This window comes from Abramis brama (genome assembly GCF_963993115.1).
Source record: "Abramis brama genome assembly, chromosome: 17".
NCBI classification, from domain to species: domain Eukaryota; kingdom Metazoa; phylum Chordata; class Actinopteri; order Cypriniformes; family Leuciscidae; genus Abramis; species Abramis brama.
Genome location: NC_139979.1, coordinates 28641169 through 28785347, shown reverse-complemented (window position 1 = coordinate 28785347; position 144179 = coordinate 28641169). Strand labels below are relative to the sequence as shown.

The 144179-nt window shown below is 39.3% G+C and overlaps 1 protein-coding gene and 2 long non-coding RNA genes across 4 annotated transcripts; 2 read left to right on the top strand and 1 right to left on the bottom strand.

The window, feature by feature from the left end:
* Positions 1-48215: 48215 nt before the first annotated feature.
* On the bottom strand, positions 48216-92121 carry LOC311067762 (NACHT, LRR and PYD domains-containing protein 3). 2 transcript variants are annotated; one of them, XM_084089834.1, is made up of 15 exons: positions 92071-92121; positions 91008-91135; positions 78527-78614; positions 69723-69833; positions 68348-68458; positions 68113-68223; positions 67792-67960; positions 67452-67671; positions 65587-67351; positions 65157-65330; positions 62485-62658; positions 62229-62402; positions 61336-61509; positions 61085-61131; positions 48216-48957 (listed from the first exon to the last, which is right to left on the bottom strand). In XM_084089834.1, the coding sequence occupies exons 3-15, from the start codon at positions 78595-78597 to the stop codon at positions 48440-48442; spliced, it is 3819 nt and encodes a 1272-aa protein (XP_083945960.1). In that variant the 5' UTR covers positions 78598-78614; positions 91008-91135; positions 92071-92121; the 3' UTR covers positions 48216-48439. The 2 variants fall into 2 exon arrangements, with proteins under 2 accessions (XP_083945960.1, XP_083945961.1); XM_084089835.1 differs by lacking the exon at positions 68348-68458 and having other exon boundaries at positions 92071-92118.
* LOC311067513 lies at positions 85605-87993 on the top strand. Its single transcript, XR_014603227.1, has 3 exons — positions 85605-86875; positions 87373-87429; positions 87932-87993. It is a non-coding gene; the product is annotated as an uncharacterized lncRNA (long non-coding RNA).
* A 15404-nt stretch (positions 92122-107525) lies between the features above and the next one.
* Positions 107526-110748, top strand: LOC311067770. Its single transcript, XR_014603284.1, has 5 exons — positions 107526-107905; positions 108491-108592; positions 109299-109422; positions 109577-109692; positions 110378-110748. It is a non-coding gene; the product is annotated as an uncharacterized lncRNA (long non-coding RNA).
* The last annotated feature ends 33431 nt before the right edge of the window (positions 110749-144179 follow it).

Genomic DNA, 144179 nt, shown 5'->3' with positions numbered 1-144179 from the left:
TGTTTCCCATCACTTCTTTTGCTCGGTTCACTCAAAAGGACTTTCTGATATTGACCTGTATTCATCCTTTAGGATGAATATGTTTGAGGAAGGCATCTGAGTGCTTACAAACAGGCCTGTTGTGATTGTCCTGCCTCTCTTTTCAGGTGAGCCTATCCAGATCCAGACGAGCTCCGGTAGATTCACGGGTTATTGTGAGAGTCAAGGCTACAGCATACATCTCATACAATAGCTATTCAAGCTCAAGATCCAGTGGGAGATGTGCCATTGAGACGCAACTGAAAGATTTGGACAAGCCTTTTCTTTTCTGTCATTTAGCAAGTGCATTTTTGTGTACTGCTGATTGGATTTATGAAATAGCACAGTACATCAAAAGATAACAAGACAAAATATTTGATAATATTAAATTACTTAAATATTCAATTACAAAAGATCTCTGCCTGAAAACATAAAGGAAGCAAATCAAATGCCACTGCCTGTTCCCGCAAACATTTGTACATTTAGCATTCAAGATTTACTTTTTACTACTTCATGCACTTCCTAAAAAATGAAACCATGGCCTTGGAGTTACCAACATCATGCTTTACTGTTTGATTCCATTTTGTTGGCACAAATTCAATGATCATGTTCCAGGTGCCTTGGAAATCATTTATGACATCTGGCAAATATGGCTAATTTTCAGCATCATTCCTGATGGTCAATTGTGATCAACTGTCAGGTTATGACTCCAAAATGCCAAATGCTATAAATATGAATAATGAAATGCATCTAATCATACTAATATAATCTTGTATACAATAGTTAGAATAACAAAAATATGTAGACATTGACTTTTAAAAAGTAAAGAGAAATCCATATATTTTGTTGTTGGCATCAAAGTCTCATACTAAAACAATATATTTCCATGTTTTTTTTGTTTGTTCGTTTTTTGCTGATAATGCATTTACAATGTCAGTTTGCCTATTCAGTTAATGTCACGTAATTTAGCATATTGTTGGACCAATAAAGTCACAATGTAAAATTTGAGTCCTAAAGAAAAAAAAACAATTGAGAAGCACTGAGCATTAACAGAAACAGGAATGTATGTTTTCAGCAGTGGTTCCTCTACCTGTTCCTGTCACCCTCCTTCTGCCATGATAAAAAGCGTGGACTACAGACTGACAGAGGAATAGATAAATGGCCGTGTATGACCATAAGAGTCTGTTCAAGTGCCGCTGGCTTTATCTCAGACGACATACCAAGCACCTCATGCATGTCCACGAGCACAGAGACATACAGTTTGCTGTTGAGAGATCAAAGAAACTGTGCAGCGCTGCAGTCACTGACAGTTGTAATGTGGTTAGATTTAACATGGACTAATGCAGTGTTTCCATGATCTTTCAGAGAATTGTATTTGAGCGTCTGTCACTGTGTCTGCTGTGTTTAGGTCAAGCAGGGGACACTCTTTAGTCTTTATACAGTAACACTGAGAGCTTTCACAACTGATGTGCACATGCTTGGTCATGTACTATGAAACATTTAGGATGTTTCATAGCTTTTGAAATGTTTTTAGAAGAAATTCTTTGAAACAATTTTCACTCAGAAATGATTAAATTTCATGGCTAAGTAACACATTGAATTAAAGGAGAACTCGGCAACTCTAGCGAACTCTAGTCACTTCTTCGCTGATTTTCCCTTTTGTTGTGGCATGTTTTCCCCTACAGCTGTGGGGGGGGGCGTATATTTCACAACACGGTCGTAAAAAACTCACTTGCGGCGGCCTCCTCCCCCTCTCTACCGCTGCTCATGTGCGTTTGTTTTGATCGGAGCAAGCCAACTGTATCGTGTGGAGCTATGTCTACCGAGGTGGGTAATCTGGTAATACATCGTACATGCGTGTGTGTTTATGTCGAATTGCCGTAAAGCAATTCGTGTTTCGCGCTCGTTCTCGTTCTCGCTTCTCACAAGACTTCCAATTTCTATCTTGCCGGGACGGTAGTCCCCAAGTTGCAAGGTTGGTTTTCCACCTGGGAACGCTGGGGGGAGCGGGGAAAGTCACCAATATCACCAGAACAGGTTGTTTAACCATCCAAATGATTTCTAGACAGTTTTATTTTGTTAAAAAAGTTACCAAGTTTTCCTTTAAATGTGACATTTTTTGAAAGTTGAAATACTGAAATAGTATTTTTTTTGTAAGATGGTCTCCACTTATCTTTGTGTTAAATACGATGCTGAAAAATCTTTTTTTTTTTTTTTTTTTACAGTGCAGAGTGGTCTGGCCCTCTGCAGCTTGAAATGAGTTGCTATGTAAAACTTCTACTCTAAGTTAAGTTCATCAAGCTCAAAGATATAAATCATTTATTGGGACTAGCATGCTCCATATTTTTTCCAAAAATTAAATTCACTTCATTTCTTCTTTGAGTAAATGGATTGATGATGTAAACACAACACTGAAGGAATCAGTCGCTTGACTTAAGCAGTTCATGTCTGCTCCTGTAGAAGGCGCCCATGTGCTTCCTAACAGAGCAGAGAAAGCCTCAGATCAGCAGGTTTTTATGCTGAGCACTGGAATCTGATTCAAAGCAATCCAATGTTTCCTGAAAGTAATGGACTTGTGCATGTGTACCCCAGTCTATTCAACAGCATCCATCCTCTCTACCATCTTCAGATATCAGCATCATCCAGGCTATATGTTTGTGTTTATCACACAGCCATAATGCATTATCTTTAGTTGTTTATTTACTTGGAAATTGCTTTATTCTGAGATAATCTATATACTGAATGTATAGAAATTATTTATTTTAATTTTTATGGAGTTTAAATACATTAATTCAAATTTAACATTTAATGTAAGAGATAAGAGATGTGTGTGAGAGATAAAATACTAAATTGATAAAATACACAAGATATATTGTTGTGTATCTTGTTTCCCCATGAAAATAAAACTTCAGTCATGACTACAAAATGTAGTGTTGTTTTGTTGTTGATTTTCCCAATACAGTTCATTTAACACACAGTGACTTTTTTTTTTAAAATCAAAATGCTGTATCTGTTAACATTAGTTAATGCACTGTACAAACAATGCACAAGTGTATTTTTACAAATGTTAATAAATGCTGTAAAAATACATTGCTTATAGTAAGTTTGTATTTAACCATGCATTGTAATTTTAACAAATTAGACATTGTAAAGGGATTCCGTTGTCACACTAGGAACCTGCCATGTAAGTAGCCTCTTATCAGCCTTTCATCAAATTTAAGGTTAAACAATTTTATACCGTGGTCTGTCTGAACACCCGATTCTTTTTGGCTGGAAGGTGTGCATTAAAACTGTTTAATGCACAAATAGTTCCAGTTAGTCTAATCACCATTCTATATTACAGTTTTTCTCGATTGCTTAAACACATTTCTTGAAACTATGTCTCGTATTCTCAAAACTATAAACACAAATCCATAACGTCTCACCCAATTGACCTATGGCTAAGCCACGCCCCCAAACGCGATGAGCCAATCACAGTGCGCATAGCTAACCCATACACTCGGACATTCTCTGCTTCCACGTCCATTGAAATGCATTGCAGTTAGTCAGTTTTCATTCGTTTTTATATGTTTTTTCTTGTCATTTGTGCATGGGGTACATTCAACTCCAACACTAGGTATCCTGAGAGGCTGGGCGACGGTGTGTATTTTTTACCCTTTCCCAAGCCACATTTCAACCGAGATAAGTGTCTGCTCTGGATTAAGTTATGCGGTAGACCACAACACCAACTAAACGCAATTAAACAAGGATGTCTACATCTGTTCGAAGGTAAGTAAACAACGTATTTGAACGTTATCTTTAACATCTCTAACATAACGTTAGCCTAGCTTCTAGCTGCGTTGTAGCTGCGTAGCCAGACACAATGTTGTGTTTTACACAAATATAAGTAGGCTAAACACTTTGCAGTTGTAATGATGTCCTGTATGAACAAAATGGAGTATGTTTTTATGTTTCCACTGTTCGATCGCGCCCGCGCCTCTCTCTCTCTTTGATACACACACTCATCCAGCATTGCAATCTTGACATCGCAGCCTGTTCATTATGCTGCGTTCACACCAAACGCTGCGTTCACACCAAACGCAAATAGAGCGTTTAGTTCGACGCTTAAACATTTTGAATCCATTCACGCGTCCAAAGCGAATAGGACGCGCGTATAAAGCGAGCGTTTGAAGCGAAATAGCACCAAACTATAACGTGTAAGTTACACTGTGACCTGTAAATCTTTGTCTGGAGCTGAAGCTTTTCATCGACCTTCTCAACAATGAAATTATTAATATAACCCTCCAATGTATAGTTAAGGCCCTTTTGGTGACTTCGAGATGATATATAATCTTTCTGTCTCCAAAAATCATCAATTGCCTCCTGTGAAATGTCTCCTACTGTGACAGCTACCGCTATAGCGCCTGTTACCGAATGTTGACTGTTTGTCCGAGTGAGTGGCTTAGCCATAGGTCAATTCCCCAAACATCCTATTTTCAGGTCAAAATGAAGCTCTACACTCAAAACCATTCACTCTTGCTGAAAAACCAAAATTTGCCCTCAGACAGGACACACAAGCCCTCAAAATCACACACACTACAACATAGTCTAACACACTGGTGCAATAAATTCAAAACAACATTTCCAAAACTGGTAAGTTATGTTGTTTGTGGTTCCCCCCATCACAAACCTTTTCACATGATGAACACAAAAGACACAACCAGTGGATACATTGGCACATTTTTATTTATACACAGAAAACACACACACACACAAATATTTTTTTTCCTGTTTTACTCTCTTTTTTTACTCTTTTTGTTTTTACTCTCTCCTCTAATTATTTTTTTTAACGTATATTTACTTACAGTAAGATGTGTGTGACCAACGTATGACAGTAAAAGAGCACACACAAACCATATTCTAATATGGAATTCGAATTGTATTGGAATGGTAAAGAGTGTTGGTCGTGACAGGAGGGCCTCCACTCAAGGATACAATATGATGGATACGTCTAAGAATGTTCCACATATGGTTGAAATACCATCATTTGCCTAGAAAGATAACTTTCTGGGAGTCAAGACTATAAAGGAGAAAGGATGCCCTCCCTTCACTGTCACGCTCTGTGTCACTCTGTGTGACTGTACGACTACTGGCCTTTTCTTGCAAGAAAATAAACCTCATCAAAGACTATTGGAAATGCTTGTCTTTTATTCAGTGATAGAATTTTGTTTGCCACCACACCTCCCTGAAGGTTCTAGAGGCGACGGTAAAGCGACTCAAATTTGGCCTTACTCGTAGCCGAGCCTCCCTCATAGTCATACCATTGACTAACACATGGGCAACTAGAGTGGCTTGAATTTCATCTGAGACTGCTTGTCTTCTTGTCCTTGCCCTTCCTCCTCCTCATTCTTATCCCTCTTCATTCATGTCTTTCTGGATCCATTGTTCCAAAACGCAATAAACTGATTTGGGCCCTTTTATATATCTATTGAAGGTTCTGATTGATGTATGTTAAATTTTGACTCTTAGTGTTTCCACTTGGGTAATTGTGTGCTAACTGAGCTGAAGCTGTGCTGACTTGAGTGAACAATATTGAATGCTAGTGCTTTCTAAATGACAACATGGTCTAGGCAATGAGAAATGAAGGGATTTGTGTGTAGAGTTTTGCAGTGACAGTTCAACAAATCTGACTCATGTGTCAAAACAGGGAATAGTGTTTATAGTTTAGTGAAATGGGTGTGCTTTTTGATAAATGGCGTTATGGTTTTGAAATTTTAGTTCAAAAGCCTGGCTATAGTGTTTAAGCAATCGAGAAAAACTGTAATGTGCTGCTTCATTATTAGAAGAGAGAGAGAGACTCTGCACAGTCACTGAGCTGGACGATGACATCACTGTTTTTTCCAGAGCTGCTGTATAGATAAATAAAATTAGGGTATGTTTACACGACAACGATATACTAAAAACGAAAACGTTTTTTTCCCCTCTTTACAGATGACAGCATTATCAAAATGATCCTCATCCACACGGATCCACGAAAAGGACTACAAAATGCTGTATTATGCATGCCACACAAGTAGTTGGCAATGTCACTTTGTAATGAAAGACTATATGCGCACATACGCATTCAAACACGCATGCTTATAGACTAAACACATAACACACACGTGCAAAACTGTGTAATGGGACCTGTAAATCTGAGATGCAGACCTTGTGATTACTTCCCCACAGTCTTCCCTATATGTTACTTATCATATCCTAATATCCTTATTATTTCAGTTGAATGGGGTAAATCCTGATGTGAAGTAACGCAAAATATACATGGTCAAAAACAGGGGTGTGAAGTAACGAATTACGAATACTCACGTCAATGAAAGCTTTAGCGTAAGTTCTGCTAGGAAGACTCAATCGTTACGTCACTAATTACCTTCACATCTAACCAATCATGTGCTAATATTTGCAGTATAAAAGATTGGTACTTACACATGTCTGAGTTTGCAGATGCTAACGCAGACAATTACCTCCATCCTCCCCACCACCACCCGTATGGTCCCTTCCCCTCCATCCTCCCAACTACCACCAGGATGGTCCCATCCCATACCTCCCGGGGGTCGATTGCACCCCTGCCTTTGTCTTCAGGCAGGAAATGCAGATTCCGCTACCCTCGGATTGTGCGCTACAGACGGGGCCAAAGAACTTTATAAATATTTGCTTTCTGGGCTGTTAATAAATATAAGCTTTTGTTATATCATTTTAGAGTCTTTCTGGTAGAACTTTGATTAAGTAGTTTGTATGAGAAATTTTACTTTTTTGATTAGTTTAAAATTGTGTACTTTTACTTGGTAACACTTTATTTCGATAGTCCACTTAAGACATTCTACTAACTATAAGTAACTTTGGAGCTACATGTCAACTAACTGTCATTAGAGTATTAGTAGACTGTCTGCCTAATATCTGCTAACACTTTATTGTCTTGTTCCCCCAACAGACTTTCTTTCTTTCTTTCTTTCTTTCTTTCTTTCTTTCTTTCTTTCTTTCTTTCTTTCTTTCTATAGCACTGCTAAATGCAACCACGGTTGCCCAAAGTGCTTTACATTATAATAAAAAAGAATAAAAGATACAGTATCAAACATACATAGTAACAAATCTCACGCCACAGACACCACATATACCACATTGAAATTACCTATTATAAGCGGTCAATGATAAATGGGCCTTGAGCAGGTTCTTAAAAACTGATAGATTTAGCAGATCTAATAGATAAAGGCAGCTCATTCCATAATCTCGGTCCCATAACAGCGAAAGCGCGATCGCCTTTATGTAGGCGTTTGGTCCTTGGTACGACAAGAAGTTTTTGATTTTCTGAGTGCAATGATCTCTGGGGATTATGAGGAATCAAAAGGTTTGCAAGGTACACGGGGGCCTGATTATTTAGCGATATACAAACATTAAAATCTTGTATTTGACTCTAAGATGAACGGGGAGCCAGCGCAAATTAGCTAAAATCGGAGTAATGGATTCGTATTTCTTAATCCTCTTTAACAGCCTTGCCACAGCATTTTGCACTGATTGTAAATGGGCCAGGGATGCGGCAGAAATGCCACAATAGAGGGAGTTTCAGACATTCTACTGACTATAAGTAAGTAACTTGGCAAACTTATTCTCCTAACCCAAACCCTAACACCTAACCCTAACCTAACAGGCTACTGACAGTCTACTAATACTCTAATGAAAGTTAGTTGACATGAAGTTGAAAAGTTACTTATATGTAGTGAAGTCGGGTGACGTTCTCATCACTCGTCACTATCATTTAATACGTGGCCAATGAGCTCTCGCCATTGGGGTATATAAACTTGTTGTACATGCCTCCTGGAGTGCGTCATGGTCGAAAGCCTGCCCCTTTGCGTCGTTGCTACGGACTATGGAGTGTGACGTTGTGCGTGTGGGGTGCTGCTTACTCCCAGTACGGTGTGCCTCCAGGGCTTCCATCGATGTGGCATCGCAGCTTAATGTAGCCCTGGTCGGAACACCAGCTGTCGCTGTCAACAAGGCTATTAAATGAGTTTTTCGTATATGCCGTCAAAGTATTACTTCATTGTATCATTGGGTCCTTTTTTGGACGTTAAGGCGGGCTGAGTGAGAGAAGTCGCCTCAAAACAGCTCTCTCCCCACCCTTCGCTCTTTAAGCCACGCTGCTGCTTTTGGCGCCAAGTTTCATCCGTGTTTATGTCTACGTGGGCTTGAATGTTGATTTTCGCTGTTAGTATTTCTTTATTTTTGTTTTCGTAGACTTGTTCTGTAGTTATTATTTGATTCTGTCTGACTGAAACGATCTCCAGGCATTTTGCAGTCAGCTTGGTGTTTGGTGTGAGTTTCTACATTTGTGACAGTGTTTTGTGTATTTTCTTTCTTTAATGTGTGTTTGCAGTATTCATACCTTGTTTATTTTGAGTATATTGTAAATTTGTTTTTCTTTCATATTGGTTGCGTTTAATTTAGTAAATTGACTTTGAACGTGTTTTCTCTATTTGATTTTGTTTATTTAAATTTGTCTAATTTATTATATGTTTCTTTTCTTTCTTATTTCTTTTTAGGAGCTGAGGGCTTCCTGGAGTGGACTGGTTGTCTGCTGCATTACTGGCTTTGCTTCACCAAGGGTGTCATTATTGCGGTGTTATTATTGCCGTGTCACTACTTATGTGGGTGTGATTTGGATTGGCGTGGTTTCTATTGTAGACCTGCTGCTGTCACACTAGCCTGGTCCTTATAGGAAGCCTCAGCCCCTGTGAAGATTTATTGTAAATTCTTTGTTTTATTATAATTATTTTTTTGGTTTTGTTCAATTCGACCATGACATTTGTTAATTGTTGGTTTTAAATAATTTTTGGCCAAGTTCTTTTAGCTTTAATAAAGACTTTTGTACGGAAGCCCATGCCTCTTGCCTTTCTAGGTGGAACGAACTTGTGTGCTTTAATTGGGTTGTTTTTCCCCATTAACCTGGGGTGGTGTAGTCACTAAAATTGAGCCACTTGCTACATATACACTCACCTAAAGGATTATTAGGAACACCATACTAATACTGTGTTTGACCCCCTTTCGCCTTCAGAACTGCCTTAATTCTACGTGGCATTGATTCAACAAGGTGCTGAAAGCATTCTTTAGAAATATTGGCCCATATATTGATAGGATAGCATCTTGCAGTTGATGGATATTTGTGGGATGCACATCCAGGGCACGAAGCTCCCGTTCCACCACATCCCAAAGATGCTCTATTGGGTTGAGATCTGGTGACTGTGGGGGCCATTTTAGTACAGTGAACCATTACACCACCACCACCAGCCTGCACAGTGGTAACAAGGCATGATGGATCCATGTTCTCATTCTGTTTACGCCAAATTCTGACTCTACCATCTGAATGTCTCAACAGAAATCGAGACTCATCAGACCAGGCAACATTTTTCCAGTCTTCAACTGTCCAATTTTGCTGAGCTCGTGCAAATTGTAGCCTCTTTTTCCTATTTGTAGTGGAGATGAGTGGTACCCGGTGGGGTCTTCTGCTGTTGTAGCCCATCTGCCTCAAGGTTGTGCGTGTTGTGGCTTCACAAATGCTTTGCTGCATACCTCGGTTGTAACGAGTGGTTATTTCAGTCAAAGTTTCTCTTCTATCAGCTTGAATCAGTTGGCCCAGTCTCCTCCTCCTCTAGCATCAACAAGGCATTTTCGCCCACAGGACTGCCGCATACTGGATGTTTTTCCCTTTTCACACCATTCTTTGTAAACCCTAGAAATGGTTGTGCGTGAAAATCCCAGTAACTGAGCAGATTGTGAAATACTCAGACCGGCCCGTCTGGCACCAACAACCATGCCACGCTCAAAATTGCTTAAATCACCTTTCTTTCCCATTCTGACATTCAGTTTGGAGTTCAGGAGATTGTCTTCTTCTTCTTCTTCTTCTTTCCAATTTTACGGCGGTTGGCATCCAGCTTTTTGGTGCATTACCGCCCCCCTCTGCTCCGGAATATGGATCAGATAATAGATTTTATAATACAACTTTGTCCATTCTCTTTCCTACACTTACATAACACTCATTCCCCTCAAATAAACACTCACACACAAAACACACTTTAATTATCAATTAAATCCTATTGAAAAGTCCCGCCTCCCTTAAAAATAACATCAATATTCTACTCTGAGTCCCATTTACTGCGCTTAATAACCCTTTTAATGTAATCTACTGCACCCCAATCTGCCTCAACTTATTCTTCATTACCTGCCTCTGCATTTCATATCTCTTACAACTCATAATTATATGCTCCACTGACTCCTCTTCTCGACAACCCTCACACAACCCTGTCTGGTGCTTCCCTATCAACTTTAGTGTTTTATTCAGTGAACAGTGTCCCAACCTCAACCTCGTCATCACAGCCTCTTCTTCAGGAGATTGTCTTGACCAGGACCACACCCCTAAATGCACTGAAGCAACTGCCATGTGATTGGTTGATTAGATAATTGCATTAATGAGAAATTGAACAGGTGTTCCTAATAATCCTTTAGGTGAGTGTTGTTAGTAGAATTTCTAAAGTGGACTATCGAAAAACTGGGGCGGTACCCTTTCAAAAGATTCTAACATGTACCGTTTACATACTAATATGCACTCTTTGTGTACAAAGGTGTACCTTTTGAAAGGGTACCGTCCAAGTGACAGCTTTTGTACCTTTTTTTCTGAGAGTGTGTAAAACACTTATAACACTGAATTCCATTTGAATCCTCATTATTAAATGCAGTATCAGTTTGTCCCGTAAAAAAAAAAAAAATTCTTAAAGGGATAGTTCACCCACAAATAAAAATTCTGTCAGCATTTACTCACCCTCAAGTTGTCCCAAACTTTTATGAATTTCTTTCTTCTGCTGAACACAAAAGAAGATATTCTGAAGAATGTCGGTAACCAAACAGTTGACGGACCCCATTGACTTCCATTGTAGATTTTCATTGAGCTGCTGTGCAGATGGGTAACGCTCAAGTCTAAGCTCATGCTGGGCTTCAGCGAGCTACAGCTGCTGTTTTATTCATCAGACTCGGCCTTCTCTCACTCCATTTCTCTTTCATTCTTACTCCATGCACTCTTTCTTCTCTGTCTGTGTCTTTCCCTATTCACTCTTCATTTCTTCTCTTATCTCTTCCTCATGCATTTATGGATCTTGGTTCAACGAGCATTGGTACATGGCAAAGTAAATCACCAGATGGAACAGTAGGCTTGTGGAGCGATGCTGTTTGTTATGATACAAACAGACAATGTGAGCTTCAAATGAGTGACTACAAAAAGTTCTACACTCTCTTTGCTCAAGGGTTGTTCTTGGTTCAAGAGTTCATGAATCTTTTTTTTGTATATTGAAATACTTTCATGCATTCCAGCTTATTATGCAGACAACTATTAGTAATTTGTAAATTGATTTTCCTCTGTGGTACAATATGGATGTGTTTATTTGAGCATTTGGTCAGACTTTATAATAGGTATCTTTAACTACTACTGTGTGTAATTTAGGGATGGGTACCAAAACCCAGTATTAAACAGGCCATGGGGCAAAATTATGAAAGACTGCAGTATCGATGAACTCTGACGTTATCGGTTCTGCTGTCGGTGTCAAAATTCTGTCACTTCTGTTTGGGTTACATCTTGGGTTGGTGACAGAGCTCTGGCATTCCCGGTCTGTCATGCGTTGGGTATAGTCTGGTTTGTTGTGAGCACATGGCTTGTCATGTTTTTCCTTGTGCCATGTGCTCTTCTGTCAATTGTCTAGCCCCTCCCATCTTGTTACCTGATTATTGATTCATTTGCCCCACCTGCCTTTCTCGTTACCCTCTTTTGTTTGCTTCCTATTTAGTCTCCCTGTGTTTGCAGTCCTGTGCTGAGTTTGTCAACCGCCAATAAAATTCAAGAAGAAGAAGAAGAAGAAGAAGAAGAAGAAGAAGAAGAAGAAGAAGAAGAAGAAGAAGAAGAAGAAGAAGAAGAAGAAGAAGAAGAAGAAGAAGAAGAAGAAGAAGAAGAAGAAGAAGAAGAAGAAGAAGAAGAAGAAGAAGAAGAAGAAGAAGAAGAAGAAGAAGAAGAAGAAGAAGAAGAAGAAGAAGAAGAAGAAGAAGAAGAAGAAGAAGAAGAAGAAGAAGAAGAAGTAGTAGTAGTCCTGTGCTGATTCATTGTCTATGTTCCCTCGTGTTCTTGTTTTCCCCCACATGCCTGTCTTGTTTTCCCCCACGGGGAGTTTTGGTTTGTAGTTTTGTTTTGTTTTGTTTTGTTTAATTTAATAAAGACCCTGAGTTTTCGGCACATGAATCCTCGCTTCACTATTTACCATTCTGTGACAGAACGAACCAGCCAATAGAGCAGTGATCTCAAACTCAATTCCTGGAGGGCCACAGCTCTGCACAGTTGTGCTCCAACCCTAATCAAACACACCTGATCCAGCTAATCAAGGTCTTCAGGATTACTAGAAACTTCATTGCAGGTGTGAGTTGGAGCTAAACTGTGCAGAGCTGTGGAGGATTCAGTAGAAGAATGGGCATCTTCCTTTTCCCATCTCCCTGCCCCTCCGCTCAACAGATGGAGCAACATAGCAAACTTCTTTCTATCCATCAAGGGAGAGCCAGTGTGAAGGAGTTTGCTCACCAGTTTGTGTTTGTAGCAGAGGGGCTCAACATCAGTGACGCAGTGCTAAAGGACACATTCAACACCAGCCTTAATGAGCCTGTGCCTGCCTGGGAGATGGGAATGCTGGGGATACTATCATTCTGGCAGTTTGTGGGGTATGTTTACCATTGCGGATGGGAGGGTGGTCTTTTGCCTCCTGGCCCACCTCCCATTTACCTCACAAACTGCCAAGTCCCCAGTCCTCCGATGACCCATCCGGGGAGAGGAAGGAGGAAGAAAAGGTCCGACCCATCTGCCTCCTATCCTGGGGTGGAGGAAGGAGCTGCAGAGACCCCAGAGGCGGTTAGTCCCACACCGCCTCGCACTCGCCAGCGCAGGAGGGCTCCTGTTGCTTCCCTTAGCTCGGTGGTCCCAAGCCCGGTGGTCCCGGAGGACCCGACTTTGGTGGTCCCAAGCCCGGTAGTCCAGGAAGACCCGACTTCGGTGGTCCTAAGCCCGGTGGTCCAGGAGAACCTGACTTTGGTGGTCCCAAGCCTGGTGGTCCAGGAGGACCTGACTTCGGTGGTCCCTGACCCAGTTGTCTATAAATCTGTAGTACCAGTGCACCCTAATTCTTTGAAAAAAATAATGGTTTTAAACATTCAGCCAATGCTGGATAATGATAAAGATTGGATTAAAAATATGTATTGTCCCTCTTGTGGACAACAGTAGTATTAAAGGCTTCATCTTCAGTTGAAATGATTGATAGTTTAGAATTTACTGTGAGCCCTTTGAGCATCAGAAATCCTTGAAACCTGGCATGTTTTTGGAAAATCAAGAAACATGCCAGTTGTTTTGTTGTTTTCCATATCCACACAGGCGTATAGGACAGCATGTTGCAGGTCCTGCCAATATCCAGCAACTTCGCACAGCCATTGAAGAGGAGTGGACCAACATTCCACAGGCCACAATCAACAACTTTTTTTAATTTTTTTTTTCTTTTTTTTTTCTGTATTGGGGAGACCCACAGGGGGCAAAAACAAAAGTGTTGCGTTTATAATTTTGTCCAGTGTAAAAAGAAAATATATCAAAAAGAATCGATAAGAATACTGTTAAAGTACCAGATCAATAAGCAGTATCGGAAAGAATAATACCGTTAAAACCTTAACGATACCCATCCCTAATGTACTTGCATAAAATATATTGTTATGTACAGTGTACTTATTGTATTCATGTTATATTGCAAAACACTTTTGCTGCTGCTATTGAGGTGGCATTGCATTGCTTTTTTTACAGTTTGATATAGACAAATAAAGATGATACAGATTATCTAATGCATCTGCTACCACATTCAACCAATTTTTTTGTGTTAAAACATCTGTAACACTCTCCAGTTTTCTGTGTCTTCTGGACACATTCATTTACAGTATCATACAGTAGCAGTCTGATTTACAGTTTTTTTTCGATTGCTAAGCGACAGTGGGCACAACTGGAGTCACATGTGCAAAACTCTAACTACAGTCTGCACAGCAGCAGTTCATGTGGACCAAACTCTAGTTCGATTTTCATTGCTTGAACACAGTTTTCAAAACTCTACACATTTATCCCATGACTTTAACCACAACCTGCACAACACTGTGGATTTACAGCACTTTGTTCAAATGCTAACACACTGCTGTCAAAACTGTGAACCACACATTCAAAACAGAATAGATTTCAGCCTTGTGCCTTTCAAACACTGCTGATTGTGGCCTGATGCTAGAGAGAGGCAGGATTAGCCCCTCAATTATTTGTTCGAATTACAGTATGTACTTTTAGTTTCTACCTTTTTTTTCTCATTACTGTAATTCCGTAAATTACTACAGACTATTGAAGCAAACTGCTAATTTTCATTTACCTTAAAGAATTGTTATGTTCTAAAAATGTACAGTTTTTCTCAATTGTTTACACACAAATTCTGGTACTTGAGACACAATGACCACAACATGTAACTCATTCACCAACCCCCTGAACCAATTCTGCTAAACTACAAGCACAATTCCTGCTTTACACTCAGATTGCAGTTCTAAAACACACTTTTTTCAAAACACTACACACAATTCTCTGCTTTTGGCACAATTTTCATGCAGAAAATATCTTGTTTTCACAAGGAACACACTGCCATTCAAATATGCACACTGACTCATCACATGGGCAAACACCCGTCACACAGTTTTACAATTAGCAATCAGGGCCCGTATTCATAAAGAATCTTAATGCAAAGAGTAGCTCCTAGTGACAAAATTCTAAGAAAATTCTTAGAAATGTGGGCGTTTACTCTTAAGATTGAAGAAAAAATCCTAGTAAAGAAAAAAAAAATTCAGAAAGCATCTTAACCCTTAAAAGAGGTCTTAAGTTCAAAATTGTTAGGAGCACGGATGAGGACTTTTAAGAGGCTTAAGAGTTTCTTTAGCAGAGGAGAAAATGACAGAAAGACGAAGAAGGAGAAGAAATGTATTGCAGACAATGGATGACAGTGAGTTAATAAGAAGCTATATATTAGATAGTGCAGGGATCATGTTTGTGACTGATCTTATTAGAGACACACTAACATCTCCGACACAGCGCAGAAATGCCATAGCGCCAGAAATGAAAGTAATCACTACATTACGATATTTGGCAACTGGGAAAATTCCATGTTTGATACATTAAAACCAACATTCAAACCACCACTTAAATAGACATGCCAGTAATCAGTGTAATTGGAAAGAGTGGAACAATTTTTATCATTCTAAGCCAATCAAATACCTTATAGGAAATTAACAGCATGGTAAAAAAAAAGGATTTATATACACATATATAATGTGTGTGTGTGTGTGTGTGTGTGAACGGTCAAATTGGAAAAATTACGCATGTAATTTCAAAGTGAAGGCTTAGAATAGACCCTATACTTAAAATCACTCTTTTTTTCCTTCTTGGTCAACCAACCAATCACAGTCGTCAAAAGATAGTGTCATACATAGCAACGGGGTCAACCCCGCCTCCTTACTAAGATAAAAGTTGTTGTCTTTTCCTTACTCAGAGTTGCTCTCAGATCGGTCCCGAATTGCTCTTAAGCTAAGACTCCTACGTAAAAGTTTTTAAGCTAAATTAAGAGTTTTCTGAGAGGATTCTTAGAATCTTTATGAATACGGGCCCAGAGCTTTATCATAAAAGGGCAACAGGTCAGCTCTTCAATGGAGCAATGGATGCCAACATTGGATTTTTTGTTTTTACTGTAACTGTATACAGTAAATTCTTCTGTTGTTTTGTATGTAGACCACTGTATGTACAACTTTGTGTTGGTTGGGATGTGCACTGTGTATATTGTTTTTGTGGGAAAAATAAAATATATTTGTTACCGTGTATTTGTGTGTTCTGAGTATAAAAACAATATTCTCAAATATTTTACAACACACTTATGTATGTACTGTCTGTAGTAAGTGTAACACTGAACAAAAAAAGGCCTAAGTCATTATAATGAATGGAGAAGAAGTGTTTTCCATTCATCATAGTGTTTTACATTGAGCACATCAGTGTTCAACTGGTTCTTATACAGTTTTTCTCAATCGATTTGGTACATTTCTCCAAACTCAGGTAACAGCTCTCAAAACAGTTAACACAGCAAACTAAACACACTCTTATGTTGGCGAAACAGTTAAGTATTCACTGCATAATAAAACACAGTATTTTATTCTAGTAATGCATTTATTAAAATTCAATATTAACATCAAAACTAAAAGTGTGTTCTCTGTTGATTTGATAACAAATTCAGCTGAAGATACACAAAGAAATAAATGAAAATACATGTCTGTTCTGGGAGTTCTGGGGCCGTATTCACAAAGAATTTTAAGGCTAAAAGTAGCTCCTAACTGGCTAATTTAGGAGCAACTCGTAACTTTAGGACTCCTAATTTTTTTGACTAAGAGTAATTCACGAAGCATTTTAGCCCTAAAAGTAGCACCTAAGCCTGGGACAGCTTAAAAGAAGTCGAGAGGACTCCTAACTCACTAAGACCTATTCACAAACCGCTTTTTGTGGCATTTCACGTTGCAATGTTTTGAAATGCGTATGCGGCGGCTACAGGAGCTTCCAATCGCGAGGGAACAATTTTGCATTGTAGGCATAACTAGGGATGCAATAACGCCACCAACAACAACCAAAACTAGGCTACTCATTGCATGTAAACTAATTGTTTAGGCAGAGGCATATAGTGACAGATTAATTAAATAATGTTGCAGAGATATTGCATCAATCCATATGTTTCATTAGGCTACTAGGCTATTTGTTTTGCCTTACTCTTTATTCATTTAGGCTATTTATTCAGTTATTCATCATCTTACGTCCTTCGCACTACTTGTGTAGCGCACGCATTCTCAGACCTGTCACCTGTCACTCATCATCGTAGGGGAGGTGTTTGGAATCATTCCCGCGTTACAATCATCAGCCAATCAAGGTGGTCACTTCAGTCAAGCTCGTGCATGAGTAATGACGTCATCCATAGCAACGAAGACTCACTCTTAGTTTAGGAGTTGTCTTTTTTCTTTACTAAGAGTAGGTCTGAAAGGCGTTGTGAATAACTTTTAAGAGAAAACTCCTAGCTAAAATATTTTAGTGCGATTTAGGAGTACTCCTAGTGGTAAGATAAAATGCTTTGTGAATACGGCCCCAGGTGTATAACAATGAGTTGTCACCCCACAAAAAATATATTATGCAAATAAGTATATAGGTAAATAAAAAGTACTGCATTCATTGAATCAATTAATTTATTGATAATGCCTCTCAATTACATCTGGCCAGAGAATTTCATCAACATCACAGCAAATATTTTCACGAGTCATGCATCGTGGGAAAAAACGCCTTGAATGCTGTATCCATCCTTGACATGCTTGTGCCCCAATATCTCCACTGGCCTCTTCCATCGCTTGAAGACTTACTTGGTTGTAAGGGTTGCGATCATGTACCTTCCATCTCCAAGAGGAGAAGAATTCCTCAATTGGATTCAGGAAAGGAGAATATGGTGGAAGGAACACTATCCTGAAATGTGGGTGATTCTCAAACCACTCTCGCACTAGTGCTGAATGGTGGAATTGGACATTGTCCCAAACAACTACAAAATTCCACACCATTTGCTCCTGATCATCCTGCGGAAAGAGGATTTCATTGAGGAGGTTTAAAAAATGTAGGAGCCTTGCTGTGTTGTATGGTCCCAAGACAGCATTGTGTGCCACAACACCAGTTGTAGAAATTGTGGCACAGAGAGTGATGTTTCCTCCTCGTTGTCCAGGGACATTGACTGTAGCACGATGGCCAATCACATTTATCCCTCTTCTCCTTTTTTTGTGAAGATTGAAGCCTGCTTCATCAATATACAGGTACTCATAATGAGTTGCACTGCTATCCAACTCCAAGATTCTCTAGAGTAAAAAGAACACAAGATACAATACAGTAAGTTAGTGTTTTACAGTAATGGCATTGATTGCAGTCAGTACTACTGTGAAACTGTTGCTGAAGTTTGAGTTCACACTTTGAAGACGCAGTATACATAGATATGCCTAAATCTTTTCACTTACAGTAGCATGGAATAGTTTATGGACACATACTTAAAATTCAGGGAAAATATATCTTTGTGTTGACAGTAAAAGTGCAGTAATTGGGTTGCACATACTTGAACAAACTGGAATCGCAACTCCTTCACTCTAACGGAGTTCCTCTCAAAGGGCACTTCGTATACTTGTTTCATTCGGATTGCATTTCTCCTTAGAACACGATCAATTGTGGAGAGACTGCATTGGTGGATATTGTGGAACAGTTGATTGTCCTGTGTTATTCTTTGCTGAATTTCTTTGAGGCGGAGGGTGTTGTTCTGGACCACCATGTCAACAATGGCATGCTCTTGTTCAATTGAAAGAAGTCTTGTTCGTCCACCTGAATGTTCTCTAACTTCAGTTCTGAAAAATGTTTGGACAAGCAGGAACATTTACTGTAGAAATCTAGTCAAACAAATAATCTAATGTCAAACAAGACTACATGGACTCTCAGTGTAGAAGTAGAATGATGTTATGCAATCGCTGAATTCTATAGATCCCAAAAAGGCGCCCGGACCTGATGGTCTGGATCCCTTTCTGTTAAAGGTGTCTGCACCGGTTATAGCTGAGCCTATTACTCACATTTTTAACATGTCAATAAGTTTTAATCAGGTTCCAGCTATTTGGAAGCAAGCTTACATTACACCCCTATTTAAAGCTGGCGATCGATATGACATGAACAACTACAGACCAATTTCTAATCTTCCTGTTCTTTCAAAAATATTGGAATCTTTAGTTGCTACCCAACTTAAATCATATTTGCACTCGCATACCATTTTAAACGAAATGCAATCCGGTTTCCGGTCGGGGCACAGTACAGTATCCGCCACTTTAAAAGTCATGGATGACTTCAAAGAGGCTATGGACAGTAAATTTACCTGTGTTTCTCTGTTCATAGACCTCACAAAGGCGTTTGATACTGTGGACCATCCATTACTGGTTAATACCCTGCTGAGAGCTGGCATTGGACGTAATGCGGTCAAATGGTTCCATAGCTACTTGACCAATCGTTCACAAATGGTCAAATATGGCAATGATATGTCAAACCCAGTTCTTGTTACGAAGGGTGTTCCACAAGGCTCAGTTTTGGGACCCTTGCTTTTCCTAGTTTTTATTAATAATATTTGTGATAAGTTTCAATTTAGTAATTTTGTAATTATCATCTGTATGCAGATGATACAGTTCTGTATTCCTGTGCCCCCACAGCTGAGTTAGCCTTTTCAAATGTTCAGGCAGATTTGAATACCCTGCAACATGCTCTACTAGATTTGAAGCTGTTGTTAAACCCACATAAAACTAAAGTTATGGTTTTTACTACTGGGCGAACAAAGCTACCATCTTTCTCCATCACGTCACTGGATGGAGTCTGTATCCAGTCTGTAGATAATTACAAATATCTGGGATTTTGGATGGATAAAAACCTAAACTTTAAATACCATGTTGATTATCTTGCAAAGAAATTCAAATTCACACTGGGTTTTTTGTATAGGCTAAAGTCCTGTTTTTCATTGGCCTCACGAAAACGCTTAGTTGCTAGCCTTTTCCTGTGAGGAAAAGAGACCATTTATGATTTCATTTGAAACACGTGTGTACCTTTATCCTTCTACCTCTCCTCCCTCCTCTTACACCTTGCGCTCCTCTTCCTCTCTGTCCATCTCTTCTTATATTTTCTACTCTTTCTCTTTCCACTGTACCATTGCCCTCCAATCTATCCATCTCTTCTCCCTATACTCCTCTATCTTCTCCTCTTCCTACATCATCAGGTCTTCTTTCTCTTTCTCCTACATCCTCAGCTCTTCTTTCTCTCTACATCTTCAGCTCTTCTTGCTCTTTCTCCTACATCTTCAGCTCTTCTTGCTCTTTCTCTTTCTCCATCTCCTCTTCCTCTTCTTCTTCTTCTTCTCCCTCTACCCTGTCTACCACCTCTCACTCTCACTCTTACACCTCTTCCTTTTCCACTGCTCATTCTTCTTCTTTTTATTGTCTTTTCTCCTCATTCATCTTCTTTGTTGTTTTTCTCTTCACCTTTTGTAGTTGTTGAAATTATGACAGCTGTCTGAACAATTAGGAAATTGGCTTTTTCTGAGTTGAGTGGATTACTAACTCATCAGATATCAATTTGGGGTTAATTGAGGACATAAGGTGTGCAACTGACTATTTTACAATTCACAGAGTTTTGTTTGTTGTGTTTTGAAAATGGTACAAAAATGCTTGTGATCTTTGTGAAGACCAATGAAAAAGCAGCAAATGTTTTTCCTGATATATTAAAGATTTGGTTGGCTGTGTGATAACATTGAACTGTGTGATTGAACTGCTGTGATAACATTAGGGAATTTTGTGCACAGTGTTTTGAGAAAATTATGCTTTTGATTTGTAATTTGTATGAAATGAAGGAGAATTTACTATCTGTTTAGGACAATTACAAAGTGTACAGATCACTGTGTTAAATGTTTTGAGAGCAGTTACCTGAGTTTGGAGAAATGTACCAAATCGATTGAGAAAAACTGTAAATGTCTACTCATTTGATGGTTTGTGTGTGTCATTTGAAAACAAAATACCATTTTGAGAAGAAATAACATTGTTTTGAATGTAAAGTTTCATTTTGCAGGAGAATTGAGGGGTTTTGCCCATTGTGTGTGTTTTTTTGGATTTGTGTGTAGAGTTCTGAGAATATGAGGCATGCTTTCAGAAAATGTGTGTAAACAATCGAGAAAAACTGTAAATAAATCATGTGAAAGAATGTCACTCTTTTCTTTGAAGAAAATATTACTTTGTATGAAGTCACTGAAATTGTTCAAACTGTAAAGATGAAAAGTTTGTATTTTCTGTATTGGTGTTTGATGCTAGTGTTTTTACTCTCAGTGTGTTCTGAGTGACAGTGTGTGTTATCTCAGTGAGGGTTGTGCATAGTGTTTGGCTGCACTGAGCCTGTTTTGAGCCATGTGTTAAGAGTTGTGTTGCTTGGAATGAGTTTTGCAGGTGATGTGAACTGTTTAGCTCAGTTGACTGTTGGTAGTGCAGACTGTAGTTAGAGTTTTGCACATGTACAGTGAGGAAAATAAGTATTTGAACACCCTGCTATTTTGCAAGTTCTCCCACTTGGAAATCATGGAGGGGTCTGAAATTGTCATCGTAGGTGCATGTCCACTGTGAGAGACATAATCTAAAAAAAAAATCCAGAAATCACAATATATGATTTTTTAACTATTTATTTGTATGATACAGCTGCAAATAAGTATTTGAACACCTGCCTATCAGCTAGAATTCTGACCCTCAAAGACCTGTTAGTCTGCCTTTAAAATGTCCACCTCCACTCCATTTATTATCCTAAATTAGATGCACCTGTTTGAGGTCGTTAGCTGCATAAAGACACCTGTCCACCCCATACAATCAGTAAGAATCCAACTACTAACATGGCCAAGACCAAAGAGCTGTCCAAAGACACTAGAGACAAAATTGTACACCTCCACAAGGCTGGAAAGGGCTACGGGGAAATTGCCAAGCAGCTTGGTGAAAAAAGGTCCACTGTTGGAGCAATCATTAGAAAATGGAAGAAGCTAAACATGACTGTCAATCTCCCTCGGACTGGGGCTCCATGCAAGATCTCACCTCGTGGGGTCTCAATGATCCTAAGAAAGGTGAGAAATCAGCCCAGAACTACACGGGAGGAGCTGGTCAATGACCTGAAAAGAGCTGGGACCACCGTTTCCAAGGTTACTGTTGGTAATACACTAAGACGTCATGGTTTGAAATCATGCATGGCACGGAAGGTTCCCCTGCTTAAACCAGCACATGTCAAGGCCCGTCTTAAGTTTGCCAATGACCATTTGGATGATCCAGAGGAGTCATGGGAGAAAGTCATGTGGTCAGATGAGACCAAAATAGAACTTTTTGGTCATAATTCCACTAAACGTGTTTGGAGGAAGAAGAATGATGAGTACCATCCCAAGAACACCATCCCTACTGTGAAGCATGGGGGTGGTAGCATCATGCTTTGGGGGTGTTTTTCTGCACATGGGACAGGGCGACTGCACTGTATTAATGAGAGGATGACCGGGGCCATGTATTGCGAGATTTTGGGGAACAACCTCCTTCCCTCAGTTAGAGCATTGAAGATGGGTTGAGGCTGGGTCTTCCAACATGACAATGACCCGAAGCACACAGCCAGAATAACCAAGGAGTGGCTCTGTAAGAAGCATATCAAGGTTCTGGTGTGGCCTAGCCAGTCTCTAGACCTAAACCCAATAGAGAATCTTTGGAGGGAGCTCAAACTCCGTGTTTCTCAGCGACAGCCCAGAAACCTGACTGATCTAGAGAAGATCTGTGTGGAGGAGTGGGCCAAAATCCCTCCTGCAGTGTGTGCAAACCTGGTGAAAAACTACAGGAAACGTTTGACCTCTGTAATTGCAAACAAAGGCTACTGTACCAAATATTAACATTGATTTTCTCAGGTGTTCAAATACTTATTTGCAGCTGTATCATACAAATAAATAGTTAAAAAATCATACATTGTGATTTCTGGATTTTTTTTTTATAGATTATGTCTCTCACAGTGGACATGCACCTACGATGACAATTTCAGACCCCTCCATGATTTCCAAGTGGGAGAACTTGCAAAATAGCAGGGTTCAAATACTTATTTTCCTCACTGTAGCTCCAGTTGTGCTCACTGTCGTTTAGCAATCGAAAAAAACTGTCATGTAAATGTGTAACAAGCCTCCATTTGACATGGTGTAGTAGTAGACTACAATGTTGACTATAAAAATAATTATTATAATTTTAATATTAATCCTAATATTTGAAACGATTGACAGTCCTAGTTTTTGTCAAGTCAAGTGACCTTTATTTATATAGCGCTTTTTACAATACAGATTGTTTCAATGCAGCTTTACAGTGATAACAGGAAAAAAATGCAACAACGTTTGTTTTGGCTGTACAGCAGCTCTATGCCCTGCCTTCTTTAATTCTTTAATTGTTTAAAAGGCAAAGATATCTTAAGCTTTATGCATTTAGCTTTTTTACAGAATAAAATACAAAAGAAATCAGATGATTTATCCAGTGTCTTGAAAGTTACATCTTGTAGCCAGCTTTAAGACAGCCAGTGGTACCTTAAATGAAATGTCTGTGAGAAAATGAAGAATGAATGTTTCATTTGGAGCCACACAATCGATAAAATGTGAGTTTCATGGGCAGGATCTCACTCATCTCGTCTGGCCCAGACACAGCCAGTATTTCACAGGAATCCCAGCAGAGTCCCAGACCTGTGCAAATCCTCTTATGTCCATTCATCTCCATCCATTATTGACTTGGTGCATTTTTAGATTAATTCCTATTTCTGGCATGAAACTCTAGATGACGCAGGCTGATAAGTCTTTGACTCATTAGGTAGTGATCACATCATTATCTACATGGCACAGCTGATTGGTTGCTGTTGCATCAGCGTCCAATGAGCTGTGGCTCAACATTAATACAAATACCGGGGTGTTGCTGGTAGCAGTATGCAGCGTGCTTTCAGAAACCCTTCACCTTCCCCAGCTCTACCTGTACAGATCTGCTACGGGTGTTAAATCATGTATGTTACATGTGCAGCAGTAGCATGTCTTACATGCTCACAGCAATGTCTGTGAATGTATTGGCAGTAGCAAGTCTCTGTACTTGCTCTGCAGCAGCAGCAGCATATACCAGATCTATTCTGCCAAGACCAAATACATTAACATTACCATGCCAATCTCTATTACCATCCCAATCTCCTGAGAGTTGAAAGTTTTTTTACTCTCAGAAATGCAAGTGACAATGTGTTTATTAAAATGTATGTGTCGCAAACTGTCAGTTTGCTGTTCATTCTCATGAACTTTTAGGTTGCTTATCATTATCTCCTGTTGTCTTTGTTCACGTTTCCTGACACTTGTTTCTTACCATGGATATCCATTTGGTTATCGCAGCTCTTTGTTAAGTCAAGTCAAGTCACCTTTATTTATATAGTGCTTTTTACAATACAGATTGTATCAAAGCAGCTCACAGTGATAACATGAAAATAAAACAACAAGTTTGTTTCTAGAAGAAAATTGCGCCATCGTCCACCATAAGTAAGGCAGATCAATAATATTGTTGAATATTAAATGTCCCCAACTAAGCAAGCCAAAAGCCAAGGCAACAGTGGCAAGGAACCAAAACTCCATCAAGGTGACAGAAAAAAAAAAAAAAAAAAAAAAAAAAACCTTGGGAGAACCCAGGCTCAGTCGGCCAGTTCTCCTCTAGCCAATGAGCGAACAGTGTATGATTATGATTACAGGTAGCATTACAGGTCATTACAGGCTTGTATTTGAGTTCATTATCATTGTATACTTAAGTTCCTGTGTTTCCTCAGTTTATTGTCAGTTATTGTTTGTGTGTAGACACGCTGTTACAAACTGTGACAAAATAACCAACCATAAAATGGATTATGCCACTCCCAATATGACACTCCCATTGATAGTCTCAGGATGCCTCACTGTTGGCACGACACAGGTCTCATGGTAGCGTTCACCTTTTCTTCTCTGGACAATCGATTTTCCAGATGTTCTAATCAGATACATTAACTTTGCACCAGTCTTCTGCTGTCCAATTCTTGTACTTCCTGCAGAATTTCAGCCAATCTTTGATGTTTTTATTGGAGAGAAGTGGCTTCTTTGCTGCCCTTCTTGACACCAGGTCGTTGTCCAAAAGTCTTGGCCTCGCTGTGTGTGCAGATGCTCTCACACCCACCTGCTGCCAATATTGAGCAGTTCTGCACTGGTGGTGACACGATTCCCTAGCTGATTCCTCAGGAGGAGAAGTTCCTGGTACTTGCTGGACACTCTGGGACATCCTAAAGCCTTCTTCACTGCAGCCAAACTTCTATTCTTGAAGCTCTTGATGATCTGGTAAATGGAGGCCATTTTGATGCAAAGATGATCCTCCATCTTTCTTTGGAGGAAACCATTGCTAACAGAAGAACACAATGATTGGAAGCACTTCTTCCTTCCTTATAGCAATCATGTGCTGATGATATGATTAGTAAAATGATGTTAGCTGGTAATTTGGTGCCAAGGACAAAAACAGTGAAATTTGGGGTTTTGTGATGAAGCTTTTTGAAATGATGTAAAATGCCTCTGATCACTCTGCACAATAATCTAGAAAAATGTGAATCAACATCATAACAACTGAAGCAGCAAAAATTTCAAATTTGGCCACAGCTGTACCCTGTCATTCAAGTGGGAAGTGTCCGGTCGAACAAGGTGATGTTGGTGGCGCATCCGCTGTTCAGCTCCCGCAAAAGGTCCACGTACCCGTAGGAGATGCCCTGTTGTTGTAGGGCGAGCAGTACGGCATTGATCTCTACACTGTCGAAGGCCTTCTTGTAGTCTAAGAAGGCCAGTACCAAGGGCATCTTGTACTTCCGGCAGCGTTCGAGCAGTTGGTTCAGCACGTGGATGTGGTCCATTGTGCTGTAGTCATATCGAAAGCCGGCCTGTTCGGGTGGCTGTTGTTCGTCCAACTGCCTGGCTAGTCGGTTGTATAGCACCTTGGTGAAAACCTTGTACGCGGTCGGCAGGAGCCAGATTGGCCGATAATTCCTCAGCTCTTCGCAGTCACCCTTCTTGTACAATGGCTGTCTTCCATTGATCTGGTGTTCTTCTCTGCGCCATGTAGCGGCTGAAACGGCTGGCCAATGCTGCCCAAAGCATCGGTCCACCCTCTTTGAGCAGCTCGGACTCAGTTCCGTCCAGCCCTGGCGCCCGGTCTTTCTGGATGTTCTGGATCGCATGCCTGACCTCACTGGTCAACACTGACGGGATGGCTGGTATGGCCAGCCATCGTCCTGCATTTCGGGCGGGTCGACTGGTGTCTTGCTGGCGAACAGGTCCATATAGAACCCAAAAAAACCCCAAAAAACTTTGCTAAGAGGTAATTTTCAATTGAGAAAGAGCATAAAGAGAGAGCTCACAAAGCACAAAGAGAAATGGTTTATAAGGCTTCTGTGGAAGCTTTCATACATTTGCTCCTCCCCTATATTATGTTTCCCCCTCCCCCACGGCACAACATATCAAAGTTCTTGCAAGAATTATGTTATCCCTTCCCTGGAAATATATAATTGGCACTGGAAATATCTAATTTCTTGTGAGAATTATGATTCCCCCCTTCACTATATCGTGTGAACTATCAGTGGTTCTCGCAATACTTCAAGTAGGCCTATATGGTAATGTCAGGTTAGGGCCCTAAAGCAGAGGGAAGGTTTTTGAAGATCATAAAATCTCAACTTATAATGACCTCAATATCATCCAAAATAAATGTGGGATTTGTGCCTAATCACCAATGTGTGAACAACAAAAAATTTGATATTTCTTATATGTTTTATACAGCAAAATGAGCCTGGGGTCAAATTGACCCCAAAGAACACTGATGCTACAAAAGTACGTACAGAACATTGAAAACCTATCATCATGTTAATTTTATATTTACTCAGTTGTCCCCATTAAATTAGGAAAATAATCTTTATAGTCTTTAAATATAGTCTTTAAATATGAAGCAAAAATGTTTTTTTAAAGTATGTATTTAGAGACGTTAAACACTGAATGTATCCTGTCATCCCATGAACCATCCTCCCGCCGCTGTCCGCGCCACTCCACCTCAACCCGTCACCCCAACTCCTCTGCTGCCACTCCTCCCTCCCTTGGCTCCACCTTCGACCATCGGAGCCGCAATGCCACCGGGATTCCTCGACCTACCAGCTCTGCCTGGGTCAGACCTCGCCAGTCTATCGCCATGGACTTGCGGGCCATCCGTTGCACTCTGACCCTCCACCCCGTGGCTCAGTCCGGCTCCAACCTCCCTCTGGCTTCGTAACAGTCCTCAGTCAAACTGTTTCTGACACAGATCTCCGGATCTCCAGCTCCACCTCTGGGGGTCGTTGTGGCAGCTCCATTGCGGACGTCGATCAGTGTCGTGCGGATCCATCTACCCTCCGTCTGCGCCCAAGGTTCCTTCCCCATCGGCGACGTCCCCATGGTGGCGTTAAACTCTGTATCTTTAATCATCGCAGCTGATCATATTTGAGTTCGTTATCATTGTATACTTAAGTTCCCGTGTTTCCTCAGTTCATTGTCGGTTATTGTTTGTGTGTAGATATGCTGTTACACTGTGTTGGATTATCTGAGTTTATTCTTTTATTTAATAGCTTTGGATTTGAACTTTTGACCCATCTTCGTCTTTGGACTCTTTAAAGGGATAGTTCACTTAAAAATAAAAATGTGATACTTATAACTCACCCTCATGTCGTTCAAGTCTTTTGTTCATTTTCGGAACACAAATGAAGATCTTTTTGATGAAATCTGAGAGCTTTCTGTCCCTCCATTGGCACCTACAAAACTACCACTTTGACCATTCAAAAAGTTCATAAAGAGATCGTAAAGCTAATCCATATGATTTGAATGGCTTTAGTCCAAATTTTCTGAAGAGACAATCGCTTTATATGATGAACAGATTGAATTTAGGCTTATACTCACAAAAACATTCATCAGTTGTGGTAAATGGAAGCTCAAGCATGTTTCCTTGATGTGCAAGAACCAATGAGGTTCATTCTTGTGTTACGCAGCACGTTTGAGCTTACGCAAGAAGTTTTTTCTCATGCGTCAAGCAGGTTAGGTTGCGCTTCTGTTTTATGTTCGGTGATTAATGTTTATATTGAATAAAAGCCTAAATTCAATGTATTCATCATGTAAAGCAATCATGTCTCTTCTGAAAATTTGGACTAAACCTCTCGATTCATATGGATTAGTTTCACGATCTCTTTATGAATTTTTTGAGGTGTCAAAGTGTCACTTGCCATTGGAGGGACAGAAAGCTCTCAGATTGTATCAAAAATATCTCCATTTGTGTTCCAAAGATGAACGAAAGTCTTACAGGTTTGGAACGACATGAGGGTCAGTAATTAATGACAGAATTCAGAACTATCCCTTTAAGGCCACCTGATAAAAAGTGTGACAAAAATCTCTTCATGCATCAGAATTTATGCATTACACCATACTTACACTATAAACTGTGACAGTATGCTCTATATGATAGTTAATCCAAAATGTTATTGTGTAAGCAAGAAAACATCAAAAGGCTATATTCTTACTTAAAGCTGTATTGTCACTTATGGTGAAAATTGGAATTGACAAAATAACGACTCATTTCAGACACAGGGCCAAGGTGTTTAGGCCCATTCACAACAAGGACGATAACTACAGTATAGCTTTGCAGTTTTAATAGTTGTTCCAACTGTAAGAAAACAACTGTAATGATAACAACACAAAGGAACAATTTAATTGGAATCACTTTCAGAATATTTTTTTTTCCATCTGTTAAACAGTAAAAACATTAAATCAGTATTCATCCTTTAAACTTGAGCATTTAAAGCGCAGACAACAAAACTGCAGCACACATTTAGAATAAACAATGTTATCATCCTTTGGTGTGGAGTGGACGCTAATACAATTACCATTAAAGTTATCGTTCACCGCATGAACGGGCCTTTAAACTGATCAGGAAACCAATTTACTTATGATGTCACTGAACTGGGGTGTGAGAAAAAAAACACATCAGCAATGAGTAGAGGGCTAAATAGAAGTCCTGCTTTTATGATGGCTACTCTGCAGAGCCCTCATAGGGCATTGTAAATGTTAGATTGGCAATGATTACATATTTACTTATGCACTGAGAATAAGTCCTACAGAAGTAGACATGATTAGCCTTCAGCATAAATATAAGGAAGTCCAGAGAGGATGACGGTGGAAACACTGAATACTTTATTAATTCTGTCCTTCCATCCTACGGTCAGGACAAAGAAGCCTTGGGAAATTAACTGTGATAGGACTGCTGGATAATTACAGCTACACAATAATAAAATCTACCTGTATATGCATGAAATATTATTTTTCTTTCAACTCGCAGACGTTACTATGTTTCAGACTGTTGCTGCAGGGATTGGCTGATATACTGTGAAAAAAAACCACAATAAAACGTTGCTCCACATGACTGTTTAATAATAACAGCCTTTTTTGATTAGGGATAAAAAAGAAAACCACAGAAAACAAACACTATAACACTTATTTTTCCATACCCATATTCAGAAGAACATAATAGTCCAATGGAGTTATTTTTTGCATTTTCTGATGAGAAAGTGAGTTGTGTTAGCTTGTACAAAACTCGTCATGCTGTTGACTATTATCAGTGTTGCTATGTGGTTGCTAGGTTATTACCTACTGGTCCAAGTGAAAAATAAATCTCCTGTTCCCAAGTCTCATGATCTTCTCTTTAGATAGGTCAGGTCACTCCTTCAGTGTAAATCTGTAATTGTAATTCCCTATGAAACTCTACTAGCAAGTGTCTGTTTGTGAATGAAAATTGCATTAAGTGGTGAAATCCGTCATCTTATCAAAGTTGTTCATTCTGCCCCCAAACATCATAAAAGAAGTGGAATATCTCCATGGGAAAGAACCAGTGTAGAACATCCATGACTGAAATAATAAAGACTATTTGACTTTCAGAGAGTATGGAAAAATCCTCTCAGAAAGTTGTGACAGAAACTGACCACACTGTGCCGTGAACTTTGCTCAAGGTCGCAGAAATTATGGTGTTTAAAGGCAGAGATTTATGGCATTGTGAGCCGGTTGTGTCCCAGCGCTGGTGTGAGTGATGTCCTCTGGGAAACATACCATTAGCAAGAGCCTGCAAACACCCTGGCTTGTTTGTTCTCACAGAGTCTTTCCAAATAATTCTTTCTTATTACCTAGACTGATAACAAAGACCACACACTCTGTTTGCTTTTCTCAAATCGCTTAAAACGTGAAGACGGGCAGGTAATGTGTAAGACAGGTTTGCTGTTAACTTCAAGTCGTTTAGTCCTTAAATGAAGTGTGAGCTTTCTTTACACATTTGCACACACTCTCTTGGCGAGTATTTGGAGGTGAAGGACACTGACAGAGCTACAGTCTGTTATGGCAGCAAACCATACCAGGGGATCCTGCCTTCATATCTCTACTAAACCTTCTCATTGTTGACCTGGCTCACCCTGTCCTGATGTGGAGAATAAGAGCCTGGGCCGGAGCAATGAGATTCTGTGTCCACAGGGACAGACACGGAAAGCTTTTACACTTTAACAAGATACAGCCCAAGACAAATCCCTGCCCTTAGCTGTCTGCAGTATTGGATCTCAGTTCAAGGTTGCCATTAAAACAAACACACAGTGTGACCAAATTATTTACTTGGAGAAAAATTTAATTAAATTATGCAAAAGTGAGACCAAATTTAATCAAAGTTAATTAAGTTTAAAAAAAAAAAAAGATTAAATAAAAAACATGTAAATAACAAATATGTGAATATGTTATAGTCAGTGTTGTACTAGTGACGGTGTGAAAAAAAAAAAAAAAAATCCTCTCTGTTGCAGGGAGCTCAACAGTGCCTGTCCACTATTTCAGTGACAATAGTTCTGTAACTATTTTTTCCATTGAGATATATATGTATTTTTTAAAGAGTCTTTATAAGCCAGGGAATAAGCCAGAGCGTTGGTGCTCTTGAGCTTCCGCTGTGAGAGTGCAGGTGTCACATCCGCCAGCTGGAGTACCCACTCCTCCCTACTCTTGTGCTACCTCATCATTAACTACATTTCCCATAACCCATTGCCTACACTCATTGTGGTCTGATTACTTCCACCTGTATGTGATTAACTCGTTTGTGTTTGCCTTTATAAGCTCTGTGTTTTCACTCACTCATGGCGAAGTCTTGTAAGTGTCACACTGCATTTCTGAGCATGTTTATGCGCAATATGTGATGGTTCTGATTTTCTGCCTGGTTTTCTGGATTTCCTTGTATCTTGGACTCTGTTATTGTTTGAATTATCTTCCCTGTGGTTTTGACCGTCATTTGTTTTTTGATTGTGGATTATCCTGAATAAATGGATGCATTTGGATCTCCAACTATGAAGAGTAGCAAAACTCGAGAGCACGTAGATGTGAATTTGAGAACTTGTACAATAAATATTTGTACTTGTACGTGAACATTTACACTCACGGCTCCAATGTGAAAACCTGTCAAACAAAAAGTTGAATGTTGATATTTGCACTCGCAGGTGATAGTCACAAACCTGTACTCTGAATTTGAAGCTGCAGACAAGTAGTCACAAATGTGTAAAATGCCATTCACAGCAATACAATGACAGTCACAAACTTGTAATATATATTTGCATTTATTCTTACGTTCACATTCGCGCAACTTCTTAAATCTGTCACTGCAATTTCAAATTTGGGAAAAGCCCATAAGTCTTTTGCAAAACTCACAAGTGTAAGGGAGAAGTGGAAAACTTTTCTGAAGTGTTGACAACTTAGTGTTAACTAATAATTGTAAAACTATTACTACCAAAAAAATATTAGTGCATTCCTGGAACTGGGTGTCATTACACTACATCCTTATGCATCGCTTATTGCCAGGACTTTTACGGGCTTTTCCCAAATCACAGAAGCGACCTCGACGTCCGGGTTAGCAGTAGCATTAGCCATCAGGTAAGTCCTGATGTACTCATCAGATGTACCACAACTCCTGATGTACTCACAAACTTTCCAATGCCTTGTTTTTTGAGTACAGAACCTATTTGTACTACTGTATAAGTTTGGTACCCTTCTGGGCATTATTAGTGGGGTATTTTACGAGATACAACCTTGGATCCATTAACGCCTGCACTAAGCCATTCAGCTGATATCTCTAAATAAGCTCTAACTTTAATAATGTTTGACCAAGGGAAAAAAAGCTTCTGGCCGGGTGTTCGGATTGAGGTCATGGTGCAAGGACCCTAGGTTGAAATTACTCCATACAAATAAAGCGTACAGAAAAGCAATAGAGCACAGAATATGAACGCTATGCATTTAAAGGGATCCTCCACTTTAAAATGAAAATTAATATACTCACCCTCATGTTGTTTCAAACCTGTATGAATTTCTTTCTTCTGCTGAACAGAAAGGAAGATATTTAGAAGAATGTCAGTAACCAGACAGTTTCTGGTCCCATTGACTTCCATAGTATATATTTTTTCCTACTATGGAAGTCAATGGGACCAGAAACTGTCTGGTTACTGATATTCTAAATATCTTCCTTTCTGTTCAGCAGAAATTCATACAGGTTTAAAACAACATGAGGGTGAGTATATGATGACAGAATTTTCATTTTAAAGTGGAGTATCCCTTTAAAGGGATGGTTCGGTGTTTCCTGAGTTTGGTCTTTTAATGCCACTTATTAAAATTAAATTAAACTAATTAAACTAATTAAATTAGTCTTAATTAAACGCGTTGCGTTCATATTCTGTGCTCATCTGCTTTTCTGTAGTATGCATTATTACTGAGTTTGATAATATCATTGTTTTTTAATATCAGTCTAATGCATTAAGCCATGCTAGCATTTCAGAGCGTCCCAAAAATGCGGGTTTCATGTCTTCGCGTACACTAGAAGTCCCATTTCATTGGCTAGGCGCCAACCAATAGAACGGCTCCTTTGAACACCCCCATCTCCTGCCCCCCTTTCTTTCTCGCCGCCACTGAGTTTCAAGTGCACAAGTTAGTTTTGCACCTAATATATCTGAGTAGCAAAAGTCAAGGTGCGAAATTTGAAATTGCAGTGACAGATTTGAGAAGTTGCAAGTGCCTAATTGAGGTTGTACTGTGAATGTAAGAATAAATGCAAATATATATTACAAGTTTGTGTCTGTCATTGTATTTCTGAGAATGGCATTTTACACATTTGTGACTACTTGTCTGCAGCTTCAAATTCAGAATACAGGTTTGTGACTATCGTCTGCAAGTGTAAATTTCAACATTCAACTTCAGATTTTTATTTTACAGGTTTTTACATTGGAGCTGTGAGTGTAAATGTTCACGTATACAAGTATGAATATTTATTGTACAAGTTCTCAAATTCACATCTACGTGCTCTCGAGTTTTGCTACTCTTTTAACTTCATATCAAACCCGTGCATGTCAGAACAGTTTGTGACAGCAGGAGAAAGTGGAATTAAGACGACAAACTTCAGCCAGACAGCAGGGAATGAGCTTGACCAGCTGAGCGTTCTTTCTGTGCTTTCAGGTTCCTTCTCATTAATCACTCATCCTTCCTCTTCCGCCACCTGTGTCCATATGGCCCCAATGACAAGTGGAAGATCACCATCGGGTGTGTGCATAGGTTGCTGATCAACTGCTCCTTCTGTGTTGCCAGGGATGATTGTTGTCGGGACAATGGCAGCCCATCACATTCCCATAAGTTTTATATGGATTATGTTAATCAATTAAATAAAATTAGGTTTCACTTTATTTTGATGGTTCCTTTGTCTAAGTAACATTGCATCTACATGTCTACTAACTCTCATTAGAGTATTAGTAGACTGGTAGGGTTAGACTAAGTTGACATGTACTTGCAAAGTTACTTATAGTCAGTAGATTGTCTGTTGGAGGAGCATCACAAAGAGTTTGCCGATATTAAGACGACAGTCTACTAAGTCTAATGAGAGTTAGTTGACATGTAGTTGCAAAGCTACTTCTAGTTAACAGAATGTTCAAAATAAAGTGTTACCAAAAGGTATTCATTGTTTGTTTTAGTATGAAATGTTTATTTTCCTGAACGGCACTTTGGTATGCTTTTGAAGTGCTTTATGATTGATTGAAATCTGCTCTAGCCTTAGTCGACTTAGTTCACAGGGCTGACCCACTCAATAATAGTGTAGGGACCCTTCCATTGGAACTTTTAAGCTGTATCTGGAACCTAGACGGGGACCTTGTCTCCAGGTTGGAACATGCGGGGTTGCGCAGCCCAGGTTTCTACCAGACAGTGATGATATAATAATCTGTGATAAAGCATGTTGGTGATCCATAAATCCTTTTATTCTTTGAATGTTACTCATGGATGAGATATTTTCTGTAATTCTTTAACTTTTGAATATTTGGTTGTTTTTGGTTATGGTTTTGTGTTAGTTCCATGTTAATGAGGCTTTAATGTGTTGTGTGGTGAGCTTATTACTTATTTTGTGTGTTATTTTGGTTTGTTTCTTTAGGCCTATACTTTGGTTTTATAGCCAATGTGACTTTATCATGTAATTGCATGATTTCTTGTATCAAGATTGCTCCTGCACTAAGCATTAGGTGTGTTGCAGGTGGAGATGAGTCGAAAACGCAGACATTAAGTTGGACACTTTCTGCTTCCCATAGTGAGGCTCATGAGCCGTTTCTGTACTTTATCACAGATGAAGTTGATTAGATGCAATGAAAGATTCACAGAATTCACAGAAATTCAGACATGGTCATTAAAAACCAGAAACGCTTTTCATTCCATGCTTTATGTACTTCTCACAGTGCTATATGTAAGAGAATAAAATTCAACAAAAGCCTTTACTATTTAAATACCAATACAATACATATATTTTATTTTAATACACAATATAACATTAAGACTACATGAAATGTTTTTACTGTTATAAAAACATGAATTTGTGAGTATCAGCTGTGCTGAGTTGAAATGTTTCGAAACACACGTGATCTTTGTCTTCAAATCATGGCAAATCATGAAACCGCTGTGTCGTCATTAGAGCTCGTGCAGCTGATTTGGGACAACTACAGCACCTGACCCAGGTGACTGCACACAGATCAGTGTTGGACAACATTTCTAACCAGAATGCATTGCATTTGTCAGGCACCAATCAGTCTGCGTGGTGCCGCATTAAGTCGAACTGACCTATGGTAATCAAGCTTTGAGAGAGGTCACATGTGACCAAAACATTTTTCATTAGAAGCTGTGTCCCAATTCAGGGGCTGCATCCTCCGAAGGACGATTGCGTCACAGCGGCGCAACGAAGGCTGTCCCAATTCAAAGGATCCTTCTAATGCGGGAAACTGTCAGTGTTGCCAAGTCCGAAGTTTTCCCACGGAATTGGGATACTTTTAAGTTGTTGCCGCAGTAAAAAAAAAAAATTGCGGGTTGAATTCCACCCCTGTAAGTACGATTTCGGCACTCCAACACTGCCAAAATATCTCTCAGACGCACAAATCCAGTGGAGAATTCGGCCGCTCGATGGAGAAGAGCCGATGGGTTTTTTGGGATACTTCTGTTGCACAGACCTGGCAACCCTGCCTACCGTCCTTCTTTCCCCGGGCCGCGAAGGATAGAAAAAGGAACCAGCACAGCAGCAGCCCAGAGAAACGAGACCGAGAGGATGAGCTGATCGAGCTATGTCCTCCCTCGAGCTAGGGAGGACATGAAGTTTCAGAGAGAGACAGAGGAGAGGAGATCACAGGATAGCAGGGAGAGAATGCACAGATTGTTTTCTCTTCTTGACAGATTAAATAAACTGTTGCTTATGTGAATTAAAATTTGTAAATTAAAAATGTATGCATTATATTTATGTGAGTTATAGTTTGTAAATGAAACAAATATTTAATGTGCATTGTTTATTTTTGTAATGCAAGTTATGTAATAAAGAAATTATTCTGTAATTTTCTTGTCAATGAATTTGAACATTTGATAGAAAATTGTTCTATACATTTTTACTTACAGTACTTTTTACAACTATTTACAAGATAAGTTACATTTAAAATAAGAAAAATAAAAGTTTAAATTAACAGTATTCATACAACAGATTGTAAGCAAATTTTCTGTAGACTGTTATTGAGCTGAGCAGGAGATCCTGGATGAGCTGCACAATAGAGATGCTGGTAAAGCCTCTGCTGGAGGGACATCATCTGGGATCAGTGCATATTTCCACTGTCCACCAACAGGTTTGCAGGGCTGACTCAGTTGACGGCTGCCAGTCACTGAGATCTTCTCAGAATAAAATAAATTAACTCTCAAAAGACAGCGGCCCTCCAGGACATATTTTTAGTGGTTCTATTATATACTGTTCCTAGTTTTTTAAACAATATCTAATATCATAATCTAATATCCATGTGTAAAAAGTCAGTTTTTCATAAAAAGTACAATATTTGCCTCTGAGATGAAGTGGAGTTGAATAACAATCTAAAGTACTTCAAAATTATATTTTAATCTAGAATAAACGTATGTTGTTACATTCCACCACTGGTTATTTAGAAAATGAAACTAACAAAAATGTACTCATATTAACAAATTGTTGCTAGACGGTCTGGTTTTGTCGCCTAGCAACAGGTGACAGCCGTTGTGACGAGCGGCAGTAACGTGTACTGTAGGCTAGGTTACTTTATATATGTAACCAGAGCGGTATTTTCGATATGATTAAACCCAGATTATACTGACTACGCCACCTTGAGAATTGCACCCAAGGAAATATGAAAGGAACACAGGTTCGGTGGTGCAGAGAAAAGACAGAGTCGTGTCATCCAATAAACAAATGAATTTTATTTAAGAGGAAGAATATTTCACTGGCATCATTTAATCATGGTATAAATACTGGTAAGTTTATTATAACAATATTAGGAGTATCACAATGTTAAAAGAACATTCTTCAAGACCTCTCGATTCAATCACTGAATTACCTCAAACCAAACATAAAAGCAAAATACTGTACCGTTCCCACCAAATAAAACAAACAAAAAAAATAATTAATAACAAAAAACAAAAAAACTGCAAGACTAAGCTTACCTTAGGGGTGGCAACCTAGCTGTAATAAATTGTGCTCTCAACCACAAGTGTGCACAGCCATAGATATCCATATAAAGGCTAGATGTCTTAAGGCGGAGTCACTTCCGGCATCACTGGCGTCCATCTTGCCACAGGGAAGCTGTGAATTAAGGTGAGTGATCAGCACACACACAAATCCTTAACCCGTCCTACCTCGTCTGCACCGAGAACCCCAAAATACTCAATGGATGACGATTAGATGGACACACTACACGCTGCAAGGTGATTCACTAAAGATTCACTAAATCATACATACCACACGAGAATCACACATGTCACGAGGTCAGGATGCACTCGCGAATATTCTGCTAAAACACACAATAACCCCCATTAAACTCGACTAACACCATAGAAACCATTCACCATCTGCCTGCATTGACACCATTATATGAGAACTGAACTGAGCTGGACGATGACGTCACAGTTTTTTCCAGAGCGGCTATATATATAAATTAACTAAATGAATAACTTTTTTACAACAAAATGAAACCTCACAGAACTTACTTAAGCTGGACTGTGACGCTATTTTCTTCTGGAAACAAACTTTGTTGCATTATTTTCCTGTTATCTCTGTAAAGCTGCTTTGAAACAATCTGTATTTGTAAAAAGTGCTATATAAATAAATAAACCTAATTTTGTTCTATTTGTAACTCTTTGGCAGATTGCACATTTATAATTTCTATTACATTACTACTAGTACTATTACTACTAATAAAATCGATCCCCTTAGCAGCACCCCAGTTCCATGTCGTCATCTGTCTGAGCGATTCATGCAAATGGTCGGCTATAAATCTCCAAGAATACTATATACGATACATGATGACAGTGGTCTCCCAGTCCCCTTTTTTTTATCAAACTGTAAAGATGGCAGGAGGTAAAATACCAGTGAAATTATGTGATTTCTGTAATAATCTACTGTCAGAAAACCATCGCAAAGTTCTGTTGTTAATTGTAGGTTTCATGTACTCCAGTGCTCAGGTTACACTACAAGAGACCCTCACAATTTTCAAGCTCTAACACCCCATAGTTCATACTATAAATCGCACAGATGAAGGAAGGGAAAAAGATGCTGCTCTTCTGTTCAGCCCTGTTTTGACCTGCCGGTAAATTTGCTCCCCACAATGGGAAACAAACTCAATAAAGAAGCCCACTAAGCTTGAACCCAGCCGTGTGTGTGGCTGCAAAGTCTCAGGGGTCCTGACGAGCATGTGGGTCTGTGGAAAAGTAATTCAACGCCACGGGCTTGTGTTGTGTTCTGCTAGCCCTGCTCTTCTATAATGAGCTTGGGATTAAACCAGCCCAAGTTGACATGTGAAACAGGCATTACTGGCAAGCTCCAGACTTCTCTGAGAGAAGCGGCTCATTATTAAAACATATTGCCCAAAGCTGGAATAATCGAGGATAGAACATAAGAATCATGTTCCTTCTCTATTTTTCTCTTTTCCTTGTTGAAAGTGAGCATGGAGGCTATGGAAAATGTAAGTTTTAGGATGATTTATGATGCTTCACTTGAACGTCACAATTCGCTACTGATGTATTTGTGTTAGAATCTTAATTTATGATTGCTTTGCTTTTTTAGCTCAGTCTGAAATCTAGTAACAAAAATAATTTATTCCCTAAATGCAGTAGCAGGTAAATTCAGAAAACTGTGTACACTTTAAAACAGCTTTCCATCAAAAGGGATTAACAAATATTATAGTGAAGGGCTATTTCACGCTGTGAATATTTTTAATTTTTTTAGAAAATGACAGATCGTATCGCGAGATAAGACCCTTATTTCTCGACTGGGATCGTGTAGAGACTTTGAAGCTGCATTGAGATGGACATTTGAACCTTCTTTGAACATTGGTATAGTTGGTTGCAATTGAAGTCCATTCTGTGTAGAAAAATCCTGGAATGTTTTCCTCAAAAACCTTAATTTATTTTCGACTGAAGAGAGAATGACATGGATATCTTGGATGACATCAGGGTAAGTAAATTATCTGCAAATTATTTTTTGAAAGTGAACTAATCCTTTAACTGACAGATTGGAAGTTTCTTTCAGATTTTTTCTGCTCAATTTGGGCTCAAACACTGTATTCCTAGTCATCCAGTTTGAGATTTTTCAGATTTTCCAGATTTTTCAGATTTTCTCTCCATATTTTAATTTATTTGCAGCCACTGCCTACAATACTCTGGATCCTTCATTGGAAACTGAAAGTATTCCAAAACTAAATCACTCCCAATAAAGATTTACTCTTTGAATTGTTGCACCCAGGAACAATACAAGTTAACACCATTGTGACTGAAAGTTTGCTAAGATTATTTCCTACTCAATCAACAAGGCAGTATTTGACTCAGCCTGCGCTTAAGTCCAATTTTTTTTAGCCCTTCCTTCGTTAACTTCCCTCCGTCTCATTCATTCGGATGTATGTCATTTCTTACATTGCACGAGTGCCCACTACTGGTGGAACCCTTGCAATGTGTTTAATGGAACGTCCTAAGCCCTTGATCACTTGGAATCTGCAATGGAGCTGATGTATTATTTATAGTTTTTTTGTTTTTGTTTTTTTCTTATGCGTATTGTTTATGCAACATACTATAGGCATGTATGTATTTGGGCTGTTAACAATTTTTATATAAACAAATATTAAATAAAAAAAAACGAAAATGTAACAGTGCAATAAACTGTAAAAAAAAGTGTCAGCTTAAGCCAGAGACACAGTTGTGAATGTAATTTGATACTTACAACTGATCATGCAAACGCGCCGAGTCAGAGACAGCTGTGTTCAGTCCGTGTTCACAGTCTGTTTAAAATCTGCTCCAGGAAAGCTTCAGTCTTAGAATGTTTCAGCTATATAGTGGTTAAGTGTGTTAAGGTAGCTACAATCATTTAATGTGGTTAAATATCAAAATAACTCAAATATTGTACACTAGAGTTCTGTGGGGTGGGGATAAATTAAGCGTGATCTTCCTTGAGGTCACAATCATGGTGCATTGTGGTCTATGGATCTACCCTTGGTCAAAATCGAGGGGTCGGGGGTCTGTCCAAATAAACTTCCCTCATACACTTGATGAAGCTGAAGACTTCAAAAAGGTGTTGGGTATTACCCCGAGGGGAAGTGCTTAGGGAAGTTAGCGAGTGCATGTCTAAAATTGTACTTGAACGCAGCAGATTGGGAGTGTCCTTGGATGCCATCATGCCCAGTGCATTAAAGGTATTGAAGTTTTCCTACGTATTTGACAAAAGGGAAGACAACAGCCCCTTTTCTCTGTTTTCTCCAGCTTTAGCACCAATTTCAAAAATGTTTCGCCTTTCTACAGCGTAGGCAGCCTAGTTTTATTGAAAGCCCATTTTGCCAGCAGTGAATTACCCATTTAAGCATTATATGATGTTATAATTTCTGTTCAAGACTTATCAAATCAATGAAAGTTATTACAGAGTGTGACTGTACCTTTAATATTAAGACATGTTTTCATGGAGAAAGATTGTTAAAGAATGCTACATTATAATTTATGAGGTGCTTTGTTTTCATTGTCACTTCCCATGAGCCCACGTTCTCACTGTCCTTTGTTCTGATCAATAGTGTGAAGGTGACGTTTCCACTAGCAAGACAGGTTTCCTTCCTTGGCTCTGGTCAGGCCATAACTCACTGTCATAATGAATATCTCCAGGAGGGGCAGATAGGGGCCAGATTAATGATGCTCATTGCTTATAGTATAAGCTCCTTACTCCTATGGATGCAGATTAAAGTACAGCGATGAAAGGTTCAATAATAGTTCATGTGTGACTCCCACCGAGGGCTGCCGTCACTCAGACTCATACTGCTATACAGTACACTGATCTCCTGTGTCTAAAGTGTGTGAGGTACAGCCTCCTTTAGTATCACAGATGAAGTTTCAGAGCATTTATTTATTAATCGTGTTGTCTGTTTGACTAGTATACATCAGTAAACCACTAGTGCATGAGAAAACACAAGGGATTGTGCAGAAAATGTTTTTGAATAACCTTGGACTTAACAGCATGTCTGATCATCACATGGCACCAGGTCATCACTGTGTTTGAGCAACAGTGCTGTATTTATTCAGTCTTTCTGCAAGGTTTGATTTAAACCTCTGACACAAATTATTATACTTCCATAATCAATTCCATTGACTTCATTATACAGACTTCATCCAAAACTACTTTTTTTTTCTTTCTTTTTTGCATATATTTGCATATTGTCATTGTCTTTAATACATGTGTTAACATTCACATTAGAGGCAGAACTGCATTCCATTTATGCAGGATTAAATTCTAAAAATGTAACTTGCCTAATTTTTTAACATTATTCGTCTGCTGCCTTGCAAGTAGCAAATCTTTTATGAAATACTGGACATTGTACACTCTTCAAAATGAAGGGTCCTAAAGGTTTTTTTTTTTTTTTTTTTTTTAGTGATGCCAGAGAAGAACCATTTCGGATCCTCAAATAACCTTTCAGTGTACAGTTCTTAAAACATATATATATATATATTTTTTTTTTTGTCTTACTGTGCGTTCACACCGGACGCAAATAGCGCGTCCAATTCGCGCCTGCCGCGTCTAGTTATACGCTTGACCACTTTGTGTGCATTCGCGCGTCAAGAGCGAAATTGACGCGCGTAAATTTCGCTTCAAACTTTTGATTTTACGCGCGTCAATTTCGCTCTTGACGCGCGAATGCACACAAAGTGGTCAAGCGTATAACTAGACGCGGCAGGCGCGAATTGGACGTGCTATTTGCTAGTCACGCGCATCAGAGGCGAAATCCGGAGGCGAAAGTTTCTAAACCTGTTGGCGGCCTTCTTTTTTTAGATGTTTATCGAGCATTAGCATTAGCATTAATCGAGAGAGTCACCGCTCGTATATGCCCTGGAGAGCAGAAACAGCTGCGTAGGGGACATCGTCGCTGTACTCGGGTCCACCAGACCCTCCGGAGGGTTTCAGGAGTTTCACAATTTGCTCCAGGAGCTAGGTTTGGTGGACCTAACAGTGAGGACGCTGACGAGGACAGCGTAGGCCATATAAGGCCTCGGCCTCGAGTGGTCGCTGCCTGACGAGCCCGCGCTGTACAGCCCGGCGCGAGGTTCACCCTCGCCCGCACCCACCTAATCTGTCATTTATTTTTGTTTTGATAATAAATGGAGCCAGCCTTCAAAAGTGAAACCTGTCCTGTGATTTTTTTTTTTTTATATACACTAAATTGTGTTTGTTGTCTTTACATTAGATTAATAATGTTTCATATAATCTAGAATAGATATGGAATAAATAGCATTCAATACAAAATGAGTATCTCTCATATATTGAAATCGAGTTTTATGTTTTTATTTGCTTTGTTGTGCATTTTAGTCATATTACAAAATAATTTATTGAGGCCAAACATAAAATAACATTATAAACTGTCACTTCACCACGTGACAGCAGCAAGCAGGCTCCTGATTGGTTAACGCGGCGCGAATTGACGCAGAAGTTCAGATTTTTCAACACGTGAATGCACAAATAGCACTAATAAAATCATTCGCGCTTAACGCGGCAGACGCTCAATTCGCGCCATTCGCGCGAACTTGACGCGCGAATGAGGCGTATTCGCGTCTACCGCGCCGCGCTCTTCATGGATGCATAATTGCCAATAAAGAATGTTTATTTCTGTGTACAGAAGAGACCAATAATGTTTTTGTTTTTTTGTAATTGGAACATTTAGCAGCTGCAATAAAGCAGGCTCTAGTCTTTATTCTTTATCCAGTATAGATTTGAGGCATGCCAAAGCAGCATGCCTACAGATAAAGCATAACCTCCACAGTCCAGCATCGGTGAGAACATGGAGTTTCCTGGTGTAAGTAATTGTGTTGCTATTGGCATTTCTCACACACCAGGCTGTTGCCCAACTGAACCCCTACAAGATTGCAGCGTGCTTAGCTCCATACTGGGGGTCTGAAGCTCACCCTGTGCTGACTGCGTGAAGATAGGTGTGTCCAAACATACCAAACACACTTAATACACAGGGGAAATACTATTTTTTCCGAAGGCTGAATGCAGGGTTGGTTTAATACTTCTGCTCTGCCCCATACTGAGGAAGCTCTTCCCGCCCTGTGTTTGAGGTGTGCAAGAGCCAGTCATCGGGTTATTTCAAACTTGTGATGCATTTGTATGGATAACACATTATGCAGCTCAGCAGGTGTCACGCTCTAGCTGCGTCTCGCTTCAGGTATTGCTCGCTGCAGGCCATCATTTTGCGGGTGGTGGGTTTCATAAATAAGTAGAACAGGTAGTAAGGACTTCCTGGAAGCATCCAGCTAGGTATTGCGAATTTCTTTTTTTCGTCTTGAAGTGACTTCATGGTTTTATTTGTAAAAGGATATGCCATCCCACCCACACCTATTCTCACTTCCAGACATCTGATATTGTCGCATGTCCAAGATAAATTTGTCACCATACAGATGACACAAGCAATATATGGCTGTGGTAACCCATTTCTTTGAGAAACATTAAGGGCCCTATCTTGCACCCAGCGCAATTGACTTTGTACACCGACGCATGTATCATTCCTATTTTGCACCCGCGCAAAGCGCGCTTTTCCCTCCACAGAAGCACGTCGCTAAACTAGGGAATGAACTTGCGCTCCCTGGGCGGTTCAGCGCAAAAAAGGAGGCGTGTTCCGGCGCAAACGTTCCTTCATGCTATTTTGCAGGTTTAGAAAACAATTGCGCCACTAACTAGGAAAAAATTGTTTAAAGTCAGTGGCGCGTTGCGCATGTTATTCATATGCTATTTTAAGGGCGCATGCTTGGCCATAATCAATGTAGCGTGTGCACAACGCGCACTTTGATTCTCTCATCTACACAGAAGCAGCAGTTTTCATTTTTGCAAATCATACATTATTACGATAGATAGATAGATAGATAGATAGATAGATAGATAGATAGATAGATAGATAGATAGATAGATAGATAGATAATTTATTATAAAAGCATACATAGCTTACACATTTACCCAAATTATCATACGCCTTTTTAACCGAAGTTAATTTGGGTGGGTTTCTCCATCCCCAACGTCCCTGACGAGAGCGTTGCTCTCCTTGGCTGTGAACCGCTCCTGGCGCGCGCCTGGCAAATCCGCCGTTACAATAGCAATCCGCTTTAGAACAAGCGGGCCTGCTCTTAAAGGGAATGTGAGATGACGCTCTGATTGGTTTATTTCACGTTACGCCCAAACCACACCTATGAATAATGAAGCTACTTCAGACCAACCCATTTTAGATTTGCGCCTGGCGCAAGAGTCATTTATCCCGCCGGGAAAATAGCAACAGCGCCAAGACCCGCCAACAAAGTTACTTGTGCTTTGCGCTTTGACACTTGCGTTTCAGATCGTTAAAATAGGGCCCTAAATGTCAATATACTGACAACACAATTGCTAACAAGCTTTTATCAATACTTGAAGTCCTTTTTCTAAACTCTTAACACAGCAACACACCTAAATCACACAATTAGACAAATTGTTAATTTTCTGGCCAAAACCACAATTTGTTAAATCTAAACTAACTAAAAACATTTTTTTAATGTTTAACTCTATAAAAACACAACAAACCCAACTCAAAATTGAATAATTCTGTCAAAACGTTATCACTAGTTTTCTATTCAACATGAACATATAGTCAATCATAGTGCAATGACTGTCAAAATACTAACAATTGATGGCATTATGAAAACAGCATTACTTTTCACATTTCAGTTCTACCTGTAGTAGACAATATGAAATCCATAGGTTTTTATTTTATTTTAATTTTTATCATTTTATTTTTACTGTAAGCCATTCTACATTTTTGTTGAATGTGTGCGTTCTTGGAAAAATACGATCAAAAAGTGAATAAGTCATAGAATGTAGTAGAAAAAAAAACAAAAAAAACATAAGTGACAGCCACTGGTCAAATTGGTCCCCTATTCAGATCTTCAGTTGCCCCCTCCGTTAAACTTGTTTTCAGGGGGTGGGGTGTTGATGCCCTATGCAGAACGCATATTCTGCATATACGGAACAGTGGTAATGGAAAGCTTTTCATAAAGATTTTACTGAAATGAAAACAGGAAATTTCAGCAGTTGATCAACAACAAATCCAACATATATGACCTTTGGTTACTATAGAATAAATTAGTATAGAAAGTATAGATAATTGTGAGTTTACATCTCACAATTCTGACTTTTTTTTTTCCCTCAGAATTGTGAGATATAAACTAGGAATTGAGAGGGGTAAAAAAAGTCATAACTGTGAGATAAAAAGTCATTTATTTTCTATTCCATTGTAGAAATAAGCTTTCATAGGTTCCACATGTATAAGGGGGAAAAAACATAAAGATGCATCCAGCACACATTATTCCTTCTCTCCCTGAACTTTTCTTCTCCCTTGTCCTGATCCAACTACTCCTCTCCTCCTTCAACTATTCCTCTACCTCTATCAATTATGCCTCGCCCAGATATTATTTTTCTTTCTCTGCTTCTCTGAGTTCTGCATGCACATCGAACAAAACCAATTAAAAGAGTTCCTTTTTTACTGTGTATGTCCAAGTAATGGAAAGAACTTCAACACTTGACTATGCCTCCAACTAATATTGGATTCAGCTATTTCTAAATATTTCAGTGATCTGTTATCTAAACAAGTTTATCATTTGTTTCAATATATATATATATATATATATATATATATATATATATATATATATATATATATATATATATATATATATATATATATATATATATATAGCAAACTTTGTTTTAATGATTACTTCATTATTAATCACAAGGTTCAAATTTAGTCGTCTGTCTAGTTTCAATTCCCAAATTTGTCAAATACACTCTAGTGCAGGGCCATATGTAGCAAAATAAAGTGTTTGGAACATTTCATTTAGATTTTTGCAAATGATGTTTTTTGACTCCTTCAGACCCTGTAGTTTGCAAAACTACCTGTTTCCGATTTTTTCCCGGGCTGCACAGGCCCAAAATCCAAGATGGCGGATATATCACCAAAAATTGCACATAATCGCCTTTTTAAACATTTCAAATGGATATATGTTAGGTATATCATTATATTACTAATTAATTGAATGACTTAGGTAATAAATATGACCATGGGTAACATGAATTATCATGATTATCAACCAATGATGGGTGTAACCACCATTATGCTATTTATTGGCATACCCGGAAAAACACATTGACTGATTAAAAGTTTCCTTCATATAACCTAATAATCATTTTAATTAAAATAATGTTCTGCACTCACCACAATAATTATGTTAACAATCAGATGACATGGAAAATTATTGGGGAGAATGGATTACATGAATCTCTAATGGGAAAGATGGGAAAGATAGCCAGCCCTTGTTACTAGGAAACGATAAACAAAATGAAACTTTTGAGCTTTTGCAGGAAGAGTGAAATAATTTTTCCAGCCTGGAGAAGAACAGCACATGTCAAATGTGCTATGAAATGTAAGTTCACATTTCCCCCCTCTACACCCAATGTCTTTTTCTTGTTTCAAGTCATTCATGAAGACAGATGATGATGTCATTAATGCACTTTGTAGGCTTGGTGTAGGTCCTCATCCATCTCCAGACGTGTTAGCTGGATGTGAGAAATTCATGTGTCAGCTCTTCAAACCTGGTTATGAAACAGCTAAAGCCCTTCGGTGGAACATGTTTAAAACTCTAAAACCCAACCAGGGAGTGGAAAAACTATGTCCCACTTCAGGAGCAGTTACAGAGCACATTCTGAGAGCACACTGGCAAGCAAATGTTTGGGCACAAGATACAGTGCCTGCTCCAAAGATTCTTGACACACTATCACTGGGATGGAGGCAAATTGATGATGGGTAATGGGCTCCTGTCCTGTCAAAACTTCCACCAGCACCAGCACTGTTGTGGAGCTTGTGAAGTGCTCTTGTCTTGCCAGCCAATGCAGTAGAACGTGTTCTTGCAAGAGCAACAACTTACCATGCACGCAACTTTGCAGGTGTGATGGCTCTGAGGAGACATGCACCAATATTGAAAAGTCAGACAGTGACAGTGATGAGGATAAATACTTGAGTGACAATGACTGACTGTTTTGTTGAACTCTTCAATAATGAAACAAAATGCTGATTTTTTCTTCATTTTTTCCAATTTTTTTATTTTTTTCGCCCAATTTTTTGGCAAATGATCCAATAAATATTTTGCAAATAGTCTGTGTCTCACTTGTCTGCCTTATTAGGAATACATTCATCAAAAAGTTTACCATTTTAAAGCCTTTATAGAAGTGAAAAGATTATATATTTTATTTTCTGTGATTTTTCTGCTTATATTGTCTGCCATCTTGAATTTTGGCACTAAAATGAAGAAAACAATTGGAAACAGGTTGTTTTGTATTCAGTGGGGTCCTAGCAAGTAAAAAAAACACCAGTTGCAAAAATCTATATGAACCGTTCCTAAAATAACACAATTCCCCACACTCACACAACCAAAGTAAAAGGGGTATGGCAACACAACATACAACATTCAAAAACACAGGACAGAACGTTTTAGTACAAGTGTTATCATGTTAGGCCTAAAAAGAGAAGTAAGGTTAGATGTTACAAACATGGTTAGTTTAATATACAGTTTACTATTTTATCTATTAAAAATCCACCACACTTTCAAGAAAGGCTATTCTTCTGGTCATGAAGAATAACTTTCCTCTTCTATAAGATTACTAACTTGTAGGCTAATCAACAATATAAAGCTTGTAGCTTAAGATCACACATTTAAGAGGCTTTGTTCGGTGAGCAGCAGACAGAGACAATCAAGCGTATAATGGGTTTTTAATAAATGAAATTATAAAACATACAACTACATTTAACAAAGAATATATATATATATATATATATATGTATGTGTGTATATAAACAGAATAACGGAAGTAAATAAAGAAAGAAAGAGCAGATCACAGAATGGCAAAATATCACAAACAGTTAACCTTTGAGAGCCAGTAAACAATCAAATCACCTTAAAGCAGGGGCAGACAGTTTACAGTTTACTTGTAAGCAGAGTTGCTGGAAATTCAGGCTAAGTCCATTTCACTCGTAGATAGAAATGAATGAGCCCGAGCCTAAGACAGGGCAAGAAGCCGGAGATACGACTAATACAAAAAGCTAAGAAAACAAAAGTAAAACACGAAACGAAACACAAATTATTTCACGCGCACCATAGTGCCACCAAGCTTACGTGCACACAAAGTATGACATCACACTGCACATATGTTTTACAACATAATTTAACATATACATAGTCATAACACTTTTTAAATAGCCCACTTAAAGTGTTTATTACAAATTAATTACTAAATGCTTAAAATGAAGAAAAGTAAATGAAGAAAAATTTGCATTATATATTTAAACTTGTGAACGCCCCCCATTAACACCTGAATGCCCCCGTTGAGAACCACTACCATATATCTACTATTAGTGTTTGTGATAAAAAAAATGCTATAAAACGTCTAACTTCCTTTTGAAATATCTGCTCACTCTTAAGGTTTATGTCAGCTTACACAGAGTCACTGAGGAGTCAGGCAGAAGAGTAAACCCTGTATATAAGGGGCCTTTGAATTTAGTGTGGTGCGTGTGTAGGTGCCTGCATCCATCACAAATACTGTAATATGACAGACTTCCAAATTCCAAGTCCACATAAACTCCAACTCTTTTGGACTGAAAAATCACTGGGAATTCACAAGTAATCTCATTATTCTGCCAGAGTTTTGATTTGCCATCCAGACAGAGGAGAGCAGGGAAAGTGTTTTTAACTCCCAATATACTCTCTTTTCTATCTGAGGTCTTATAAGCCACACCCACACCAACTCCACCCTCACACTCCACCTCAAAATAACAGCGACCATTCAGAGCCTCTGTGCATATGGCCTGGGGATACAGTGTGAATCTTTCAGGATGCTCAGGATATTTCTGCTCCTCTGTAGTTTCCGATATTCTCTGGTTTCCTTCGGAGAGTTTCAGACGTGGATGTACTGTGTTTGGATCCACTGTGAGCTGACAGGCATCTGCAGAAAACAGGGAATTTGTTGTCATTTGTTTGTGGCAACCAGTTTTGAGGGTAATGGATTACAAGTAACACAAGTTACATAATCAGATACCTTTTTTTAAGTAACTAGTGAAGTAATGCATTATTTTTAAATTTACAACAAATATCGGAGTAACTTTTTCATTAAGTAATGCACTTTACTTTGTTTTCCCATTTATTGACTGACAGTTCTCCTGTCCCTATATTGAGAGAAATCGTAGAGGCATTGTGTGCGCTATGTATACAGTACATGATGGTTATTGTACTTCTAGACTAAGGGCCCAAACTTATGCCAAGCCTACTTGCACCAAGCACGATGCAAGTGTTTTTTGCTAGTTTCAGTCCGACACAGTTATCATTTTCATGTCCTATGCCACGTTGTTTAAATAGCAAATGCATTTGCGCCCATTTGTGCGCCCATGGGGGTGCTGGTCTGAAAATGAGGTGTGTTCAGGCGCATTGTTTGCATGTTGCTATTTTGAGGCAACTGAAATAGGCTGCGCCATTGACCAACTGAAACCTGGTCTAAAGTCAATGGATATTTACGCAATATTTTTTTTTAATATTTAATATTTTATTTAAAGAGCACGTTAGTAATGTGCGCCTATAGACGGGTCCACAGCGTGCGTACACTCTACTTATTAAACACACAGGGACACACGTACAGCAGCACACGAACATGCCAAATATTTAAAATAAAAATCTTACAATATAAAAGATTATTATTATGTACATAAAGATATGATGGAATCCGGCTTGTCCCATAGATGATCTGCTTGCGCACTTTTACCTTGCGCCCGAACAGTTCCGTTTGCGCTCTGGAGACAAATTCCGGATATCAAATTCCGTCATGTAATTAGTGAATCTGACATTTTTTCCTGTCGTTAAACTAGCAAAAGTAGATTCGTGAAACTAAGTGAACTTGCGCCCTGCGCTTTAGACAATATGCTTAGATTGTTAAAATAGGGTCCTAAATGTGAACATGCATTTACTCATCTCACTTGCACACACAAAAAAAGATTCAGTATTCCTCAAAATTTCAGAATATTACAAAAACCTGCAATAATTAAATTAGGGGTGACCCCGAATATTTGAAGATTCGATAGGAGGAGCCTGATTCGACTACCAATCTTATGTTCGGTCGAATCTTCGCAGAGGTGTTATGAAACGAGGATCAACTGATTCGTTCAAAACGTAGATACAGTCAGTAATAAATCATCACTGTCTGTGGCATGGAGACTTGGTTCTGCTGAGGTTTCACTTTGAAATTTTCATTGGCAAAATAAAGGAAAAACAATATTGTGTCAAAACTGTAACTCACAATGTTAAGTTTATTCAACTTAAATATCACATTTGCAATCGGTCTGATATTTGGGGAAAACGGCAATCTTGCTCATGTGATACTGTAATATAACTACATCATAGGATATAAGTTTAAGACAAAAACTCTTCGGGGCAAAAAAGCCTGTGTTTCTTACATTTTGGTGCATAACTGATACATCACAGTGAAAGCGTGAGTGACAAACTCAATGTCACTTCGCACACTGTTGAAACAATAATTACAATATCATCATAGAGCATACATATCACACACATCTACGCACATAAAGAATGAACTTACATTTACCCATTTTCTTCTTGTGAACAAGTTCACAAAGAAAGAATAATACAAATCTTATAACACTAATTAGATAGTTCTAATTTGGGAAAGTATTTAGATATGTTTAAGTCAAAGTGTCATCTAAAATGTAAGACCTTTGATGAGTAAAAAAATAAAACTTTTTTAATGGCTTAAAGATCCGCAGGAACCCTGTTTATGGTAACAACCTGAACCATAAAATGACTAATACAAGTTTTGACAAAAAGTATTTAAAAAATATATATATTAAAAACACACTTCAAACTTTAAAGAAAATAGAAATGAATGAAAAATTATTATATATAATATTCTTCTTGATACCTTATTCTAAATTTTTTGAAAGCACATTAGCTCCTTATCAATCCACCAGTTAACATTTACAACACTGTATGCGTGTAAGCTGTGTGATATTATTTTCGATCTTCGCATTGGTCTGAAAAAAACAAACAAACAAAAAAAATGGGAGACGCACTGAATGAAAATGCAGATTCATTCTCAGTAGATGGTGCTTTTGTAACAGCAGAAATATTCCCCGGTTACCAACAAAGCAGTACTGCGCTTATAAACACTACTTTATTAAGCATTATTCATTGGAATTTTGATTAGCCAAATTTTTTCTCAATACTGAGCCAAGCATCTTTGAATTTGCATTTCCCTGACACTGAGTGAGTTAAACGGCATCACGCTTCTCACAGGTTTATCATGCAGAGCTGCCTGTGCATGATCACGATCCGTGCAGTTTCGTTCTTCAGTTTTGTAAGCAAGCAGATGTTTCGATCGATTAGCATCTGGAGATCGACTATTTTTGACTGTGAAAATGCCAGCGGACACAGCTACAGTGAGTTGTTCAAAATCTTTCTTTTTAGTAAACTCTTGCCGCTTTTCCACTGCATGGTACGGCTCGGTTCGGCTTGGTACGGTTCAACTCGGCGCGGAACGGTTCGGCTCGCTTCGCTTTTCCACTGCGTGGTACGACTCGACTCGGTACGGCACGGTTCGGTTCGCTTTAGCTCGGTTGCTTTTCCACTGCAGTTAGTACCGCTTCAAAGTGGGTGGGACTGATCGTTATAGTTGCCGTCTCTACTCTACATCATCATATTAAATGCGAATTTTTCATTCCGTGTTGCCCCATCCGCTCCTCGGCAACCAACGAGAGGAACGTCTGCACCTCGTCCACTGACCACGATTCAGCTATTTCTTTTTTTGAAGTTTATACTCTTTTTTTTGAAGCAAATACTTTTAAAACAGGTGCTACAGCGTTGACTGTTGTCTACTGTTGTTTAGGGCCTGTCCCAATACCTCCCCTTACCCTAGATTTCTGCCCTAACCCTTGTTTTAGCGCGTTCTCGTGTAGGGGTAGGGTGTCCCAATACTCTAAAGAGCAAGGGGGAGTGCTATTCTCCCCTTAAAATCAACCCTCAAAACATAGTGCGGTCCGATGCAGGCTTAAAACGAAGTGGAAGATGAAATTACCCAGGATACCTTGCGGGCTCAGCAAGCCGGTACATTTTTTTAAACAAGATGGCAGACACCGCTGGAAAGGAACAATTGAATTGTAATTATATTTTCGCAAATAAGCATGTTAAAATTTCTAAATATGTTGGAATATGTTAGTTTGATGCACATCCAATGGACTGTAAAGTTTTGAACACTAATGTTAGAAAATATTTCACGAAGCTATCTATACGATGTTGATGATATCTCCCGAGTGCTTCAAGAGTCAAATATACATCTTATCTGGGTAGTTAATCTAATTTTATTTTCGATGTTGGCTTCCAATTATTATAAAAAGAAGACGTAAAACTATTAAAAACTAGCCGCGTTCATCTAGTGCTTCATCTTTTTCTTCACAGCGCGCTGTCACTTCTCCCTAACGTTAAACCCAAACAACACTGAGCACAATCAGTGATGGTTGTAAAATGCAGTGTCTGCTGATTATAAATTGCGGGAGGTGTTTGATTGTAAAAAGAGCTATTATGAGCACAATGATCCGCGCAAGAGACGTTGACCCTGTTCCCATGGCGGCGCGCGCTCGGAAACGGACTGCACCTAGACAAGCAAACTATACTTTGGGTTTCATGTGCGCGTCTAAACGATCAAATACAGACAAAAATATGGCTAAATGACCGGTTTGGATATTCACTTTAACACAGTTTATGTCTTAAATGGGAGTTAGTTGTGGAATAGTTGGGAGAAAATGTGTATTATTAGATCTGCATTCGGTCTTAAAGTGGCAGCGTCTAATAAACCTGCTAATGATTACTTTAATGTGAATAAAACAACTAAAGGCAAAGAGAAAATTTCTCCCAGCTCTTGAATGAATAACTTTAGCTTTAATGAGCATTAATCTATCTATAATAAACTATGCTGTGTTATTTTACATTTGATTACTTTATTAGATTTCTAGCATATTATTATGGATACTTATATCCTGATCATAACTGGGATAGTTATGTGCATGTATATAATTTGCATATAGTGGTGTCCCATTTCATAGGGAAAGATCTTCAACTCCACTTCCCCTCGTTGAGGGGACTTTACTTTCGAGGGCACTCAAAACCAAGTGGAAGTTTTAAGGGGGGAGAAATGGGACAGGGCCGTAGTGTCTCGTGTCTAAATACAATGAAGCTGGTAGTGATGATTCTGTCTGAACCTCAACAGAGGTGGTACCATTTAAAGCGAGCCGAAGCGAGCCGTACCGTACCGTACCATGCAGTGGAAATGCGCCATAAGTGAGCCGTACCGAACCGAACCAAGCCGTACCATACCATGCAGTGGAAAAGCGCCAAAGCGTGCCGTACCGAGCCGTACCGTACCATACCATGCAGTGGAAAAGCGCCATCTGTGTACACAAAATTTTTTCTCAATGGTCGAGTTCATGTGTAGAGCCCCTGGTGATACCTGGTGGCAAAGTTTCATGTTGTGTCAAAGCCTTCTTAGGGCCCTATCTTGCACCCAGCGCAATTGACTTTGTACACTGTAATGGAAATTTTTGATTTTCATTGATTGCAGTATGAATCTCCATTTGCAGTAAGACTTTGAAATAATATTATAGCTGACTTGTGTTTCTGAACTAATGTGAACACTGTGAGACAAAGGGGGAGACAGCTGAAAAGGGAACCCCTGACCCCTTGGGATCAGAGGTGGTCCCATTTGGGACTTCTGAGTTTGTAGGAATAAACTCAGAAGAATTAGATCACTAGAAAACCTGTCCTTCTATAGATAAGAGCCGGCCTGTAAGAGACCTTGGAAAAGATATAAAGGCTCTGTTTCTTCCTCCCTCGTGGTCTCACTTGTGACACAGACTATACTGTCTACCTCTGTGTGTACAACTGGGCCCTCCTTGCAAGGGTATAAATACTTTTTAATGATCATTTGATTCCAGACTCTCTTTTATGCAGAGATAATTGTTTAATGAAAAATTGCCACTACATACACCGACGCATGTATCATTCCTATTTTGCACTCGACGCACAGCAGACTTTTCCCTCGACAGACACTCGTCAGTAAATTAGGGAATGAACTTGTGCTCCCAAGGGCAGTTCAGCGAAAAGAGGAGGCGTGTTCCGGCACAAACGTTCCCTGGTGCTATTTTGCAGTTCCAGAAAACAATTCCGCCACAGACCAGGAAAAACCTAGTCTAAAGTCAGTGGTGTGTTTTCAGTGGCGCGTTCAGATACTATTTTAAGGGCGCATGCTTGGCCATAATGTAGCGTGTGCATAATGCGCATACACTTTGCTTCTCTCATCTACACACAGACGCAGCAGTTGACATTTTTGCAAACCATACATAATTACAAGGAAAAATATTCCACACGAGGGAAATCATTGTGGTGTCCATGAAGATGTGAAAAAATAGGCATAAATCTAGCTTACACATTTACCCAAATTATTATACACCTGTTTAACCTAAGCTTATTTGGGTGGGTTTCTCCCATCCCCATACAATGTCACTTCTCTGTCTTTTACGGCCCTGACAAGAACGTTGGTCTCCTTGGCTGTAAACCGCTCCTGGTGTGCGCCTGGCAAATCCGCTGTTATAATAGCAATCCTCCATGGAACAAGCATGCCTGCTTTTAAAGGGAATGTGAGATGATGCCCTGATTGATTTATTTCACGTTACGCCCAAACCACACCTATGAGTAATGTAGCTACTTCAGACCAACCCATTTTAGATTTGCGTCGGACGCAAGAGTCATTTATCCCGACGGTATAATAGCAACAGTGCCCGAGATCCGCCCACAAAGTTACTTGCGTTTTAGATAGTTAAAATAGGGCCCTTAGTGTTTTAAAAATAGCGATTTTTGATGCTATCATAGTATTGCCCCAAACACCCATTCAAAAAGGCAATGTTGACCGAAAACGAAAATACGGTCAAGTGCCGTTTCCATTCTAATTATGCTTTTAAACTAAAGTTTGCCTCGGGTAGATTAACAAAAAGACCCTAGGTTGCATTTTGGCGACAGTTATCCTTTAACGTTAAAGAGGTGTGTGAACTCGCAAGTACGATGTCAGGCACAGTAATTTGCTCTGGCCCCCTTCCTGTTCACAGGAGTGATGAGATACTTAGTAGATTGTCCTCACTCAATGGCTGACTGTCTAAGTGGTGTCTGCAAAATAATATAGAATTCATAGACAATTGGAAAAGTTTTTGGGGCAGACCTGACCTGTTGAAAAGAGATGGTATTCATCCCACCAGGGATGGTGTTGCTCTTCTCTCTAGTAAAATGGCACATAGTCTTAGAGCTCAAACATTAATTGGGGCTCAGGTCAGGAAGCCAACAGACTGGCTAAACCGACCGTGTCTGCTAGCTGTCTCACGTCACTGAGGTCAGATAAATCCCATCACATAGAGACTATTTCACCTAGATATCATCATATAGAGACTGTGTCTGTTCCCCAAATTAGGAAATACATAAAACTCCCAAACCCATTAAAGGCTAATTAATTTAATTGATGTTCAACAAACAAAAAAACAGATATAATACAGATGAACGAATGATAAAGCTTGGGTTGCTGAATATTCGTTCCCTTACTTCAAAAGCACTTATTGTTAATTATATGATTACAGATTATAACCTAGACGTGTTGTGTTTGATAGAAACCTGGCCGAAACCAAACGATTACATTACTTTAAATGAGTCCACCCCCCAAGATTACTGTTATAAACATGAACCTCATCTGAAAGGCAAAGGGGGGAGGTGTTGCTGCAATTTATAGTAATATCTTCAGAATTACTAAGAAGTCTAGTTTCAAATATAATTATTTTGAAGTGTTGGTGCTTAATGTAACACTATCTAGTGTAAATGATAAATCACGTTTGAGATTTGTGCTGGTTAGAGGCCACCAGGGCACCATACAGACTTTATCAAAGAATTTGCTGACTTTCTATCAGAATTAGTACTGGCTGCAGATAAAGTCCTAATTGTTGGTGATTTTAATATACATGTACATAACGAAAAAGATGCATTGGGATTGGCATTTAAAGACATTCTGAACTCTATTGGAGTTAGACAACACATGTCAGGACCTACTCATTGTCGTAATCATACTCTAGATCTATGGAATCAATGTTGATGCCGTTGAAATTCTGCAGCAGAGCGATGACATCTCAGATCATTATCTAGCCTCATTTAGCCCAGGCTGCAAAGCCGACTCTGTGTTACAAATATGTTAGACCTATCACTTCTGCCACTAAAGATTACTTTATTAATAATCTTCCTGATCAGTTTCATCATCTCAGCATCCCAGATAGCTTAGAAGAACTCAATATTTCTCTTTTCCAGCACTTTAGACACAGTTGCTCCGTTGCGCTTAAAGAAGATTAAAGAAAAAAGTCCAACGCCGTGGTACAACGAGCACACTCAGACCCTTAAGAGAGCAGCCAGAAAAATGAAGGGCAAGAAAACAAAACTAGAGGTATTTCGCATTTCATGGAAAGAGAGCACGATTGCATACAGAGAGGCCTTAAAAACTCCTAGATCTGCTTAATTTTCAACCCTATTAGAAGAAAATAAACAAAACCCTAGGTATTTATTTGAAACAGTGGCTTAACTAACGAAAAATAAAGCTTCAAGCCCAGACGTTTCCAAGCAGCACAGCAGTAATGACTTTATGAACTTCTTCACTTACAAGATTGATAATATCAGGGAGAAAACTATAACCATGCAACCGTCTACTACAGTATCGCATCAGACAGTGCACTGTAGTCTCATTGAGGAAAATTTGATTCATTCATTGCTATAGGAGGGGAAGAATTTACTAAACTTGTTAAATAATTTAAATCGACAACATGTATGTTAGATCCTATACCAGACCAACAAAAACCTGATCTAAAGTCAGTGGGGCAATTTTTTTTTTGTTATTTTAAGAGCACGTTAGTAATGTGCGCCTATAGGCAGGTCCACAACGCGCGTCCATTCTGCTTAATACTCACACAGGGTACACACACATGCAGCAGCACACAAACTAGCCAAATATTACAAATAAAAGGATTACAATATAAAAGATTAATATTGTGTACACAAAGATATAGTGGAATTCGGCTTGTCCTGTAGATGGTCTGCTTGTGCGCTTTGACCTCGCACACGAGCAGATCTGTTTCCTCTCTGGAGAATATGGAAGTAAAATAATGTCAAATGTTTTTGCACTACTTGAAAAAAAATAGGCATTGCATTAACCATGCTTGCATTTTAATGCATTGTATTTTTAGGGCTTGCATTTTTATGGGCTGAAATTCAACATGGTTGTATATTTAAGCTGTGAATATTTCAGTTAAAAACATTTCAAACACATTTCCATTATTAAAAATTCAATAATCCATATTCACCTTTCATATTTCACTTCCAAAATATTCAAACTGTTTAAAAATACAATCTATAATATTCAACAGGCAATTTTCGGTCCGTTATATTTCGCTTTGCAAATTCGCTTCCACAAATTCAGTGGTTCAAATTCGACAGTAAATTCAACGGAACTGCAGGAAAAGCAATAGATTACCGAGCATACTCTCCATCTGCTGTTAGTCAACCTCACCAGTAGGAGGTGCAAAAGCGCGTGTTGTTGACGAAGACCAGCAACAGTTAGAGCAAGCCATTCATTCATAAAACTCATTTAACACCAATGCAAGTGTATTTGTGATTATTATGACGGCGGTTTTATGTTAAATTCAGTGTCTTCATGGTTACTTTTCCTGTGTAGCCTACATGCATCTTTCTCTACCGTGAACAAGATTATAATGTTATTCCCCGATGCGGATATACAGATCCAATGTTACATTTTTGAGGTTGACATATATTTCTCTTGGTTGTTTAGTTGCCTTAACTTTATATTGTGGCGATGTGCTGCATGCAGGCTATTAGGGTTTCCCTCAATACTTCTGGACATATACAACGCTTAACGTGGCTTAATGGACTACAGTGATGTAAAAGACCAAACTCGCAGGCAAGCAGATGGACTCAGAATAACGCGCAAAGTTTAATGCTAAACGTTTTCCCAGTGATAGACTGGCATAAAGATGGTTTGACGTTGGACATTCGCACATTTAGGGACCGTCTCTAAAGTGTATACGACTTTGGTATACACGTTTCTAACTTCAATAGCATTTGAATAGAACGACTTACAGTCATAAAAACAACTGTAAAGTGTTCATGTAGGTCTCAGGCATAATGCGCACCCTTTGGATTTTTGATATTTATTCAAATAAATTAAAGTTTGCTATTGAAGTTAGAAACGTGTATGTCAATGTTGTATGCAACTTTTGAGACGGTCCCTAAATGTGCGAATGTCCAATGTCAAGCCAATTTTACATTAGGCTACATTTAGTCATTTATTTAGCAGACGCTTTTATCCAAAGCGATTTACAGTTAAACTAACAATAGGAGGACAACAATATGCAAGTGAATGACTCTTCCCAGTTTAAGCTAATACACGTAGGCATAGTCTACTATACATGTACATATATATATATATATATATATATATATATATAGTTCATATTCTTAATCCATCTAGCCTATATAGTAGCCTACATCCTACATCCCCAATAAGGTGCGAGTTTGGACTTTTATATCACTGTATTAGTCCATAAACTACGTTAAGCGTTTTGTCCCGACAGAAGGGGAATCCTTGAGTATGAGGTATTGAGGGAAACCGATAAATAATCCTGTTCATGGTAGAGAAAGCTGATAACATGTAGGCTACACAGGGAAAGTAACAATGAAGTTATTGAATGAAACATAAACACAGCTTTTGTGTCTTTATAATCTTTTCCGCATATATACTGACACATAATCATTTTCATTTTATGAATGAATGGCTTGCTCTAACTGTTGCTGGTCTTCGTCAACAACACGCGCTTTTGCACCACCTACTGGTGAGGTTGACTAACAGCAGATGGAGAGTATGCTCGGCAATCTATTGCTTTTCCTGCAGTTCCTGGACGTCAATGTTGAATTTACTGTTAAATTTGCGGCAATATTTGCAGCATTTCTTGTGTAGTTTTTCAGGCAGAATCTAACATTTGTATTACTTTTCTGACCTCAAGAACCATTGGGCTCTCTAATTTCTAAAAGGAGAACACTGATAATAACTTAAACATAATTAACAACAAATTAAATTAGTTGGTACCAATTAGTTGGTAACACAAAAAAAAAAAAAAAAAAGGTTTTTCCACAGGATTTTGTGAAACTATGGGGTGATGGCTGTCAGGCCCTCTGGGGGGATGCTCCCCCTGTAGATTTAAAGGTTTCAATTAAATGTGTATATATTATCTATCAAATATGATTCAACAAGCTTTTGAGGAATGCTTTTTTGTCCATCTCTCAGTCATCATTGTAGGCCTATTGCATTACATTGTTTTGCCCCAACGATAAAAAATGATAGAGCTTTCATCTTAAAACTAAGCATTTAAACATCATCTTACCAAGGCATATTACTTGGAGATATAGAGTGACAAATGATATTTATATGCATTTTATGTAAGTAGTCTGCTATGCTGTTATAAAGATCTCATTGATTAACATTTTTGGACATATAACAACTGCACCAAATTGCTATTTTTAAGCTGTTTTTCTCCTCCATTTTCTCACTATATCATATATGGGCCATACAATCCTGGTTTATTAAATATGACAAAACAAAACACATGAAAACTTTTCTGATATATACCCTGGAAACCACTATATTACTGAATTTACTTGCTCCTTGTCCATTTTGGTGTTGTTTACAGAGTGCGCGAGTCTCTTTTATGTAGCATACAGACACTGAGTGACATCATTTCCATCAATTGGTTCAGTCTGTCAACAGAGCGTGCACGGTCGTGTGTGTGTGTTTGTGAGAGATGTGCGCTTACAGTGGGAGCGGGTTGCAGTGGTTGACTGACTGACTGACTGACTGACTGACAGACAGATGCATTGCTGAAGCAACGGCGCAAACAAAAGTTCAGATCAATTCAAGTTCAACGCACATAGCCTACTTTGAAGTGGACTTTCCTTTGGCTAAATGTGCACTGTGATGACGTCACATGACGTCTCTAGGCCCAAATTCTGCAGGAAATCTGCGGCATTTTAGAAAAATTGCAAGCTCCTCTGAATTTTGCGGAGTTGGCTTGATTTTGCGTTAAATTCTGCGATCGCAGAATCGCGGAATCCTGGAGGGACTGAATAATATCCAAATGTTATCCCTAATCCTGTCATCTTCCTTGCCCTCATCTTTTTTGATCCTTTTGTTTTCAGTGCAATAAAGTTTTAACTAACTTTTCTTTCACTGTTGGAGTTCTGACTTATTTTTGTTCGCCTATTTTTATCAGCCCGAAATTGTCTTGTAAATAGCACTGGAGCCCTCTATTAGTCAACTACTTGGTGACTAAGGAGAAACTAGGAGAAAAATGCAATAATGCAATAAAATGCAGCTTATATCTGTTGCTTTCGGTGACGTGAACTCCGATAAATCTGATCAGTAAAAATGCATGAAGTGACCAGGTGTAAACAGGCCGAGAGAGAGAGAGATTAAGCTTGTATGAAATTCCCAAGTTTGTGTGTCTCTCAACAGTGTTCGGCAGTACTCTACTAATAGTGAAACTGTACATTTATCTGCTTCAAGAACAGCGCCGTTATTACCTAGCTAGTGAGAAATGTCATGTAGCTTTTAAGTTGTTTAAGTTGTAATCGTCAGTGCAGCGCTGACCACACTGTGCGATAGTGTGTCCGTATGTTGCGTATAAGAGGGAGAGAGACCGGAGAAAGAGATTATGTGCTTTTCCATAATAAATAATAAATACATAATAAAACATGGAAAACTTGGAAATAATTACTTTAGCTGTGCATTTCCCTGAAAATAATTGCACACCTTAGAAGATTCTGATTGGTTGATGAATGAAGCATTCAACAGCCACATAGTATAAATGTTGATTATGTCTTTCGAAATAGAATTAAAAGTTAAATTTTGTGTCTTTGCATGAGATACCTACATTTTCTCAGACCTGGATAAATTCGACACTCTCCTCCTTTCTCAACACTGGGGGAATATACAAACACTGAGATTATAATAGAATATATAGAATATAATCAACTGTTAAAAGAGCATAATTTGAAATACAGAGGCTTGTAGTATTGTAGAATCTTATGATCATGAAGTATGATAATAGTGTCATGGCATGATGTCCTCTTAATCAAGATTCCAACATGGAGTGTATTAAATAATAGCAAAATAAGTACATACTTTAGTTTCTCCAGTTTACAGGTTGGATCATCTTTTTTATCAGAGAGCAGTTTCACCCCAACGTCTCCAGGGTGGTTGTAGCTCAAATCCAGTTCTCTCAGATGACCACCATTTGAGTTGAGAGCTGAGGCCAGTGAACTGCAGCCCCCCACTTTGATCATACACCCCGACAGACTGCAGGTAATGTTGCAAAAAAAAACAGTGTTTCTAGAGCATCTGATTTAAGTATATATATATATATATATATATATATATATATATATATATAAAACATATATTAACCCAAGATCATGACAAATCACTGTCAAATGTATTTTACACTTTGCCACACAGTCCCAGACTAGTAAGAATTAACAATAACTATATTCTATACATTTTCATGAAGATACTGTAATGGCATTTGCCTGTGCATAACTCGCTGTCATGATACTAGGGTGTTGTAAGTGGTTGCCAGGATGTTTTGACTGGGTTTTATATTCCATTGCTGTGTGGTTGCTTGAGTTTTCTGTTCTGGGCAATTTCTATGCGTTTGCAGTCATGCAAAAAGAGTCCACCCTTAAGTCACTGTAATATTCAAGTCTCTTGATTTGGCTACCTCCTTCAATGTAAGACTGTGGGACTTGTCTATGAGGTCTTTGCCTGTTTAGTTGTAAGTCAGGTCATTAAGAAACAGCATACCTCTTAACAAGATGTATCATTCATGTTCACAGCATAAAGTTTAATGCTTAAACTTTAATGTTTAACTTTTAATGTTTAATGCTTTAGTTCCCTCACCGAACGATAAACCATAATAATAGTGATGCCTGCCAGGAGGACCCCTAATAAAATAACTGTTGGTGACCTTTGGTTCTAATATTATAACACAGCGATTATGTCATCATAGTTGTGCTTACCCCAGTTTCTCTAATGTACACTGTGGATCCTGTAGTCCTGTTGAGAGCTGATTTACTCCCAAATCCCCCAGATCATTGTTTTTCAGCTCCAGCTCCTTTAGGTCTGAGTAAGATGATTTCAGAACTGATGCTAGAAGTTCACAGCTTGCCTTTGTGAGACCACATTGGTTTAACCTGTAGAAAGAGGTAAATTACATCACATACCAAAATAGCTAATGTTAAATCTAAACACTCTCACAAATAAGGCAATACTTACTTGAGTTTCTGAAGTTTACAATTTTGACTAATAAGTCCAGCACAGAGTTGTTTTACTCCATTTTCAGTTATCGTATTGTAGCTCAGATTCAGTTCTCTCAGAAGTGAATTTTTTGATTCGAGTGCTGAGGCTAGATTTGTACAGAATGCTGGTGGGAAATCACAGCCAGCCAGCCTGAGATGCAGAAATAAAAGACACCACAACTAATGAATTAGCAATAACCATCAACTCACATTTATCCAATGTATTCTACTTGGTGAAATAATTGCATCAACACTATGAAGAATCATTATTTTTGTCTAATAATAGAGTTTTAATTTCCAATTGCTAGGACCAATTTCTCAATATTTAGGTCACTTTTTCAAAACCTTATTGCGGAAACATTGTGTGCCCTGCATCTGCTACGCCACTGTCTGAATCAAAAAAATGGGTAACACTTTATTTTGATGGTGCCCTTTACACATTCTGTTGACTTTAAGTAAGCACCTACTGTACATGTCAACTGTTACATGTTGCCTGCGTTTGCCCCTAGACAATTAAAATGTTTCCTGTTCCTTGTGCCGTGCTGTAGTCCTTTGTAATTCTTTTGTTTGTTGGTTTTTCCTGTTCATTAGTCTTGAATGTTATCATATTGCAATATATTCTGAATCTGAAATACTATAAAAAACAAAAAAACAAACTGTAATACTCAACTTATACTCTAATAAGAGTTACCTTTCGTGGTCACTACGAGTTACGTTGTGACGATGAATGGGGTTTCGGCCACTCCAACCGATGCTTTCAGCTGCCTGGGAAAGCATGGCCGTCAGCTCTGGATCTGACTCGGCTAACGCTGGCACTCCTGAGGGAGGCAACGCAGTCGAATCCTCATTTCCAGAGGACTCAAGCCCGCCTTGTGATGCTGTGAGTGACATGACATCATCCGCCAGAGCCCCGAATGAAAACACTGGGTCCCTGAGAGGAACCAGGCACACACGGAAGCTCCACGGTTAGTGATGTGGAGGGGGGCGTGGCTAGAGGAATGACTCGTCGGTTATTGTGCCACACCGTAACTCTCAGATCACCCTGGCCACCAGCCAAAGTATCCCCGCTCGAGGAAGAGATAGACTGGGGTGTAGCAGAGGGGACTCTACCCACACGGAGATCATTGAGTCTCGATCTAAACATTGCGATGGTCATGTTCCCGCAATGAAAACATGACTCATCCATTGATTAAGCCCAACACGCCAAACAGCACTCGTGACCGTAAAGCAGATAGATCACGCACCCACATCCAGAAAACACACTGGCGAACCGTCTTGAAAAAGACATGCCACATGCTGCTCTTTTAGAGAGAGAAAAAAGCTCAGCAGAGTGCTGAAGCGCCCAGGGAGAAGCACACACACTGTCGGCAGATCACAGCTCAGATCAGCAGCAGGCAATGTGATCTCGCTGGAACGGGCTGTTGCACCAACACACTGGTGAGCCGCTCGTCTCGTAGAGTGAAGATAATTCAGAATGGCTTGTGGGAGTGAAAAAAACTCTTGGCTCCGAAGCGAAAACATAACTGCATGTTGCCAGCGTACTTCCTTATATACCCACAAGGTGGGGCGGAGTAACGCTATGCAAATTCCGCAGACCCATGGCATTTTCTTGCCATTGGCTCGTTTTGTATACTCGAAGGTGAGAGGCTTTCTATGCAAAACCCCATTCGTCGCCACGATGTAACGTCTCCATTCCCTACTCAGGGAACGAGGGTTACATACATAACCGAGACGTTAGTTGACATGTAGGTACAACATTACTTACAGTCAACAGAATGTCTAATGGGGACCATCAACATAAAGTGTAACCAAAAAATAAAATACTATCAAAACAATTAGATGTAGCTGAACCCCTACACAGCTGTTAGTCTTTCAATTCAACTACCATCTATACAATAGATGTATAGATGGTAGTTAAGTTAAGAATAATTTCGTACTGTAATTTAAACATGGACCATGTTACATATATTGCAGTGAATTCTAATCAGTAGAGAGCTGTCATCCTTGTTTTAAATACATTTTACAAAAGAAAATATTGTATAATGCTAACCATTGTTAGTGTTTTAGGTCGATGCCTCATGACTGACAAAGTGTGTTTGTTGGGTGACAACCTTTACGAATCTGAGACATGAAGTGTTTTGGTAGTTTTAATGCACTCTGAATGTGAAATTACCTGCTGTACTCAAATGCTGAGTTGAAAGTTTCAACTCTGAGTTGAAAGTTTCAGTGAGAACTGTTAAGAGTTTTGAAAAAGTGATCTAAGAGTTGAGAAATGTGTCCTACCAACTGTAAAAAAAAAAAAAAAAATGAAGTGCAAGAGTATTCTGGATGTATGTAGAAGGGATTTACAATCACAACATCTCATATCAAATAATCAACAGATATTCATAGTCTTAATAATGAAGTGCATTTATCCAGATTATGTTTCTAATGATTTATTAAGGTTACTGTTGATGTGTATATTTTTGGTGTATAAGATGTGATTAAGGGCAATAACAGTGTTTACTCGTTTAGCCTGGCTTCTAGAGAATACATATCAAATTGTTTTGTAATTGATAATTACATGACACCACTCGCCAGTCTGCGATTCTGACAAGAACAGGGTTTCTAAGAGATACCTCATACATTTTGACTACTTGGACTACTTACTTCAGTTTTTGTAATTGACAAAGTGGACTTGCTAGTCCAGAAAAGAGGATGATCGCTCCAGACTGGCTTAGTTTATTGTTGCTCAGATCCAGCTCTCTCAAGGATGAGTTGACTGACTGTAAAGCTGAGGCGATTCTTTCACAGGACTCAGATGAGAGATTACAACAATGTAGTCTGTAAACAAGAATGCATTTTTCCGTTTTTTTGTTTTTTTCAAGTTGTTCAGACAAACCATTCATATTGTTACTGTGTGCATTTAAATGTGACAATGCAACAAAAACGTTATCAACGTTATCAAAATAAGGTTGTTATTAATGTCTCAGTTCACTTGGCTGGAAAGCCTTTTCATGACATTTTAATTATCTGGCGGTGTAGCAGTGTACAACATATTATAAACAATTTGTATACAGTATGGATAATAAAAACAGACCTGGCCATTTTGCAGATTTTGAGCACTGGCAGCAGTCTTATCTGGTTTTCTGTTGATGTGCTGAACTTCTTCATGTCAAACTCATCTAATACCTTCCCAGAATTCAACAAGACATAAGCCAGTGCTGACCATTGCTCTGGCTCCAGCTCACTACCCAAGAGTGTTCCTGATTCCAGGGCAGTCTGAATTTCTTTAACAAGAGTGTTGTCATTCAGCTCATTTAAACAGTGGAACAGATTGATGATTCTCTCTGTTGATTGTTCCTGTTTGATCTTCTCTTTGATGTAACACACTGTCGAGTTTTTATCTACACAGGGTTTACATGAACTGCCTTTGGTTAGAAGGTCTTCCAGGAGATTGCAGTTATGGTCAACAGAAAGACCCAAAAGGAAGCGAAGGAAAAGGTCAAGATGTCCATTTTCGCTCTCTAAAGCTTTGTCCACTGCACTCTTATGTACATCAGAAAGATTTGTGGGTTTGTCTTGTTCAAGAACATTTTTCTCATCATTAACACATGCAAAGTGAGCATATATCGCTGCCAGATACTCCTGGTAGCTCACATGTACAAAGCTATAGACCTTCTCCCTGTACAATCCCAGCTCTTCTCTGAAAATCTCTGTGAACACTGAGTACTCTGAGGCTTTACTCGCATCAATGCCACCATTTTTTAGATCCTCTTCTTGGAAAATAAAATTCTGCTTCTCCATTTGCTTGAAAGCCAGTTCTCCCAGTTTCGGAATCAATGTTTTGTCAAATTCAGACAGTTTCTTTGGATTATTGGCATCAGCTCCATTGAACTTCTTATGCTTGAGACTGATCTGAATGAGCAGGAAGTGAGTGAACATCTCAGTTAGAGTTCTGGGTATTTCATCAGAGTTTCCATCACTCATCATGTTTTCTAGCACAGTGGCAGAAATCCAGCAGAAGATGGGCATGTGGCACATGATGTAGAGGCTCTGACATGATCTGATGTGTGCTATGATTTCACTTGCCAGCTTCTGATTACTGATTTTCTTCGTGAAGTATGCTTCCTTTTGATGGTCATTGAACCCATGAATCTCGGTGACCCGGTGGACACACTCAGGAGGGATCCTATTGGCTGTTGAAGGTCTTGTAGTTATCCAGAGGAGAGCAGATGGAAGCAAATTACCCTTGATGAGGTTTGTAAGCAGCACATCCAAAGGAACTTTCTCAAAAATATCAGAGCAGAAGTCATTCTTATGGAAATCAAGAGGATACTGACAGACTTCTAAACCATCTAAAATAAAAAGCACTTTCAGTTTTGAAAGATTTTCTTCTTTCACCTCAGGAGCATATTGTTGAACCAGCTGTAGAAGACTACAGTTCCCCTTTTTCTGGAAGAGGTCACGAAATGGTAGATGGATGATAACGTTGATATCTTGGTTTGAATTTCCATCCGCCCAGTCTAGAATGAACTTCTGCACCGACACATGCTTTCCAATGCCAGCTATGCCCATCGTCAGGACTGTTCTGATTTGTTTTCTTTGTCCTGGCAGTGTCTTGAAGATGTCATTACATGCAAATGAAGTTCCTTGCGTGTTTCTGCTTTGTGAAATCATCTCAATCCTCAGAACCTCATGTTCATTATTTATCACTCCACTTCCACCATCTGTCATGTAAAGATCAGTGTAGATATCCGTGAAAACACATTGTTTACCTTGAGATGAATTTCCTTCGTTTAAATGTTGACATTTGTTCTTAAGCTTTGCTTTATTGGCATCTGTGATTTTTTGAAGTGGATTAGCTAGACAAAAGTAAGAGATGTTTAGATTAAATGAAAAAAAAATCTTAATTGAAACTTTTAAATAATTAAATAATTATTGACAATTAAATAATAATCCTACCATTTGCCACGAAGTGACATGCGATCCTCAGTGCTGCCTCTCCTCCAAAGCTCTCCACCATTTTCTCAGCAGCATCAGAGGGAATGAGCTTCTCTGGCTGATTCCCTAAGCATTCTGGGTAATCATCAGATAGTTCTCTTTTGAAGGTTTTGAAGAATTCTGTTCCCATGTTCCCCATAATATCATAAAGTATGGTTTGACTGCCTGGCACATTTGATTTCTGTGGTAAAATAAAAGAGTACCCAATAGAAAAATGTTTATCAACCATAAATTATATAATTTGTTATAAAATTAAATTGTCTGTTTAATAACTGAAAAGATATTTCAATGGAAAACTAACCACAATGTAGAATTTACTGTGGCCTTGGTGCTCTTGCCCCATACAGATGCTACAGATGTGCATGTTATCGGTCTTACAGAACACCACTGGAGCTCCGTAATGCTGCTGACAGACTCTTTTAGCAGGTCTGCACTCCACCTGGTCTTGGGTCTCTTCCACAGACAACCTCCTGCAGGAATATTCAACATTAACTTAAATTAATATTTAATATTAATTATAAATATTTTGTCTATTTTGGATTATCTAGGCATTTTAAAACTACTTCAGCATGTTTTCTCATTTTCATGCTAACTTCTTTGTAAATGTTTAATTAGACAAAACCTTTTTATATTTTTCTGTGCTCCACTGCTGAAGTTCAGTGGTAGAGGGATTGATCTGCCACTCTTCAGAGACAGATGTGATGTTGGTGAGTCTGATTCCTCCTGTTTGGTGCTATGAGTAAAACACAGAACGTTTATCAAAGGTAAACAAGTATGTTTATCTATACACATGAAAGACAGTTTATACTTTTCCACTTCCATGTTATATTTACTGTAAATGTTACATTAGATCAAACCTTTCTGTATTTCTCTGTGTTTCATCACTGAAATTCAGTGGTAGAGGTATTGATCTGTCACTCTTCAGAGACAGATGTGATGTAGTCGAGTCTGATCTCTCATGTTTGGATCTATGATTAAAACACAGTCAGATCATTTTCCACACATGCAAATGAGTATATTTATCTTTACACATAAAAAAAAAAAACATATATGGTCTTTCAAGTATATATATATATATATATATATATATATATATATATATATATATATATATATATATATATATATATATGAAGAGTTTGGTTCCAAATATGGTTCCGATAAATCCATTTTGATTAATTTGAGTAAAAATGTGTTTTCTTTACCAAGAAAGTGGCAAGATGAAAACCACTATTTTCTGTTTCAAACTTTCACATAGCATCTTTAGGTTATAATAACATAAAAAATTCAAATCCAGATTTTGATTTTCAAATATAAAAACAGATTTTTTTTTTGTTGCCCAAAATGCAATAAATTCATGACACTTAAAAAAAAAAAAATGCAATTAATCCATTGAATCAATATAAAAAAAATTCATATTGAAACTGTTGAAAATACACAACAAAGTAAGTTGATCCACATATGACAGCCTCTGAACTCGGTCAATACTAATCTTATATACAGGCACTGGACTAAAAAATACATTCAATCAGCCATCGCTAGGAAATACCTCCTGAACTTTTTTGACGGCGATCAGCTGTAAAATGGCTTGGTCCTGCTCGGTTTTCGTTGACTTTGAGTAAAACAATCTGAAAGTTTTTTAAAAGTTTGATACAGTCGTGTGAGAACAAGCAACATCCGTCATTTTTCCTCCTCCCGAGTGCCTCATCTTCTTAATCTCCTCACGTAAATGATTAGATTTCAATGGCTTACGTTTCTTCCCTACCGCAGAAACCACCACAGGTACATCAATGCCATCAAAATTATTAATTTCTTTTGTTTGTTTGTTGATCAAAAAAGTACAAAGTAGATAAGGAAAACTAGGATGCCGGGTGTATTCAAAGCACCGCCGTTACTGTTTACAATGCGTGGAATGGTACGCTGATATTGGTTGAGCGGATTTATCGCATTCTGCAGAAAAGGGAGACTGGCGTTTGTCGTTGTTTGGAAAGAAAGGGAGAAAACATGACAGAATAACACGGTGGATGTCGCATTTTACGTAAAATTAAAAATTAACTTTTCAATACCGACCCTATACAATACTGTTTTTTGCGGGAACTCAATAAAAAAATAAAATAAAATAAAAGGCGTTTATCATGTTTTGGAACCAAACTCTTCATATATATATATATATATATATATATAAATATAACCTTTTTTCAAGTTATCTGTAAACTTTTCATTAGATCAAACCTTTCTGTATTTCTCTGTGCTTCACCACTGAAGTTCAGTGGTAGAGGGATTGATCTGTCACTCTCCAGAGACAGATGTGATGTTGGTGAGTCTGATCCCTCATGTTTGGTTCTAAGTAGGGGAAAAAAAAACTGTGGACTGAATATTTGTCACAAATAAACCACTACTAAGTTTTTTTTTCTATATCTCAATAAAATTGAATAAATAATAAATTGTATCTTCATGCCCTTTAAACAGATAATGGTAACACTATATTTAAAGCCTTTATATATAATGCATTATAAAAGTATTTTTAATGCATTAATGTATGCCTTGTTGTAATGCACCTTATAATGCATTCTATGGTTTCATTAATAATTTTAACCACAATTATAACACGTACAATACTTATCTATTCATTGTTACACCTTTCGAAAGTATATAGCATTTAAAGGGGGGGTGAAATGCTCATTTTCACTCAATCTCCTGTTAATATTGAGTACCTATAGAGTAGTATTGCATCCTTCATATCTCCAAAAAGTCTTTAGTTTTATTATATTTATAAAAGAAAGATAGGCTGTACCGAGTCTTTCCGGAAAAAACCGAGCGGCTGAAGGCGGGCCGTGTGGGCGGAGCTAAAGCTGTGCTAACGCGCCGAGCTAACAACACACAGAGACATTTGAAGCAGTTTTACTCACCGCCCGGTTCCAACGCACGACCGCGAACCTTTATCATTGTGACTGCTCGATCCTTAAGCATTAGACGATCTGCAAATCCGTCGATCTGGGCTTTGTTTATAAAACAAGCATTGTCGAAATGCAGGGAACAAACAGTCTTGCACAACCTCCGTTGATGCTCTGAAAAAACAAACTCCATCCACTGGTCCCTTAACGCCGGGTTCTTTGGGAATCTGTGCAGGGTTGTCTTGCCCTGGCAACCAAAAACCCACTTCTTTGGTGACATTGACTTCCCTAAAGCCGAGCATAGCGCTTTGATGGGCGTACTGCTTTCGCTCTCTCGCTCTGGTCTACGGTTGCGCGCGCGCCCGCGTCCTTCCGGAGAAGTGCCCTTAGGACCCGTATAAGGAAATTCCGCTACATCTGACGTCACACATGCCCATACTCGAAAAAAAACTTTCCGAAACTTGTGACAAATCGGAAGGAGCATTTTTGGAACAGAAATACTCCTTCAAACGTACAATTTAATTTTTGAAACTTTGTCCATGTTTAGCATGGGAATCCAACTCTTTAACAGTGTAAAAAACTCAGTATGCATGAAATAGCATTTCACCCCCCCTTTAAACATATGATAAACAACCAATTTCACAAGGAATATGCAAATATTATGATGCATTTTAACTATGGTTACAGTTATTTATTAAAGATATAATGCACATAATTACTGCCTTTATAATGCATTATACATAAATGCTTTAAGTAAAGTGTTACCCAAATAATTTACCATGTGTAAGCTAAGGGTCACATGTACTGGTGTCTGCCTGTAAGTGTATATTAAAGCAATGGTGCTATATGTAGCTATACTGTAAAAAATGTCAAAGCATGTCTCTTGTGTGTCTCAAATGCTGCACGATCTTATCTCTTCACACGCATCAACATTCTTCATAACTGTTAAAGTCTAAGTGTGTTTCAATCAGCTTGTGTTTTGATGATTGTTAGTGTATGTTTGAAGTCAGTTCCCTTTCAGTTCGGTCACGTTCGACGTAGTCGGACGTACCGTACTGATTGGGATCACGCTTAGGGAGCCTGTCATCTTCGAGTATTGTTAAAATAAGCCAATGCACATTGGCGTGTGTGAATTGCATCTCGCGCTCCGCCCCACAGCGCGGGTATAATCACGGAAGCGGATGCACACACCACTTGTCCCTTCCTTTGAGTGCTACAAGACCCTCCCTTTGAGTGCTACACAGCCAGTTGGGTCTTCAGGTCAACTGGAGAAGAGTAAACTCGGCCATGGACTGAGGATCTCTTTTCCGGTTTGGAGGTGGACTTGGTCTACACGTTCCTCACCAGGAACGGTGCTACATAGAAGTGAGAAGGGGTTCCACTTAAACTTCCAGAGGCTTCTGGGGCATATGGTAGACGCAGCCGCATATAACCAGCTTCCTCCATATGAAGACCGCTTCAGCACTGGCTTCATGACCGAGTCCCGAGGTGGCCATGGCAGAGCGGCAAGCTCCGTGTGTTAACGACACCCAGCCTGCCGCCAAACTCTCAGCCGTGTTCAGACCTTTTTCTTCTCCGGGCGAAAACACTCCTAGAACAAGTGTCTGCTAAACACCAGCCGAGGGGCCACGTATAACAGGCATGTAGTAAACGGGGGTGTCTGGGCGAACCTCCCACTGCATTGGCATCCATTGCCTCGAGTTATTAGCAGTTTCCTTGCTTGATGCAGCTGCTTAGCAAGCTTGCACTGCTCAGTATAGCGACCGTTGCTCATACACTTCCCTCGCATGTCACAAGACTCCATCCCCAGGTGGTCCAGCTGTTTTGGGATCACTTCGGGGCCGCACAGTTACATCTGTTGCCTCTACGAACTCGTCCCCTTGCCAGTAGTTTACTCCCTGAAACAAAGAGACACTGGCATACAGCTGACCACGGGGCCTACGCAAAATGCGCTTCCCCAGTGAGCCTTCTTGCACAACATTGTGCTAGTCAGGAAGGAAAAGGGGCAGGTCTCTTAGTTGCCCCATAATGGCCCAACTGAACCTCGTTCCCCCGAACTTATGCTCCTCTCGACAGCCCCTTCTTGACCCTTTCCTCTGAGACATCTCAGGGACAGGGCACCATTGGCAACCGCACCAGACCTCTGGAAACTCCATGTCTCGTTGCGGAGGTTCAGCTATATACTTTAAAATGACCGTAGATACCATCACTTCTGCGAGAGCTCCCTCTAAAAAGTAAAAAGGCTTGCTTACGACCTGAAGTGGAACCTGTTTGTTGTTGGTGTTCTTTCCACGGAAGACCCCCAAAGGTGTTTCGATCACTTCTGTGCTTCTTTCCTGCAAGAAGGGCTGTCACCCTCCACCCTCAAAATGTATGTTGCCTTAATTTTAACACACATCATGATGCAGTGGATCTAATCCTTAGGGAAGCACGACTTCATTGTCGGGTTCCTGAGGGGAGCAACGAGACTGAATCCCCCTTGCACCCCCTCTATACCTTCCTGGGACCTATCTCTGGTGCTACTGCACTCAGAGACCTCCCCTTGAGTCACTGCAGGCAGCTGAGTTAAAAATCCTGTTTTTAAAGAAACAGTTCTCCTGCTTGCTTGCCTCTATCGAGAAGGTAGGGGACCTGCACACATTTTCGGTAAACGAATCGTGCCTGGAATTCAGGCCGGCCAACTCTCACAATATCTGAGACCCCGGCTTGGATACGTGCCCAAAGTTCCTACCTCTCTCTTAAGACGGGACCAGGTGGTGAGCCTGCAAGCGCTGCCCCGGAGGAGGTAGACTCAGCCCTGGCTTTTCTCTGTTCCTTCCGCCTTGCAGTTTTACAGGACAGAATGCAAAGCCTCAGGACCTCATCCAGCTCTTGTCTGTAACAAAAACCAGCAGAAGAGAAGGCTGTTTCCATGCTGAGGTTGGCCCACTGCAAAGTGGTTGCCATCATCTTGGTGTGTTTATACCCAAGGTGCACCATGCCCACCTGGGTAGTGAGCTCCTACAAAGAGAGAGATAGCTCCTTTCTGGGCGTTGACACAGAGTGCCTCACTGACAGATTTTTTAGAGCTGCGGGCTGGGCGACACCAGCACATTCACTTGGAAAATAGTATGGAAGTAAAATAATGTCAAATGTTTTTGAAATAAAAAGCCTGTTGAATTGCACTACTTGAAAAAAAATAAGCATCGCATTAACCATGCTTGCATTTTTATGGGCTGAAATTCAACATGGTTGAATATTCAAGCTGTGAATATTTCAATTAAAAACATTTCAAACACATTTCCATTATTAAAAATTAAATAATCAATATTCACCTTTCATATTTCACTTCCAAAATATTCAAACTGTTTAAAAATACAACCTATAATATTCAACAGGCATTTTTCGGTCCATTTTATTTCGCTTTGCAAATTCGCTTCCACAAATTCAGTGGTTCAAATTCGACAGTAAATTCAACGGAACTGCAGGAAAAGCAGTAGATTACCGAGCATACTCTCAATCTGCTGTCAGTCAACCCCACCAGCAGGGGGTGCAAAAGCGCTTGTTGTTGACGAAGACAGAGCAACAGTTAGAGCAAGCCATTCATTCATAAAACTCATTTAACAGCAATGCAAGTGTATTTGTGATCATTATGACGGCGGTTTTATGTTAAATTCAGTGTCTTCACGGTTACTTTCCCTGTGTAGCCTACATGCATCTTTCTCTACCGTGAACAAGATTATAATGTTATTCCCCAATGCGGATATACAGATCCAATGTTACATTTTTGAGGTTGACATATATTTCTCTTGGTTAGTTGCCTTAACTTTATATTGTGGCGATGTGCTGCGTGCAGGCTATTAGGGTTTCCCTCAATATTTAAGGATTCCCCTGCTGGACATATAAAACGCTTAACGTAGCTTAATGGACTAATTACAGTGATATAAAAGACCAAACTCGCAGGCAAGCAGATGGACTCAGAATAACGCGCAAAGTTTAATGCTGAGCGTTTCCCAGTGATAGACTGGCATAAAGTTGGCTTGACGTTGGACATTCGCACATTTAGGGACCGTCTATAAAGTGTATACGACTTTGGTATACACGTTTCTAACTTCAATAGCATTTGAATAGAATGACTTACAGTCATAAAACCAACTGTAAAGTGTTCATGTAGTGTCAGGTATAATGCGCACCCTTTGGATTTTTGATATTTATTCAAATAAATTTAAGTTTGCTATTGAAGTTAGAAACGTGTATGCCAATGTTGTATGCAACTTTGGAGACGGTCCCTAAATGTGCGAATGTCCAATGTCAAGCCAATTTTACATTTAGGCTACATTTAGTCATTTATTTAGCAGATGCTTTTATCCAAAGCGATTTACAGTTAAACTAACAATAGGAGGACAACAATATGCAAGTGCTATGACTCTTCCCAGTTTAAGCTAATGCAATACACGTATACTATAAAATATATATATATATAGAGAGAGAGAGAGAGAGAGAGAGAGAGGGAGAGAGAGAGAGAGGAGAAAAGAAAGTGTTAGTATTAATTGATCAAGTGTTGATTTTGTGCCAGTATATCACGAAACGCTCTGCATGAAACTTTGCGCATCAAGTTCATATTAGTCCATGCAGGCTATAAGCCTACAGCCTACATCCCCAATAAGGTGCAAGTTTGGTCTTTTATATCACTGTATTAATCCATAAAGCTACGTTAAGCGTTTTGTCCCGACAGAAGGGTAATCCTTGAGTATGATGAGGTATTGAGGGAAACCGATTATAATCCTGTTCATGGTAGAGAAAGCTGATGACATGTAGGCTACACAGGGAAAGTAACAATGAAGTTATTGAATGAAACATAAACACAGCTTTTGTGTCTTTATCATCTTTTCCACATACTGACACAGGTAATCATTTTCATTTTATGAATGAATGGCTTGTTCTAACTGTTGCTGGTCTTCGTCAACAACAAGCGCTTTTGCACCCCCTGCTGGTGGGGTTGACTAACAGCAGATTGAGAGTATGCTCGGTAATCTACTGCTTTTCCTGCAGTTCCGTTGAATTTACTGTCGAATTTGAACCACTGAATTTGTGGAAGCGAATTTGCAAAGCGAAATAAAATGGACCGAACATTGCCTGTTGAATATTATAGGTTGTATTTTTAAACAGTTTGAATATTTTGGAAGTGAAATATGAAAGGTGAATATTGATTATTGAATTTTTAATAATGAAAATGTGTTTGAAATGTTTTTTAATTGAAATATTCACAGCTTAAATATTTAACCATGTTGAATTTCAGCCCATAAAAATGCAAGCCCTAAAAATACAATGCATTAAAATGCAAGCATGGTTAATGCGATGCATGTTTTTTTCAAGTAGTGCAATTCAACAGGCTTTTTGTTTCAAAAACATTTGACATTATTTTACTTCTATAAAATAGCCTATGTGTCGAGCCGGTGGCTTTCCGTGGGCTCCCTTCACATGAAGCCAGCTTCACTGTTATCCCGATTTGTAGTGTCGGCTTGCTGCGCCATTCCCCTCCTATGGACTGGATACGTGCACCATTTTCTCCAGTTGAGTTCCCCGTTAGCCGAACTCTGTTGAGTTCCTCCACACCCCTTCAGCATTGGACATGGCGGAGCGTCCGGTGTTAGGCCTACCACTCATATGCACTGGTGGAACTTGTGCTAGGCTGGGTCCATATGTTGCGATCCCTACGGGTATCCCATATGTGTACTCTTCTACGGTACGGCTCCCTCCGGCGAGCCTGTGTCTTCCCTTGGCAGAGCCTGCTCTGCCGTCACTGACCGGTTGCGTCTCCCCCCTGTTATTGGCTGGAGCCACCTCAGTGACATTCCATATGTTGTACTGCCCTATTTGCCCAGTCCATATGTGTTATTCTCCAAATGTTACCTCCCTACCGGCAAGATGTGGCTTCCGCAGCGTATGCCTTCCAACGAAAGGTTAACGCTTTCCCAGTGGTCTTGTGGAACAGCAGTGCCTTTCCTGGCCTAAGCCCTGTTCTATCTCCGCCTCAATATGCGGGAGGATCAGGAGGCTTTTGTCTAGGCACTGGAATGTGAACTCCGCTCGGCTCCTCAGCGAAAAACAAGTGCGTGAATTGCATCTCGCGCTCCGCCCCGCAGTGCGGGTATAAACACGGAAACGGAGCGCGAGATGCAATTCATGCACGCCAATGTGCATTGGCTAGTTTTAACAATATTCGAAGATGACAGGCTCCCTAAGCGTGGTCCCAGTCAGTACGGTACATCCGACTACGTCTCCGTTCCCTCCTTCAGGGAACGAGGGTTACATACATAACCGAGACGTTCTCCACAAATTCAAACAGGTGTCCAACAGAGGAACCACAGGTGTAAAGAATCACATTAACTAGCAACATCATCCACTTACCACAAACAAACACTTACAAACACAATTTGTGTTGTTTACTCTATTGTTTTAACATTTCAAACTTCTTTTAGTCAGATGTTTTGCTTGAAAAATTTGTACATCCATCTATCCATTTACCAAACCGTTTGTCCTCTGCAGAGTCACAGGTATGCAATCCCCACATCTTGGGTCAAAGGCAGGGAAACACTCTGAAGTCCATCCCAGGATCAACACACTGACATACTGTACATTAGGGGTGTACCGGTACACAAACATGTGTCACGACGCGCACACGAAAGGGTGAATTCCAAGTGCAGCTTTATTTTGGGTAATCCGTAATCATATCCACAAACAGGTAAAAGGTCATAATTCATGTAAACCAGTCCAAAACAAGAAACAAACAAACAAACAAACAAACAAACAAACAAACAAACAAACAAACAAACAAACAAACAAACAAACAAACAAACAAACAAAGACTCTGAGATGCGGGTGACACAATACAAGGACTCCACACCAGTGACTAAAACAGACAGGGTATAAATAGACAGACACTTAACAAGGTGAGTGGGAACAGCTGAGTGCAATAATCAAAGATGAGTCCGACAAGGGTGATGGGGATTGTAGTTCATGAGTGAATGACACCGTGGGGGAAGAGGACCTCTAGTGGCTACCCATTGAACATCACCCAGACATTGTGACAACATGACGGTTCAGTACGCACCTTGATTTAGAAGTCACGGTTCTGTACAGCAGGGGGGAGAAAACTAAACACAAAATTGCTTCTTTCTTTTTTATATTAATGGTGTTTTGTTTTTCTTAACAAATGTGCCTCTGTGTTGACATAAATTAAATTATTATAAAAAATTTCTTAGGGATAAAAAATATATCTTAGCTAATGTTGTAGATTATAAAGGGAGCCCTTACTTACACATTACTATAATATTAAAGGTTAAAATTAACAACAGAGGACAAATTGTTAAATTCAGTTGCTATTTATTTTTAGATATAATAATCAACACTCAAATAAAAAATAAAAACATGTAAATTGCACATGAGGCAGGTTTTGCATGAACTTCTAGATCTAATTATAAACTACGTTTTTTACTCCCAATTCATTTTTGAAATATAATCATTTACACAGTTACTGTCATAACTTGTTTTCATGACAAATTTATTTAAACATACATTAAATGATCAAGACATTAAACAGGTTAAGTAAATATAATGAGTAAGCTAATATAGTGCATATACAAAATGCTTCTCTCTAGAGTTAATTTCTCTAGCGAACTAACCTGCTGTCGACACTAAATGCCTGAGGTAAATGTAATGCTACATGAGATATTATTCTGAAGCTGTTTTTATTGAAGTCTTTCCGCAGTTGAAACACTGGTTGATACATTACAAGTAAACATACCAATTGATCATCTCTTCATCTTCAACGCTTTTTACTAATAGCAAATAGTGTTGCATTACCGCACACCCCCTTCTGGATGGATGTGTGGATCGCCTGTGACCGACTGTATTCATCGTGTGACTGCATGCACCGAACCGTGATATCCGTACCTTTCGATTTGGGACGAATACATGTACCGTTACACCCCTAACATGCACACATTCACACTCGCACTTACACCTACATAAAAATTAGTGTCTCTAATTCATCTCTCATTTGTGAGGTGTGAATTTGTGCTATCTTTAAAATAAATATCAATTAATCAATACAAAGCATAATTGATCTTGAAATGTATGTGACTTTCTCATTGTCCTCACCGTTCAGAGTGTTGGTCTTCTTCTGGACTGCTCATAGGGACAGAGCCATCATCATTCTCTCCAGCACTCATTTTTAATTAATGGACTCCTGTCAAGACACAAATGTTACATTTTTTCCAAAACAAAACTTTTTTTGGCTGCCATTTTGTGTATGGAACTCTGACTGTAAGTTCGTATTTTGGTTTTCTCCTGTTTGAAACCAACATACAAAACAACAAAAACTATGAAGGTAATATGACGTCATAAAGAATCGCATGCGCAGGGTAAGATTTGTGAAAGTGTACATAAGATTGCAAGCGTAAATTAAATTTGGATGCGCAAGAGAAGATTTGTAAAGGTGTAAATCGCCTTTCAAGTGCAATAAAAAAATATTTGCAGCATTTTGCTGCTATTCGTAAGTGTAATTCATATATTTTGAAACTGCAGCTTCGTGCTAACGCAAAATAAATAGGATCTGTATTCTTCTGACTTCCATTTTTCTGCGCTTACACTTTTGGCACGTTTTTTTCGCACAAATACAGCCAAAAGCACTGCAAGCTTGTGAACAGCAATTTGCAACCGAAAACAACAGAGTCAGGAACTGCAAAACAGATTAATTGCGTAAAATCGTTCCGGGTTACTTGACTGTAACCCTGTTCCCTGAAAAAGTGGAATGAGATGCTGCGCTGCTCAGCGCATTGGGAACGTCTTTAATCGTGACCTGCTGTGAATATAGTGTGTAAACACGTCGATGGAATCGACCGGAAGTAATATAGCCTTGGTCGGTGACATCATCGGCGCGCACCCGCGACACAAGGCTATAAATAGATGAGCCGGTGCAGGTGCATCGACAGGATATTTTGTCTGAAGAGCAGTCCTGGGACATCATCAGCACGGCAATGCAGCGCAGCATCTCGTTCCGCTTTTTCAGGGAACAGAGTTACAGTCAAGTAACCCGGAACGTTCCCTTTCAAAAGCTACAATCGATTCTGTGCTGCTCAGCGCATTGGGAACGAGAATGCCCACGCCGCCGTGCTTGAAGGTGTCTGGATTCCTTACAGTTGTGAAGGTGTGCTCACAAGAACGCAAGAAAGTCCTAGACATTAGCTTGTGATGTTGACTTAAGGACACGAGAGCCCGGAGTGGCATGAACATCCAAGCTATAAAATCTTATGAATGTGTGCGGAGAGGACCAGCCTGCCGCATCACAAACAAATTGCAAGGGGGCACCTCTTGCCAAGGCAGCCGAAGAGGCGACCCCTCTGGTGGAGTGAGCCCTTAGACCCGTTGGTGAAGCTTGTCCGCGCGCCTCATAGGCAAGAGCAATAGCATCCCTGACCCAATGTGACATGGTCTGTTTGGTGGCGGCAGCACCTCTATTGCTGCCCCCATAACAAACGAATAGTTGCTCTGACTTACGCCACTGGCTAGTGCGGTGGATGTAGGCCTGAAGAGCACGTACTGGACACAGTCTGTGAAATCTCTCCTGCTCCGGTGTTGTGAACAGTGGAGGGCAGAAGGCCTCTAGAATGACCGGATGTACAGCCGAAAATGTTACCTTAGGCAGGTAATCAGGATGAGGATGCAAAATCACTTTCACCATTCCTGGGGCAAAGTCTAAGCAGGATGGCATTGACAGACGATATTGACAGAGCCTGCATGTCCCCGATTCTTTTTAGAGAGGTTATAGCCATGAGAAAAAACATCTTTAGGGTCAGAAGTTTGTCAGACGCTGACTCTAGAGGTTCAAAGGGGGTCTCAACCAGACCCTCGAGGACTATAGCTAAGTCCCATGAAGGGATCTTGGTTCTTACGGGAGGTCTCAGTCGTCTGGCCCCATGAATGAAGCGAGCGAGCAGAGGATGTCTCCCGAGTGATACCCCGTCAACCAAGACGTGGCAAGCCGAAAGAGCGGCCACATAAACCTTGAGAGTGGCGGGACATATGCCTGATGATAATTTTTCCTGCAAGAATTCCAGAACTGGAGCAACCTGGCAATTGACCGGATCTGCATTATTTAAAACACACCATCTTCAAAGACACCCCATTTTTTGGCTTAACTCTTTCTAGTGGAGGAGGCCCTAGCACTTAGAATGGTCTCAACAACGGCAGGCGAAAGCCCAGTGTCCCTCAGTTGGTACCCATCAGGGGCCAAACATGAAGGTTCCACAGGTCGGGCCTGGGATGGAATATCGTGCCCTCCGCCTGGAACAGAAGGTCCCTCCTCTCCGGAATCGTCCATGGCGAGCCGTCGTAGAGAGATATTATCTCCGAGAACCATATTCTGTTCGGCCAACGCGGTGCTATCAGTAAGAGACCCTTGTTGGCGAACTCTGGCTAGAACTCCCGGGAGCAGAGAAACTGGAGGAAACGCATACAGGCGCATCTTGGGCCTGTATGTATGCGCCATCGCATCCAGACCCAGTGGGTCTGAAGTAGAGAGTAGTAGAGGGGACATTGCGCTGTCTGTTGGGAGGCGAAGAGGTCCACCTCCGCTTTGTAAAATTTGGTCCAAATCTGTTTCACTACTTCCGGGTGGAGTTTCCATTCCCCCATCGGTGGTGTCTGTCTGGACAGTAAATCTGCTCCCACATTCAAATGCCCTGGAATGTATACTGCCCTTAGTGACAGGAACTTTTCCAGGGCCCAGAGAAAGATCTGCCTCACTATTCTGTTCAGATTGTGTGAGCGCAGACCTCCCTGGTGATTTATATAAGAGACTGCTGCTGTGTTGTCCACCCGCACTAGGACATGACAGCCCCTCAATTGATGGAGAAAATATTTCAGAGCCAGAAATACGGCCATCAACTCGAGGCAATTGATGTGCCAATCGAGCTGATGACCCTCCCATTCCCCTTGAGCTGGACGGCCATCTAAGACCGCTCCCCAGCCCATCAGGGAGGCGTCTGTCGTTAGCAGTCTGCAACGACACGGCGCCCCTAGAGTGGGACCCAAGGCGAGGAACCGGGGTCTGAGCCACAGAGATAGTGTACGAAGCCCGCGGCGCGTCACTTTTATTTGCCTTTGAGGATTGGCTCTTGGATATAATCCTCTGGCTTTTAGCCACAACTGAAACGGTCTCATGTGCAACAGCCCCAGAGGGATCACCGTGGATGCTGAAGCCATGAAACCTAACATCCTTTGATACTGACGAACAGGGCGATATTGGCCTAGCCTGGCTTTGCTCATGGTCTGCCGAATGGTCTCGATTCGAGCGGGAGACAGTTGTGCCCGCATCGTGATCGAATCCCAAACGATCCCGAGATAAGTCGTTCTCTGGGCGGGAGAAAGAACACTTTTCTTGGTGTTGAGTCTCAACCCTAGAGAAACTAGATGAGCTAACACGATGTCTCTGTGTTGGAGCACCATCTCTTGCAATTGTGCTAGTATTAACCAATCGTCTATGTAATTCAAAATGTGAATGCCCTGGAGTCGTAATGGAGCCAGTGCTGCATCCATGCATTTTGTGTATGTGCGGGGTGACAAGGCTAGGCCGAATGGAAGAACCCGAAATTGGTACGCTTCGCCCCCGAAAGCGAACCTCAGGAATTTCCTGTGTTGTGGCAATATTTCTATGTGAAAATACACGTCCTTCAGATCGATCGTGACGAACCAATCGTGATGTTGAATTTGCGTCACGACCATCTTGATGGTTAACATCTTGAACTTGAGTGCTTTGACTGTACCTCAAAGATCTAAGACGCACCCCCCCATCCTTTTTGGGAACCAGGAAGTATCTGCTGTAATAGCCTCTCTCTCTCTCACTCTCTCTCTGGAAGAGGAACATGTTCAATGGCCTCTTTGCTCAGAAGAGTTTGCAGCTCTTGTGACAGTACGTGCATCAGCTCCGGTTTCACGGAAGTGGAGACCACGCCGTTGAAACGCGGAGGACGACGAATAAATTGGATTCTATATCCTATCTGTACTGTGCTTAATACCCACGCAGAAATGCCTGGCAGAAGTTTCCACGCTGCCAGACTCTCTGAGAGTGGTATCAACTTTAACACTTCCTTTTGAGGGGATGTTAGATGTTCCGTGTCCTGAATGATGGCAGGAAACATGGAACATATAACATTTCGCTGGAAACCGCTGCCCCCCCGAAGCACGAGAGGTGGCGGGGGGATGGAGAGGTTTTGTGGGGGTACCGGGAAGGGGCGGTCAGATGTAATACGCGCCCCGTCCCGTGGGGGGCTACCCCCACCAGACTGGGCGCCAGACCATCAGGACTTCTTTTTTCTGTTGATGACAGTCCTGAGGTCTGGCTTGGGAGGCTGCTGAGCCTGGCGAGCCTGTCTCCAGTTCTTACTAGGAGGAGCATGGCTCGCCACGCTCTGCTTCTTCACCTCCCTAGGTCTTGAATGACCGGGGAGAGGTTGGGTGGCCGATGGCCCCTCCCCTTGAGTGCGGCGAGGAAGGAACTGAACAAACGCCTCCTCATGTTTTTTAACCTCCCTGAACCTGGTGACGACTGTGTTGACCGAGTCGCCAAACAGGCCCGAGGAAGAAACCGGGGAGTCCAGGAGAAAGACACGGTCTTTATCCTTTATCCCCGTGAGGTTGAGCCACAGGTGCCTCTCCATGCTAACCAAAGCAGACATAGAACGGCCGATGGCGTTTGCTTAGTGGCACGGAGAGACAGGTCCGTGGCTCGGCGCAGTTCAGTAAACACTTCCTCATCTATCGTTGTACCCGTACTCAGGTCCTTCAAGAGGTCAGCCTGGTACGTCTGTAACACAGCCATTGTGTGCAGCGCAGCACCAGCCTGACCTGCAGCTTGGTAAGCTTTTCCCACAAGCTAAGATGTTATTCTACATGGCTTTGAGGGGAGGGTAGGTTTTTTTAAGCGAAAATGCAGACCCAGGCGAGAGATAGCTCGCGAGCGTCTCTTCAACCCGGGGCATCTCCGCATACCCCCGTGCCTTCGCACCCACGATAGTCGAAAAAGTCGATGTCGAAGGCACAAAGACACGAGAAGTATATGGTTTTCTCCATGACTTAGATAGCTCATCATGGAGGTCCTCGAAAAAGGGGAGAGACTGATGTTGAGGTCCCTCCCCCCTGCCACCGGACAAAAACCTATCCTCAAGCTTACTGCGTTTGGGGGTCTCTTGTTCGCGAGGCCAGTCAAGCTGCAACCTGGCCACCGCGCGAGTAACCACCTCGAGTAATTCCTCGACAGATTTATCGTCGCGCGAGGAACGCTCAGAGGTTGGCTGCTCGAAGTCCGTAGACCCAAGAGATTCATTATCGTCCCCTGCGTGAGCCGAAGAAGCACCGGGGTGCGCTTCGGGATCACGCGAGGGAACTTGTGGATCTGGTGACGCAGCAAGCGAAAGGGATGGACCTGTCTCTTGCTCGTCAGCCAAATCCATTCGGGAGCCCCACGATGATAATGCGGGTGCGGACTGAAAGTAGCCAAGACGAGTGTGAAACATTTTAACTGTGAATAAATCACAATGCTCGCACTCCCCTGACTCCAATGCAGCGGCCGCATGCTCCTCCCCCAAACACACAAAGCAGTAAGCGTGTGTATCCAGTTCTGACATAGGACGAGAACATGGAGGGACACAACGCTTAGCTTGCTGACTCATTTATCTTTTTACTTTTTGAAACTCTTTATATATATCGTGAAGAGATGAGAAAGAGTGAAAAATCTGCACACTGTCAGGTATAAAGCTAAATAAATCCTAACAAAGATCTGTAGCCAAGAGAGAAAAATATATATATATGCTTGCACACCAAACACAGAGAGATCTCTGAAGACAAAAGACCTGTCGATCAGTGTTGTGCATGAACTCGTTCATATTTTGGGCGAACGTGAACTGAACGTACTGTATTACTGCCTGATGAACGTTACTGTGAACTTGTTCATTCTGGTGTCTGTGAACGCCACGCTCTCTCAGTTTAACTTCGTTCAATAGGATGCCAGATTTCTATAGAGCCTTCCAGACGAAAACCCGGCTAAAACACACCATAAACCGGCCTATATGTAGCGGAAAAAACACCCAATCTGGCAACACCAGCCACCAGTGTCTACTGACTCTCTTGTTCGATCTCGTTCATCAAAATGAAAAAAATCTTTTTTCGAGTCATTTCGTTCATTTAAGGGGCTTTAAATGTTATATTATTAACTGGCAAATTCCCAGAACACATCCACCTACGCAATCTTGATCATATTCTGAATTAAGAAATCATTATAATGCAGTCAAAAATCGTTTACAGGGAACATAAATAATTACTTCACCTTCCGAGTCTTTCGTTCATTTGTCACGTGACAGATGCAATGAATGGATCGTTCATGAACGACTCATCACTTACATTACAAATCAAAACAAAAAGCAGCAAGGAGGCGTTGTACACTGTAAAAACTAAAGGAGCCTCAAATATCCTGTTGGATACTCAAGGAACTTCAAAATGTAATTTAGGTGCCTCTAAGATCTTTCTCCTATAGTAGGGTTACTGGAGGAGCATTGACAATCTTTGAGGTTCTTGCTGGAACTTATGGGATCCTTTAAGCACTTTGTATTTAGTTCAGAGGTTCTGGAGTCACCTTTTCATTACCACGAGACCTCTAAGTGCTTTGGGGGAAAATAGAGGAACCTGAATGCGATAAAAGGGTTATTGGAAGATCTTTTAACATTTAAGTGGTTCCTAGAAGATCTCTTATGTTAAAGCCAGCATCTGGAGGAACCCAATGGTTCAGTGAGGCCAGAATAAGATTATTATTATCCTATTATTATTATTATTATTATTATTATAGGCTACTTAAGTTTGATTCAGTATACATACCCAGGTGAAAAAGACGTACTATTAAATGTATTAACCTTTTGTTATGTTGGAATTCTGTGCACTCCCCTTATGGTCCGGGTCAAATTGACCCGCATTGGAATCAATACAATTCCTCAAAAATCACACTATGAAAAACAACAAAGATTCAGGTACAAACTGTAAACTTTTAATATCAACATTTGTCAAATATTCCAAAAAATATATATCTGAAGATATGATTTAATGAAAATGTTTTTTAACCATTTTTGACAAAATTTGAATATACATTATATTTATATATATTTGAATATACTTTTTTTTTTTTGCTTAGAACATCATAACTGAACAATTAATCAATTCATCTGAGCTAATTTTTCCTGCAGTCTATGTCGAAGTCTCAAGATATTTCAGATATCTTGAATATATAAATGAGAGCTTATTTTACTATCTGCGTCTGTCAAAGATTTTCATTTGTAATTTGCAATTAACTCTGAACACCATGATTTAGCTTTTTCAAGTGTGTTTGTTTTGGGTCAGAGCACTTTTAGATACACTTACACTTTAGAACTGGAGTTGATGCCCAGTTGATACATAAAATAAATGTTTTTATGTTGTGTCTGTACAGTTGCTTTTGAATAGCCTATGGGGGTCAAATTGACCTGCGAACATCACAAACGTAATAGTAATTTTGTTTGTATATGTCAAAAAAAAAAACACCAGCATGTTGAAACTTTGGATGCATGTTCATGAAGATAAATGCAAAAAAGTCACAAAATATCAAGAAAAAAAAAAAAGATTTAATATTATTTCAGGTCGCTTGAAAAAATAAATGATAGGTAATTTTTACCATCTGTGGCTGACAAAATATTTTTCTGTATTGAAATAAGTGTGGAAAACCTAATTTTTTAGCTTCATAAGGTAGTAAAAAAATAAAATAACAAAGTATAACCAAGAAATGTTATTATTTTGGGTCCGTACAGTTGCCTTAAAACGTTAAAATATGCGGGTCAAATTGACCCGCGAACATCACAAAAGGAGCAGTAATTTTGTTTGTATATGTCAAAAAACACTAGCATGTTGAAACTTTGCATGCATGTTCATGATGATAAATGAGAAAAAGTCACAAAATATCAAGAAAAAAAACAAAGGTTAACCAGTATTTCCAGCAACTATAAAATCTAAACGGGTCAAATTGACCCGCAACATAACACAAGGGTTAAAAATGTACTTGAGTGTGTTTTTAGTAGACCTACAATACAAATATACTTTAATGCATTTTAATACATTTAACAGTAGCCTACGTCTTTTTCACGTGGGTTACATATATTTAGTATAGGCCTAGGCTATTTTATTAAGTAATTTAAACCTTAAAAAACAACACTAAATGATAATAATATTAATAATATGAAGAAGAAGAACCAGGAGGAGAAAAGTTGTATTCTGTCCGTCACGAAACTGCTGCTATTCCTCTGCTGTCGTCACTTCAGTGATGCTCGCGCTGCTCGCGCGCAACAACAATAGTATCCACTGACGTCATCGGGTTTGAAAGTAACGGCTCCTCTCATCAAAGCTTCCGCCGTTTGTTCGGCTCTCCGTTACAAGGTTTGTAAACTCGCAAATAAATATAAATACAGAGTCTACTCACTATATATTCAAACACACATATATATAAGTTAAATTTAATATACATTACTACGTTTTTACAGTGTTTACCACTCGTTTATTGCACAGTATCTGGTATGAAGGTTTTAGCCGCGATGCTAACTAACGTTACGTTGATCTAATGTAATGAACAAATGGAAATTATTGACTTATTGTCTTAGATTGATTTAGTCATTCAATTCAACATATTCTGTACAACTGTGTCGTCAAATTGCTGATATAGCCTATAATTTAGCTGATTCCTGCTGTCATTGGCGTTTGTTATGAATAACAAAAGCAGGTTAATATAACTTTAGTTTGGTCTGTTTTTGTTTAGCCTAACTTTACTTACTACATGTGCCCTCATTCTCTCAAATACGTTACAATTTTAAAGCCATTTACTGGTCAATAAATAATTATGTTGTGAATAATCAGCTTTTTTTCTTTTGTATCCCCAGAACAACCATTACATTTCTAAAATAATCTGAACATTTCTGAGGCAACATTGAATTACAGTAAGTTACCTGCACCACATGCAAGTACTTTATTACTATGAACTTTCTCTGTGTGAAATTGTATTGTTTGACTGTGTACTAGTGTTTTTTTAATCAGTTATTCTCTGAAAATCTTCCCTCATGCTCTCAAATCTCATGTTACTCAGAAAAATAATATTAGGTTTGGTTCACAAATAATGCTATGCATTTTTTTCTTATATCTTTATCATTTGCATTTGAATATAAGACATTTTAATTCTGAATTATAACTTCAAGTTTAGTCTTTTTTGACAAAAAAAAAAAAAAAAAAGGAAAAAACTATTATGGCTTCAGAAGACTTACAACACAACCCATATAACACATGAGTGGTGAACTCATTGATTATTTTTAGGATCTTTTCTGGGACATTTTTGGAGCTTAACCATTTTGACATAAATTGTTGCATTGAATTGAACTAGACAAGTGTACATAAGAATGGTTTCATGAATGATTTACACAATTTTTTTCTGCTTGTTTCATGCAGTGATCGGTAAGCGATCGGTGACTGAGGTTGCATTATGTCTGAGATCTGCTTTTGGGTTCCACAGACAGAAAGTCAAACAGGTTTGGAATGTCACAAGGCTGAGGAAATTATTTAAATTTCACAACTATCACTTTAATAACCTTACTAACAGTAAATGTTGTACTTTGCAGGAATCTCGGTAAGCTGGAATACAAGTTTGAACAAGAATAAAAATCCTCCTGTAGACCTGAAAATCACTGAAATGCCTGGACCATCCACCAGAACAGAGGAAATACACACGGAAATCGAAGCTGCGGCACCTCTTCACTTTTCTAACTCTTTAAGTACCTCACACAAACTTGGTCCCAAAGTGACATTTTTGACCACAAACGAAATTGCTGACCATGTAAATTCTTATTGAAATGACTGGAATTCACCAGTGAACATTCACAGAACAACAGATAATTTTACTGCACCTTAACTCTGTTATAATGGAAAATGTTTTCTGCTTGTTGTGACATAAGGAATACTGTTTCCGGGTCGAAGCCTCTATACTTCTACTTCCTCTATCTTGTTTCATGAAAATACTCAACAACCATTTATGAACACTCTTGATTCAAGTCACACATTTAAGCTTTTCAAAAGCCACAGTGTACATTCCAGTCTCCAGTCTCACGGCATCCCAGACTTCAACATTTTATGATTCAAAATAGCTGAATAACTAACCATCTAAGCTTTCGGTATAGAGATAAAGGTTAGGATCATAATTTTCAGGAATATTACAGCACAATGAGTGCCTATTAGCACTGTTTGTTTGTTTTTGGCATCTGATAGAGCTTTTGGACTTGGAAACAGTGATGTCAGACTTACCATCGGACTGAAACACAAATGTTTTAAAGTTAAGTAAAGATGGACATTTGTAATTAATCAAAATGTAGTTTTTTTACATTGATTTATTTCGTGGAACATATGCGTTTCCATGCATTTTGTTGAGATGTCTTTTCTTGTATAGCCTATTGTATATACATGGTTGATTATTCATGTTGCTTATGTATTATACTATTTTTTGTGTATTCATTGATATTAATCTATAGCTAGCTATGTGCATGGAAGTGTATGTATAAAAATGAATATCAAATATGTAATAAACAATTCTTATTTTGTATTTGGTTCAATTTGTTTATTATAATAGAAGTCAAAGGTAACCATAGTAACAACATGAAATTAAATATTTAAAAAAAATTAAATTTGGTTCCTGGAGGCACCCAAAGTGGTTCCACACAGTGCCTAATATAAGAGTTCCTCAGGAAACCTGTATGGTTCTTCAGAGAACTGCCCCTTTTTAAAGGGTGCCTAGAGGATCTACAGACGGTTCCGCCGGTGTGGCAAAGTGAAGAACCCCAAAAGGTTCCTCCAGGCACCTTTTATTTTTACAGTGTATGATCATTTAAACGAGTTTTATGACAAGGTCGGTGAGGATGGGAAAAATCTGACGCATAGCTTCAGTGTTAAAACTGATAAAATAATTGTCTGTGGTTCTATATGGGCTGTGGCAATCATTTTGAAAAATAATATCTCGCAGAAACATGGAAAAAAAGAACTATGAACTAGTTCATTTTTGGAACTGTGAACTTAGTTCAAAATTTTGAGTATGAACTATGAACTGAACTAGTTCATTTTAAAATTTGTGAACTGAACTTTGAACTAGTTCATGTAGAAAGTGAACTTTCCCAACACTGCTGTCGATGCACCTGTGGCTCATCTATTTATAGCCTCGTGTCGCGGGTGCGTGCCGATGACGTCACCGACCGAGGCTATATTACTTCCGGTCGATTTACACACTATATTCACAGCAGGTCACGATTAAAGACGTTCCCAATGCGCTGAGCAGCGCAGCATCGATTGTAGCTTTTGAAAGGGAACAAACTTTGTGTGAAAAAAAATAAACTGTTGCAAATGTCTAAATGGCTTGTTGTGTGTGCATGGGGCAAAAAAGTTCCCGAAATAACCCGATTTATACAGTTGAAGAACATGAATAAGGTGGACCCGTCCTCCTCTTCGTGCTTGCATAACTCAATGAGTGAGGGAATCGTGCCAAAACTGGAAGCGCACGTAAAAGAAAGACGCTACTGTACAAAACGGGTTATTTCGGGAACTTTTTTGCCCCATGCACACAACAAGCCATTTAGACATTTTAAACAGCTTATTTTTTACACAAAGTTTGATTTTACGCAATTAATCTGTTTTGCAGTTCCTGACTCTGTTGTTTTCGGTTGCAAATTGCTGTTCACAGGCTTGCAGTGCTTTTGGCCGTATTTGTGCGAAAAAAACATGCCAAAAGTGTAAGCGCAGAAAAATGAATACAGATCCTATTTATTTTGCGTTAGCACGAAGCTGCAGTTTCACAATACATGCATTACACTTACGAATAACAGTAAAATGCTGCAAATATTTTTTTCTTACACTTGAAAGGCGATTTACACCTTTACAAATCTTCTCTTGCGCATGTAAATTTAATTTACGCTTGCAATCTTATGTACACTTTCACAAATCTTACCCTGCGCATGCGATTCTTTATGACATCATATTACCTTCATAAAAAAACATTTCATTCAAAATTTTGTTTTAACATACACATTCTAATAATACAAAGCTGAATAAGACAGCAATTTGATAAATTTCAACAATATCATATTGAAATATGTTCAAAATCTAAAAACAATCTAATTACTTAAACGTTTTAACATACACATTCTAATAATACAAAGCAAAATAAGCAATTTGATACATTTCAACCATAATTTCATATTGAAAAATATTCTAAATCTAAAAAGAAAATGGAAAACTATCAAAACAATTAGATGTAGCTGAACTCACTGTATAGTTACTTTCAATTTCTTTACCATCTATACAATTGGAATATTTTTGTACTGTAATGTAATCATGGACTGTAACATAAACTACTGTGAATTCTTAACAGTAGAGAACTGTCATTCTTGTTTTGTAAAGAAATGTTACAAAAGAAAACTCTTTCACACAGTTTTGAGGGGGAAAACTGTATTGTAAAAAATATAGAAAGATGTTGGAAAAAGCTCACCTGCAGTAATGTGGCAACTAGGAACAACTTCCTTTGAAATGTGACATTATGCAAATTTAGTGATTTTTCTCCAAAATATTATGTAGGCTGTGTCCCTAATGTCCGTCTGACCACAAGGAAGTTGGAACCTACAATAATCGGGATGTGAAAATATCAATTAGGTAAAGTAGGCCTACATTTTCTTTCTAAAATAAATGAGTTTGTGTAAAAATAGAGGTATTGGCAAAACCTCATCTGTAGATCTGGCACTTGGACCGTGCCAACATTTTAACGCAGTTGGTTTTGGTTTACATTTTAACGCAGTTGGTTTTAAGACAGTCCCTTTTCTATATTTTAGCGAATTATAAATATTCAGCCATAAAAGGCGTTGGCGGTTTTGAGTAATTTGTTGATGTGCCCATATACAGTTGTTAAATATATTGTTTAAACTAACTGTGGTAATTATGACTATATATTTATAAGACAGCGGTCACATCTCTGAACAGAAGAGCGGGAAAACTAATAGCGAAACTAACTTTAATGCGCCAAACTAAGTAGGCCAAGTAAAACTGTTGGTCATAACCCTATGCAATCATTTCTGTTCTCTCAATGCGACATGCATGAAGAAAAACCTATTTTACATTTTGTATAAATCGTTTTATAGGCATATAACTTAATAAAATCAATAAACCGTTTACGGTCCACCAACACGACCCGTCTCTGCATATCTAAATTATTCGGTTAATTTATTGAACATTGTATACAAGAGGGTACTGGTCACCTCTTTCTGTATCATTTACAGCATAAAGGTTATCAATATGTTGCCTACTTATTGAATCTTTACAAAATGCACGTCAATCGAAAGATCTAAATAATACGTCTTAGGCCTACACATAACCAACATTGTTGGCCTATTTAAAAACATATTAGGCTACTGAATGTTATTTCGTATGTCGTTTTCCTGCAGTGTGCTCCAAAGTGCTGCAGGTTAACATAAAAACATCAGCGGGGATAGTAGTTTAGTAATCTATCATAGATTAAACCAATAATGATTCAATAGATGAACAGTGTTTTTTTAACTCACCGACACGTAGGCTCGCGGCATTGGTACTTTCACTTTCACTTATAGTGTGGCGCAGCATTAAATTCAAACGGGGAGGAGTTTATTTTCTGGGAAGCAGGCGTATGCTATTCAGACGCTGTACTGAGGTGTACCCATTTAGAGTTAAACATTTACTCGAGACTCTTGCGCACAGTAACAGCTACTTTTGGATTTGGAAATTGATTAGCTTTGAATAGTATTTTTAAAATGCATTTATAGGATAATTTAAATGATTCCCCTATGTGGCTTAAACAAGAAAGACAACTGTTTATTAAACTTAAAGTAACAAGAGGCTATTCCAACAAAGTGCAATGTGCAGATGAACTTACTTTAGTGGTGAGCAAAACTAGATGACTCTAGATGACAATAAATGCATAACTTCTTAGTTTGAGCTTGTGTGTCCGGTCTTCCGCATGCAGAATGAAAGTCTATGGAGCAAACGTCTTGTAACTGCAGACAAGTTTTGTATTTCACTGCATCTGAAAGTTCAAGTATGGTGAACTCTGACCTGAATTTGCATGAAGAGAATATGTACCAATAGAGGAAATGAACACCACAGATTGGCCTTTGACTGAATTCAAAGAACACAAACTTTAAAAGTGAGAAGATTGTATATTTTCCCATTTTGTATTTATTATTTCCTATATTTTAAAAAAAGGAAGTCAAGTCAAGTCACCTTCATTTATATAGCGCTTTTAACAATGTAGATTGTTTCAAAACAGCTTTTTACAGTGATAATAGGAAATTAAAGTAACAGAGATTGTTTTGGCTTTACAGCAGCTCTAGAATAAATAATTGTCCAGCTAAAGTTAGTTTTGATTGATTCACTTCCGTCGCAACGATCATTAATTATTAACTTAGGGGCCGCTAACACGACACCGTTCTAACAGAAAACTCTTAAGTTCTCTCTGTGCAAACTTTAAAAACGCAAACCTGTGAAAACGCTGATGGCGTGCACATGTGTATTACGTGTTTAGTCTATAGGTATGGGCATTTGAATATATATGTGCGCAGGCGTATAGTCCTTCTTTACAAACCAACCCTCAACAAACTACATGTCTGGCCTTAAAATTTATAATACAGAATTTTTATCGCTTCCGCGTAGCCACATGAACCGGAATTATCCCGACAACGTTTTATCTGTACAGAGGTAAAGGGAAGGGAAGGAGGCCTTCACAGGGGAGAGACTAGTTGACACTTCAGGACTGCGTTGTCGTCACATCCAGGCGCAGGTCCTTCATCAGATCTGGATACAGTCTGGATCCGGCGGACTGCGGTAAACCTCGGGATAAACAGATAGACTAATATTAGCGTAGACGCCATTCTTCTTATGATGTAACGAGTACATTATGGGAAGAGTTCCCGGTTCTGGCTGACCTAATCTATGCAGCCTAACATTGAATTATAGAAGTCTATAATGTGTTATGTGTATGCTAGGTCAAAGAGATGTGTTTTTAGTCTAGATCTGAACTGATAGTATGTGCCTGTTTCCCGGACAATGTTAGGAAGATTGTACCAAAGTTTTGGTGCTAAATAAGGATCTACCGCCAGCAGTCGATTTTGATATTCTAGGTATTAACGGCTGGCCGTCATGACGATCACAGACACTGAAATGTACAGTACCACGCTTAATTTATACCAGTTTGATACATTTCAGACTATTTGCTGATGCAGAATACACACAAACTATTCATGGCATAAATAGCGTAATAGGCTTATCAAAGTGCAACAGGGCCGGACTGGAACAAAATATCTGGCCGGGAAATCTCACACTCATTCAGGCCATCCCATACACCCACAATAAAATTTGAAACCAAGGACAATCTTATTTTTTGTAGGTATTTGTATTTTTCCATCACATAAAAAAAGGTTTAAATCCTTAGGCTGGGGTTGTGCAAAATAATTAAAGATTCTCTCTAGAACTGCACTTTCTCTTCCCTTTTCCATCTCTTAATTCCCTTATATCTGTCTCTCCCGTCCCGTATGTGTGTGTGTGTGTGTACTTTTTTGCTATTGGTCTTGTCCCTGTCACCCGCACCACGAAACATAACAAACTGTTCCAGCCAATAACCGACAAGAAAGATTTGGGGTGGGGTTTGGGGGGTTAGTGCGCGGATGAGGAGGAGGGAGGGTCTAGCTAGCCTCCGTTTTGTTTGACAACACTTTAAACGTCAACAAGAAGTGACGTCACCCAACATCACTTAGAGCACCTTTAAATACCCAAGATTTAAAGGGGTTATGGACTGCATTGTTTTATTGTTTTATAATGTTTCCTGAGGTGCACTTATAATGTATGTTTTTTACATAAAAAATGGTCATAGTTTAGAAATAAAAGACATTTTCCTACCCTGATTTTAGCCTCTGATTTGAACGCTCTGTTTTAAGGGGCGTATCTGGTATGAGACTTCAGTGTAAACGCCCACTGCTGATTAGCCAATCAGGCTAACATCTTTGCATATGAAATAGCTACATGTGGAACTCTCTAACTTTTAGCACTTTTTTACTGTTACAGCTCTCAAGGTTATCTAATCAGGAAAAGTGTTGATTATACCATTATATTTAGATCTATAGCATTATATTTAGATTGTGGTATGAAAAGTTGCAGTGATGAGAGCATTGTAGCCGATCACAGACATGTTGAGTGCATAAATGCAGTGATCTTGTCATTGCAACTCGATTTCTGCACACTAACGAACAGTGATGGGAATAACGGCATTATAAATATACGGCGTTACTAATGGCGTTATTTTTTTCAGTAACGAGTAATCAAACTAATTACTGTTTCCTCCATTACAACGCTGTTACCGTTACTGACAATGAAATGCGGCGTTACTATAATTGAGCTCACTGAAGCGATTTACATCCGAGTAGGCTCTCTCTCAGCCTGCTAGGACCTGCTAAGTTTTTTCTCTGGTGCGTGTGTGTTTATGAGGCGCCGGACTGGACAAAAGCAAGGCGAACGCCACGAGCGCACTCGACAGTGCGAGAGAGAGACCATCTTTGTTTGACCGGTTGTGAACACGTGCGGCAAACACAACTAGAATTCGGCTTAAATAGCCTCTGATGATGACGTTCTCTGTAGGTTATAAAAATCCATCCATCCATCCATCCATCTTCTACCGCTTATCCGGGGCCGGGTCGCGGGGGCAGCAGTCTAAGCAGGGATGCCCAGACTTCCCTCTCCCTAGACACTTCCTCCAGCTCTTCCGGGGGGACACCGAGGCGTTCCCAGGCCAGCCGGGAGACATAGTCTCTCCAGCGTGTCCTAGGTCTTCCCCGGGGTCTCCTCTCGGTGGGACATGCCCGGAACACCTTCCCGGGAAGGCGTCCAGGAGGCATCCGGAAAAGATGCCCGAGCCACCTCAACTGACCCCTCTCGATGTGGAGGAGCAGCGGCTCTACTCTGAGCTCCTCCCGAGTGACCGAGCTTCTCACCCTATCTCTAAGGGATCGCCCAGCCACCCTGCGGAGAAAGCTCATTTCGGCCGCTTGTACCCGGGATCTTGTCCTTTCGGTCATGACCCACAGCTCATGACCATAGGTGAGAGTAGGAACGTAGATTGACTGGTAAATCGAGAGCTTCGCCTTGCGGCTCAGCTCCTTCTTCACCACGACAGACCGGTACAGGGACCGCATTACTGCAGAAGCTGCACCGATCCGCCTGTCAATCTCCCGTTCCATCCTTCCCTCACTCGTGAACAAGACCCCAAGATACTTGAACTCCTCCACTTGAGGCAGGAGCTCTCCACCAACCTGAAGCGGGCAAACCACCCTTTTCCGACTGAGAACCATGGCCTCGGATTTGGAGGTGCTGATTTTCATCCCAGCCGCTTCACACTCGGCTGCAAACCGTCCCAGTGCATGCTGGAGGTCCTGGTTTGATGAGGCCAACACGACAACATCATCCGCAAAGAGCAGAGATGAAATCGTGTGGTCCCCAAACCTGACCCCCTCCGGCCCCTGGCTGCGCCTAGAAATTCTGTCCATAAAAATTATGAACAGAACCGGCGACAAAGGGCAGCCCTGCCGGAGTCCAACACGCACCGGGAACAAGTCTGACTTACTGCTGGCAATACGAACCAAGCTCCTGCTCCGGTCGTACAGGGACCGGATAGCCCTTAGCAAAGGGCCCCGGACCCCATACTCCCGGAGCACCCTCCACAGGCCGCCGCGAGGGACACAGTCGAATGCCTTCTCCAAATCCACAAAGCACATGTGGATTGGTTGGGCAAACTCCCATGAGCCCTCCAGCACCCTGTAGAGGGTATAGAGCTGGTCCAGTGTTCCACGACCAGGACGAAAACCACACTGTTCCTCCTGAATCCGAGGTTCTACTATCGGCCGGATTCTCCTCTCCAGTACCCTGGCATAGACTTTCCCAGGGAGGCTGAGAAGTGTGATCCCCCTATAGTTGGAGCACACCCTCCGATCCCCCTTCTTGAAAAGAGGGACCACCACCCCGGTCTGCCAGTCCAAAGGTACTGTCCCCGACCGCCACGCGATGTTGCAGAGGCGTGTCAGCCAAGGCAGCCCCACAACATCCAGAGACTTGAGGTACTCAGGGCGGATCTCATCCACCCCCGGTGCCTTGCCACCGAGGAGTTTCTTGACTACCTCGGTGACTTCAGCTTGGGTGATGGACGAGTCCGCCTCCGAGCCCTCAGCCTCTGCTTCCTCAATGGAAGACGTGACGGCGGGATTGAGGAGATCCTCATAGTATTCCTTCCACCGTCCGGTGATATCCCCAGTCGAGGTCAACAGCTGCCCACCTCCACTGTAAACAGCGTTGGTAGGGCACTGCTTCCCCCTCCTGAGGCGCCGGACGGTTTGCCAGAATCTCTTCGAGGCCGACCGATAGTCCTTCTCCATGGCCTCACCGAACTCCTCCCAGGCCCGAGTTTTTGCCTCCACAACCACCCGGGCTGCAGTCCGCTTGGCCTGTCGGTACCCATCAGCTGCCTCAGGAGTCCCACAAGCCAGCCAGGCCCGATAGGACTCCTTCTTCAGCTTGACGGCATCCCTTACTTCCGGTGTCCACCACCGGGTTCGGGGATTGCCGCCTCGACAGGCACCGGAGACCTTACGGCCACAGCTCCGAGTGGCCGCGTTGACAATGGAGGTGGAGAACATGGTCCACTCGGACTCAATATCTCCAGACTCCCTCGGGATCTGGTCGAAGCTCTGCCGGAGGTGGGAGTTGAAGATCTCTCTGACAGGAGATTCGGCCAAACGTTCCCAACAGACCCTCACAGTACGTTTGGGTCTGCCGAGTCTGTCCAGCTTCCTCCCCCGCCATCGGATCCAACTCACCACCAGGTGGTGATCAGTTGACAGCTCGGCCCCTCTCTACACCCGAGTGTCCAAGACATACGGCCGGAGGTCGGATGAAATGACCACAAAGTCGATCATCGACCTCCGGCCTAGGGTGTCCTGGTGCCATGTGCACTGATGGACACCCTTATGCTTGAACATGGTGTTCGTTATGGACAAGCTGTAACTAGCACAGAAGTCCAATAACAGAACACCACTCGGGTTCAGATCAGGGGGGCCGTTCCTCCCAATCACGCCCCTCCAGGTGTCACTGTCGCTGCCCACGTGGGCGTTGAAGTCCCCCAGTAGAACGACGGAGTCCCCAGTCGGAGCACTTTCCAGCACCCCTCCCAGAGACTCCAAGAAGGCCGGGTACTCTGCACTGCCATTCGGCCCGTAAGCACAAACGACAGTGAGAGACCTATCCCCGACCCGAAGGCGTAGGGAAGCGACCCTCTCGTTCACCGGGGTGAACTCCAACACATGGCGGCTGAGCTGGGGGCTATAAGCAAACCCACACCAGCCCGCCGCCTCTCACCATGGGCAACTCCAGAGTGGTGAAGAGTCCATCCTCTCTCGAGGAGTGTGGTTCCAGAGCCCAAGCCGTGCGTAGAGGTGATCCCAACTATCTCTAGTCGGAATCTCTGAACCTCACGCACAACCTCAGGCTCCTTCCCCGCCAGAGAGGTGACATTCCATGTCCCTAGAGCTAGATTCCGCGTCCAGGGATCGGGTTGTCTAGGCCCCCGCCTTCGACTGCCGCCCGATCCACTTAGCACCGGCCGGTTATAAAAATAAACCCAAAAATATTATATTTTATTATTATTATTATTTATGTTGGTACATTGTTCAGTATTATATTGAGAGCACTTTTTGTTAAACTGTTTACTTTGTGAGGAAGAAAATACTTCAAGTTGGCTATACAGTATGTCTACCAATTGTAAAGATGTGTGAGTTTTATCATTTTAATTTGCACTACTGTATGTGTATGTATATATTTTTTATTACTATTTATTTATTTTTGGCACATTTCTTAAGAAGCATAGTTTATTTTTACTTATGTGTTGGCGAATTGTGGTCTGTGCAATAAATATTAAAAGTTCTAAACCATCTATTGTGTTTTGTTATTCCACTATATGTAATGACAATATTTTAATATTTAAGTTAATATGTGTCTCTCACATTGTCCCACAGCAACATTTAAATAGTGTAGATTAGTGTACACTGTTTTATAATAATAATAATGTATTCTATTTAGTGTCCATTTCATTCATTTAACATATTTAATATTGGGGGTATCCAAGTTCTTTCACATATTTATTTATTTATTTTAAAGTAACGCAATAGTTATTTTCCCTGGTAATAGTTACTTTTGTAATGATGTAACCCAGTTGATGTAACACTGTAAAACCAGTGTGTCACCGGCCTTACGTTGACGTGAGCATGATGGCGCCAGTGTGTTTGTCGGCTTGCCGTCAGCTCCGTCAACTTCTACTATGTTTGTTTGTGTTGTCATTTACGATATGTCGGCACTGTTCTGTTGCTGCTACAACAAGGTCCTATGATCACAAAACTTTGTTGGATCTCAGAAACGCATCGGTGAACCCTGTTCTCAACGACGGTTGTCACCCTCCGTTTATTTACCCTATCGCGGAGTGCGTCATTCGGCTTCCTTGCTGCATCTCTAACCGGAGAAAGCGTCGGAGGCGCCGAGGCAAACGTGGAGGCATCCGGGTGAAGATCAGGAGTGGAGCGAGTGCTTTTACCGCACAATTAGGTCCCTGCCGTCTCTCTGCGGACATCCTAGATCGGAAAGGTCTCTACCTGGCTCGACGTTCGTGGGATCTGAGGTACTCTTGTCACGTTCACATCACCCTGCATAGACCCCAAATGTACGTCAAACCTGCTCAACCGAGACTGCGTATCCGTAGTGGTGGTGTAAATTCGCTGAACATTCGCTCTTTGGAATACTCTCACTGCCCCCAGGCTGCGGTTTACTCAAATGCTAAAATGTCTCTGGTCAATAGCAGGTCAGTGTCTAACAAGACTTTCATTCTCAATGACTTTTTTTCTCGTCATAATTTGGACTTCCTGTTTTTAACTGAGACATGGATTAGTGCTGGAGTTGGCCAGTCGTCTGTTTTTAGTGAACTTTGTCCAACTAATTGTTCATTTATTAGCACGCCAAGGAGCGTTGGAAGAGGAGGTGGTGTGGCTCTTGTTTTTAGGAACACTTTTAAATTACATACACTATCTGCAGGGAGTTTTTCCTCCTTTGAACTGCAATGTGTAATTGTAGAATCTACTATGTCATCATTGGTCTGTGCACTGATCTATAGGCCCCCTAAGCCAGACAAAGACTTTATAACAGAATTCTCTGACTTTCTTTCTCATTTTGTGTCACTGTATGATCGTCTCCTTATACTTGGTGACTTCAATATTCATGTCTGCTGTCCAGATAGACCTATGGTTAGCGAATTCTGTGATCTAATAGATGCCTTTGGCCTTACGCAACATATAGATAAAGCTACTCACAAGCTGGGACATACTCTTGATCTAATTTTATCTTATGGTTTTACTGTTGATAACATTATGATTGAGGAGGCCACTTTCTCTGATCATAAGCCCATTATATTTGACATTACCCTTTTTAGTCCTCTGCAAACTGTCAGAGTTCAGGACTGTTACTCTCGCCAGATACATCCTCTCACTGCAGTTCAGTTTTCTTATAGTTTTTTGAGTGAAAATGTTGCTTCTACTATTGCAACAGCGGCATCGTTCTCCTCTAGCACGGATGAATTAGTTACCCTTTTTCACTCATCTTGCTCTTCCATACTTGACTCTGTAGCACCTTTTATATACACTCGCCCCAAATTAAAATCTCATTACTGGTTAGATGAGGATACGCGCTCTCTTAGGCGGGCTTGCCGTATAGCTGAACGGAAATGGAAAAAGGATCATCTCAATGTTTCATTTCAAATTTTTACATCTGCATTAGCTTCTTTTCAGGCAGCTGCAAAAATAGCCAGAGCAAAGCATCTTTCTGATTTGATCAGTAAACACACAAACAGACCAAAAATTTTATTCAGTACTATAAACTCTGTGATCAACCCCTCAAATTCCCCAGTTGCTGATGCATCCACTGATGCTTGTGAGAAATTTCTTAAGTTTTTTACTAATAAAATTGAGAACTTTAGATCAGTGTTTACCCTCACCTCATCTGTTACTCCGCCTGGTTGCTCTGGTGCATTAGCTATTTTTAACCAATTTCAGCCCATCTCTCTCACTGAATTGAGGAATTTAGTTTCACATATGAAACTTACTACTTCATCTTGTGATTCTATTCCATCTTTTATTATAAAGGATGTTTTTGATGTAGTTGGCCCGTCCATTCAGGTCATTTTAAATTCATGTCTTGCATCTGGCACTGTCCCTACATGTTTTAAGCATGCGATTGTCCAACCCCTGCTTAAAAAACACAATCTTGATGGTAAATGTCTAAATAACTACCGTCCCATTTCTAAGCTTCCTTTTATTTCTAAAATTCTGGAAAAAGCTGTTTTGTCACAGCTGCTTCCCTTTTTGACCACCCATAACATACTAGAACCTTTCCAGTCAGGTTTTAGATCATTTCATAGCACTGAATCAGCTTTACTCAAAGTAACTAATGATTTTTTTCTCACACTAGATTCAGGTGATAATGCCATCTTGATATTACTGGATCTTAGTGCTGCTTTCGACACCGTTGATCACAACATCCTCCTTACTCGCCTTGATCAGCAGGTGGGCATTAGGGAGACCGCATTACTTTGGTTCAGATCCTATCTCAAGGATAGGACTTTCTCAGTATCGATTGGCAAGTTCTCCTCATCCTCTGCTTCCGTTTCATACGGTGTCCCTCAGGGGTCCATCTTGGGTCCTATGCTTTTTAACCTGTATATGCTCCCACTGGGTGATATCATAAGGAAGCACAACATCTCTTTTCACCTCTATGCGGATGACACACAGCTGTACTTGCCTTTAAAATCTCGGGATTCCATACATTCTCTCCTAGTCTGTCTTGATGACATTAAAAATTGGATGGCTAACAATTTTCTCCAGCTAAATGATGATAAGACAGAAGTCATTATTTTTGGTTCTCGCAAGGCAAGATGCACTGTGGAGCAAAATTTAGGCCACCTCACTCCATTCATCAAACCTTATGTCAGAAACTTGACTTGACTCAGAACTCTGCCTTAACAAACAGATTAGTTCAGTTGTCAAAAATAGTTGTTATCAGCTTAGAATGATTTCACGGATAAAGTCTTTTCTATCTTATAATGACCTTGAGAAAGTTATCCATGCCTTTATAACATCACGGCTGGATTATTGTAATTCTCTCTACCTCGGCCTCCCACAATCATCTCTTAGACGCTTGCAGCTGGTGCAAAACGCAGCAGCGCGCCTTTTAACTGGCACTAGGAAGCGTGAGCACATCACCCCAGTTCTGGCCTCCTTGCATTGGCTACCAGTTCATTTTAGGATTCAGTTTAAAGTTTTACTGTTTGTTTTTAAGGCACTTAATGGGCTCGCCCCAACTTATATCACTAACCTTGTACAGCCACATTCAGTACAAAGGTCATTACGATCGTCAAATAAAGGGCTCCTGTTTGTGCCGCGCTCACGGCTTAAACAGAAGGGTGATAGAGCTTTTGCAGTCGCTGGTCCGCGTTTGTGGAACCAGCTCCCCCAGGATATTAGATCTGCCCCCTCCATTGTCGCATTCAAATCTAAGTTAAAAACTCATTTTTATTCCCAGGCCTTTCTTGCTCCTTAAATTTGGCACTCCTGTTTGTTATCTGTATTTTCTGTGTTGTGTGCTCTGAGATTGAAAGTTTTTATTTTTATTTATTTTTTTTATGTTTCATACAATTGTGATTATTGGTGCTATGTGTTTTTATTCTAACTGTGCTTTTTTGGTCATTGAGTGTACAGCACTTTGGTCAGCTTGCGCTGTGTGTAAATGTGCTTTATAAATTAAAATTACTTACTTACTTACTTACTAACTCAGTTACTTTTTGTGAGACGTAACTAATTACTTTTTTAAAGTAACTTACCCAACACTGCTAACAAATTATTTCATTATACTGTAACTATCAGTGCAAACACAATGTAAATAAGAGATTTGTTGATTTTGGCGAGATCCCAGAATTCAGTCACAGATAAACTCGCGCTGTTTGTAAAGGGGGCGTTCTTTGATAATATATATATATATATATATATTCTATATATAATTTAAACACAGTTTAAATAACATTATTTTCATCCTACTAAGAGAAACAATGTGAAATTGACCGTTTAGTCAGGGGTTTGATTTATTGACACGTAGACAAAGAACATCTGACTGTACATGAATCATTACATATCATAAATCATGAACACAGTTACTTACATGTTGTGGCATTACTGTCCAGTCCATATCGTAAAAGTCTGTTTGCAAAGCCTGGGACGAAATTGCGACTGATTTACCAAGTAATCCACAGTGAAATGAACCGAATATAAATAAATAATGCTCAACTGAGACATAATTTAAAATAAATAACCACATTCCAAGCATTAGGATCCTTTGGAAGGTAATGCTATTTTTAGTCCAGTGATCCTGTATTGCAATTCTTTCCTCATCATCTCATTAAGACGCAAGTGGGATTGATTTTCTACTGCAGAGGCGGCCTTTACTAAGGGCAAACAAAGATGATTGAATGAGCACGTGTTGCAAACGAGGGAACTAATGGATAGTAACACACAAGATTGCAATAAGTAACAGAGGAGAATAATTAAAACACAGGCAAATGGGAATAAATACATTTTTTTTTTAAATGTATAATAATTTTATGGTTTTATATTGTTTTTTAAATAAAACCAGATACAAAATAGAATGTCCATGTGACACCCCTTTACCCTCATTCGCTATTTCCCACATTAGTCCACTAATATAATTCACTTGAAGGAGTGAATGTGTCACGTTGGCTGCGTTCAGCCCCGACAAAAACGTTGCACAACGTTTTTTTAAACAGAAACGGTGATGCGTTGAACACACTGTTCTGATGACGCAAGAGTTGCAACTATGGCAGCTGAGAAGGCCATTCTTTGTGTTCTTTGTGAAGAATTTTCGGAGCCTGATTAAGTCGGTATAAATATGTGTTTAATACTACAAAATATGCCCGATGTTACAGTTACTGCACTTGCCGCCCAGAACAAAAGAGAACATCCCAATCGAGTGAAGGGATTTGTGGAAACTGAAATGGAAGCACACATCTTACCTAATTCAGACTAAAACACATCTATTTAGCCTCACATACTGACTTTATTTGTAGTTCATACTGTTTTAATACCTGTATTTTCTTTCTCATTTTTAGGAAAAGCACTTAATTACCATTGTTTATTTCTATACCAAATGTCATACACTTGCAATGAAGCTAAAAATATAAACAACTACATCATTATGTTGATATCCTATATTTTTACAATAAAACTTACGACAAACATGTCTTCTAATATCCTCAGTTGTTGCGTATACCGAGCTGCATCGAACACATTTGTAAATTACTTTCCTTGAACCCACTGTGCGGGTTCACTTTAATACTGCGTGCTTTATATACATGTTGCTGCTGATTGGACTGCAGTTCTGACACACCCACCAAACAAGAGAAAACGTATCTCAAACCCTGTTGCACACCGGTGCACGCCGTTTCCAGGAAACATGACGTTCAACCCGGAAACCGTAGCAAAACGTTGCGCACCGTTTTGAACTTGAACGTGCCCGTTGTCAGTTTGTCTTGATTTCTGTTCTAATCTGTGTTTGGTTAATCTGTTAATAAATTCAGTCATGTCTTGCTCCACCCCCTGCCTGTTTGTTTCCATGGTTACTGATTTGATTTGAGTTTCAGTTCGGGTGTGTCTCATTAATTAGTCTCGCCTGTTTGTTGTCTATTTAAGCCTTGTGTTTCTGTCAGTTTTACATTGCATGTAGTTGATTGTTATGTTCATGTTCCTGAGATTGTGTTTTGAGTTTGTTTTTGAATAAAGCTGCTGCATTTACATCCTGTTTCATGTCTGCTGCAACCTTGTAACAGAATGAAAACTAATGAGAGAATTTGGACTCTGTTTGTGTGCACTGGAAGGGCTGTAGCTTTTGCTACACGCAACACTCAAACTGCATTATGGGTATTCTCTAGCTGTTGCGCATACATCCTATAAGCCACTTGAAGACAAGCCTGAAACCTTGACCAAAAACAGCGTAATGACAAGAAATAGCTTATCATTTAAAGAATCGACAGCCCATCGGCTAATCTTCAACATGCTTACTCTTAAACATTCTTTTAGATTGATCTATTTTTTAGAGTTTACACTGAAAAAAACAATGCTGTTTTATAAGAGAAGTCACGGACAATTGCGCGGCAAGTATGATTTAGTTTACGGCACTTCTCATTGGTCATTTTTAATGTTCTTCGTGCTCTGCAATCACCGATGCCATGCAACAGTTTGCCATGCTTAGAAATATGTATTACCATCCATGTCTCTACCAATTCTGGATTGCCAAGAATATTTTCATCTGTCTCAATTTTGACAAGTCTTTCCTCAAAAAGATAAGAGGGGCCATCGTTGACAAAGGTGGCAAATTTCATTTCATTGGGAATTTGTAATTTAAGTTTCTCTTGCCCCGAGATGTTCTCACCTGCAGACCCCTGGAGGAAGTAAGTTTGGTCTTTGACTCTGATCCACAGCTGCAAATTACTACATGCAATAGCTGGTGCTCCACTACACGTTTCATTTTTTCTAGTAAAGGGATAGAATCACCAGAGGAAGTAGGAAAATGAAAGTAGTTACATTGAAACAATCACCTTCATTTCCTTTCACAACTGTGATATGAGGAAACTATGCATTTTACTTTGTGGACACTTAAATATACATACATGTATTAAATATTAAATATACATATATTGCAAACAGTGGGTGTTTGCAAAATATCTCCGAAAATGGCAAAAAATGTTGATAGGTTTATTTGTACACATGCAACATTTCACTCTACAGTACTATAACATGTTTTCATGTGCACGGTTTCTTCTGTAGTGCTTCCAGCATTCATAACTTCTTGGCAGAATTTAAGAGTATATTTAAATGAATACATTTAATAAATAACCTAAAAACCAAAATAAAATCTATACTGAAACACACAAAACTATCATATGGCTTCAGATGGCTTCAGATGGCTTGGAAAACAGAGTAGGAGTACAGACTACTTTTATGTCTTTTTGGAGCTTGACAGCCCTGGTTCAAATGTTTAAAATTAGTTTAGATTTAAGGTTAGGTTTAATCCTTTTGTATTCATCTGTCATCTGAAATTGTGTTGGTTGGTTGATTCCTCTGCTGCTGCTGAAAAAATTTTTTGTGTATTTATAGTTCTAAAATACTATAAATTTGTTAATTTTCCTGGTTGTTACCCCTTTATTCCCCAAACTGTACATATTGTTACCTTACACCTACACATACGTACATTATAGGTACACAATAATTACCAAAAGTTACGCAGTAAATTTGTTTTACTTACCCATTTTTCACTCAGAAATTGCTAGTGAATTTCAAAAATAATTACAAATAAACAGCAAGTACCACTCTGTCCGGGTATCAAATATCAGGACAGAGCCGGCCTGGTCAGTGTCAAGGCGATGATTATTAATGCCTGGCTTCATTGGACAGGCCATGTTATACATATGGGCAGTTCCCATTTCCCTCGTACCCTGCTGTATCAAGGCCACAGGAGTTGTGACAGAATTGTTACAATGATCAAAGGAAGTCTATAGTACTTTGATTTTCCTGTGGCAGAACTGGAATCCAGAGCTGAGGACAGATCCAGCTGGTGCTTAGCAATCAACCAAGCCTATAGAAAGTCCAAACAGTTGCTGCGTTCCAGTCCACTTTTAGACACGCACTTGCGAACTTCCCTAAGCACTTCCCCTCGGGGGAATCCCTGCCGCCATTTTGAAGTGCGTTCCACTTCGTGAAGTGGATGAGGGAAGTTTATATGGACAGACCCTCGTTCCCTCGATTTTGACCGAGGGAGCGAGTCTACTTCATATGTACACTTCAGGCACCTATATGTCCCACACTGCAGTACGATTGTGATGTCACCACAGATCTTGTCTAATCACCACCACAACAACAAACAACTAATAATTAACAATTAAATAATAAATCAACTCCATAGCTGATTCCAAGTGATCAAGGGCTTAGGATGTTCCAATTCAGCCCGTTGCAGTTTCCGCCTGTAGTGGGCACTCGTGCAACTTAAGCAATGATGTACATCCGAGTGAACGAGACGGAAGGAAATTAGCAATTGAAGGGCATGACAATTTTGGATTGGAACGCAGCCAGTGTCGGCGAGAAAGAGTCATGGCTACCATGCAACACAAGGAGAACTCCACAGCTGCACCTCTGAGAGCATCCTTTTCGTGCCTATAGTATTCCAAAGTGTGCGTATCCAGAATAGGCCTTATCAGTTACACACGTTCCCACAAGAGGAAGACTGCAAAAAATATATATATAGATAATCGAAACTGTCACATTCAGTTCAGTTTAGTTTTGTTCATGGACTTTCTTTGTTCAGTTTCTCGCTACTCGTCCGTCTCCATGGTTACCATCATTATTAGTTCATGTGTGTCAGCTGTGTTTAGTAATTATCCTTGTTGTGTTCACTACTTAAGTTGTTTCTTCTCCTACACTGTTGTGTTAATGTGAGTTCTTGAGTGTTATTATTAAAGTGTTGTTTGGATTTCATCTTCTGAGTCTTCAGCCTGTTCCTGAGTACACCACACTGTTACAATAACCAATAGTCAACCACCATTTTCTTCTAAAATGTATGTGTAATCTTTGTTGTGTATGTGTACATATTTCAGTCAGGTGAGTTTTGCATATGCAACAGTGTATAAATATCACATCAAATGAAATGTCTACATTACTAAAGCCTCTGATGAATGTAATAGTGAATTTAATTCTTTGAAAAAAAAAAAAAATGAAATCATTGTGTCTACATATTTCAGTAATAAGATTTAAATAATGAGATTTTGTTTGGTTGCAACCCAGTCTCACGGCAGTTCGTGATATGGTCACGTAATTTAATCTATTGATTCGTGCCACGGACACGTTTATTTCGTTATTTTCGTAATACCAGCACGTTTTTTAAACTAATGTATTTTCAATGGGAAGCGTCTTTCGTGATAACAGCACGATTCTTTCTGCCTGTCGGCTGCAGCAGAGAAGCTGTTTAATCAACATTTATTCACGAGATCTTATGTATTTTTATGTATTTTTTTAATGTTATTATTTCGGTCTTATTGCCAGGGAAGCTGGATTGCTTTGCTGTTTATTGATATTTTTAAAATTATATTTTATCATTAGGAAATCGCGCTGAAGAAGTCTCGTTCCGAACACATCGCGATATTTGGCATCAGTTCACGTGTGTCAGATGTTGGTAAGTAAATACCTAAATACGCTGTCCTAATAATGTGTGATATCATGTCTTTTCTGTTTGTCGATATTAATCTGCCATTATATCTGCCATCTCCACGGAGACTTTGCGTTTCATTGCTTTCTAATTCAAAACAGGGTGATTAACACTGCCTGTCACGTGACGTGCTATAGGCCTAGATATTCATATCAGATTAAAAATAGTACAATTAGTTCCAAAGTTGTATTTGTAGTAGAAGCACAGTAATCACAAAACTTACCATGCTTTTACCACACTATTTGTAGTTTTAATGTGGTACTTATTGTAAATGCACAGTAACCACAAAACTTACCATGCTTTAAACCTCAGTAACCTTAGTTTTACTGTGATTGGTTTAGTAAGGACAGTAATCACAAAACTTACCATGCTTTTACCTCAGTATTGATAGTTTTAAAGTGATATGTTGTAAATGCATATTAACCACAACACTTGCCATGCTTGTAAGGCTTTATAATGTAACATCCAATATTTGTAAGGTATATCAGTACTTTTTCCTTTAAATAATCCTATATATTATACATAATGATATTTTCTTTTCTCTTTTTTCAGCTGAAAAGACCAAAAGGGCCTTTCGGACTCAGTCAGCCCATTATTGTTTGAGGAGAAGTAAACGGAGGAGACGGACAGCTGCAAAGGCAAATATTCACAATGGTATGTATGTGTTGGTTTTAACCCTAAATCAAACATTTTATCAAGCATTTGTTGTTTCTTAAAACTTTTCTCACAAAACCCATAGCCCAATCAGTACAAACATAGACTGAAAGTCTTAATAATTCACAAGATTTAACAAGTTGTCAAATTCGTATGATACTCGTACATATTTGTATACTCGTACACAATCCTGCAGCTTTTACTCCTAGTGTTGTCATTGGCTACTGCCTCAATTCCTGTACATATTAATCGCGATATTTGTAAATCGGTTGCGCCACTTCTTGGAAAGTTGTCGGATGTCACACACACTGTCAGAAAGTTTATATTAATTGCAAATTGGTCCCCGTCTGTTTATGTTCCAGTGATACATGATGTCTCTCCACACCTCATAACCTACCTCTGTTTGCAAGAGTGGAAAAGCTTATCTGACTTGTCACATTACATCAGATTCTCGATTATTTTGTCATAATCAGATCAGTTACACTGCTGATAACTGTCCCGTTTGCATGTAAATCATTTTCATGATTATTGCTTGCTATTAAAGACATACTTTTATTCATAGAAATGCCCACATATCAGTGAACTTATTACATAAAAATGCTTTTAACATTTAATTATGCAACACTCTTTACAGAAAACACATCCTACAGTTATAAACTGACTATTTGCAAGTAATATTAAAATTACCTTCCTTTCTGTTTTGCAGGATTACTTAGTCCTTTTTTTTTAAAGCTCTACCAATATCAAACTCAACAGCTCTTTTAAGAGCCAACCCTTACAAGAGCTACTAGTGAGTCGCAGCAAATCTTGCCGTGATCAGCCCTTCCCAGGTGAAGTTTCTAGAATATTGCAATCAGTTTTTACTCATCAAATGTTCTCTCCTGAATCATATGGTAAATTAACTTATTTATAACTGTCTTAATTTGTGTTTCAAGAACAATAGTAATTGCACATAGAGTAAGTCGAGACTATCTTGTTTTACAGCAGAGAAGGAAGACCAGTCTTTATATCAACGCAAGCTAATCGAATAAGTCCTTTGTTTCGGGTGAGGAAGGAACATCTGATGCCCAAAGAAGACAGAAAAGTGCGCTAGTCCATTGGTATGTCTTGTATTGAAACAATGCTGTAATATGTAGTACATAATTTGATGTTGACAATTTTACATTGTACAGGTTATCACTTGTTTTTTGACCAAGTGAAGCTCTTGAAACAATTGACAGAAGAGTATGTTGTCTGGAAAGAAATCAAGCATCACTGGCAAAGGCTCAAAAGAGACCATGCCTTTCTTAAAAATCTTTTAAAATATGTTGCTGTTGATATGGGTATAATGTATATATGTGTGTGTGTGTGTATATATATATATATATATATATATATATATATATATATATATATATATATATATATATATATATATATATATATATATATATATATATATATATATATACTTCAATGTGTATATTATATAACGTACTGACTGCTGCTTTGTAAATTTATGTAAGGAACAGGCAACTCTGGCCCTTTGCATTCTACTTTTTGAGGTTAATTAAGAGTTAACCTCCAACCCTAATCGAGTATATCTGAAAATTTTAACCAAAGTCTTCAGGTTTACTTCTAGACAATAGGCAGGAGGGTTTGAGGTCAGAGCTAAATCTGCAGGACAGTGGATGCTGAGGGCCAGAGTAGCCCATCACTGCTTTAAATAACGCAGAACATAAGCTGACCCGACTGTCCATTAAACAACTTTATTTTAATGGTTTCTGTTTTTTGTTTTACTTTCAGACCAGGACTGGAGAACGCCTGACAATGGGATGTTGAGACTTCTTCCTCTGGTTGAGAAAAAGCTACACCACATCAGTGATCACATCTTCTGTTCTTCTGTTCTTCAACTGAACAAACTGTTTAGACAAGGAAGAAGAACACTAACACGATCGAGACGTACAGGGAAGAGCAAGAAACCAGTTTAGCTGTGATAATGAATCATTATTTTCCAACACAATATCAAATCTGTTTTCTGTAGGTGACTGAATATGATTATCTGGCACACGTTTTGTGGCTTCAGCAGCTGTGAATGGATTCATATGATGTTAACGTTTTTTTGAAGACACATTTTTATTTATCTTGAATCTCATTTGTCTTTATGCTACTTTATCAACTTTATGCTTTGTTCTCCAATAAAGTGTTGTTTAATAAAGTATGGTGACTGTTGTGTATTGAAAGTGGTGTTTGGTACAGTAAATAGACATTTTCTTTTGAGAAATTTTAATTTCTTATTTCTTTAAAAATAACTACATATAATTAATAACTTATAAATAACTAAATATAATTAATTACCATGATTCCTTTACTTGGGACATACAAATTTAGATCTGGTTAATGATATTTGGGACAACAATGCAACAAAAGTTGCACATACTTGCATGTATGCCAGTTTGCAGTGAAATAAAAGGAAGCTATGTGAATAGCAAGAGGCTGCAGTGGGCTATCTTCCTATAAATACTTAATTGAAGATGATCCATGTTGATCATTCTAGTATACTCTATATAGTATACTCTATATATCACTGATGTCAGGAATATAAGCAGCAATCAGAGGGGGTGAAAAGGAAATGTTGGCACTGTTTTTTTGTTGTTTTACTGAATGGTGCATTATCCTTGTGTAATAGTAATAGTATGTGTAGATCTGTGTAGATTATACTGTCCTTCCACCCCCAGGGCCCCAGCAATGGCCCCCAGAAGAGCAAACAAATGCACATTTCAAATGGCTGTAACTCAAAGTCCGGTTAGTGTATCAAAGAGAAAATCGGCAGGACAACTGCTTATACTATGTTTAATAAATAATGTTGGCCACAGTTTTCAGACATATATGGAAAGCTGGCATAAAGGTTATTTTTAAAGTGCTCACAGTAAAATATCAAATTTCAGCCTGTCCCTCATATATGTCATAAAGGTTTGCACAATGAACAAATTTAGATATCCAGTTGTCCATTAAATATATTATTTATTTAACATTTATTGTTTTATTACTAAACGTTTTAAACTACATTACCCACATATCTCTGTCATTCTATCAGTGGAGCAGGAAGCATTGTTCTGTAGTTCATTGAAATGTGCAGACATGCTTAGGGTTAGGGTTAGGATCTCGGTAAAGGAGTAATTTCTCACAACATAGAGACACTTTATAGTTAGCTTAATGTATAACTAACGTAATAATAACACCAAAACATACTTTGTAACATGAAGCGCCGTTTTATATGGGTTAAACGATTGTCCAATCACAGCGAGTTCTGCGATAAAGTCACAGCCAATAACAACCCAGCTGAACAGATGCGTCACACTTACATGCCCATTTATGGTAAATGATGACAGCTCTCTTCTGGTTCAGCCTGCAGGGATAGATACCTTAAATATTTTATATTTAGGGTGTTAAACATGCATTCCTTCTAATTAAATTATAAAACTCATATTTAAAAACAAAAGACTCCTTTGTGTGGTTACCATCCAAAAACGAGGTCACATGATCAATGACACAAATTTGCTTTGACTGATGCATAAATACATTTGAAAGAGAAACTTTTTTCTAAGCAATGTCCTACAGCAGGGGTAGTTTTGCAGTATTTTCATTAAAGATAATTACATGTACTAAAGTGTTTCTAACATTTACAGTGTATGTATAGTATATAAAAGGTATATCAATTATATTCAAATAAATGTAACAAAAGCACAATGAATGGACACCATTTTGAAAGATTATTCCAATATTTAATGTCAAACTGTTTAAAGACAAATGTAGTGCCAAAACTACAGCACAACAGTATAAAAATCAGTTAATTAAAAATATCCAGATACAGGAGCAATCTATTATAGTGACACATACATTAACGTTAAAAAAAATTTCTATGATGAAGTTATATATTTACAAACCAAGAGATGAGATTCAAGTTTGTTATGTGAAAATACATTTGTTTATTCGCTTTAAAGAACAAATAGGCAAAAACATAAGCACAACATTTTACATTCTCAACTTTCATTCTATATCCTTGTGATTATTGGTCACTTTTATTGTAACTATGCAATGAATATGTCCTTTAGCAAAACACCTGATGAGCACTGACACTTTTTACCACACTGAAAAAGGCATTAGGCAGAAATCAAGTACAGTTTATGAAGCTGAAAAGAGAAAACAAAATGCTTTAACAATATGGAAAAAGATAAATCACTATATTCAATATTGGTTCTGCATATATCAAAGAGATCCTGAGGAGGAGTGGGACTTCACATGAAGACTTTCAGAAACTGAGACAGAGCAAAGTGTGCACCTTGCTGGACACATCCTATGCATGCCCAAACAACAACACCCAAACACAGTGATGAAGTGGACACCGCCAGGAGGATGCAGGAGACAGTGAAGACCAAGGAAGACATGGAGACAGATGTTTCACGAAGACCTGAAGAATGTCAGTGTCCCATGGGAAGATGTGAAGAACCTGGCCACGGATCGAATACGTTGGAGGACAGTTGTTGCCCAATGTGCCCAGCACAGGACTTGATGATGACGTTGTGAGTTTATAACTGTAGGACAGGGATGTCCAATCCTGCTCCTGGAGGGCCACTGTCCTGCAGAGTTTAGCTCCAACCCCAATTAAACACACCTGAACCAGATAATCAAGGTCTTACTAGGCATTCTAGAAACTTCCAGGTAGGTGTGTTGAGGCAGGCTAGAGCTAAACTCTGCAGGACAGTGGCCCTCCAGGACTGAGTTTGGACACCCCTGCTGTAGGATGTGTTTTCTGTAAAGAGTGTTGCATAATTAAATGTTAAAAGCATTTTTATGTAATAAGTTCACTGATATGTGGGCATTTCTATGAATAAAAGTATGTATTTAATAGCAAGCAATAATCATGAAAATGATTTACATGCAAACGGGACAGTTATCAGCAGTGTAACTGATCTGATTATGACAAAATAATCGAGTATCTGATGTCATGTGACAAGTCAGATAAGCTTTTCCACTCTTGCAAACAGAGGTAGGTTATGAGGTGTGGAGAGACATCATGTATCACTGGAACATAAACAGACGGGGACCAATTTGCAATTAATATAAACTTTCTGACAGTGTGTGTGACATCCGACAACTTTCCAAGAAATGGCGCAACTGATTTACAAATATTGCGATAAATATGTACAGGAATTGAGGCAGTAGCCAATGACAGCATTAGGAGTAAAAGCTGCAGGATTGTGTACGAGTATACAAATATGTACGAGTATCATACGAATTTGACAACTTGTTAAATCTTGTGAATTATTAAGACTTTCAGTCTATGTTTGTACTGATTGGGCTATGGGTTTTGTGAGAAAAGTTTTAAGAAACAACAAATGCTTGATAAAATGTTTGATTTAGGGTTAAAACCAACACATACATACCATTGTGAATATTTGCCTTTGCAGCTGTCCGTCTCCTCCGTTTACTTCTCCTCAAACAATAATGGGCTGACTGAGTCCGAAAGGCCCTTTTGGTCTTTTCAGCTGAAAAAAGAGAAAAGAAAATATCATTATGTATAATATATAGGATTATTTAAAGGAAAAAGTACTGATTTACCTTACAAATATTGGATGTTACATTATAAAGCCTTACAAGCATGGCAAGTGTTGTGGTTAATATGCATTTACAACAAATATCACTTTAAAACTATCAATACTGAGGTAAAAGCATGGTAAGTTTTGTGATTACTGTCCTTACTAAACCAATCACAGTAAAACTAAGGTTACTGAGGTTTAAAGCATGGTAAGTTTTGTGGTTACTGTGCATTTACAATAAGTACCACATTAAAACTACAAATAGTGTGGTAAAAGCATGGTAAGTTTTGTGATTACTGTCTTTTTACTACACTTATCACAGTAAAACTAATGTTACTGTGGTAAAAGCATGGTAAGTGTTGTTTTTACTGTGCTTCTACTACAAATACAACTTTGGAACTATTTGTACTATTTTTAATCTGATATGAATATCTAGGCCTATAGCACGTCACGTGACAGGCAGTGTTAATCACCCTGTTTTGAATTAGAAAGCAATGAAACGCAAGTCTCCGTGGAGATGGCAGATATAATGGCAGATTAATATCGAGAAACAGAAAAGACATGATATCACACATGTGGCGAGCAGGACGAGGCCGAGGGCCGTGAGAGAGCGGCATGAGGCCGGTGGCGTGATTACTCTGATGAGCGACACCTGCGAGACGCACCGGTCTCGAATCTCTCACGGAGGAGCGGAAGCATAAAGGAGGAGCGACGACAGTGAAGGGCGAGAGAGGACAGGCCTGATTTTATGTTGTGTTTTGTTTCTGTTTTGTGTGGCCAGCAGTCGTCCGTGAGGGGCTGCTGGCTTTTATTTTCATTTTGTATTTGGTTTATTTTTATCATTAAAATGTTGAATGTTCGCCGGTTCCCGCCTCCTTCTTCCCGTAACATCTGAACTTCGTTACAACACATTATTAGGACAGCGTATTTAGGTATTTACTTACCAACATCTGACACACGTGAACTGATGCCAAATATCGCGATGTGTTCGGAACGAGACTTCTTCAGCGCGATTTCCTACTGAGAAAATATAATTTTAAAAATATCAATAAACAGCAAAGCAATCCAGCTTCCCTGGCAATAAGACCGAAATAATAACATTAAAAAAATACATAAAAATACATAAGATCTCGTGAATAAATGTTGATTAAACAGCTTCTCTGCTGCAGCCGACAGGCAGAAAGAATCGTGCTGTTATCACGAAAGACGCTTCCCATTGAAAATACATTAGTTTAAAAAACGTGCTGGTATTACGAAAATAACGAAATAAACGTGTCCGTGGCACGAATCAATAGATTAAATTACGTGACCATATCACGAACTGCCGTGAGACTGGGTTGCTTACATCAGTAATGCAAATAGGATAAATCTGTATAACTCTCATAAAAGTACGTACACAGACAAATGGGTGGTTGCTAACATCTGCTGGAATCAGACGAGTGTGGCGTAGGCTGCTGATGGTGATGTCTCACCTCCACACTGTTAGGGTCATTCCATCAGCATGGCTAGCCTGATAGCATTGTGTACCGTATAAATAGGGTTTTGTTTGTGACTCTACTGCCCTTTCCTTACCTCCATTTAGGGGGGGGGGGGATCAGGAACCATCAGCACAAATAGACAGCTCGAAGAATAGAGCAATTCCTCCTGGGATGATAATGTCAGAAAAGGGAGGGCAAAGAGAAAAAGGAATGACAGATAAACCAACACATTCATGACGGAGGCTCAACTTCTCTTTGCCTATTGACAATGACATGTCAGTCAAACCTTTCTAAACATTCTTCCTAATGATACTACAGGGCTAAACGCCACAGAGAGACCATGCAATGCTTTTTAGAAGCCATGTCTAATTTAAGACTTGTATTCACATATTTGCACTAGGTTCTGAATGGGTTCCTTTGTTTCCGCTCACCCAGATTCAGTTTGCCCGCGTCCGTTGCTTTATATCATTACAGAAATCAGAAAGTGTGCCTGTAATGCCTGCCATAAATTGTACATTTAATGACAGGCTCTCAATCTTGGAAATTTGACGACTTACTTCACGCCCACTGGATCAGGTCTAATTTCCATTTTCAGTGGCAAATTTGCACTTATGTACTTGGAACCACATGCTCCTTCACAAATGAGAGTGAAATGAACCTCCGTAAGTCCAATCCGACCACTCACAGGCAGTAAATAACATATTATTAAACACATAGTATAATGGGCTGATTCACGAGACATATCCTGTTCCATACAGCCGTCAGAGGTAAAAACTAAAAACCACCATAAATTGAATATGAGGAAAAACCTCTGAGTAGAGATATGGACCATTATATCATGCCATTAAGACAATCTCAGGACTTTAATACCTGTTGTATGACATGCACACCGAGGACATTTATCTTGATATCAAATGATGCTTGAACTTCTCAATAATTCAAGAAAATTAATAAAGTGATATACATGAAATACAAAATGTGAACTGAGTTGTTGATGAAGTGTCACTTTCACATATGTGACCCTGGACCACAAAATCAGTCATAAGTCGCACAGTATATGTGTGGCAATAGCCAACAATACATTGTATGGGTCAAAATTATAAATTTTTCTTTTATGCCAAAAAACATTAGGATATTAAGTAAAGATCATGTTCCATGAAAATATTTTCTAAATTCCCAACCGTAAATATATATAAAACATGTGTTTTTGTGAGTGGATGCAGCAAAATCGAGGACTTCATTTTGACAACTTTAAAGGTGATTTTCTCAATATTTAGATTTTATTTATTTTTATTTTATATATATATATATATATATATATATATATATATATATATATATATATATATATATATATATAAATTTTTTTTTTTTTTTTTTTTTTTTTTGCACCCTCAGATTCCAGATTTTCAAATAGTTGTATCTCGGCCAAATATTGTCCTATCCTAACAAACCATACATCAATGGACAGCTTCATTCAGCTTCAATTTAAAAAAATTTACCCTTATGACTGGTTTTGTGGTCCAGGCTCACATATCGGGTAGCAAATAAGTTCTGAAATGATTTCAATAGGGTCTTTTTTCTATTTTAACAAATGGACAGTGAAAGTAGGTGCAAAGTATATATATAGGGCTAAATAGTTGATCTTAATGAATGACTTGTCTTCATCCCAAGCTGTAAAAAGGATCCAAGTCGCATCACAATTAAGAATTGTTCATTTTTAATCATGCAATAATAGGCTGAATAACAATTAAATAGATTCAAATTATGACACTGTTTATTGATTTTGGGAAAACACATTGTGTCTCGCTCGAAGAATGAGCAGAAAAATCCTGGACGTTACCTTTCTGTTCAGCCTCAGTGGACCAATGTCATGTTTATCAGGTTAATGTCACACCAGAACATTATTCACACTTTTCTCTGATAAGATTTTGAATGATAGAGCTGTTGCTGGGGGATCAAAAACATATTCCCCAGCTTCCATCCTTCTCCAATCCTGTGGATGTATTTTTACCAGGAAGGGGAAAGGTCAGGCCTGGCAATTTGAGCATAAGCCAACAAGAACTGTTCAAACACGAGGCAAATGTTTCCATATCTCGAGTCCTTGAACTCACAAGGTGACTGGCAGTCATGTTGGTCCAACAGTTCACCCCTCTAAAAAATAATTCATTTTTCAGTACACTTTCACATCTAATAGAATTTCTTATGACGGTACATATATGAGCAGAAATCCTCTGGAGCTTGCTTCCATGAAATTCACTATCCTATTAAGATGAGAAATCAAACAAAACAAATTGTATTCCGTTGGCGTGTCAAGCCACTCTTCACACTAGATTGCTATTTGCTATTTGTCCTTTAAGAGATGCCACAAAAAATAAATACACAAAGACAAACAAATGTTTTACTGAGTAGGCCTATAACCTTTTTAAGGAAGTCTTGCATCAGAGGTGTGACCTCTCTCCCGATGACTTGAAACTGCCTTCTGTCAGGACAGGGAAATGAAAAATGGTTATCATCAACCCAAGAGACGAGCGCTGTGCTCCCGTGACTCATAGCAGCCGGCTCTATTTCACAGAGGAAACAAGAGGAAATGAAAACTTAATATATATGTTAATGAGAGAAAGCATGTTTAAATCACCAAATAAAACAGCACATGAATTTACACAGAGGTCACAGAGATCTATCTATCTATCTATCTATCTATCTATCTATCTATCTATCTATCTATCTATCTATCTATCTATCTATCTATCTATCTATCTATTTTGCTATCTTACATTGTATTGTTTTAGCTACTGTTATATCTATATGTTATATATGTCTGTCTAATTATGTTGCATGTTTGCTCTAAAACAGATCATTAATTGGACCCTAAGAAGGCCATATGAAATTTAAGACAGCTGTTGACTTTGATTGACAGTGTAATCAACCTACGACAGTCGTACACTAGAGGAGTGACCCCAGTTCACTTCATTCATGCTTTATGACAGATGTCAGTTGCCACACTCATATCACATATTAGGTTTTAGTCAAGGTAACTGAGATATAAAACCAAATGTTCTGTACACACAATTTTCTTTACAAAAAGACAAAAAATATTCACATTCAACTTTGTTTATTAATACTTTCCTTGACTGTTTAAATTACATATTTTGCTTTCACAGTCTACCATCCCCAGCATCTCTCCCACTGGTAAATATTCTGTTTGTGTCTGCCCAGAGGACGAACCAAAAGTCAAAGCCGTAGTGCTTTTATCCTGATGCTTTTACTGCTGACCTCCAATTTAGAAAACATGCAAAGACACGCAAAGAGAGTGTGTGAGAGCAAGTAACATCTTACAGGTTTGCACAAAACACACTTGAATGACCTCTACTGTTTGGTCATGAATAATTGGTGACTGTTACTCTCAGGATACAAAGACTCAGAGAAACACTCATCCTGCTTTAGCAGACACTGATGGGTTGCCATGTTTTGCACTTCGGCCTCATGAAGCATATGGCTAGTATGGAAGGTTAAGTGGGAAGTGGAGGAATGACTCTATTTGTTACATTAATGTCCCTTGCGGTAATGTTCATTCCCCATGTGTTGTTATTTATGTGGAGTGCATCATTAATTCCTGCCTTTTTTAACCAAATATATGTATGTAGATGGCTGCTATTCCTTTCCCATTACCTCTGATGTTGCTGTTGTGTCAGAGCAAAACCTTTTCATCCTGATTTAATCACTGGAGATCAGATAAATGGATCAATGTTTTATTAGGTTGACTGCATTGCTTTAGGCATGATTAAAAGACACACAATCTTCCCAGGCTTATTATTCAAATTAAACCATTGATTTAATTTCTGGTTGCTAGTCTCTTAATTGTTGTGGGGAAATCTGATCACTAGAAAGGGCTTTTTTTTTTGTGTGTGTTTTCTTTTAGTTTTTTTAGTTTTTTTATGCTGGCTTTTGCAACATACTGTAAGTCAAGAGATTGTATGAAGTATGTTTTGTTTAGAGGAGTCATACTAAATCTTTGACCTTCCTTTTCGAACACTGCACACACATTGTTCCTTCTTTCTATAAAAATAGGGGTTGAAATATTTTTGTTAATTAATAAGGGATGTAAATTCAAAGTTTATACTTTCATAAAACATCCGTTCTTTGTAATATAAATTCATATTTTTAACGTATGAAATACAGACCCGCAAGTAAAGGATGATGTACAATGAGCTGGTAATTACAAGCCCCAAGCCCCAACATGGTCTTCTATCACCCTAAAGGACTCAGTGTTAGCCTAGGAATCTAGACGCACCCTAGCGGCAGCAAATTTTATTTTGCAGCCAGGGTAGCAACTCTCGGTTGACTTTCGAGCTGGAAAAACCAAACTCTATTCAGGCCAATCGCATCATGTATAGATTCGGTAGGCGTGCTTAATATAATGACACCAGAGTTGTGACGGGTCCGTGTGAATTCCCTGCTACTTGAAAACAAAGAATGGCTGCTGCTGCTGGTGGACTCTGGAGGACTTGGAGTTAAGATTTTCTTTGAGAAAAGAACAAAGAACGACACTTAAGTCCTTCTTAAAAAAGGAAGATGTGTTCGTAGTTTTGCCGACCGGATACGGCAAAAGTTTAATCTATCAACTAGCTCCGCTGGTGGGAAAACGCTCTGGTTGGTTGTAGCGCTATCCTATTGCGTGCAGAGGGAATATGAAAAACAACCGTTTATCCAGCCCCTTGGATTGAGTCCTGCCAATGGTGAGTTCCCAGACCCAACATCTTGATGTGGGTCTGGCTTGCCAGGCTAAATCAGTGTAGCCCTACCACATTAATGAGAGGCTTGACAAATTGTGCAGGCTTTTTACTCATTGTCCTTGTGGGTCTCCAATTGTCCATGAAAAACGTACCATCCTCACTGTCTCCTTCTGCCTGAATGGCAAATTAATGCTGCTCTGAATTAAATCATATCTCTATTGCATTAAATCACAGTCAATTTTAGTATGCTGACAGTATCGTTCACTACTTTATAGCCTTCATTAAGAGAGAGGTTAGACGTTAAAGGGTAAAAAAATTACGAACTGTGGTGTCGAGCATGGACACAATTATGATGTTATGGACTAGAGAAGAGAATAAGATAGCAATACTGCAGCATTTCATGAGGACTGAAGAGGTGAAACACTTCCAAAGACTTTCTCAAATAGTTTATGTCAGTGTTCTGATTATTTACATAATTATATAATTTGACTGGCATCTCAAGTTCATTTGTTTTCTTATAAACACGGATAAAGCTGATAAAATCCGATCAACCCATCTCAGATGAGAGATGTGTAATCTAAATTGCTGCAGTCAGTGTGATTATTAATGCATCCTGCGGTTAAATTTCACCTTCCATTTATTCATTCATCACCTAAAAGCAAAGTATTGATTTTTCTAATGGTTTTTCAAATCTGTAAAACACTCAGTTGGGTAATTAAAAAAACAAAAAAAACATGGAGCTCTAATAAATAATGTGGAAAGGGACAAAAGTTGCCATCCTCTGTTCCGCACTGGAGAATTGGATGTATTCCTCAAATGGATTTTATCCAGTTGGAATTTTGAACGTTTGTTAAGGAACAGTAATATACTAATTTCTTATGTCATTACAGTAAAACATACATAGCGAATATGAATACAGATGCATGAAATGTTTGGTTGCAAATATTCTCTTGATTTCCATCACTGTGGTTGCTGCACAAAGAACAAAAGTATTGCTGTAATAGCTCAGAAATAAACCACCTTTTTACATGTACAATTACAAGCAATCGGTTTGATAATTACTCTAGCAAGCCTAAAAGTTAAATAAATAAATCGAGCAAAAATAGAGGGAAAAGGATGCATTTGACAGTCACATTTATTGAAACACAGGAGGCAACACATGAGCGTGAATAACAGGACGGGCTGTAATTACTGGGATATAGGCAGTGTGCTGCATACATTTGTGTCAGCTCAGAGACAAATGACCCTTTTAGTACATGTCATAAGATTCTTGTGTCAGGACGTGCCGGTGCGCATATAAATCTAACAGGTCCATCTTCTAGACTCCATAATTACATCAAATGAAGGAATTAGTGCTTTTCTACACAGCAAAAGTCCCAGTGCCCCTCAATTTCTCAACCGCTGTGGTGTGGAAATAGGCACCACACACCCTTTGTGCAGGAACACTGGAAATAATTGTGGAGCTGCATGTGGTTCATAAATCTACTTGGTGATGGTTTGTTAGATAATCTTTTAATTTCAAAGAGCCTCAGCACTTCTGTGACAGATAGATACATCAGTTAAATTAACATTCTTAAAGCAGTTCAACTGCACTGCTCATGTGATGTGACGTGCTGAGGTTAGTGTGTAGAGCCCAACATGGTGTTTCTGATGACACAACTTTTTTGGACACAGTATTTCATCATCATTTGAACTTTAGGCCTAGACATACCTCCAATGATACACAGATCTGTCCTACAGGTCCCTTATGTGATGATGATGATAAAGATGATGAAGATGATGATGATGACACAGACAGTGGTGATGACGATGCTAATAGTAATGACGACAATGATGGAGATGACATAATGATGAAGCAGATGACAGTGGTGAATGATGTTAATGATGTTGTTGGATTTATGATAAGAACCATACAGGCTCATCCCTCAAAAAGGTACTGTGATAACTAGAAAGCGTTATGCTGTGTATTGTACACAATGAAATACAGTGGACTACATTAAACATAATGACTTGCATACACATCACCATGAAGATAATAAACAATGAGTTATGTGTTATTAGGCGCAGTTTGTAATCCCTGTCATACCCTGTCGGCTTCAGTATCTCGGGATCCGTGATGTATACGTCCTGCATAACACTCCATTCAGGGTTTTTTTTTTTTTACTCACAAACTGTACATGATCATGCTCAGAAATTGACTTCAAGGAAAATTAAGAAACTAAAAACTGTTAAAAAACTGTGAGCAGCCCAGTCACTCTGTGACCCAAGACTGGTTGCACTCTAAACAATTATTCCATGGCTTAGTAAACATTACAGTAATATTTAACTTTATTAACTTAATAAAATCTCTGAATATCCTTGATTGTTTGAGTTAAACATACCAAAATAATTGACTAAAAATACAACAGTTAATTGTATCTAAAATTTACAGTTATATTTACGTTTTAAGAATTTAGTATTTGACTAACCAATTATTTATTTATAATACACTTAATATATTTGTGAAATTTCTATCAAAATATTTAAGAATGGAGAATTAAATTTTGTTTCAAGAAACAAAAATATTACTTAATTCAAATCAATATTATTAATATATAACACACTCAATTAGTTTGTACTCAATTAAATAGTAAGTTTACTCAATTAAAACAATGCACCCCTCCCCCACCCTCTGACGTGACCAACTCAACGGTTGAGTGAGTGCAGGCTGTTTGAACTCTCTCCAGTCCAGAACGGTTCTCCTCTTCTCTTCTCAACGTTGCAGAATTGGTGCATCTCCTCTGTGAAATTCAGGTTTGCATACGTTTTATTTTATCTATAAAATCATTACTGTGCTTTAAATCATTTTATTTAATGCAAAACAACATACAGAGGCGTAACGTGACACCTAAACGAGAGTCTTTTCACGTGATTGAAACGCCTTGCATAAAACACACAACTTTATTCCTAATGTTAATAAATATATTTAATTTGGATGATAAAATGTCCTCAGAACTGTGCACTGTTTGTGCACTGCTGCAGTGCACTGTCGCTCGCAGTATCTTTCGGCTATGAGTGAAACGCAGGACGGCGATATGAAGTTTGAAGTTCACCCGCAGAGCACGAGTCCGTCTCCGGCACGAGAACCAGCGCTGATCCGGTGGAAATTGATTACACTTGAATTAGGCTACCTGAATGTTTAAATGTTTCATTTTTACTTATAAAATGTTTGTTAAATGAGTTTAAATGTAGGCAATATTGTATAGGCTACATGTTAAAACAGTGTACTCATCGACAATAAAGGCCAATTTCATGTATATACTGGTGGTTGTATGGAATACTATTTTAAAAAGGTTTAGAGGAAATAAAAAAAGTTAATATTACTCATAAATAAAAACAGTTAATATTACTCATAAATATTGTGATAAAATGAGGTATGTAACTTTCAATTCAAAGAACCAAACAATGGGTTTTGTGTTCAAGATAATTTTATTCACCGTTTTGTCTTACACATGTGTCGAATGGAAGGTGCACATTCCAGTGCAACTCATGTTTGTCTGTCTTAGCCTTTTGTGCCTGTAAATAAGAAAAGGTGAATGTAAATTATACAAATAATGATTTGTTTGTTAATGGTGAATCTCGTGTCTTACCTTCTTCCTGGAACTTCCTAATAGGAGGGGCTCACGAACAGGAAGCCTGACTTATACCTTCCCAAAGGAGGAGGAGTTCAAGTATTGAGAATGTTGAATATTATTACATTGAATGCATGTCTTTTAAGATTCTCGTTGGTTTTCATGATGAAAATGGAGCTTGATGCTAAGAAGATGCTAATATTCATCATGAAAACCAACGAGAATCTTAAAAGACATGCATTCAATGTAATAATATTCAACATTCTCAATATAAGAAGATGCTAATATTCATATTTGAATGTTTATGTTAAATATGATCTCATAAATAATCTATGTATATTGTAATTGAGATAGCCTTGCCATTGGTATGTTTGAATTTGAGGGGAGGAGCCTCAACTATAAAGAGTCTAATTGTTTGGACTGAGTGGGTGAGAGAACAAAGGGTGACTGTTGGGCCAGTATCCAACGTGTTTGATGTTCCTCATGTAAATATTGTTTTGTTATGGGTTTTTTTCTTTACTTTTGTTTGTACTTTGTTTTTCCTGTATTGAAATTTTGGTGGATGGAACCCTGTTACACTGTTTGGAGCATGCCCTGACAAGAAAATTAAATCACCTTTAAGAGACTTCAGAGTTTTTGCTGCCTGCCTAGCCACAGCTAAGACCATCCTTACCACACATATTGTTTTTTAAATGCTTAAATGTTACATTATTTCTACTCAATTTTATTTGGTAATGTATATTAACAATGCATTGTTAATGCAGTTACTCAGATTTACTTAATTTTTTTACCTGCATTTACTCAATTCATACAGTATATTTCATTGATTTCACAGCTTTACAATTTACAAAAAAAAATTGTGTAAAAATGTTTCACCAAAAAAAATGAGTAAATCAACTTTTTAGAGTGTGCCCACTGAAGCTAAGCAGGGTTGAGCCTGGTCAGTATGTGGATGGGAGACCTCCTGGGAAAGCTATGGGTTGCTGCTGGAAGAGTTGTTAGTGAGGCCAGTAGGGTGTTCTCACCCTTTTGTCTGTGTGGGTCCTACTGCCCCATGCATAGTGATACTGTCAAAGAGCACCGTCCTTTAGATGAGACGTTAAACCGAGGTCCTGACTCTCAGTGGTCATTAAAAATCCCAGGATGTCCTTCGAAAAAAGAGTAGGGGTGTAACCACGGCATCCTGGCCAAATTTGCCCATTGGCCTCTGTCCATCATTGTGGCCTCCTAATCATCCCCATATACTGATTGTCTTCATGCACTCTATCTTCTCTCCACCAATAAGCTGGTGTGTTGTTGGCGTTCTGGCGCAATATCGCTGCTGTCGCATCATCCAGGTGGATGCTGCACATTCGTGGTGGTTGAGGAGATGTAAAGCGCTTTGGGTGCCAAGAAAAGTGCTATATAAATTGATCTAATTATTATTATTAAAGTATGGTGTAATGCATAACTTCTAATGCATGAAGATATTTTGGCCACACTTTTTATTAGGTGGCCTTAAAGGTATACAGTAATTCTCAATTCTGTCATTAATTACTCACCCTCATGTCGTTCCAAACCTGTAAGACGTTTGTTCATCTTCGGAACACAAATGAAGATCTTTTTGATGAAATCTGAGAGCTTTCTGTCCCTCCATTAGCAGCTACAGTATGAAACTGACAATTTTGATGCTTCAAAAAGTTCGTAAAGAGTGAAACTAATCCATAAATCGAGCAGTTTAGTCCAACTTTTCAGAAGAGACATGATTGCTTTAGACAATGAACATATAGCATTTAGGCTTTTATTCAATATAAACACTGTTCAGCGAACATAAACAGAAGCTCAACCGAACCAGCTTGACAACAAAAAAACATCTTGCGGAAGCTCAAACGTGCTACGTAAGACGAGAATGAACCTCATTGGTTCTTGCAAGTCAAGCAAACATGCTTGAGCTTCCGTTTACCACAACTGATGTGTGAGTTGATGAATGTTTATATGTGAATAAACGCCTAAATTCAATAGTTTTATGATCTCTTTATAAACTTTTTGAAGCAAAATGGTAGCTGCTAATGGAGAAAGCGCTCAGATTTCATCAAAAAGATTTGTGTTCCAAAAATGAACGAAAGTCTTACGGGTTTGGAACGACATGAGGGTGAGTAATTACTATCCAAATTTACATTTTTGTGTGAACTATCCCTTTAACTACTATGTACTTAAGCATGTGATACAATATACTTATTAAATATTTACATAAAATAAATAAAGTGTATTTTAATCACATTTGTTGTTACACATTTAACTTTACCCTATGTAACCCAAATGCTTACTCCAAAACCTAACTCTAACCCCTAATCCTAATCCTAACCCTACCTTTACTCCTAAACCCACCCATAACTCAAATTCATTAGCAATACATGTGGGAATTTTACAGAAATACATGTAGCTACACAGTAAATGCATAGTTTTGTGGGTATAAGGTAATATAAAGTGTGACTAAGATGTTTTCTTTCGTGTCACAAGTGAACATATGACAAATTCCAGATCTGTTTTGACACTCATGTTTTCATTAATTTCATTTCTTTTTTTCCCCCATACTGAAGCAAAGATTTGTGTTTTAAACTCATTTTAAGTGTTTCATGCATTTTCTGTAAAGCTGCTTTGAAACGATATATATTCTGAAAAGCACTATACAAATAAATGTGAATTGAATTGAATTGAAAAAAGCACAACCATGGAGACTGGCAGTAAAGCTCTATTGTAAACGTGTATCACACTATTGCAATGCTAAATCAGTTCCGATGGAACACAGAGAGACCAGTTTCTGTCCCTGGACCAATTTAATACGGGGTGCGTGAATGCAGGCAATCTCCATTTCGCCGTGAAAACGAGTGTTCCTGAAACTGCACTTTGACAATATCTTATTTACTTGGGACACTTGTCTGCCAAACATGATGACTTCAAAATGGCTGACATGCTCCAATGAGGACAAGCAGATATTGATTTTCCGTGTCATCGAAACAAAGAAAAAGCCACTTTCATACAGTCTCCTCCAGCGCTGTGAAATGCCGTCATCAATGATCATTCACGGTGTGCAGGTGTGGGAAGACAAACCGGTTCTCCCTGGCAATCTTTCCTTCTATTCTAAGAGACAATTTTTCTCCACCTCTTTCTTCTTTTCTTCAAACATAACAGCTAACAATTACCCATACATTGGTGAGGTCTTGCAATGACATGATTGCTATAACAGTCTAGAAGTCACACCAGCATGTGTGCCCTCCATGGTCCATGATGTCAAAACACAGCAACATGCCCTTTAGTTTTCCCTGCAACCTCTATGGTCAGTTGCATCAAAAAAAGAAAAAAGAAAAGTAAATTCCCTTGAATTCACAATCAGACCTTGCCTTATTCAATGTGGTTATGTAAATATGTTATGTGTCAGAGAATATTGTTTTTGATTCAATCCCAAATCAATCCTATGTTCATAATATTGTCTGCATAATTACATACAGTGCATACAGAAATATATTTTGTGTGAAGTGTTCAGTAGACACACCCATCTTAATGATTTATGTATATTGTTTATCATGCACGTACTGACCATAAACATTACAGTAACAATTCATTTACATACATATATCATAAAAAATAATCCTATTTGACTTATGTTGCTGCAGATCTGGTCATTTTAGTTCTCAGTATCCCTCCTCGTCTCCTCGCTCCTCCGTCCTCCATCCTATGACCCGGAAACCGATCGAGCTCAACCATCTTGAAGGACATCTCAATTCTCTAATTGCACCGCGAGGAGGCGAGGATTGACGAGTTAGGAGGTTTCCTGAGGAGTCATGAGCGAGGATACACAGGTGTATCCTTTGCGGAAGAGTTTTATTGACTAAACGCGACACACGTATAAATTCTCCTCCCCCTTCACATCAGTCACAATTATTTTCATTTATACTTTACCTTTGCAGTTTTTTTATAAACCACACATCTCACATATTTCAACAGGGCATCTTGCTTTATTATTATTTATTATGAATTTCTTAAATAACCAAACTAATACAACATAAGGGCAGATCCTTTGAGCGCAGCTGATGATGCTATGAAGTGATGCTCGAGTGATCAAGTATTCCAATGTATAAAAAAGCTTTCATTCGATTCCTCCGTCCTCATTTTCTTTCCTTGCAGCCTTCCCTCGCATCCTACAGGGGGAGGAGCTGAGACGTGAGGAAAGGAAGTGAGGAAAGGAAACGAGGATGCACAAATAAGAATTGAGAAGCACCCAAGGTATCGGCTGGCGGTCATTGACGCCCTCTGGTGGTTGGGAAAGGGAACATGGCCACTGGATCACTTAAGGTGGCTTCAACGTACTGGTAGTTTAGAATTCAATGAGCAATCCATTCATAGATATAGAATGTGGCTCAGTTGTTCAATGCAGCCACTCAGTCCAAATGAGAAAACAGCCTAAAACTAGAGCAAATGTATAAATCAAAGATTCAATTTGAGCATCTGCTTTCGCCTGCTTTATTTTTGGTTCACAGCACACCTGCCATAATACTACAAGTCGCATCCATTCTACCTTCAATGTTGCCTGTCAATTACAGATGTTGAAAGGATAGAAACTCACACTGCCTCAGCATTCCACATAGTGAATGATTCAGGTGTTTGCAGCAGGAGAGGAATATATGGAACTCCTAGATTCCAGAAGGTCTAAGATGCTGTATTAGTGTGCTCTGGGAAAATATGAACAGATTTATATGAACTTAGAGACTCTCATGAGACTCATATGGTTTATATTCAAATATGCAGAATCGCACCGATCCAGAAACATGATAAAAATCAAAGCTCTTTTTCAAACCAATTTTTTAGGATCAAAGTTCTGAAGGTGCTGGAACCCTATTGTATACTGTTTTGCAAATTTTTGTATGCCCTAAAAGTGTCTGCGTGTCAGAGATTGTAAGTTGCAGAGATCTCAAACTTGTTGGGGTGGTTCCAAATCCCCCACCCTCTCCCCCATTACTCAGGCACCCCCACACGCATCTGTCAGACACTAGAAGGCGCCATACATACATTTACAGTTGAACCCTGGGACATTTTTCCGCAATTTTGAATTTTCTGAAAAAAAGACCTTTTCGAACTTTGAAAGCTTTACTTTCATTCCGATTCTTTTGAAAAAACTTTTTTCAAACTTTTCCTTGGCAAGGTATGCACCATCCTGAGATACAACAAGTTAACAAAATAATTTGGGGCCAATATAATTTGGGGTCTGGCGACAATTTAGCCTATTTCTTGTAAACACAATGTCCAAACCTCACAAAACTTGGCAAACACGAGGTTACAGCAATTTCTAAATATATGTGACCCTGGATCACAAAACCCAGAGTTTTGTTGAAATTTATTCTTGAAAGAATTTCAAGCAGTTTATTTATTTAGAAAAAAATTGAATATATTTTAATAGCATTCATTTATGGGATCCCGTCCATAACATATCGACTTAAGATATTGGACAGAATTTTAATATTGGTGCATCTCCACTTATAAACAAACCTCTGAATATCAACAGGACAGCTGTTGCTCATAGTTAGTAAGATGCATTTTAGCTGAAAAAGATTTGACTCTACAGTAACTCTGCTGAAACATACAAAATTACAGCTTGGACAACTTTATAAGCACACAGTTACTGGAGCAAGTAGTGAGTGGTTATCTTTATTCATTGGTCACCTCTCTGGTCTCTGTGTGCAACAGTGATTGTCCTTAAATGTTTCAAAACCACAAAAACATCCCCAAAATGTTAATAGTGTACAAATCCAATAAGTGACAAGCAATTTGTGCAAAATCTGACAGGGTGAATTAAGATAAGCGGTTTTCTGTGATGCATGAGCATCTTACAGTTCTAATTAACCTTCCTACTGCTCTAATTAATTAAATTCCAGCAAGGTCAAGCGCTATGAATTGAACAATTAAGCATTTACCCGGTACGAGACATTTGCAGTGTTAACTTAGTTAGGGTCTGCCTTGAGTGCTGCAGTAATGCGTGAATGCAGGGAGTTTCGGTGTCTTTCCAGCAACCTGCTTGGCGCATCTGCTGATGGTTGCGCGTGTATGTTTGGGGAGCACTCACATGTGTTATTCTCTATCCATCTGCCCACAAGTCGTCATGTGAAAGTCGGCAGAGGGCAAGAAACTGCAAAGAAACCTGGCACCAGCACTTTCTAGTTTTATGGTCCTTGTTGCAACTTGAGCCTGAGATACCACCAGGGTAATGAGGCAGTTGGACACAACAGCTTGCTGATGTTCCAGAAAGGCACTAATAACTAGGTATCATTTACAATGTGAGTCCCCCCAAGACCTAACCCATTCCTGTCTAGCAGTGTGTAACCTGCCAAATGTGACTGCCAACTGTTCCTGTCCTCAGGACATCCTTCGATTTGGCGCTTGTACAGTGTTCGGATGTGACAGCAGGCCTGACACCATCCTTTGTGGAATTGTTAGCAATATTGTTGTGCCTCCTCATCAACCTGAACTCAGAGAAAAACACATAATGCAATAATTTATCTCATCTTTGGTAAAGTATAAAGGTCTTTCAAAAAAAAAAAAAAAATCCTGTAACTTGATTTCATTCGTAATTAAGGTAAAAAATGACCGTAGTATAATTAGTAAAAAAAAAATTGATGATGCGTGCTTTGGTCTTGTTTTGCATCCGTAATTAAGGTAAAATGGTTGAAAAATTGAGAGTTGTGACACGCACCACTTTGATTGTACTTATAAATGTAAGGCAGCAATTCAATCAAAATGTACAATTTTAGTGGGGTGAAATTTTGAAATCTATTTTGTTTTCCTTTGGCTTCTACATTTTTTCAGTAATCCAGTGTTGCCAGATTGGCCAATGACATTGGTGGATTTTATAAACATGTTTAATGATTAAAATTCTATTGATTAATTGTGCAACTAAAATTACAAAAATGTTGTTGTATCAACCAGTCAGAACAGGCGAATCGAATGGGTGGCAATAATAATTATACATAATAATTAGTTCTGTCCCCTATCAGAATGTCACCATGGTGTCTGATTTAATTAGATTTTGAGTTCAGGTTTGTCTAGTTAATTAGTCTCGTTAGTTCATCCATTTGCTGTGTATTTAAGCCCTATGTTTAGTCCTGACTCCTGTCTAGTTTTCTGTTATTGTTGTGTTTTCCCTGATTGTTCTGTTATCATATTCATAGTCAAGAGTGCTTTGTTATTTGTTACTAAACCTTTTACTACTGCACCTAGATCCTGCAATCTTTATTACTTGCAACCGACTGTGACAGAATAACAGACCCAAGAAATGGATCTAGCAGCAGCATTGGAGATTCCCTTCCTATAGTGGGATCTGTCCCTTGAGGCCCACACACAAAGATATTTTCGATCTGGTTCCTTTCATCCATTATGGTGACACCAGCCTCTGTGTTGGGCCTCAGGGAACTTCCAGGACTATGTGGAGTGGGTTCTTGTCCACAATGGATCCCACTTTACCATCGTGGAGAGTGAGGGGAAAACCAGCATGCCAGCCACAGCCACCTTTCCAGTGTGTGAAATCCAAGTATGTTCCAGTGAATATTTTAGAGCCTGTTCACGTTATGGCCGCCACGCCTGAGTCTCCAACCCCAGAATCTACAGTGTATGTGTAGTGTGGTGGTGAGGGTAAACAGTGGACAAATACCAGATTACTTAGTAATCTAATATGACAAGCTGACTACGCCACCCCTTTTCAAAGAAAGGGGAAATAACTACCCAATAGAAATAGGGCACACAAGTTTGTTACCATGGAGGGCAAATAGACGTGGATATCAGTACAAAAGTTTATTAAGTTCACATCAATATATATAACTCTCAGGTAAATGCAAGGCAGAATATCAATGCAAGTCAGAATATCAATCAAATGGCTAGTAAAGCATCGTTCATCAACACTCACACACAACAAAAGAAAAACGTAATTATAATGGCTGAGGCTTACCCGTGGCGGGGTAGGCTAGCTAGGTGTCAAATCCAAAAGCCACACGCACACGCACACGCGCCCTGTGAGGTGTAAGTGATTATAAGCGGCAAACCACACTCAGTGCTTGAAATACCACCACCGAAAGGCAAGAAAGGCTAGCCTCCCAACCCGGGGTCCATCAGCCTAAAATAAACAAAAAAAAAGATTAATAAACACACTGAACAAACGATACTAGACAAATAATAACAAAATTCTGAGAGGTTGGTGATGCAAAACTCACCACAAAGGGAGCACTAACTTGTAGACAAAACAAAATAACAAAAATCACAAAGCAACAAAAGTTGCAACTTAAATTACAAAATAATTGACTAAGGTAAGGAAAAATGCAAATTAGCACACATGCAGCCAATAGTAGTATGACTGAAGAGCGAGCCCACATACACAGCTTCGGCACATGCAGCGGTGAACGGATCAACTGTTGTAGCATGGGAAACATACAACAAACATAATAAAACAGCAGCAAAACAGCAGCGCCGTCTAAATGGCCTTTGTGCAGAAAACGATCAGCCCAACGCCCAAATTAAGACAGAGCATCCTCAAAGGAATCAATATACAGGTGATCATCACGGGACCGCATAGGCGTACGATTGCGCACTGCAGCTTATGAATGAAACATGGAAACAGACCAACTGGGGGAAAACAGCCTGCACACCACTGCGGAGCCTCAAACCAAACACAAGTCCGACATTGAACGGCAGCACGCCCGCAACAAGGGGCGGAGCTAACAATGATGCATGACCAGGTGGTATAAACACAGTCTTTAAATAGGCCAGGGACAGCGGCCAATAGGCTGTCACATCTATCACTCATGTGACAACCACCAATAATAAAGCGGGATCTAACCTGCTCTGCCACATATGCAGTGTTGACAATTGTGGCCACGGCTATTGTGTATGTTTGGGCCATACATGCATCCACTCCAGCTCCTGACCCGAGTCCAGTGACTGCTCCAGCCCACAACCCATAGTGGCCAAGCAAAGCTCCCAGGTTGAGGCCACAGAGGCTGATCCACCCTGGGTCCCCTGAACTGCCGGCCCCGGGAGGGTGGGGTACTGGCATGTTTTAAGTTCATGTCTGTTTATTATGTTAATTAATTCTGTCCTCTATCGGTTTGTCACCATGGTGTCTGAATTGATTGGAGTTTGAGTTCAGGTATATCTATAGTTAGTCTCATTAGTTCCTCTGTTTGCAGTGTATTTAAGCCCTGTCTAGTTGTCTGTAATTGCCATGTTAATAGTTAAGTGTTTCTAGTTCTTTGTTAATAACTTTTACTGCTGCACCTAGATCCTCCCATCTTTATTACCTGCAACTGACTGTGACAAAGCAGACATTTCTAGAAGTTGTTCTCATGGGCTGCACAGTCAGATTAATTTACTTCAAGAACCAATGACGTTATAGTGAGTCAAAAACACTGTGCAACAAGTGTAGCCCGATTCACAAAGAAATGGATCAAATCAGTCTGTAGAATCCTGTACTGAACAAACTCACTCAGAGTGGTTACTATATCAACGTCTGGCCACTAATGGCTCGTTTCCACTGAGCGGTACGGTACGCATTTATTTCCATTTCCACTGTCAAAAGTTGTGAATGGTACCAAAATGCCAAAAAGGTGGATAGGGCATAAAAAGGTACTAAAAGGTGGAGCTAGACTCACTGCAGGACGTTGATTGGTTGACAGAGAATCGTTACTTGCGCGTGCTACAAGGGGAATGACAACATAAGCGCCATTTTTTTTAATATACAGTTTAAATATAATACTACTGTTACTGTCACGAAATGTAATTAAGAGTTTTCAGGCGAGAATGTAGTTGTTTAAAGCTCAAATCTGTGGTTTATTTATAAAGATTTATGAAAATTTGATCCAGGTTGTGAGATCCAGGCAATCACCGGGCGCTCAGCGTTCATGTACCCCGCCTGGAATAGCCTTTCCTCAGCTGGTCCTTCTGACGTTTGCCGCTGACTCTGACTTCTCTGTAGTGGTTAAACATGAGATATAATTCGTCTTGTGTAGACCTAACAGGCGATCTTTGGTCTTGTGAATCTATAATTTGTTCCCTGGCCAAACTGAGGGCTAAGTGAAATTTCATAACTTTATATTTAGGCTATTTAACTTTACCGTTGTAACGCTAGACTACAGCGCTGACTTTGTATGTTTGACTGAATTGTTTGCTTTATTTCTTATTGTATAGCTTCTTGTACTTTTTACTTATACTTTTATAATGGCTATTATTGATACAACTGAAATTTAACAAAAACAGACAGGGTTTAGTTTTGTAATTTATTTTATTACAGTGAAGATGATCAGAGTACAAATGCACATATTGCCTGAACCATATGTGGCGAACAGTAGGTTTATTACGGAAAGAGGTTTAAAGAAGAGTCGACTACGCCACCCTGGTCACTAAACCAGAGAAGTATCCTAATGAGGACACACAGGTTCGGTGTTTCCCTTACACAAAGAATTGGAGACGTGGGTATAAGAAAATACAAAAATATTCTTTATTGGACAAATGTAAAATATTAAAATATGCGGCAATTGGGATCAATCATCACTCCACACACACACACAGACACACAATAACAATACAGACTTATCAGGACTTGTGATTACCGGAAGCAGGATGAGCTAGCGCCAAACTTCTCCACATCAGCAATGGTCGAGAAGCACAAACACGTGCACTACACTGCACCCTCACATCAACCAAGATCAATCACTATAGGTTATAGGCCCCACCACCAAAATAGAGCAACTAGCTCTCTCCTGCTCCGGACTCACAGTGCCTGAAAGACAAGAAAAGCAAATTACAACAAAAGAAATAGTTTACATAAATTCTAATTTACAAGGCACAACCACAATACCCAACAAGGCACAACCACAATACCCAACATCACAAAACAAAATATATGATGCACTCAAACCTGCAGTTATGGGCTTCAGTAAGGTTTTCAGTACATTGGTTTACAGTCACCAGCCTGTCCCGGCTTCACAGGCCGGCTAACACCCACAACCCTCTTTCCTCTGACAGGCTGAGGATCACTCACAAAATTAAGTAATGCAAATATTATTCACAAAAGGAATACAGGGCGAACCCATAAGGGATCAAAAACAAACAAAATAAATGAAGTTAAATTATCCCAATAATAAAGCAAACTAACGCAAAAATATATTGAATGCTGGACGTGCTCACATGAGAGCCACTACTGGCCAGCAGATTATTGAAATAAAACAATAAACAAAAGTAAAAGATATTGGGAACAAAACAGCAGCAATTAAAGTCCCAATCCGAGCAGCAGTCTTCACGTACTTTTATAACAGCAGATTCATTCACCTGCAAAAGCCCGGATGTGAACTAAAATATACACCGCACTGGCTCATCATTATAATACAGTGATCACACATACCAACATGCGGCGATCGCGTCATTCGTCCGGCAGCAACAGAGTGAGAACCAAATAATACCAAGGCGAGCTGAAATACACAGATAACCCCATGACTAAAGATTACTCAAAATAAATACGACCACAAGAGCCACAAAGACACTTACCAGAAAGCCAAACAGCAATACACCAGCGATGATTATTGTAGTAGTATGACGTGCGTTTGTATGCGGCAAACGGCGCGCGTTCACCAACCACTGTAAACACTCGGCTTGAACACGCGCTTCTCCACAAGCCGCACAGCACCTGACAAGAGTTACGTTGTTAACCGTTTAGCGTCCGGTAGATTCGAGCAATAATAACCAGCTGCCGTCACACTCACCTCCAGCCAGAATGAAAACACAACGACTGCAAACACAGCACCACATGTGCTTATCCACAAACCGCACGGCAACTCCAGCCAGGATGAACGCAGAGAAATGACGCGCCAGCGAAACAGTCACACATCAACGCAATGTCCGGTGGCCAAACAGCCACCTTGATATACCCGTATGAATGAGACGCTGATTACCTGCAGGCCTCTAGGGCGGAGTCAACACATGCAAACGAGGTGCTACCCAACAGCAGCACTTCACTACACATATTAATAAGTTTAATATTTTTAAAATTTAAACGAAAAGAGGCAGGGTTGTGTTAATTTATTTATTTTTTTGTTATAAATAGGCTAACGTTACATGCAGTGAATATAATCAATACGCGTTGCCTGAACCACATTTGTGTGGCTATACTGTTTAAGATTTATTTAAATGAAAACGTAAAGAGGCAGTGTGGTGTTTTATAACATATTTCGTTTTATTGTTGCCTAAAATGTACATACAGAGATAACCGGAGTAGCAGAGCAAGCTGAATGACGCTTTGAAGAACGCGCTGTTCCTTTTGCAGAATTACCGGACTCGCGTCCTCGGGAGTCATTCTCCTGAGCTGGACTTGGCAAGTCCGAACTGTGCGTACTTGCTATTGAGAAACGCCTAATGTCGGCGCTTGGCTTCTTGTGACAAACATGCCGAGAAGCAAGAACAAGATCGGCTGTATGTCATCCATTGTTGTTTACGTCGATCACTTCTTTCCGGCATAGGCTACACCACGCCTATCAAGTAAGGGTACTGTTGGCAGTGGAAACGCTAGCCAATTCATGGTTTACCGACCTGACCCGGACCGTACTGTACCGTACTGTACCGCTCAGTGGAAACGAGCCATAAGTGAACTGCGACATAACTCTTTCTTGGGAAAAAATTCTAAACCTACTTCTGCACACCAAGCTCAGACAATGTGTTATGCATCCCTATTTGGACAGAACTAGTTTTCCCTGAGAAGATTGGGGAAATTCATCATAGATTTGTATCCCATGCAAATTGAGCACTGTCTGTCAACCTCAAACTATGGGGGGAAATTCCTGTTTTTCATCTATCTCAGCGGTCCTTTGAGAAATCTAATCCTGTGTGGGAAAGGATATCTGTGAGTGCTGTATATTATTGTGGTATGCTGACTACCTGCTCCACTTTCATTATGAATACAGAACTTTGCCTTCCAGAGAAAAATAACATCAATAATAAGATGATCCTGATCACAGAAACAATGTCAATGTTAGGCAAGAATCTAATGTTTGAGACTACACTCTTCAATGGAGTTCTACTGTATATAGAACCCTAGAATTTTCAACTCTATTTTAAAGAACCCTTTATGCCAAAAAGGTTCTATATATGGAGAAATGTCTTAATAATAATAATAATAACTTTATTCTTATATAGCGCCTTTAAAGCAGCTTCTCAAGGCGCTTTACATACTAGAACAAGCAAATTTAAAATACAACAATACAAAAAATACAATACAACAATACACACACAAAAAAAAAAAAAAAAAAAAAATCAAGTAAAAGCTAACCTAAAAAAATGCGTTTTTAAAAGAGATTTGAAATTACTTAGAGACTGTGCATCTCTGATATTTGGAGGAAGAGCATTCCAAAGCCTAGGTGCATATGATGAGAAAGCCCTGTCCCCCACAGTACGCAATCGAGTCTGTGGGACCGCCAATAGACCAGCTTGTGAAGAGCGTAAATGACGCTTGGGTGTGTATAAAGTTAAAAGCGCAGACAGATATTGAGGTGCCAAACCATGCAGTGCCTTATATGTGAGCATAAGGATTTTAAAATCGACTCGGAACCTGACCGGGAGCCAGTGCAAAGACTTTAAAATCGGTGTAATATGCTCATTTCTCCTAATTCCAGTCAAAATCCTAGCAGCAGAATTTTGTACACTTTGTAATTTGTTAAGTGTGGTTTTAGGGACCCCAGCAAGAAGTGGGCCTAGAATTGAACCTTGAGGAACACCCGTACGGACAGAGCCGATCTCAGACCGAAAACCACTCATACAGACGAACTGTTTACGATCAGAGAGGTAAGATCTGAACCAGGTTAAAACAATCTCAGAAACACCAAAGACAGTTTCCAGACGGTTGAGTAAAAGATTGTGATTGACAGTATCAAAAGCGGCACTAAGATCAAGGAGGATAAGAATAGAAAGAGAACCAGAATCTGAGGCTATTAACAGATCATTGGTGACCTTGACCAAGGCTGTCTCAGTACTATGAAATTTCCGAAAACCAGACTGAAGGGGCTCAAAAAGATTATTTACTGTGAGATGACTGTGTAGCTGCAAAGCCACAACACGTTCCAAAATTTTTGCCACAAATGGAAGATTTGATATAGGGCGATAATTATTTAAATTATCCAAATCTGCGTCATGCTTCTTCGGAACAGGCGTTACAGCAGCAGTTTTCAATGCTGCTGGGACAACACCAGAACACAAAGATTCATTGACAATGCCAAGAACAGCTGGGCACAGTGAGTCAAAACAAGATTTAAACAAGCTTGTAGGGAGGGGATCAAGTAAGCAAGTGGTGACTTTCATACATGATACCACACTAGTGAGCAGCTCAGAGTCAACTTCAGAAAAGGTAGTAAAGGATGTGCCAGAGAAACTAGGCAAGCAAAGTACAGAAGAAGAACCAGGTATAGCATGAATGATTTTATAAACATTGTCAATTTTAGAGCTAAAAAAATGAAGAAAGTCATTACACACCTGATTTGAGACAGGCAGAGAGGTACCAACATTACATGTGAGAAGTCTGTTTATAGTATGAAAGAGATGCCTTGGATTTCTTTGATTATTATCTATTATCTGAGAATAATAAACAGATCTGGCAGACTCAATTGCAGATCTATATTCCCCCAAGTGATCTTTCCAGGCTTGATAAAACACATAACGTCTTAAATGGTTACATAATACTTTCATGTTTAACAGGTTTCTATTTTTTTTTTTTTCTAGTGATAAGGATGTTTACGAGCTCTTTGATTCATAAAATGTAATTAAAATGAAACAAACTAAATCCATTATATGATCCCATGATGGGAACCCCTAAAATGTTCTACATATAAAGCGCCTGACAGAATGCTTTATGGTTCTACACTCACCTAAAGGATTATTAGGAACACCTGTTCAATTTCTCATTAATGCAATTATCTAATCAACCAATCACATGGCAGTTGCTTCAATGCATTTAGGGGTGTGGTCCTGGTCAAGACAATCTCCTGAACTCCAAAACTGAATGTCAGAATGGGAAAGAAAGGTGATTTAAGCAATTTTGAGCGTGGCATGGTTGTTGGTGCCAGACGGGCCGGTCTGAGTATTTCACAATCTGCTCAGTTACTGGGATTTTCACGCACAACCATTTCTAGGGTTTACAAAGAATGGTGTGAAAAGGGAAAAACATCCAGTATGCGGCAGTCCTGTGGGCGAAAATGCCTTGATGCTAGAGGTCAGCGGAGAATGGGCCGACTGATTCAAGCTGATAGAAGAGCAACTTGGACTGAAATAACCACTCGTTACAACCGAGGTATGCAGCAAAGCATTTGTGAAGCCACAACACGCACAACCGGATGGCAGATGGGCTACAACAGCAGAAGACCCCACCGGGTACCACTCATCTCCACTACAAATAGGAAAAAGAGGCTACAATTTGCACAAGCTCACCAAAATTGGACAGTTGAAGACTGGAAAAATGTTGCCTGGTCTGATGAGTCTCGATTTCTGTTGAGACATTCAGATGGTAGAGTCAGAATTTGGCGTAAACAGAATGAGAACATGGACCATCATGCCTTGTTACCACTGTGCAAGCTGGTGGTGGTGGTGTAATGGTGTGGGGGATGTTTTCTTGGCACACTTTAGGCCCCTTAGTGCCAATTGGGCATCGTTTAAATGCCACGGCCTACCTGAGCATTGTTTCTGACCATGTCCATCCCTTTATGACCACCATGTACCCATCCTCTGATGGCTACTTCCAGCAGGATAATGCACCATGTCACAAAGCTCGAATCATTTCAAATTGGTTTCTTGAACATGACAATGAGTTCACTGTACTAAAATGGCCCCCACAGTCACCAGATCTCAACCCAATAGAGCATCTTTGGGATGTGGTGGAACGGGAGCTTCGTGCCCTGGATGTGCATCCCACAAATCTCCATCAACTGCAAGATGCTATCCTATCAGTATGGGCCAACATTTCTAAAGAATGCTTTCAGCACCTTGTTGAATCAATGCCACGTAGAATTAAGGCAGTTCTGAAGGCGAAAGGGGGTCAAACACAGTATTAGTATGGTGTTCCTAATAATCCTTTAGGTGAGTGTATATTGAACGTTTTCTTCTAAACAAGTTCTTATTATTCTTACTGTTCATCACATATATAGGCCTCAAAATAAATATACTACATTCTACATAATTATTAGATGAGAAAACTTGATATTAACAGCCTACTAAACCATAGTAAGTTTTTCATATCTTTTTCTAAACACTTTTCCACATCGAAGACATTTTTATAAATATGAACGTTGGCACGGATTTTAGCGTACACACACTTAAGATCAAATCTGTGCGTATGCTAAAATCCATGCCAACGTTCATATTTATAAAAACATCTTTGATGTGGAAAATTGCTTAACGCCACGTCGGAGTCTAAGCAGACATACACACTATTCCCTGTGGCAGAGTCTCGGAGAACTGCAGGTATTTGAAAATCAAAGTAATTCTTGCCGCTCGCCATTCTCAAGTAAAGCCGTTCTCAAGTAAATGATTAGGACGTTGACTAGTGCTCTTACATATTAATGACATTAATTAGGTGGTGTTTACAAGGTGGAGATCTGAAACCATTCAGTTGTGCACAATTTCAAGATTTTTGAAGATTTGCGATTTATAAGTTTCACATCTGGAAGAGAGGCATAGGCACGTCTTTTTGTGTGTATGTTCGCTCTCTTAATCACACGTACACACATTTGAGAAATGATCTTAAAGCAGGGCTCAGTAGTTTCGGGATTTCTTCGCTGTATTCTCGCTTTTTGCTCGCAGGTTTCTCTCTAGAGCTCCCCCCACAGCTTCGGAATAGATATTTAACAACACTGTTGTAAAAACTCGTTGGTGATTCTCAGACACCAGAGGCTAGTAGATCAACGACATCAAAGCAGATGGGACATTCTTTAAAACGTCTTCTTCATTCGGGTTCGAACAGCGATAATGACAGCATTTTAGCAGATTTCTTTTGGCCGTAAAGCAATTGTTTACATCGCGAGACCTGATATCACTATTTACTTCAGGGTTTAAATGTTGCCTCATTCAGTTTCACACTGAGATTTATTGAAAGCGAGTCCGTCCCAGAACAAAACAGGCCGCAAAACAGATCTTTAACGTGCCCAGCATAAATCCACTATAGCTCAGATCCAAAAACAAGGCCGTTAACATGCATGATACACCCGTCGGGTGAAGAAAAAAAAGAGGTGTCATTTCAGTCACTTTGAGAAAGTGAATATATAACAGATGGTTATTTATATTTTTCTCAGAGTTGATGTAATTACATAGCCATTCTAAAACACATTTTATTATGGGGAGTGCATCAGGACAAATGAAACCCCTGCAGAGGCATGGGTTAATTAGGCTATTACGTATTCATTTTATATCATCCTTGGCAGGGAGAGCAAGCTTTACCACCCCCACCTAAACTGCTTATTAAAGGCGAGTTTAGGTGTTGTTGAGAAGACAGATGCACGGGTCCGGCTCTATACATAAGAAAAAAGAAAAATCCTGCAAGAGTAATCTTGAGATAATAGATATTATGGATGTTCTGTTTTCACAAGAAACAATGAGTTATCCAATTACCACCCTGCTTAGGTAGCACTTGTATAAAAAGATTAATGGTCTGCAGGTTTGTCCCACATGGAATGTCTCTTTAAAGCAAATCCCAAGTAACTCGTATGAGAACGTAAGAAAACTAGTCCAGGGTGTTGTATATTAATCAACAAGGGATAACAAATTACATATGGGAAAGAGTAGCTACATTAAGTAGCTACATGCATGTGAAAGGGCACAGTGGTAAATAACAAGACAACAAGGGAACTCGAATGTTGTTGTGGACAGACTCGTATGCCCCAAAAGAGATTCTTCCTAAGATCATGAAATTTATACTACATTTGGACTACACGCCTGCGCACATATATATTAAAACGCGCATACCTATGGACTGAACACATGATGCGCATGTGCGTGACATCTGTGTTTGCGCAGAGGTTGGGTAGGTTTGTGCAGAGATAACTGATAATCATTTGCACCTTGGAACCTATTTCCGGGAGTGCGTTCTCGAGCCACCAGGCACTGTTTTGTGCGGATGGGCGGCCGGAACGCATTGAGGGTTTTCTGTTAGAACGGTGTTGTGTTAGCGGCCCCTAAGTTAATAACTAATGATCTTCGCAACGGAAGTGAATCAATCAATCAAACATAACTTTAGCTGGACAATAACTTTATCCTAGAGCTGCTGTAAAGCCAAAACAATCTCTGTTACTGTAATTTCCTATTATCACTGTAAAGCTGCTTTGAAACAATTCATATTGTTAAAAGCGCAATATAAATGAAGGTGACTTGATTTGACTTGACTTCATCTAAGTAACTCAGGAATTGATCAGTTCACTATTTAGAATTCAGTGCATGTTAGAACAATATGGTTAGTTATCAGTCATTTCTATCTGATAGATTTCCAGAGTGGTTAATTCAAAATGACAAAGCTCTACAGATCATGTTTTTGCTTCTGGCTCTGTCCTCTAGCCCAACACTACCTCATGAGACACTGATTCTGTGGTTAATTAAATGATGCTAGTCCATTTGGGAGGTTAATCTGTGTGACACATGTTATTGGCATGTGTCAGATAAGAGCTGCAGAGTGAGTGAGAGACAGCTCAACTGTTGTACGTCCTCAGGGAACGTAAGACAGTTTTCTTCTATGCCATGAGAGATCATTAAATTGTCACAACAGACTTTGGAAGACTTTGTTGGCAATGGGTGATTATACATAGAATCAAGAATGGCAAAGTTACAGTACAACGAAAGGTAAACATGACTAATAAATAATATGTTAACAGCTGATATTCTGCATATAGTCGAAATGCCTTTACTTAGTATATAGTCAATTTTAAACTTCTCGACCTTTTATGAAGTATCCTCTGACTTACATCTGCCATGTTGCCACTGTTCTTTGACACATTGTTTTTGTTTGTTTTTTACTACTGTATGACATACTATAACAACTGCAAAATTATAAAAATACAATTTGAAAAATAATTTTAATAATAATTTTATTACCAGGGTCACTATTCTCCATCCTTTTTTCAGTGTATCATAAGGGTATTGTTCAACAACTGTTTCGTGAACACTGCACATTCACACATCATACTGGTTAGTTAGTTACTTTTGTTGACCATAAGGTGTAAATTTGTCTTTGGTTTCATCATACAGGCATCAACACAACAACCTACAGACAGAGAATATAAACTACATAAAAAATATATTGTATATTTAACTGTGAAAGACTGTAAAAATGCTACAGTTAAAACATGTTAATTTTAACAGTAAGATGACATTCCCAATGTGACACTTCACATTTTATGGTTTATAATTTTTAATAATTATGTTTCTTCTTAGTTTTTTTTTTAGTTTTTTTTTTATCACTTATGTACATTAGAGTTTTATGTTGCATCCTATATATTTAAATTAAATTATTGCGTTATTTTAGAGTCGCGTGTTACTATGATGATGTTTTATATTTAGGTGCATGACACCGTAAATTGTAAATTTAGAGGTTGTTGTAAAGTCAAGTCACCTTCATTTATATAGCGCTTTTAACAATATAGATTGTTTCAAAGCAGCTTTACATGCTAATAGGAAGTTACAGTAACAGAGATTGTTTTGGCTTTACAGCAGCTCAAGAATAAAGTTTTTGTCCAGCTAAAGTTAGTTTTGATTGATTGATTCACTTCCGATGCAAAGATCATTAGTTATTAACTTAGGGGCCGCTAACAGGACACCGTTCTAACAGAAAACACTCAACACGCTCCGGCCCGCTAATCCGCACAAAACAGTGCCTGGTGGCTCGAGAACGCAAACCCTGAAAGAGATTCCATGGTGCAAGCCGTGAAATCTTTTGAAAAAAAGGTTATCTCTGCGCAAACCTCAAAAACGCAAACCCGCGAAAACACAGACGGCGTGCACATGCGCATCAAGTGTTTAGTCTATAGGTATGCGTGTTTGAATAAATAATGTTTACATTTTCACTATATATATATATATATATATATATATATATATATATATATATATATATTACATAATAATTTTAGCAACTACAGCTGCCAGTTTTCTGT

Excerpts from the sequence above, each read along its gene's own strand:
- LOC311067762 (XM_084089834.1), bottom strand. The coding sequence starts at position 78,597 with ATGAGTGCTGGAGAGAATGATGATGGCTCTGTCCCTATGAGCAGTCCA. Across the intron at positions 65,331-65,586 it reads AAAATCTGCAAAATGGCCAG|ACTACATTGTTGTAATCTCT; the intron begins GTCTGTTTTTAT and ends TCTTGTTTACAG. Across the intron at positions 48,958-61,084 it reads TTATCCAGGTCTGAGAAAAT|ATGCCTGTCAGCTCACAGTG; the intron begins GTAGGTATCTCA and ends TGTTTTCTGCAG.